General features: G+C 43.4%; 2 protein-coding genes, 1 long non-coding RNA gene and 1 pseudogene across 4 annotated transcripts; 1 reads left to right on the forward strand and 3 right to left on the reverse strand.

Moving 5' to 3' along the window:
- Nucleotides 1-43,175: 43,175 nt before the first annotated feature.
- On the reverse strand, nt 43,176-92,379 carry TEX26 (testis expressed 26). The gene is made up of 7 exons (XM_036301115.1): nt 92,258-92,379; nt 88,292-88,373; nt 58,905-59,070; nt 57,660-57,813; nt 51,180-51,356; nt 48,973-49,134; nt 43,176-44,021 (listed from the first exon to the last, which is right to left on the reverse strand). The coding sequence occupies exons 1-7, from the start codon at nt 92,316-92,318 to the stop codon at nt 43,939-43,941; spliced, it is 885 nt and encodes a 294-aa protein (XP_036157008.1). The 5' UTR covers nt 92,319-92,379; the 3' UTR covers nt 43,176-43,938.
- LOC118651678 lies at nt 80,980-82,387 on the reverse strand (annotated as a pseudogene).
- LOC118651680 lies at nt 82,529-86,947 on the forward strand. 2 transcript variants are annotated; one of them, XR_004966319.1, is made up of 3 exons: nt 82,529-82,638; nt 83,513-83,837; nt 86,743-86,947. It is a non-coding gene; the product is annotated as an uncharacterized LOC118651680 (long non-coding RNA). The 2 variants fall into 2 exon arrangements; XR_004966318.1 differs by lacking the exon at nt 86,743-86,947 and adding an exon at nt 84,178-84,224.
- Nucleotides 92,380-107,969: 15,590 nt separating the features above from the next.
- MEDAG (mesenteric estrogen dependent adipogenesis) lies at nt 107,970-125,950 on the reverse strand. The gene is made up of 5 exons (XM_036299505.1): nt 125,521-125,950; nt 114,620-114,729; nt 111,826-111,938; nt 110,925-111,210; nt 107,970-108,901 (listed from the first exon to the last, which is right to left on the reverse strand). The coding sequence occupies exons 1-5, from the start codon at nt 125,799-125,801 to the stop codon at nt 108,777-108,779; spliced, it is 915 nt and encodes a 304-aa protein (XP_036155398.1). The 5' UTR covers nt 125,802-125,950; the 3' UTR covers nt 107,970-108,776.
- Nucleotides 125,951-144,179: the final 18,229 nt, after the last annotated feature.

A 144,179-nucleotide genomic window follows, 5' to 3' on the forward strand; every position in this document is an offset into this window, starting at 1 on the left:
TCAAGCACATTTGGAATAAACTTTCAACTCCCCACTTGACTTCTGTAGAACATCTTTTCTGTTCTGTGGATGCCTGACCAGGGAAAGGCCTGCCCTACTGAACACACCCTCTAGCTGACCTTGAGATGTCCTTCCCCAGTTCCACCATTTGGGGACATTTTCACTGTCCCTGAGGCCTTTCTCCATCAGAAGGCTGGTGCAGTTTTCAATGGCACCAGCTCTGGATGCCAGTCATTGGGGTGTCAGATCCCAACTCACCAATCAGTTCCCTCATCTGTCAAATGGGGACAATGTCAGTTCCTGTCTTATAGGAGAGCTACGAAGGATTAAATGAGAGGATGTGTGAGACAGTGCTAATCCAGCACTTGGGACTTGCTAAAAATGGTCAAAATGTGAGCTGTCATCTGCTGCTGATGATAAAGATGATTCGATCTGCAAAGTGGAGGGTTGAGGCCTACTTCAATCACTAAAGGATTAACTTAGTGCTCCCCTAATTTCCCCCTTCCTAACCAGTACCCTTGACCCCTTCCCTCCTGTGTTAGCTTATATGCCTTGGAGCTGACTGACAGAAGGACAGTTTGTGGTGTAGGAAAAACAATTTACTGCTTCAACCTGTCCTGTTCACATGAGCACGCAGGGTTCTGTAAGTTCAAAGCCTTGCCTTTCCCTAGGTGTTGTTTTGTTTTGTTTTAAAATATATTTTTATTGATTTCAGAGAGGAAGGGAGAGAGAGAGAGAGAGAGAGAGAGAGAGAGAGAGAGAGAGAGAGAGAGATCAATGATGAGAGAGAATCATTGATTGGCTGCCTCCTGCATGCCCCACACTGGGGATGGAGTCTGCAACCCGGGCATATGCCTTTGACTGGAATTGAACCCAGGACCCTTCAGTCTGTAGGCTGATGCTCTATCCACTGAGCCAAACCAGTTAGGTCTCCCTAGGTGTTTTTAATATCTTTCTTCCTTCTTCCTTTCCACCTGCCACACAGCTTGTCATATGTCTTGTTTCATATTCTGATTTGTCATTAGTGTCTCTAATAAGTGACTGTTCAATCTCTAAACTTCTATGTGTATAAAAGGCATGATAATTAATGAGAATAATTTTAAAAATCAAACCATGTTGAATTTATAAATCCAAATTTCTTGCCTTTTTAATAGTTAATATTAATTGCATAAATATACATATATATTAATAAATACATTTTAATTATTAAACTTCACATTAATTGTATTTAATAGCATGGGTAACCTGAGGTATGTTTAACTGGTTTTGTTAAAGTGGTTGAAGACTGGGGAACCAGGGACTGTTAAAGGAGACCAGTAGGAGAGGAGCAAACCCTTAGGTCTGGGCTGAGGAGAAGTCAAGGGGAAGTCCCACAGAGGACATAAAAAGACACTTCTCCAAAGAAGACATACAGACATATGAAAAGATGCTCAACATCACTAATCATCAGGGAAATGCAAATCAGAGCCACAACAGATATCACCTCACACCTGTTAGAATGTTTATTACCAAAAAAATCAGCAAGCAATGACTGTTGATCAAGATGTGGAGAAAGGAGAACCTTTGTGCACTGTTGGTAGGAATTCAGATTGGTGCAAACACTATGGAAAACAGTATGAAGGTTCCTCCAAATTCTAAAAATAGAACTACGATGTGACCCAGCAATTTCACTTCTGGGTATTTATTCAAAGAAAATAAAAACACTAATTTGAAAAGATATATGGATCCTATGCTCATTGCAGCATTATTTGCAACTAGAGGCCCAGGGGTGGGGTCACTCAGCCTGGTCTGCACCCTCTTGCAATCTGGGACCTTTGGGGGATGTTGGGGAGCTGGATTTGTGCACCAGAATGGTTTTGGCCTGATCCCCGCAGGCCAGGCTGAGGGACCCCACCAATACATGAATCTGTGCACTGGGCCTCTAGTATGTAAGATCTTTGATTAATTTCTTCCCACTGTCCCCCCTCCCCCTTTCCCTCTGAGATTCATCAGTCTGTTCCATGCCTGTGGTTTCTGCTCCTGCGCTGAGCATCTGCCCCTTGGTAGTCAGTGTGCTGTCATAGCTACCGGCCAGTTGACTGGTCATCCAGTTGCTTAGGCTTTTATATATATAGATAGCCAAGATATGGAACAACCTAAGTGTTAATCAATAGGTGGATGGAGAAAGAAGATGTAGTACATGTGAATATTACTCAGCCATAAAAAATAATGAAATCTTGCCATTTGCAATAACATGGATGGATCTTAGAGAGTATTATGCTAAATAAAATAAGGCAGGTAGAGAAAAATAAATACCATATGATTTTATTTATATGTGGAATCTAAAACAAAACAAACAAACAAAACAAAAACAAGACTCATAGAAACAGAGACTAAAGGGATGGTTACCAAAAGGGAGGGGCTGGGGGATGGGTAAAAAAGGGGAGGAGAATATAGTCAATAATATTGTGATAAGTTTACTTGGTGACAGATTACTACTAGAATTAGTGGGTCATCATGTAAGGTATAAAAATGTTGAGTCACTATATTGTACACTTGAAATTAATATCAATATGATTGTATAGCAACTAATGTAAATAAAAATAAATTTTAAAAGGAGAGCCCCAATAAGCAGGGCTGTGGGAATCCCCTTCAAGCTCATCCCCTTCATTTGGCCACACCCACTGAGCCCAGTGCTGAACAGCCTAACTCTGCAGTTTGGACCCCATAGATCACAGTTCAACTCACCGCCCCCCCCCCCCACCCCATACCCAGTGGTGCACTTGCTTTTGCTTCAGCTTTTATTTGAAATTTTCCAAATTTTCTTCCCACCAGGCCACAAACCTTTGCCCTGTGCATCACTAAAGTTAACAAGCAGTGCCAGTTTGCCATGTGTTCATTTTCATTCTGTTGCCCTTGATCAAAACCTCCAGAATCTTCCTTCCTAGCCTGAGATCCATACTTCCAATGCTCTTCAACGGCAAGCATAATCATCTTTGCACTATAGATTTTATTTTTTTAATCAGGCCAAAGCACTTTGGATTGAATATTGGTGGATAATAATATAGGAATATTACTTTGAACCTAAAATAAAGTATGCTTAAAGGTCACAAGACTAATTTTTTTTTTTCTCATCTGGCCCATCCTTCACTCTGGAAGTATCTCAAAAGAGGACCTATGCCTGTGTTTGAAGCAGTGACAACATCACTGCAACAGGTCAAACAAAACAACAACTTTACAGAGTAGCTTTTATTGATATATGAACTTGAGCATTTTTTCAAAGGGCTTCATGACTTTATTCTTATACTACAAATGTATGTGTGTGTGTATGTATGTGTGTATGTGTAAACTTGCATATGGAAATCAATTTCACAACACAAAATCTTCACTTCCAGGTTGTAGGCACTCACCTGGTCTGTACGACCAGTTTGTTGTACTGTGGCATGCCGATGACATCCATCACTTACCTGAGCTTCTGACTGATGGACCTGTCCTAAAGGGTTGAAAGATGGAAATGAACAAAAATGTGCCCTTTTTTGTTGTGAATCCTCTCACCCGAGGATATTTTTCCATTGATTTTTAGAGAGAGTGGAAGGGAGGGGGAGAGACACAGAGAGAGGGACATTAATGTGAGAAAGACACATCTTTGGTTGCCTCCTGCACAGGCCCCAACCAGGGCCTGGGGATCAAGCTTGCAACCGAGGTGTATGCCCTTGATTAGAATTGAACCCGGGACCCAGCCAACATTCTATGCACTGAGCCAAACCTGCAAGGGCCAAAAATGAGCCTTTTTAAGGATAAGACAATTGCGGTTGTTTCAAGCCATTCTTGTTTATTTAACCATGCTTATTTAACATTCCAGAGTTTTCTTTAGTTGACTTTTTCCTTCAGGATAAAGAACCAGCCTTATTCCCTCTCTCTAGGGAGGGCTTATTCTACAGGCTGGGGGATTTAGGATGGCTGCAACTTGTAGTGTAGATGGTAAGTTTCCTGAGATGAATTCTGTCTCCAGCACCCAGCAGAGAGCCAGGGCTATGTCAGGGGCTAAAGTATTTGTTGAATGAGATTAAAACAGACTGACTTTGAAGACAGAATTTATTCTGGACTGGGTCAGGCATTGTTATTACCGTGCTAAGTGTACTTTTCGAATGCTCTTTTGCCTTCTGAATTTCTGATTCTGGGATTCAATTAGTTGTCTTGAGAGAAACCTAATTTGGGTTGTATAATAATGAAGAGCTAAGAGCATAGCTACCAAAACTTCAATAACCATTAACAGGGGAAAAATTGGAAAATTCTTTTCCATTTGTCATTAAAACATATGATAAATTACATGGTGAAATCACATGTAATTCATCATCTGATTTTAGAAGCAGAATGAAAAATTATCTTGTTCTACATATAGAGATAATGTTTTATTTGCATTCCATAGACTAGCAAAGTCTAACATGCATGTATTCAAGGACACAATTTCTGTAATCATGCCACTTGAGGAGCAGTTTAAAATAGCAAATAAAATCCGGCATCCTTATTAAATAAAAATCACATACAAAAACCCTCTTTTTTCTTTTCAACTTCAGCTGCAGTGACCAAAAATAAATCCCTCCAACTTCTCTGATGATGATTAAGGTATCCACAGGCATAGGGAGAATGCCCAGCATGGGACCCTCATATGACAATCCATGCAGCACAGCAGGCAGCTGGAAGGAAACCTCTTTTTCTTGGGCCAAAGCATCAGCTTGCTCTGAGTAATCTAGCTGCAGATACGCACAGAAGCCATCCTGGAGAATAGAGGGAAATTCATTAGATAGCTATTGCCTTTCTTGTTTCAAAAATTCTCTTTCCCATTGTGCACTAAGACCTTTCTTGTTCATGACATAATTATTAAATGAACCTGTTCATTAATATGAACTTGGCTGCCAAAAACCTGGGGCTAATAACTGGATGTGCCAGTTCATATGGGGCTAGGCATCTACTATCCAGTAAATGGGCTTCTTCTCTTCCTAGTCTCTCTCCCTAAAAATAAAGATGATGATGGTGATGGTGGTAGTGATAATGATAATGGTGGTAACAGAGAACACATCATGTTCCAAGGAATGTTAACCTTCATCTCAATTCTCACACTAATTGTATGAGATAGGTACTACTCTCCTCATTTTACAAATTGGGAATGTCAAGCTTAGGCAAGTTAAATAATTTGCGTAATATCAAACAACTAGTGAGTGGCTGGCCAAAGACTTGAGTCCCATTGGTCTGACTGAACAGTCCCTGCCCACCAGGCTATATGCCTCATGTAGAATCTCAGCAGGATACCCTCGGAAAAAGACTGTGGTCAGTTCTAGCCAAAAGACTGGACTGTGTTTAGGGGCCCCACTTTGAGATAAACAACAAAGCAAGTTCTGAGTATAATGGTTGTGATGGTGAGAATACTCACTTGGGTGTATCCCAAGACAAAAAGATGAGCAAGTCATTAACATTATTTTTAAATATTAGGAGGATTATTTTGTGGGAGAGAGAGTGGAGTTCTTCTGTGTGGCTGTAGCAGGCAGACTGACTATAAGATGGACTCAGTGATCCCTGCCTCTTGGTATTCATAGCCTGAGTAGGTTGCTTGTGATCAACATTAAGAGTATGTCATGTCTATGATTAGGTTATATAAGATCATAGCTTCTGTTTTGTTAGCAGGCTATCTCCTTGGTTGGCTCTGATGAAGTCAGCTGCCATGTTGTGATCTGCCCTATAAAGAGGCTCACATGGCAAAGAATTGAGGGAAGCCTCTGGCCAACAGCCAGCAAGAAGCTGAGGCCATAGTCCAAGAACTTGCAAGGAACTGAATCCTGGCAACAATCACATGCACTCAGAAGTGGGTCCTTCCCCAGTCAAACTTTCAGATGAGAACCCACCCATACTTACCACTTTGATACGACTCATGAAGCAGAGAGTCTAGCTAAGCTATGCCTGGATTCCTAACTTACAAAAACTGTGAGATAATAAATGTATATTGTTTTAAGCTGCTAAATTTGTGGTAATTTGTTGTGATGCAATACGTCCCAAATATAGTGGCTCAAAGGAATAAAGTTGGGCTAATGGGAAGAATGTAAAGAAAGAGCAATTTCAACTCATAAAGGGAAAAAAATTCTGTAAGGTCAGAACTCTCCAACCTTGAAGTAGGCTGCCTTATAAGATAACTAGAGGCCCGGTGCATGAAATTCATGCTGGGGGTGTGGGGGTGTGGTGGGGCGGTGGGTGTCCCTCAGCCTGGCCTGAAACTTCTCCAATCTGGGACCCCTTGAGGGATGTCTGACTGCCAGTTTAGGCCTGATCCCACAGACAGTCAGAGATCCCTCTCACAATCTAGGTCTGCTAACTCCTAACCGCCCGCCTGCCTGCCTGCCTGATTGCCCCCTAACCACTCCCCTGCCAACCTGATTGATGCCTAACTGTTCCCCTGCTGGCCTGATAGCCCCCAACTCCCCTCCCCTGCTGGCCTGGTCGCTCCCAACTCCCCTCCCCTGCCGCCTGGTCACCCCTAACTGTCCTCCCTTGCCAGCCTGGTCACCCCCTACTGCCCTCCCCTGCCAGCCTGGTCACCCCCAATTGCCCTCCCTTGCCAGCCTGGTCGCACCCAACTGCCCTCCCCTGCCAGCCATCTTGTGGTGGCCATCTTGTGATGATGTCGTGGGAGGGCGTTGCGCCACCTAGGCTTTTATTATATATGATGAGTTTTCTTTAGCTGAATGTATTCAAGCATGCTGGCTCACAGCTTAGCAGAGAAGAGAACTTGAGCATTGAAGAAGTTATATACTAAGTGATCACTAAGGTCCTTTCATACTCCAAGATTCTATAGTTTCAGTATTATATGTAGAAGGCAGCTTCAAAAGAGACTGTCAGGTTATATGTCTATTTTGGGGAGTGACATATTGGCTTTTCTATTATAAGTTCCAGTGGTGTTGCCTTTGTGCAGAAATGACAGAAAAAAATGGAGAAAATAAGATGATGCCTGGTTTTCAAGACACCGGGACATTTCCTCTTGGCAAGTCAATATCCAGTGCCAGCGTAGGGATCCTGAGGAAAGAACCTAGCTGTGGAACAAAGTGCAACCCCAGATTCCTCAAGGTCATGCTCAAATGGAGACCTCACATTCTTGGGTGTGGCTAACAGTACAGACTTCATCATAGCAAATAGACACCACCATAATATGTAACAAATATTTTTGTAATGAATGTCCAAACAAACCTAAACACCCAGGGGAATAGCCTCAAGAAGAGTTTAGGACCAGAGATGGAACAGAAAACAGACAATCTCAAGATGAGAGCAATCTGCCTGAATTCAGGCTGTCCACTCAGACTAGCCTGTCATCATGAAGCAGAGCCTGGGAGAGCTGTGAGCACACCTGAGCACCTTGGAGGCCAGGCAAGGTGGCATCAGGCAAAGGACATATACTATTGTGAGTCATGGTGGACATAGACCCTTGGGCAGGGCGATCAGATGGGCTCTCTCTGGTCTTGCTGCACTGTGGTTCTGCCCAGAGAGACTCAGCTTCCTTCCTCCATTCCAGAGCTGACAGGGTGCACTGCCTTCTCAGTGTGAATATGTGGGACACTGCGAGACATTGGAATAATTCTTCCACTTATTGAATAACTTGCTGAGGCAAAACAGATTGAGCACGAATGGTATGCCATGCCCTGTGCAGATGCTGAGGCTTCAGAAATGAAAGACGCGTTACTTGCCTTTATGGCATTCACTGTCTAGTGGGCTCACAGATAGCAACCAGCAATGTAAAGCAAAGTGACAAATTCTGTGTCACAGGGAATAGTAGACCACTCTCAGGGAAAAAGGAGGAGCATCTAATTATTTCTAGGAATGTTGGGACAGACTCCTTTGAGTCCATGATGGCTGTATTGTCTTAAAGTCATTCGTTCACTCAGCAATATTTACTGGGCACTTGTATGTGCCCGGCAGGGTGCTAAATTCCAAGACTATACAGAAAAGCAAGCTCAAGAGAGAGACATGACTCCAGCAAAAAAACAGGAGGAGAGTGTTCTAGGATAATAGGCCTCACCTCAGTTTCCCAAGGAAACCACAGGGCTCTGTGTGCTAGGGGACTGAACCCCATTCCTCTCAGTGTCACCCATGTCTGAAATACCCTATACATTGTGCTTTTCCTGCGTGTTAGCACCTTCTCCCCTTTTGGGCATTGGATTTTAACTAAGGCAAAATTTCTTAGAAAGAGCAAAGGAAATACTTCCTGGTTATTAGCAGGTACTAGCATGTGAAACCATATGATAATGGAAAGGGCGTGGGTGTTAGATGTCCCTCTTAACTGTTCTTCCTAATAGAATACCCAGCCTTTAATCGGATACATGCTACCGCAGAATAAAGGCCACATTTACCTGTCTCCTTTGCAGCTAGACACCTGATTAATTTCTGACTAAAAAGTTGAAAATGCCATGGGCAGTTTCCAGGACTTGTCCTTATGAGGAAGAAGTGTATCTTTTCTTGCTACTTCTCCCTTCCTGCTGCATGGAATGAGGACATGTTGTCTAGAGTCTGAGCAGCTAAGTTGAGCCACAAGGACAAGTCCATATGCTAAAGGTGGGAGACCACTAAGTAGAAGCTAACTCTGGTTCTGATGATTTCATGAAGCCCTTGACCCCCTGAATTGTTACATGATGGATAAAAAACTTCTGTCTCAATTCGGCCTTGGTGGTTTATAGTTTTCTGTCACTTTGCAGGTGAACTCAATTCTACCTGCTATGTTGAGCATTAGTACCAGGCCAGAGTTTGAATCCAAATCTGCTTCTTAGTAGCTGAGGGGCTTGAGGCAAGTTATTCAGATTCTTTAAGCCTCTGTCTTTGCAGCTATGAAATAGGACTCAGAATGCTTTCTGAAGAGGACTGTTCTGATATTCTGGAAACCAAAGAAATAAAATATATGAAGTTCCTAAGACAGTGTGGACACACAGTCAAAAATCAGTAACTGTCTAATAAATAAGTGAAGAAATGGTTTCATGCTTCCTCAGTGATGCACTAGATACAATTTAGTTAATGCAAACTGCCCCAAACAATCTCTCCTTCACATGTTTCCTCGGACGTGTTACAGGCATCATGCTGGCTCTTGCCTCTGTGCTTCTGCAAATGCTATTCCCTCTGGAAGGCCTCGCCTCTCTGTCCTTCCTTTATGGAGTGATTCCCTTTGTTCCTCAAATCTCAGCCCAAGGTTCATCTCCTCCAGGAGAGCTTCCAGATCCCCTGCTCTGGTTTACATCTCCCATAGCATCCAGGCTTCATTCTATGGTGTTGCTGACCTCCCAAGGGCGGAGACCATGTCTTGACCAACTTTGTATGCCACCAAGAGCTAAAACAAAGTCTTAGTAAGTATCTATTAAATAAATATTGCTTCAGTAAATATGTATTGAATAAATAAATGAGAGGATAAGAGAATGTATATGTAAGTAGGCATGCAGACATTATAAAAATATAGGTAATTAGCTCTGGTTAAGGAGGTCTGGGTTATTGTAAAACATCTAATAATGTATCCATTTAAAACATGCTTCCTTCTTCCCAACATAGGTTCCTTGTTTAGTATGACACAGATAGAAGGGAGACTTTTAAAAAATAGGTGCTATTTAATTATTACGTCCTCTACAGTACACAAAACATTAATTATGCCTAAGCTTCCCCTATAGCCATGGACTCCCAGGGTTTTGTAACTTAGAAGGGGCTGTCAGGAGCCTTGTCAGACTACAGTTTGATGATGGTGAATTTTTGTTCCAACTCCAGAGATATGATCATAGACCTTTACCTTGAATATTTGTTTTTCTATAATTGAAGATATAATCTTGAAACTTCTGTAAGTAGAGCTTTTATAATATGTATTTTATTTTATGAATACAACCATGTTCATTGCTATGGTCTTGATGTGTGTGTCCCTCCAAAATTCATATGTTGATATTCTATCCCCCCAAGATGATGGTACTAGGAAGTGGGGCCTTGGGAGGTGCTTAGGTCACGAGGGTGGAGTCTTTAAGAATGGGATTTTTGCTGTTATAAAGGAGACCCCAGAGAGCTTCTTTGCCCCCTTCTACCATGAGAGGAAAAAGCGAGAAGTTTCAACTAAAAAAATGCCCTCACCCACCAATGCCGGCACCCTGTCCTCAGATTTCCAACTTCTAGAACTGTGAGGAATAAGTGCTTAATTTGTGTAAGTCCCAGTTTGTGGTATTCTGTATAACAGCTTGGACAGAGTAGACATTCATGAAGAGTTCACATTCTGGGCCAATAACTGGGCTTGCAAAGACAACAGAGAGAATGTTTAAAATATTTAATTTACACAGCTTGGGGTAGGGGGTAGCACCCAAATCTTTTGGAAAAAACCCCTATATTATTTCAATCAGTGATCTAACAAGAGCCTTTTCAAAAAAGTTTCTAAATATCTTGTTGACCTAGAGTGCTAAGTATGGACTGTTCAGTAAATCAGATGGTCTTAGTAGAAATCACAGTTTGGAGCTGAGAGTGAGCTCCTAGATCAGTGGTTCTCAACCTTCTGGCCCTTTAAATACAGTTCCTCATGTTGTGACCCAACCATAAAATTATTTTCGTTGCTACTTCATAACTGCAATGTTGCTACTGTTATGAATTGTAATGTAAATATCTAATATGAAGGATGGTCTTAGGCAACCCCTGTGAAAGGGTCATTTGACCACCAAAGGGGTCGTGACCCACAGGTTGAGAGCCACTGTCCTAGATAAATCATCAAGACTACCATAATTGGTTCCGATGGTTAAAGTTGTAACTGTAGTTTCAATGATCCAACATTTATAAACCCACTTACTTTATTCTTACTTTATTCTGTGACTTTATACTCTGCTTCATTATGCATTTGAAAATTTCAGATCCAGCAGCTATCTTCCCCTCTTCTTATGAAAACAATCATTAGCTATGGACATAGTTGCATTTTGCTTTATCTAGGAGCAAAAGCCCAAAGACTTGAGTGTCTAATTAGACTTACCTAAATGCTGTAAACTTCTAACATGTTATACTTTTGGTCATTTCTCTGATGCATTCACAATTTGTTCCTAATTTCATTAAGAAGTGACAATTAAAGATAATTTATTTTTCCTTGCTATTTTATAGCAATTAAAAGGATTGTAATTTTCACTGAAGGATCAACTATCAAAAAGATAATCAAATAAATATTTGATAAATATTAGCAACATAAATATTTAGAAAGAACACCCGATAAATTCTTACCTGAAAGAGAGCATTTAAATTCTGAAGCTCAGCCCTAGCTGGTTTGGCTCAGTGGATAGAGCATCTGCCTGCAGACTGAAGGGTCCCAGGTACTATTCCAGTCAAGGGCACAAGTTGCAGGCTTGATCCCCACTAGGGGGCGTGCAGGAGGCAGTCAAGCAATGATTCTCTTTCATCATTCATGTTTCTCTCTCTTTCTCTCCCTTTCTCTCTGAAATCAATAAAAAATATTTTTTCTTTATTGATTAAGGTATTACATATGTGTCCTTATCGCCCATGCCCCCCTAACCCCCACTCATGCCCTCACCCCCCTGGTGTCTGTGTCCATTGGTTAGGCTTATATGCATGCATACAAGTCCTTTGGCTGATCTCTCCCCCTCACTCCCACCCTCCCCTACCTTCCCTCTGAGGTTTGACAGTCTGATCAATGCTTCTCTGTCTCTGAATCTGTTTTTGTTCATCAGTTTATGTTGTTCATTATATTCCATAAATGAGTGAGATCATGTGATATTTATCTTTCTCTGACTGGCTTATTTTGCTTAGCATAATGCTCTCCAGTTCCATCCATGCTGTTGCATGTGGTAAGAATTCCTTCTTTTTTACCATAGCATAGTATTCCATTGTGTAGATGTACCACAGTTTTTTAATCCACTCATCTGCTGATGGGCTCTTATGCTGTTCCCAAATATTAGCTATTGTAAATTGTACCACTGTGAACATAGGGATATCCTTTCTGATTGGTGTTTCCAGTTTCTTGGGATATATTCCTAGAAGTGGGATTACTGGGTCAAATGGGAGTTCCATTTTTAGTTTTTGAGGACACTCCATACTGTTCTCCACAGTGGCTGCACTAGTCTGCATTCCCACCAGCAGTGCACGAGGTAATCTTTGCCCGCACTTGTCGTTTGTTGATTTGTTGATGATAGCCATTCTGACAGTTATGAGACAGTACCTCATTGTCATTTTGATTTGCATCTCTCAGATGAATTGTGACTTTGAGCATTTTTTTCATATGTCTCTTGGTTTTCTGTATGTCCTCTTTTGAAAAGTGGCTATGTAAGTCCTTTGCCCATTTTTTGATTGGATTGTTTATCTTCCTTTTGTTAAGATGTATGAGTTCCCCATAAATTTTAGAGATTAGTCCTTATTGGATATAACATTGGCAAATATATTCTTACATGCAGTGGGCTTTCTTGTTGTTTAGTTGACGGTTTCTTTTGCAAAGCAGCTTTTTATTTTGATGTAGTCCTATTTGTTTATTTTTTCCTTAGTTTCCATTGCCCTGGGGGTTGTATCTATAAAGATATTGCTATGACATATGTCTGATATTTTGCTACCTATGAATTATTCTAAGATTTTTATGGTTTACCATCTTACATTTAAGCCCTTTATTCATTTTGAGCTTATTTTTGTGTATGGTGTAAGTTGTTGGTCTAGTTTCATTTTTATTTATTTATTTATTTTTGCATGTATCTGTCCAATTTTCCCAGCACCATTTATTGAAGAGATTGTCTTGACTAGATTGTATGCTCTTGGCTCCTTTGTCAAATATTAATTGATCATAATTGCTTGGGTCAATTTCTGGGTTCTCTGTTCTATTCCATTGGTCTACATGTCTGTTCTTGTGCCAGTACCAGGCAGTTTTGAGAACAGTGGCTTTGTAATATAGCTTGATATCTGGTATTGTGTTCCCTCCAACTTTGTTCTTTCTCAAAATTGCTGCAGCTATTCAGGGTCTTTTTTGTTCCATATGACTTTTTGGAGAGTTTGTTCTAGGTCTGTGAACTATGCCATTGGTGCATTAGATCTATAGATTGCTTTGGGTAGTATGGACATTTTAATAATATTGATTCTACCAATCCATGAACATGGTATATTCTTTCATTTGTTTATATCTTCCTTTATTTCTTTTTTCAATGTCCTGTGGTTTTCAGAGTACAGGTCTTTTACACCCTTAGTTAAGTTTACTCCTAGGTATCTTAATTTTTTTTGATGCAATGGCAAATGGGATTCTTTTTTTTGTTTGTTTCTCTTTCTGTGAGTTCATTATTGGTGTATAAAAGAGCCATAGATTTCTGGGTGTTAATTTTGTATCCTGCTACATTGCTGAATTCATTTATTAAATCTAGTAGTTTTTTTTTTTTTGATGGAGTCTTTAGGGTTTTCTATGTTCAATATTATGTCATCTGTGAATAATGAAAGTTTTACTTCTTTTTTTCCAGTTTGGATGCCTTTTATTTCTTCTTGTCTGATCGCTATGGTTAGCACTTCCAATACTATGTTGAACAGGAATGGTGAGACTGAGCATCCTTGTCTTGTTCCAGTTCTTAGGTGAAATGGTTTTAGTTTTTGCCCATTGAGCATGATGTTGGTTGTAGGTTTGTCATATACTAGGTATACCGGTTAATAATGCAGATTTTTTTCAATAGATGGAGTTACACATATGTTGCTATATATGGGATTTGATATGTATACTATGTTGTTGTATTGACAAGCTTCAAAACTTAATATATCAAATTTTCTGAAGGTGTTAACATCATAGATATTTTTACACTTAAAAATGTCGAATTTCATGCCAAAAAAAAAGCATTTGTGGGAAGTTTTAATCCATTACTTTATTTTGAAAAAAAGTGCTGCTGAATACTTTGGGAATCTTATGGTGAACATGCTCCATCTCAAGATACTTGTGAACACTGGCTTAAATGCTTTAAAAGTGATGATTTCGATGTGAAAGACAAAGAATGTCTAGGTCAACCAAAAAAGTTTGAAGACCAACAATTACAAGCATTATTGGATGAAGATGCTTGTCAAACTCAAAAAAAACTTGCAGAAAGATTAAATGTTGCTCAGCAAACAATTTTTGATCATTTACAAGCAATGGGAAAGATTTTAAAGGAAGGAAAATGGGTGCCACTGAACGAAAGACAAATGGAAAACTGAAAAGTCATCAGTAAAATGTTGCTTCAACGGCACAAAAGAAAGTCATTTGGCATCGAATTGTGACTGGTGATTAAAGTGGATTTATTTTGAGAATCCCAAATGCACAAAATTATGGGTTGATCCAGGTCAACCATCAACATCGACTGCAAGGCCAAAACGCTTTGGAAAGAAGACAATGCTCTGGGTTTGGTGGGATCAGGAAGGTGTGGTGTTATTATGAGCTTCTAAAACCAGGTGAAATCATTAATACTGATCACTACCAACAACAAATAATCAATTTGAACCACACTTTGATTATGAAATGACCAGAATATGCCAGAAGACACAGCAAAGTAATTTTGCTTCATGATAACGCACCATCACAACTTCAAAACCAGTTAAAGACATGTTAAAAGATCTTGCCTGGCAAGTATTAACCCACTTGCTGTATTCACCAGACCTTGTTCCTTCAGATTACTACTTGTTCTGATCGATGGCACACGTACTTTCTGAGCAGCACTTTAAAACATTCAAAGAAGTGAAAAATTGGGTCTCTGAATGGTTTGCCTCAAAACAAGAAAAGTTCTATTGGGACAGTATCCACAAAGATGGGGGAAATGTGTAGCTAGTGATGGACATTACTTTGAATAAAGTACTTTTGATGTTTCTCTTGAAATTATTGTTTTCTTTGATTACAAAATCTGCATTATTAACCGATACACTTAGTAAGGCTTTGATTATGATGAAATATGATCCCTCTATTCCCACTTAGCTGAGAGTTTTTATTAAGAAAGGGTGTTGGATTTTGTCAAATGCTTTTTCTGCATCAATTGATATGGCTATATGATTTTTATCTCTCAACTTGTTTATGTGTTGTATCTTGTTTATTATTTGCGGACATTGTACCATCCTTGCAACCCCGGAATAAATCCCACTTGGTTATGTTGTATGATCTTTCTAATGTAATGCTGGATCCGATTTGCTAGGATTTTGTTGAGGGTGTTAGCATTTATGTTCATCAGAGATATTGGCCTGTAATTCTCTTTCTTTGTAGTGTCTTTATTTGGTTTTGGGATTAGGGTAATGCTGGCTTCATAGAAAGAGCTTGGAAGTGTTCCTTCCTCTTGAATTTTTTGGAATAATCTGAGGAGGATAGGTTTTAATTCTTCTTTGAATGGTTGGTAAAACTCCCCTGTGAAGTCATCTGGCCCAGGGATTTTGTTTGCTGGAAGCTTTTTGATTACTGCTTCAATTTCCTCCATAGTTATCATCCTATTCAGATTTTTTATTCTTCCTGATTGAGTTTTGGAAGGTCATATTTTTCTAAAAATATGTCCATTTCTTCTAGGTTGACCAGTTTGTTGAAATAGAATTGTTCATAGTAAATTTTTATAATCCTTTGTATTTATGTGGTGTCTGTTGTTATTTCATCTCTTTCATTTCTGATATTGTTTATTTGGGTTCTCTCTCTTTGCTTCTTTGTGAGCCTGGCTAGAGTTTCATCAATCTTATTTACCCTTTCAGGAACCAGTTCTTGGTTTTATTGATCTGTTGTATAGTTGTTGTTTTTTTGTTTTGTTTTGTTTTTTATCTATATGTCATTTATTTATACTCTGATCTTTATTATTTCCTTCCTTCTGCTCACTCTGGACTTTTTTTGTTCTTCGCTTTCTAATTCTTAAAGTTGTAGAGTTAGATAATTTATTATCAGTTTTTCTTGTTTTTTGAGGTTGGCCTGTAATTCTATGAACTTCCCTCTCAGGAATGCTTTCACTGTGTCCATTAGGTTTTGGACTGTTGTGTTTTCATTGTCATTTATTTCCAGGATGTTTTTTTATTCCTTCTTTGATCTCATTGGTAACCCAATCATTGTTTAAAAACATGCTATTTAGCCTCCAAGTGTTTGAATTTTTAAAATTGTTTTATTGTTGTTTATTTCTAATACTAGAGGCCCAGTGCATGGATTTGTACACATTGAAAGGAAATTAATCAAAAGGTGTCTGGTGGGGTGGGACTGGGCAAGACGGGCCAGATATGCCCTGGAGCCAACCTCCAGCAGTTTCTCCCTGGCCGGCCACACCTGGGGCGGTGCGATGGCTTGAAGGGCATCTGTGAAATGAGCAGGTCCCTCTGGCAGGTGGGGTCCCTCAGCCTGGCCTTCGGGGATTGGGCTGAAACTGGCAGTATGACACCCCACAAGGAGTCCTGGAGTGCAAGAGAGCACTTTGAAAAGTTGCTGTTGCTCAGCAGCTCCTGTGTTGAGCATCTGCCCCCCTGGTCTTCATTGCACATCATAGCTACTGGCCGGTCAGCCGGTCCCTTAAGCTTTTATATATATAGAATATATATATATATATATATATATATATATATATATATATATATATATTCTGAGAAGATGCTTGATATGATTTCTATCTTCTTGAATTTGAAGAGACTTTGCCTGTGTCCCAATATGTGGTCTATCTTTGAAAATGTCCCATGTGCACTTGAGAAGAATGTATATTCTGTAACTTTGGGGTGAAATGCTTTGAAAATGTTGATTAAGTCCCTCTGATAGTGAGTCATTTAAGATTGCTGTTTCTTTGCTGATTTTTTGTCTAGAGGAATTATTCATTGCTGTCAATTGGGTATTAAAATCCCCTACTATGATTGTATTGCTGTCTATCTCTCCCTTCATATCTTCCAGAAGTTTTTTTGTTGTTGTTTTTTTAAAATATATTTTTTATTGATTTTTTTACAGAGAGGAAGGGAGAGAGATAGAGAGTTAGAAACATCGATGAGAGAGAAACATCAATCATCTACCTCCTGCACATCTCCCACTGGGGATATGCCCGCAACCAAGGTACATGCCCTTGACCGGAATCGAACCTGGGACCCTTCAGTCCGCAGGCTGACGCTCTATCCACTGAGCCAAACCGGTTTCGGCCAGAAGTTGTTTTTTATGTATTTGGGTGCTTCTGCATTGGGTGCATATATTTTTACCAGAAATATATGCTCTTGTTGTATTGATCCCTTTAGTATTATGAAGTGGTCTTCCTTATCTCTTGTTATGGCCTTCACTTTGAGGTCTATTATGTCAGATATAAGTATTGATATACCAGCATGTTTTGTTTTTTATTTTTCATTTCCATTTGCCTGAAAATTTTTTCCCATCCTTTCACTTTCAGTCTGTGAGTCCCTTGTTCTGAGGTGGATCTCTTGTAGAGAGAATATATATATGGGTCATGTTTTCTTATTCATTCAGTCACGCTGTGTCTTTTTATTGGAACATTTAGTCCATTTTTGTTTAAGGTTATTATTGATAGGTACTTGTCGCCATTTCTATTCTTTATGTTAGTGTTCCTTCTTCCCTTTCTATTTTTTCTTTTTACAACAGTTTCTTTAGCATTTCTTGCATTGCTGGCTTGGTAGTGATAAACTCCCTGAGCCTTCTTTTGTCTGCAAAGCTCCTGATTTCACCTTCAATTTTGAATGATAGCCTTGCTGGATAGAATATTCTTAAATTCAGTCCCTTGCTTTGCATCACTTTGTATACTTCATTCCATTCCCTTCTGGCCTGATGTGTTTCTGTTAAGAAATCATTTAATAATCTAATGGTAGATCCCTTGTAGGTAATTCTCTGTCACTCTTTTGCAGCCTACAAGAATCTCTCTTTGTCGTTAATGTTTGAGATTGTAATTATGACATGTCTTGTTGTGGTTCTTTTGGGTTCATCTTGTTTGGGACTCTCTGTGCCTGTGTGACATTTTCTTCCCTATATCAGGGAAGTTTTCTGTCATTCCTTCAAATAGTTTTTCTAATTCTTATTCCTCTTCTTGTCCTTCTGGCACCTCTATTATACGTATGTTACTTCATTTCATGTTGTCCCAAAGCTCCCTTAGGCTCTCCTCCTGCTTTCTATTTTTTTTATTCAGTTACTGTTCAGATTGGTTGTGTTTTTCTGCCCTATCTTCTAACGCACTAATTCGGTTCTCCGCATCTTCTAGTCTACTGTTGAAACTTTCCATTGTGTTTTTTATTGTAACTATATCATTTTTTATTTCTCTTGATTCTTATATAAGTTGTTGACTTTTTCATCCATCTGGTTTATGAACCATATGACCCTTACTCTGAATTCTTTTTCTGACACATTGCACGCTTCCATTTTACATATTTCCTTTTCTGAAACTTCCTTCTTTTCTTTCCTGGGAGTGGGTTTTTTTTTTTGTCTCCGCATTTTTTGCTGTCTCTTTCTGACCCTGGGTACCCTGCTTGGGGTTTGAGAGGTTGAAGACCCTTTCAGGGCAATGGCCTGGAAATCGTTAGCCCAGAAGGTGGGTCTGCCTTGAGTCTCACCCCTTTATTGTCTCTGCTATGAGTTGTATTCCCTTCTTCCACTGATCTGGTCCCTCAATTGTCTGCTTCAGATGCTTGGGGTGGTGGTAGCACATGTACAGTTCCTCTGGTGTGTGGCTCCCTGTGAGTACCCAGAGCTCTCTAGCATGCAATTTGCTGTGTGGCCCCAGCACACATGGCAGGAGGGCACCTCTGGCTGGGCACACTGGCTTGCTCCACGGCACACTGACTTGCTCTGGGTTGCCCTGGCAGCCCTCTCCTGTGGCCCAGAGTGAGGTATGTGCTGGGTTGCTCCAGGTAGCTCCTTCAGGACTTTTCCCAGGGGCTAGGGAGAGTGGATATGGGTCGCTCTGGGTCACACAGTCAGAGCTCCCCTGTGGCCTGAGTGGGGCGCACAGTGGGCTATTCTAGTTTGCCTCAGCAACAAGTCCCTGGGCTCGGGGTGAAATGGGCATGGGTTGCTCTGGGTTGCACAGTCCTTGCTTTCTTGTTGCCCGAAGTGAGATACATGCTGTGTTGCTCCAGTTTGCCCCCTCTTCAATGTGGAGCCTGGGTGGGTTGCCCTGGGTCACTCAGTTAGTGCTCTCCTGTTTCCTGGAGTGAGGTACGCATTGGGTCGCTCCAGATGGTCCCAGCAGGTTGCAGATTGCTCTGGGTCACACAGTCAGAGCTTCCCTATGGCCTTGAGTGAAGCATATGATGGTTGCTCTGGGTCACCCCTCCCAGGCCTGGGTGAAGTGGGCATGGGTTGCTCCAGGTCAACCCAGCAGGGTTGTCCAGGAGGTCGGGGTGTAGTGGGCACTGGTTTCTCTGGGTCACACAGGTTTCTCTGGGTCACATAGTCTGTAATCTCCTGTGGCACGGAGTGGGGCATGCTCTGGGTTGCCCTGGTTCACCCTGAAGCATGTCCTGGAGCTTGGGGTGGAGTGGGCACCAGGTGGCTCCAGGTCAGGCTAGCAGCATGGCTCTGGGGTCCAGGGCAGGGATGGGGCACAGGGTTCCCCCTGGCTACCTCTCACTGTGAGGTCTTGGAGCTGGATCCTAGGGTGCTGGGTCCCAGCAGGTTGTTGAGGAGGCATGGTTATGGAGCTCCCTCTGGCAGCATGTGCTCCCTGCAGATGTCTGGGAGCCTGCCAGGAGGTACTGCACCACTCACTTCTCGGGCACGGTGGTGGTTCCATGTGGGTTATGGCTGGCAAGTGGCATTCTCTAGGCATCCTCTGCCCTTCCTTATTGAAAATTGTTTCCTCAGCTGTGTTTAATTTGTTAATTCAGGGTGGATGTTCTCTGATTTAGTTGCTTTTCTGGCCTGGCCCTAGGAGGAGGTGCATGACACTGCTGCCTATTTGGCCACCATTTTCTATTCCCTAGCCAACTTTTTTTCAAAAGGCAGCTATATAAATTCATCTTGGAAAAGCATAGTTACAAAATAGAGCATTATTGTGCTTTTCATTGAAAATACAGATCAGGCTTTCACATGATTGCATGTTTTTAAGAAAAATTTGGAACACAAAGCAGAGAAAACATATGTCCCTTCTTGGAACTCCTGTTTTTGGCAGGGCTAGAAAATTCATAACTGCCATTGACAGCAAGTCACATTGTATTACTAAAAGCTTGAATGATTTATTTTCCTACAAATAAAAACAGAGAGAGAAGTCTGACTGTTTTATTTCAAAACTGTCATAGCTATAGTAACAACCATAAATAATTCAGTCCATAATGGTGGAGTCAATTTCTAAATATATTGTCTACTGCCCAGCAATGCATTTGGTTTTATTCAAATGCAATTTCATAGAAACCTACCTGGATAATTCTCCAATATCCTATATGAGAGGGAATTCAAGGTGATATGATTCTGTTTGTCCTTACATGGTAGTCTCTCCAAAGCAAGTGAGTTTTATGATTAGAGTGGTTTTCCCATAAGGTTTCATTTGCCCACTGGTTGCAATAAGCTCTCCTTTTGTTATAACTCATCATCTCTTTGCTTCTCTCTGTAAGAATCTCCTCAGTCAGGATGGTTTAAGGGTAATTTCATGTCTACGACAAGGGAATTGACTAATTAATCAAATAAACTATCCCTTTGAAAATCTATTCGTAAGTGGCTATATCTATAGCTTCAGAAAATAGATATGATCCTGTGGTCTTAAGATCCTAAAAAAGGAAAAGGGGGATGCTATAGGGAGTTCTCCAGTAAACCTAGATTATGAAAATACTTGTGTATGAAAAGATCATGGCATAACCAAGAGAAGAGAACAAAAAAAAGGCCTCGGTGATTCACCCAGGAACTTTCAAACTAAGCTGAGGCATTAAGAAAGATTGTCTCCTTAGTCATGTAGGAGAGGAAGATTAGAAAAAGTGGCTTCAACTTTAAAATAATGAATACAACCTTAAGCATCACTGCCACCAGCATTCAACTTTTATTGCGCTTATGAGCCAGTCTCCAGATACTTTACCTGCGTGTTTCCAATAATATTTCCAATAATTCTGTAAGGGAGATACTATTATGGTATCCATTTTACAGATTAGGAAACTGAGGCATAGAGAGGCCAGTTAACTTGTTCAGCTTCCCACAATTAATAAGTGCTACAACCAGAATCCAAACACAAATTATCTGTGCTGCTCACCAGGTCACTCTACTTTCTGGCTGGGGCCCCTGGCCAGTGCTAGCTCCCAAGGTAACACAGAGCAGAGATTGTGGAGGGGTGTGGGCTTAGACACTTCTAATGTCCATTATCACTCTTATCTCTTCCCCTCCGAAAAGTGTAAAAATCAGAGTAAAGTGATTCAACCCAAGTTGCTTGTCCCCTTAAAAGTGAACCTTAAATTCCCCTGTACTTGACGGATTCTTACTTTGTTGGTATTTTTTTTAATGGTTAAAAGTAATGGTGATGCTTAATGAGTCAAATCCTTTCCCTTCCCTTAGAGCAGTGGTTCTCAACCTTCTGGCCCTTTAAATACATACAGTTCATCATGTTGTGACCCAACCATAAAATTATTTTCGTTGCTACTTCATAACTGTAATGTTGCTACTGTTATGAATCGTAATGTAAATATCTGATATGCAGGGTGGTCTTAGGCGACCCCTGTGAAAGGGACGTTCGGCCGCCAAAGGGGTCGCGGCCCACAGGTTGAGAACCGCTGCCTTAGAGAATATTAAAGACTTCTCATATTAAAGACTTACAGCTTATGTAAGCTTTTAAAAAGATTCACATTTGTTGCAAGGAGCAGCCCAAACATTTCTCTCTTGCTTCTCAAAATTAATCTAAAATGAAAACATTGATGCTTTTCCAGCTTCTTGGGTCTATGGCCTCCTAGTGGTTTTAAAAAAGTGGTTTGCTTTTCTAGTCTTACCAAATAAATATGGCAAAGTTGATCTTGCCTGTGACACTGGTCAGTGCAGTGGTTGAGTAGGTGTTGAGAAGGACTCTGGGACAATATTCACTCTTGTGGGACAGACTTGTCTGCCATAAGCCTTGGAAGGAGGAGTGAGAACGTAAGCAGTATGTTGTGCCACAAGCAAGACAATGGGGAAAGGAACCAAAAAGGAGTGAGCTGGAAAAGATCTTAGAAACCACATAGTCATCCCCCTTCCTTTACAGTGGGGAAACTGAGGTCCAGAGAATACAAGTAACTTGCCTCAGGTCATATGACTAGTGAGTGTTGAGACTGGAAGCCTGGCTTCTTTCTACATTAGAAATGGAACTAATTCTTCCTGTTCCTGGAACCAGTTGATTGAAACTTCATGGAGTTGGAATAGGGGTGTTGCCAGTTGTCATCAAGGACCTCCTGTGGTTTCCTCACACCTTCTCTCCTAACTGTCCTCCATCAGAGCCCTGCCTGACCAGGAGGTGCCAGGGCCCTACACCCATGTCCTGTATCCCCTTGCTAGTCTGTCTCCGTCTCCTGAGGGCACCTCCTTGCTTACCAACTATAACTTTTCCAGCTATTTTCCCAGCAAAGGGAAAAAGGCTCTCACCATATCCTCTGGAGTTCTGGGCACAAGATATTGAGTACTAAGACCAGGGAAGGGAAGGCCAACAGTCTGTGGACAGGACCAATCAAAGCAATTCCAACTTTATTGCTCAGTGTTGTGGTAAATTGTCAAAATGGCCCACACTCTGGCAAGTAACTCACAATGCCATCCCATCTTGTTCCTGGGCCATGGCTGAGTGATTTGTTTTGGTTCATGGAAAATTGCAAAACATGATGAAAACAGTCTTAATAGTATTTGCAAAACTAGGCATGTCTTTTCCTCGTGCTATTAACATCAGAACATACACAGGTCTGTCTGCTAGAAGAGGAGACAGAGTCAGTTAACAACTCACCCTTAACCCTAAAATGCCCCACACAGCTCTGCCGCCCTCTGACAATGATAAGACTTCCTCCTTAATCCCAGAAGCCTGGAAGGGGGCTGATGGGCAAAGCCAAGGTTGGAGCAGAACCTACATGATCAACTCTGGATGCACTGACTTGAGAGGTGACTAGAAATAGATTGTAAGGTTGCATCATAGCTGGGATTCTTATTACACAGGGGCAACTGGTTCGAGACCTTTTGGACTGCAGCCTTTTTATGTCATGATTCAATGAACAGAAAACAGAAGTTTCACTACACTTTACTCATGCTTATTCTGAAATATTAACTAATGTCTGTCATGTTTTTAGATGTAAGTCATATCCCAGTAAATCAACACCTGACCCACTAATTGATCTCTCCCACAGAATGAAGGTCTGTGCACTGAGGAATCCCCTTGTGATAGATTATCTGCATAGATCACTATCTATATATATAAAACACTAATATGCAAATAGACCAAACAATGGAACAACTGAACAATTGGTTGCTATGATGTGTGCTGACCACCAGGGGCACACACGGAACATGACAGGCATTGGCTGCAGTGGGATGGTGGAGCAGGTGAGCGGGGGTGCCAGACCAAGGTGGGGCGCCAGTCGCTGTCATCAGGGTGAGCCTGTGGTGGTTACTGAAAATTCTTTGCTCTCATGCACCACGGTCTCGCTGGGTGCTCGCACCTGCTACCAGGACCAGCCCCGCTCGCACCCGCTACCAGCATCAGAGCCACCGCTCTCACCTGCTGCCAGCGCCCAATGCCAGTCCCGATCGCTCAGCACCATCAGTGGGTGCGAGCAGCGGCTGCCAGCCCCAATCGTCCCTCAGGGCTTCTCCACCTCCCCCTGATCCTGCAGTGTGATCGGAGCCGGCAGCCACCTCTCTCATCCACTGCCAGCAATGGCCCCACTCTCACTCACTGCTGGCGCTGAAGCCACCGCTCACACCTGCTGCCGGCACTGGTCCCGATCGCTCTGTGCTGTCAATGGATGTAAGCGGTGACTGCCAGCCCCAATCACCCCTAAGGGCTTCTCCACCTCTCCCTGCTCCTGAGGGGCAATAGGGGCAGCAGCCACCACTTGCACCCACTGGTGGCACTGGCCCCAATCACTCCACAACATCAGTGGGTGCGAGCGGGGCTGGCGCCGTCATCGCATGGGAGTGGTGGCGGGAGCAGGGCTGCCAGCAGACAGGGGACCGGGAGCTGCAGCAGGAGGGGCCAGGAGGGGCACAGAAGATGGGCCAAGACCTGCTCCTGTGCTCACCACAGCCTCACAGCCCACAGTTCCTTTCAAGGTGCACAAATTTGTGCACTGGGCCCCTAGTGATAAAATAAACAAAACCCAGTTCTTAATTCCTCAGGACCCTAATTATCCAGCATTCATCTCATTTCTGCTCCTCAGCCCCTCTTTGTTTCAATTACTTGCATGGCTTGGCTTGTGCTGTTTCCTCGATGTGGGGTAGCCTCTATTTTGCACAACCTTGGACAAACTTTTAGCCATCCTTAAAGGCCCAGCCCATATGCCACTTCCTCCATGAAGCCTTCCTCAACCCCCCAACTGCAAGTAACTGTTCCCTCCCTACCTCCCTGATAGAAGTATGTGTCTTTTGGATACACCTCTTCCTCTCTTACCAGCTTCTATTTCCTAAAAATTAATCATGAATCTATCACCTGCACTGATTTTTTCCATTTCTATGCTCTTTACTTAATATTTTTACTTAAATAAACTTGCTTATTTTATATATTACCTTCTTTAGTCTATTCTAAACAATAGTAATCATGAAATCATGTATTTAAGATGCTTGTTAGATTTTTAGTGCACATTAAAATAAATATACTATTATTAACATTTTAAAAAATCTCATCATGTGACACCTAAAACATTTCCTTTGAGGAAAAAACTGCTAGCTGCTAGTAACAGTCTTCGGGGGCTATATTTTGTTTAAGTTTGAGTTTTCTCTACGGTTTATGGAATTGAAATAAAATAAAATAATTGAAATGTCTTCATATACTTAATATATTAGCATTAATCTGATTTATCCAAGGAGGCAATTGTGACCTTGGAAAGCAATGAATGAGATTGGAAAAGAATTGGACATAAAGTGTTGATAAATATGGAAATAAGAGAGAGAAAGATATTCATGGTGGGCTTGGGGGATGCTCTGGGTTGTGGGAAGGTGTATGGGAAAAGGGATATTTAAGGAGCATCAAACATGAGGATGGAACTTTACCTGGGAGGAGGCCACAACACATCCAGATTTTAAACTGGGTCACAGAGGAGTGGGTAGCTGACCTCCTGGCCATGGGCCTCAGGGGACTGTGATCCAGTCCCAAAGCCCTGCCTGAGAGACCAATTGCCTATGCAGGCTGCAGTCTGGCTTGTCACTGCCCCCTCCCCTAAACTGCCCCCCTGCCTCCCTTTTCCCTTCTCTCTCCCCACCCCCAGGCTCCAAGCCAGGTGTGTTCCTGGTGATGTGGCATCATCACCTCCTGGGCCAGGTCCTCCACTCAGATGGAGAGGCTAAGCAGCTCCCTCAAAATCGCCACTGTGTCTAGGATGCTGCCCAGATGCCACCCCGATACAAACTTCTGTTAGCGGTATTTGTAGGGAGACTGGGTCCCACTGTGCCCCATGCCCATTGCTACAGACCCACTTACAATTCCCTTTAGAGCAGCCTAAGCAGCCACCTTCTCAGGGGGTGGTACCAAAAGTAAGAAAGGACTTTGGGATTTGGAGGCAGACTCTCTGCTTGAATTGACCAAGATGGAAGACAATGAGCTGAGCCTTTCCACTCTGCTTAAGCCTAGAACAGGCATGTAGATCAATGGAACAGAACAGAGACCCCAGAAATCGACCAAAGCCATTACACTCAATTAATATTTGACAAAGAAGGTAAGAGTATACAATGGATTCAAGACAGTCTCTTCAATAAATGGTATTGAGAAAATTAGACAGATACATGCAAAAAAAGAAACTAGACCACCAATTTACACCATACACAAAAATATACTCAAAATGGATAAAAGACTTAAACATAATACGGGAAACCATAAAAAATCTTAGAAGAATCTATAGGCAGCAAAATCTCAGACATCTCTCATAGCAATATGTTTGCAGATACATCTCCTAGGACAATGAAAACTAAGGAGAAAATAAACAAATGGGACTACATCAAAATAAAAAGTTTCTGCACAGCAAAATTAACCATCAACAAAATAACAAGAAAGCCCCGTGCATGGGAGAACATATTTGCCAATGTTATATCCAATAGGGATTTAATCTCTAAAATTTATAGAGAACTCATACAACTTAATAAAAGGAAGATAAACAATCCAATCAAAAAAATGGGTAAAGGACCTACACACTTACAGAAGGCAGAGAGACATATGAAAACATGCTCGAAGGCACTAATCATCCGAGAGATGCAAATCAAAACACCAATAAGGTACCATCTCACACCTGGCTATCATCAAGAAATCAACAAACGACAAGTGCTGGTGAGGATATAGAGAAAAATGAACCCTCCTACACTGCTGGTGGGAATGCAGACTGGTGCAACCATTGTGGAAAACAGTATGGAGTTTTCTCCAAAAATTAAAAATGGAACTGCCATTTGACACAGTAATCTCACTTCTAGGAATATATCCCAAGAAATCAGAAACACCAATCAGAAAGGATATATGTGCCCCAATGTTCATAGCAGCACAATTTACAATAGCTAAGATTTGGAAACAGCCTAAGTGCCCATCAGCAGATGAGCGGATTAAAAAACTGTGTTATATCTACATAATGGAATACTACATTGCTGTAAAAAAAGAAAGAACTCTTACCATTTGAAACAGCATGGATGGACCTGAAGAGCATTATGCTAAGTGAAATAAGCCAGTCGGAGAAAGATAATGATCTCACTCATATATGGAATTTAATGAACAATATAAACTGATGAAAAAAGTAGATCCAGAGACATAGAAGCAACGAACAGACTGTCAAACCTCAGAGGGAAGGCAGGGGAGGGTTGGGAGTTGGGCGCAGGGGGCGGGGTGTGTGGTGGGGGTGGGGGTAAGAGATCAACCAAAGGACTTGTATGCATGCATATAAGCATAACCAATGGACACAGACAATAGGGGGGTGAGGGCCTTTGCTAGGGGGTGGGGGTGTGCTGGGAGAGGTCAATGGGGGAAAAAGGAGACATATGTAATACTTTCAACATAAAAGAATGAGAAAGAAAAAAAACAAGGTCCAGATATATCCCCAGAACTACTAGTTTCTTAAATAGCATCAGTTCTGAATAGACAACATAACAAGTAAGCAGTAAGCTATTAGTATAAAATCCATGGAAGGTAAGATTGTAATTAAACCCAACAACAAAGCAAATCTGTCATGATAATTTTTATTGTATTATATGGTAATTAGATAGAAATGACAAGTTGTTTAAGCAATAATCCTCATTGCTATTAATTTTACAATAGTGTTATGGGGGCTGCTCAGGAAAATCTCCTAAAGGTGTCTGACATTGCTTGGTTTTCCATGTGAGTGCTTCCATCTTAAAGAAACAGAGGCAGCATAGATTTTAGGCTTTTTTCTTAAGTATGTGCTCTTTTTATCTGTGCTCAGAGTACCACTTGGTAGTCCCTGGCTAATCTTCCTTGGTTTAAAGTTCTTGCTTATTGGATTTTTTAAAATATAGAGACTAGAGAGAAACTTTGGTTACCAAATAAGGCAAAAGAAGTTTGTAATCTCATTTAATTTTATTGGGCCCATAATTTGGGCCCTGGGAAAGAAACAAAAATAGAGCAGCTATCCCACTCAAGCTCTGAGATAGGCTATAAGGCAGACCTTGGGGCCTCCGCAGGTGTCATGGATCATTGGGTGATTAAGAGCGCCCCCTTTTTAGGGCATCCTAGATGCTCCATGTCTACAGAGACTATGAAACTCTTTGAAGAGTCTCTTACTCTTGGTACCCTAAACTTCATGTCACCAAAAGACCATAGAGTCTATCCTGGAGGAAAGGCCCCTCTAATAATGGAAGTCCCTACACAACAGTCAAACCAGGTTTTTCTGGGGTAATGTGAAGGGAGGGGAGGATAGCTGGTGTATACCCTATATTATAATGCATATCAAGTCTTCAGAGAAGTGCAAGGTACACAGTAGGTGCTCCATGCATGTTAGCTATTATTAGTCTTGTTATTGGTATTATTATCATTAAGGCCAGCCTGGCCTGGCCCTATACTCTAAGAGGCTGATCAAGTGCCCTGGCCCTCCTGCCCACGACTGGTTGGGTGAAGTATGAGAGATCCATCAACCCTAGAACTATTGATGAGTTGGACCAGGCCCAGTCTCTCTCCAAGTGTTTAAACTAGGATTTTTGAAAAGTGTTCAGGGAATGGCAATAGGACAGAAAGAAGCATAGAATGAGCTGAATTATGTGAACAGAGGGACCTCAGAATAGATGTTTTGACCTGTTGTTCCTTGGATCTCAACTATCCTTTGCAACCACAGCCATTCCGGCTCCAGCTCAGTAAGGTCCAGGTCACAGATAGCTCCTGTCCTGGGATTTCCATGAGATTACACATAGGTCCCTACCACAAAGCTCCTTGGCTTATGCTACCGCGAGACTTCTGTTTCTTGTGACCCAAAAAAACTAGGTTGAAAGAACAACTTGTCACTGATGGAGGCTCCACACATGGCTTCTATTTTATTTTTTGTTCTCTCTATTCTATATTTTTTACAATGAATTTATACAATAAATGTATACTATTCTATAATGAACACGTATTTTGTAAACAACAAAAAAAATCTTTTTAAACACAAGAATTGGCCCACTCATTTGCAACAAGAAAGTTTGTGTGGGAAAGACCAATGACTTTAAGTCAATTTTATATCCGTGAATGCTGAGGAGAGGAGGGGCTAGGTGAGGGGCAGACTGCACCTACTAAGAAGGGCTCCTGGTGGCTAACTAGGCTCACATAAAAAAAGCAGAACCTAGCAGACATTTCTTCACAGGGGCCTCTCATGCAAAATGCACTTCACAGAGAAGCCTCTGCACCAAACTGCTTGCCCCTGCATTGAGTGGCACTGAACTGCATGCCTGCGCTGTGATTCTGCCATTTGAGCCAGCCCTCATAAAGGAGTTCCTGGAGTCCTATTTCAACCAATAGGACTGAGACTTTCACCATCCAATCAGAGCTGAGAAGCTCCAACCAATCAGAGTAGATCCATTTTGACCAATCACTACAGTGCTTTTTGGACCAAACCGCAAGTATTTGGCATTCTCATTTGCATGAGGACGGACCAATCAGGAACCAGGGATGAGGACTCTTGTCTGTATAAGCCACCCACCCTCTGGCTCAGATAGCAAACTTTCCCTCTAGGCCCAAAAATAGAAGACTGAGACTCCCTGGCTGAGCTGAAACATGAAGATACTTCACCAGAGTGAGCAGCACCACTTGCCCTCAGGGCAGCGTCGCTGCCTGTTTTCACAGCCGAGCTGCACCACCACTGAGCTGCGCCATGGCCTTGCTCTTTTCACAGCTACGCTGAATCACAGTTGAGCTGTTTGCACTAAATTAGGTTTCCTTCTACACCACTCCTCAAATTGGGAATACCTGTTAGTGTTAAATTGGCACCAATGGCCATCAGTTGACAGTTCTAAACACTACTTTTTATCCATGTTAGCAGAATCAATACTCCCAACTCTGCAACTAGTCTGAGGAGGATGGTTTTCTCCTGAGTCAGACTCAGTGTTCTGGAAGCAGTGACCCTTCAGAATGGGGGTGTGCATAGTGGCAGAGCATTGCAAAATTATTTCTTCATTTTCTTTCTTTGATCTGCATTTATTAAGAGCATGTCTGATACCAGACATCGGGCTAGATGCTGGTACTATAAAAACAAAGCAGAGGACAGACACATGAACCAATACTGTTAACACTGAAAAGCGCCACGTTGAAAGGTGTTCATTGGAGCCTAACAACACTGAGAGGAAGCACTTAACTGGCTGGAGAGGATGGGAAGCAGTGGCATTTCCCAAGGGAGAAGCCATTGGAAAGAATATTAGTTTTCTAGGCAGATAAGATGGGCAGTGCCTTCCAGGAAAAGGCAGAGCATGGAAAACAATGAGGAGGCAGAAATGAGCTGGATATTGGGAATCATTGTGGAGTTACAAGCAGGTAAGCAGAAGGGGAATCTTGGTGCCGGCCTAGGAGACATAAGGTCAGATCTTGAAGAAATGTGTATGTCATACTTAGAAGGTTGGATTTTATCCTTAAGAAAATGAAGAGATTCCTCCACAAGACATTATAAAAACAGGAAACTGTAGAGTAACACTACTCACGGAAGGCTTTTGTAGAGAGTGTCTTGTTATCAGAAATACTGGTGTCACTGAAAACCACCTGCACAGGGAGTGATGGCCAAGGTTAGTAATTCAGAGGAGACTGTGCACACAGGTTTATTTAAAAGGATCAGAACAGGGGGTAGGCTTGGGGAAACATAAAACTAGAGGATTTGAGAATCAGGGAGCCTAAAGCAAGAAGCAAACTCTGGTTCTCACCCTCACATGCAGTTTGGGAGGTGGAGATGGGGGATCTCTCGGTTCCTAAAGATCCAGGGCAGCCTTAAGTGGCTGCAGGATCTGTTCTCATGGTTGTCTTGCTGGCTTCTGGACCCCAGCATGCCAAAAGCCCCCCCAGCCCTACTTCCATCAGCCCTAACCAACAGCCCAGCCTCAGGCCCTAGGCCCTTTTTATTCTTTCTACTCCCCACTTTCCTGGAAATGGAACCACCATTTGACCAGCTTCCCAAACTCAGAAACTTAGTCATTATTTTCCTCCTCCTCCTCACCCTCCATCCCCTTTATCTGCTCTGTCACCAACTCATCAATCCTCCTGTTATCTTCTGGTTTTGTGACCCCCAACCTCATGGTTTCTGGGTCTTCCTAATCTTGACCCAAGACTTCCTTTTCTAAAGCCCTCTTTCTCATGCCACTCTCTGCTTGGAGCCCAGGGACTCTCCATTGCCCCATGATTGGTGCACACCTGCCACTCTCTGATTGTCTGACCTTGGGCATATCATTTAACTTAAATTTCCTCTCTATAAAGTGAGCTTGTTAGGTGATCACCTAGGGGCTTTGTATGGTTCCCCTGCTGCACTTTAGTCTCCTCACCTCACATCTGCTGGGATGTCTATCATCAGAAAGAAAAGAGATAAGTGTTGGTGAGAAAAGGGAACCCTGTTCACTGCTGGTGTGAATGCAGATTGGTGTAGCCACTATGGAAGACAGTATGGAGGTCCCTTGAAAAATTAAAAGTAGAACTACCATATGATCCAGCAATCCCACTTCTTGGTATAGATGCAAGAGAAACAAAATTATTAACATACAGAGATAGCTGCATCAACCCTTCCCCATTAACAGCAGTATTCACAATAGTCAAGTAACCTGTATCTGCTGATGGATGAATGGATAAAGAAAATGTGGTAAATGTAAAATAGACTATTATTCGGCCTTAAAAAGGAAGGAAATCCTGCCATTTGTAACTACATGAATGAACCAGGAGGGCATTACACTCAGGGAAATAAGTCAGACAGAGAAAGACAAATACTATATGTGTCACATATATGTGGAATCTAAAAATAAAAATAAATCAAACAGAGGAAACCAAGATGGCAGCATAGGTAAACACCGGAAATTGCTGCCTCCCACAACAAATTCAAAAATACAACTAAAAGACAAAACAGACATCATCCAGAACCACAGGAAGGCTGGCTGAGTGGAAATTCTTCAACTAGAAAGAAAGAGAAAAGCACACTGAGACTCAGAGGAGGTGGGGAAGTGCAGAGGTACGGAGGTGCATGCAGCAAGGGCTGGCAACTGAGGACGTGACTGTCTTTTAGAATCAGGAGGGAGTCACAAGCCCCCAACTGCTCTGAACTCCAGTTCCGGGTGAGTCTCTGGGGACCCAGACTCATACAGGGAGAAACTGAACTGTCTGGCAGCGGGCAGAACTCGGAACTCGAGGGCGGCTTTCTCTGAAAGGTGCTTGCAGCGATTACCAGGACACTGAGATGTGGGGCCCCTTAGGGCAGGGCTGAGGATTGGCCATAGTTGCTTGCTCCACCCTGTTGACTCCCTGAAACCCCGCCCCACCCAAGCTGTGGAAGAGGCTTTTGCATATGAATGCCCTGGCCCTCTGCACTCTAAAAATTACCTAACAAACTGCAGCTGGGCCAGACAGACCCAGAATTTCCAAGAGAAGGCCCAAGGCCTCACAGCAGCTTGCATTGCTTCACAGCTGGGCCTCATTTGGGCACCTCCAAACCCCAAACGAGGAAGGGGAATCTGCAGATCTCCTCGTAGCTCCTGCTGGGTAGCTTCAGGCAGAGGCTAAATTAGCACCTCCTTAGATCAAAGAGCCAGATTACAACTCCTCAGATCCATAAGGGACACATGCAGGGGGCAGACTCAGTGAGCACCAAAGCCCCACTGAAGCAAGTATTGCCTCATAAGGGTGTCTTCAGCACAGTTCTCCCACCGTAGACACAGCTGACTCTCACAGCCAATTGGCCTGGAGGTCAATTCCTCCCAGTGATACCTACAACAATCAAGGCTTAACTACAACAAGACTGTGCACATAGCCCACGAAGGGGTGCACCAAGATGTCCACTTCAGGTAACTGGGGAGGCTGAGCCACTGGGCCCTATAGGACACCTAGCACAGAAAGCCACTCTACCAACACAGGGAAGCAGCCAAAATGCGGAGACAAAGAAACAGGTCACAAATGACAGAAATGGAGGAGGAAAGCAAATGATTGGATATAGAGTTCAAAACCACACTTTTAAGGTTTTTCAGGAACTTTCTAGAAACTGCTGATAAATTTAGTAAGACCCTCAAAAAGTCTGGTGAGACCGCCGATAAATGTAGTGAGACCCTCAAGAAATCTAGTGAGACCCTCGAGGTTATGAAAAAGGACCAACTAGAAATTAAGCATACACTGACTGAAATAAAGGATATTATGCAGAGTTCCAACAGTAGACTAGAGGATCGTAAGAATCCAGTCAAAGATTTGAAATACAAAGAAGCAAAAAACACCCAACCGGAAAAGCAAAATGAAAAAAGAATCCAAAAATATGAAGATAGTGTAAGGAGCCTCTGGGACAGCTTCAAGTGTACCAACATCTGAATTATGGGGGTGCCAGAAGAAGAGAGAGAGCAAGATATTGAAAACCTATTTGAAGAAATAATGACAGAAAACTTCCCCTACCTGGTGAAAGAAATAGACTTACAAGTCCAGGAAGCGCAGAGAACCCCAAACAAAAGGAACCCAAAGAGGACCACACCAAGACGCATCATAATTAAAATGCCAAGAGCAAAAGACAGAGAATCTTAAAAGCAGCAAGAGAAAAACAGTCAGTTACCTACAAGGGAATACCCATACGACTGTCAGCTGATTTCTCAACAGAAACTTTGCAGGCCAGAAGGGAGTGGCAAGAAATATTCAAAGTGATGAATACCAAGAACCTACAACCAAGATTACTTTATCCAGCAAAGCTATCATTCAGAACTGAAGGTCAGATAAAGAGCTTCACAGATAAGGAAAAGCTAAAGGAGTTCATCACCACCAAACCAGTATTACATGAAATGCTGAAAGGTATCCTCGAAGAAGAGGAAGAAGAAGAAAAAGGTAAAGATACAAATTATGAACAACAAATACACATCTATCAACAAGTGAATCTAAAAATCAAGTGAATAAATAATCTGATGAAAAGAATAAACTGGTGATTATAATAGAATCAGGGGCATAGAAAGGGAGTGGACTGACAATTTTCAGGGGGGAAAGGGGTGTGGGGGTGCGGGAAGAGACTGGATAAAAATCATACACCTATGGATGAGGACAGTGGAGGGAGGGGGGGAGGGCGGGAACCGGGTGGAGGGGAGCTATGGGGGCAAAAAGGAGGAACAACTGTAATAATCTGAACAATAAATATTTAATTTAAAAAAACAACCAAAAAAACAAGTGAACCTAAAAATCCAATGAATAAAAAACCTGATTAACAGAACAAACTGGTGAATGTAATACAATCAGAGGCATGGAAAGGGAGCAGACTAACAATTCTTCTGGGAAAGGGGTTGTGGGGGGTACAGGAAGAGACTAGACAAAGAACTTATACTTATGAACGAGGTGAGTGGGGTGGGCAAGTCCTGGAGTGGGAACCAGGTGGAGGAGAGCTATGGGGGAGAAAAGAGGAACATCTGTAATAATCTGAACAATAAAGATTTTTTTTTTAAGTAAAAAAAATTAAATAAATAAATAAATAAATCAAACTCATAGGAACAGAAAGTAGAGTGGTGGTTGCCAGGGGTGGGTGTGGGATAGGGAGAGGTGATAAAAAGGTACAAAGTTTCCGTTGTAAGGTGAATAAGGTCTGAGGATCTAAGGTGTAACATGTGACTGTAGTTGATGACATTGTGCTATATAATTGAAATTTGTAAGAGAGTAGAACTAAAATGTTCTCACAAAAAACAAACAATAAAACAAACAAAAAACTTTCCTGACAGGTCCAACCCCAACCCATACAAACCTGCTTGATCCAGGTCTCCTTCCCAACTAGGAACACACAGTCTAATCTCACCTGAGACCTTCTGCTCACAGTGCTCACACTACTCACACCCCAGGTAGTGCAGCAGGTGTGTAAATTGAGGTAGAAGCCTCAGTCACAAGTCCAGGCATGTGCTGTTCAGTGCCAGGAGTGGCATGTCACCTGGGTCTCTCTACCAGCTTGCCCTTTTCTGTGTCTGATCAGGACTGGGACCAGCAAGGGCAGACAGGATACATTATAGTGTCATCAAACATCACCTCATTCCTCACTAAATGTTTTCATTTTTCTTGGGACTATCACGGCTCTCTCACCAGGAACATCCCATAATTCGTAGTTTGTGTCTCCACCTCCAATTTATATGTGGAAGCCCTAATTCCCAATGTGATGCTATTTGGAGATGGGACCTTTGGGAGGTGATTGGGTCATGAGGTTGGAGCCTTTGTGAATGGGATTAGTGTCCCTATAAGAAGAGACAAGAGAGAAATTATCTCTCTTTCCATAATGTGAGGATACAAGGAAAAGTTGTCTGGCTATTAACCAGGAAGGGAGCCCTCAGCAAGAACCCCTCATGCTGGCACCTTGATGCTTGGGCTTCCAGCCTCCAGAACTATGAGAAATAATGTTTGTTGTTTAAGCCTGATTCAGTCCATTGCATTTTGTGATGGCAGCCAGAGCTGAAACAGGCTCCTTTGTCAGTGAATTTAGGTTTGTATTGACATATTTAAATGGAATCATCATGGGCCCTTCCTGTGCTCCATCCCCACCACCCCTCTTCCCCCAGCCATTTTAGTGGGACCTGCCTGTCCTTACCCCAGTCCCAGTGTTTGTATTTGCTCAGACAACCTTCTCCTTTCCTTAACAACTTCCTGTTTCTTCCTCTTGTTTTCTCAGCAAACAATCATCAGCTTCCAATATCTTATCAAGCCCTCTTTGGGTGAAGACCCATTGAGCCCACTTTTCCTGTTTACCAACCAGCCTGACCCTCATCTCTGACCTGAGCAACACCCTTCTTTGCTCTGGCCACCAGCAGCTATGAGTGGAGTTTCTTGTCACCTGCTCTATTCCACATAGCTCCTTCCCTTGCGTCCCCACTCCGGCCCCCAGCCTACTTAGACATAAACACAAGAGGGATATCATAGAAGTCTTGTGCAAATAGGGGTTTTAAAAAGCTGAACAGTGCATACCAAAACTAATCCAAACCATCACTGCAAGGGTACATTCGTGTGGCAGCCAGATCAGAGCCAACACTAGCATCCTCTGCTCCCTTGGAGTCTGTCTGCAGAACTTGCTCACCAGGCTGGTTTCAGATCACAAGCTGCATGCTCTGGTTGCCCATGGCAACCCAACTGTGCTGGAGTGTTAGCATTTGCAAATGTGTGTGGGCTTAAAATTATATTATTGATTCTGTCTAGAAGATGATAGCCTGATTTGTTTATAGATCTGAATAAATTACTATCCTTTACAAGTCTCTTTCTCTTTCTTCTCCCCGCTCCCCTAAATTTTAGAGAGACAGCAAACTGTCAGCAGATGGGAAATGAAATGTTTCTCCTAACAACCATACTAGAGAAATACATATTCAGGGCACCAGCCTGGGAAGTGGTTTGGGCATAACTGAACAGATAACAAATGGGATGGATCAGGAAAGGATGGAACTTATACTGGGGAGTCCCTTCTAAAGGGACCATCAAGTGTACTTTGAATCAGTGAGAAGCAGACAGGAACAAAGGGAGATGTAGGTTCACCCTGGACTTGATCAGTTCAAGATGAGCCTAAGCTTTCTCTTCTGTTTTCTTTGATGGGTGCTGTACACTCAAGCATATTGAGGTATTGCCCCAATTATTACTCCTCCCCGAATCCATGCTCCTTGCCCTATTACTCTGTAGATCCTCCCATACAAGGCATGATGTGCTAACCTTGACGATGTGCTGCCCTTGACTTTGGGCTTGATATTGTGCTTTGACTAACTAGCCAAAGTGGCAGCATGCCAGTTCTGAGCCTAGGCCTTAAGAGGCTTCATGTGTTCCCACTGGCTCTCAGGTACTTTTGTCATTACTGTGAGAAAAACTTCCTTTGGGTAGCTGCTGCCCTTCAGATGGGACCCAGAATGTGGAGCAGAGTCACTCTCATCAAATCCAGTTGCCCAACAGCAACACCCAGCCTAGATGAGCCCCTTAAGCCAAGCTGCAGAGGCATAAATAAGAAATGCTCATTGCCCATGCCACCAGGGTTTTGTAGGTGTTTGGCATGCTGCAGTGACTGACTATTTTCCCGTATCTTTCCAACATCACGGCCATCAGTGTTGATGATGGAAAAGAAAATACAGTATATCCCTCAGCTCTCACCAGGACTAGGGCAATAGTGTCCCAATTAGTCTTCCTATTTTAATTTCACCCCCCCCCCCCCACAATACATTCTACGTCAAGTGATCTTTTAAAAAACAGAAGTTAGATAATGTCAATCCTCTACTCAAAACCCAGCCATGCTTCTCATCTTATTCAAAGAAAAACTATGGCTTCAGAAGTTCTTGTGACCTGTCCTTCTACCCGCCCATCCTTACCTTCTACTCTCTTGCCCTCGTTTCTCTGGGAGCACAGTGACTTTGTTTTGGAGCATACAGGCCTTCTGCCCTTGTCTACTCTATGTGGAAGGCTCTTCCTCCTGGTACCCACAAGATTCTTCCCTGTTCCCTCACTTCGGTCATGAATTAGCTTGATGCTATCTTCTATCTCCTTGCCCACCCTGCCTAAAAGAGTGACCCATCACACTTCACTATCCTTAGTTTCTGTATTTCCCTTAATACTCCTTAATTCAATATTGGATTGTATATTTACATAGTATCTATATATATAAAAGCCTAAGTGACCATTACGACTGTTATGACCAAACAACCGGAATGACTGGTTGACCAGTTGCTATGACACACACTGACCACCAGGGGGCATATGCTCAATGCAGGAGCTTCCCTCTGGTGGTCAGTGCGCTCCCACAGCCAACCTCCTGTGGCCCCTCCCTCTGGCAGGCCTACCTCCTGCGGCCCCTCCGCCTGGCTGGCCAGTTGCCCCTCCCCCCCATAGGCCCCAATTTCTGGCCAGGCCGAGGGACCCACCTGTGCATGAATTTGTGCACCGGGCCTCTAGTATTATATATTAAATATATATTTGTAGTATATGTACATTTTTCTTTGTATTCTTATAACTGTCATTATAGCATACATTTGTTTATTAGTTATCAGTTTCTCCCTTTGGAACATAAGTTTCACCTACAGAAATTTCTCTTCTTTCCTGCTGAATTCCCATAGCCTAGAAATGAGGCTAGTGCAGGTAAAGAAAGTCCTTCAACCAGTGAATAAACTGTGGTACATCCATCCTTAGCAATAAAAAGGAACAAATTACTATAGATTACACAACATCAAAAATCATCTAAAATTCATTTTGCTAAATGAGAGAAGCCAGACACACATAAGGTTACATATTGTATGATTCCCTTTATAGGACATTCTAGAAAAATCAAAAGGATGAAAACTAGGGGTGTTACTTTTCTGTAACATGATTATGCTGTTGAATATAGTACTTCAGGCATTTGTCAAACGTTATAGCTCTGTACACCAAAAGAGTGAGTTTTATTGTATATAAATTAAACAAAAGCATTTCTGGATTTTCCTAAAATTCTACTTAACTTACTGTCTGATAGGGCAACTGTTGACTAGAGAGAGCTTCAGAAGCCCCTTTTAGATATGGCAGACACTCTCAGTTCACCATAGGCCTCACCACACCCTATGGTCTCCCACCTGGCCCACTTCCCTCATTTAGGTTACCTGCCAGGTCCCTTAGGCATTTGAATTTGAAACTCTTGCTTTTGAAAATAGCATAATTATAGTGCCATTATCTCTAGTAAAGATCAGGACACTACACTGTTCCAGCAACCTTGCCTGACCCTTCAGGCTGGGTTAGGCAAGCCACTCAGAAATTCCCTAGCAACCTATGTATGACTCTATTATATTGCTCTTCAGAGTTTGTTGACATTATTTTTCTGTATTAGAATGCTATTGATTCCAAGTGGAAGAAATTCAGCTCAATCCAGTTTTAATCAAATGGAGAAATGAATTGTTTCATGTGGCAGGGGTGGAGCTGGCCTCAGGGACACACTCCAGTCTCATCAGGATCCTCTCTTTCATGGGTCCTCTCTCATGTCGCCATTCTCTTGGATTGGTTGTCCCCAGGAAGCTGGAAGAAAGACTACAGGCACCTCTGGGTGTGTCTTCTTCTAGCCGCATGGCCACAAAGGAAAGAGAGCTCTACCACATCTCCCCTGGGGAAATTCTGGGATTGAACCCTGACTGTGACCAGAAAAGAGATGTACCAGCTTGGGCAGGGCATAGTGAGGTTTCAGCTCACATCAGAACCATGTGCTTGGAGTCAGCTGTAAAGAAGTGCCCCAAAGTAAGGCATACTGCTTTGGGCTGATAAAAAATTACATTTGCTAACTTGTCTTTACTTTCCACTAGTATCTCCAATCTTTAAGACTAGAACCCGTGTCTTTGATTTCTGTATCTAATACAGCACAGTGTCTGACACAAAAGACCTTTAAAAAGTATTTTTAAATGAATGTTGAATGAAGAATAAAGCTTAATTTGTCATAATCCTACACCTTGGGTTTTCTAGAGCAATCCCAATTTCATAAAATATTACTTTTCATTAGGATGATTCTTTAAATCCATAAGTAATTTTATGTTTAGTAAAGTGTTTTATAAAATTACATTTAGAAATTGTATTCATTATTTGGCACACTATTGGTTTTGGTTCAGAAAGTCTGGATCTTTTGTTGGTTATTTTTCTTTTTTACCTACAAATCCCTTTTAACACCTTCTCTAGACAGCTCTGTGCTGTTGGAGACTGACTCTTTGGGCTGCATCTCCCATAATACTTCCTGGTGGGCATCTGTTGGGCTTGGTTAATGGGAGCCATTGCAGGTCATTTATATCAGAGGGAAGGAGAAAGTGAGAGTGGAGTATTTCTTCCCCCTCTCGCCCTATTTCATGTCTCTCTTGCTGTGCCTACTTCCTTCATCACCACAGCTCTCAGGGGACAGCAGCTCCTCCACTCTGAACTTCAGTCACAGTGTTCATTCAGGCTTACAGACGGTGCCAGCTTTCTTCCATTGCTGCTTCTGCAAACCTCACCCTCAGAAGTAGCCCCTACAGTTAAGCCCCATCATGTGAAACAAGTGGGGTGGATGGGTGCTATTTCCCTCTTAGACCTTGACTGAACTATTAGCTTAACCCTAGCAGGTACAATTTGCCAATTAGAGCTGGGAGCCGGTCCATGCTTGCTGTTTCAAGGGACCTGGCATATATGGCATACTGTTCTTAATATGTTTGCTCACCTTCTTGGCACTATGTGTTTTAACCAAGGTCTCTGAGAAAGGTTGTTTTCCCAGGTAGGGATTTTCCCCTGAAGTTAGGGAGGGAATAAAACCTCTTAACTAAGTGCCAGGCGGGTAATTAATCACTTTAACTACGAACAATCATGCTTAAGCTACATAATCTTTACTCCCTGGAATGGAGATAAGAAACGCCCTAACCTTTGTAATAGAGATTGATAGGATTGAATCAACTGGTATAAATACAGATGTAACAAGACAGCAGAAGACAGAACTTAGAAGACAGGACTTAGAAGACAGAACCTACACACAGAACTTAGAAGACAGAACCTACACAGAACCTACAGACAGAAGAACTTCGCTGGAGAGAACATGGCAAAAGATCCTGGACTGAACCTGACTACAGAAATTGGCAAAAGAACATGACTAGAACCTGGTGACTGAACCTGGCTGGAGAACCTGGACAGAACCTGGCTGGAGAACCTAGCGAGGGAACATGGCTACAGAACCTGGCTGGAGAACCTGGAGAACCTAGCAAGAGAACATGGACACAGAACCTGGCTGGAGATCCTAAGCAGAACCTCTCTGGAGATCCAGACCAGAACTTGGCTGGAGATCCTGGCTGGAGATCCTGGCTAGGCTGCTGATCAACTGAACACTGTCTCCGTGTCCTTCCTTCTTCGCCGACTCCGTCTACGCCTTTGGGAACCCCTGGACCTGCTGGGGTTGGACCCCGGCAAATTAGGTCATTCCTCTAGGTCAGTGGGTCTTTCTCTCTGCACACTGAAATCACCTGGGGAACTTCAGGACAGACTGCTGCTGGTTTCCAGCCCTAGAATTTCTCATCTCATTGGTCCAGGAAGTGGCTTGGGCATCAGGATTTAGAATCTCTCCAAGCCCTTCTCAGGTGTAGCCAAGGCTGAGAAGCATTGCTCTGATTCATGCACCTCCTGTACAGAGAGACTTTTAGCATACAGTCACACCTCAACATAATGGACTAATTCGGGCGAATGCGTGTCTGTTAATGCTGAAAGTATGTTATATAGTAAAGTAGGTTTTCCAAATGTGTATGTTAAAAAAAGTTGATGTTAGCTTACCTGCTTTTACTTATGTAGACAAGTTTGTGTAATTAAAATTAAGTATGTATGAAGAGTTTAATTTCACAAAGTTTTCTATGTGTATCACTGTAATTTTAAATTTATACTGAATAGATCTAGCAAATGTGTGCATTCTCAAGTCACCATGTGTAAACTAAAGCACACAAACAAAGCTGGGGCATGGCTTAGCACACGTGGGAACATCAGCTGGCGTGCATTAAAACTGCTGTGGAAAGTCACACCATGCAACAACAGAACCAATTACCATGGGTGCTGTGGTGTGACCACGTGCTAATCATTTGCTGAATATTGTTTACAAGTGGTGACTCTTGGATTTAAATATGTAGACCAGTGGTTCTCAACCTTGGCTGCACATTAGAATCACCTGGGAATCTTTTTTAAATCCTGATTTCTGGGCCTCATCCTCTGGAAATTCTGTTTCTTTGTTATCGGGTGGAGCCACACGTTAGGAACAAAGAAACAGAATTTCCAGAGGATGAGGCCCAGAAATCAGGGTTTAAAAAAGATTCCCAGGTGATTCTAATGTGCAGCCAAGGTTGAGAACCACTGATGTAGACTATAGTTATAGATATGTAATATTTACTTATGTCGGTGAAATGACTACAGTGTTTTTTCCAACATATGACCTATTTGCTAAAATTTATTAAAAATAAGTGAATTAATAACAAAAAATAACCTGTTAATTTAATTATAAGCAAATGTTGGTTAAAAGCATTTTAAAATTAACAGGGCGTTAATTTTCACATATGACACACAGACCAGTAATTTTGTCCATTAAATCTGAAGTCCAAAGTCTGTTAAATCAAGGTTTGAAAAACTGAGGGTTTACTGTGTAATTAACAGTCAACCACACAGTTAACTCTTGAGCAATGTGGGTTTGGACTTTGTAGGTCAACTTATATGTGAATTTTTTCAATTGATCCTCACAGTTCAACTTAGTCAAGGGTCAGCTGGTGGTTGAGAGTCCACATATGCAGTGAACTGCCTTAAGTTCTATGCAAATTTTCACCTTTGTGGGCAGTTGGTGCCCCTAAACCCCCACATTGTTCAAGGATCAATTGTATATGATCCATTATGGTGTATTTATTTATTACAAATTATTGTCATCTTCAGTTAAAAGTAATGTTATTTTTCTACTCATTCGTGAAAGCATTTTTAAACAAAATAGAACAGGTTCAAACACTTATTCTTTTACTAGGGGCCCAGTGCATGAATTTGTGCACCTTGAAAGGAACTGTGGGCTGCAGACCCATCCTTCGTGCCCCTGCCTGTCCCCTCCCCCTGCAGCCACCCATTCCCCGTCCCATCTGCTGGCAGCCCCACTCCCACCAGCACCGCTCCCACACACTGAGGCATTGGCCCCGCTCGTACCCACTGATGGCGCAGAGTGATTGGGGCCAGCACCAGCAGTGGGTGCAAGCAGCGGCTGCTGGCCCTAGTTGCCCTCAAGAGCAGGGGGAGATGGAGAAGCCCTGAGGGGTGATCAGGGCCAGTAGCTGCCGCTTGCACCTGCTGATAGCACCAAGTGATTGGGGCTGGGGCTGGCACCGGGCACCGGTAGTGGGTGCAAGTGGCGGCTCTGGCACCAGCAGTGGATGCAAGTGGGGCCGGTGCTGGCAGCAGGTGCAAGCACCAGGCAGGACCACGGTGCACAGGAGCAAAGAATTTTCAGTAACCACCAGAGGTTCACCCTGATGACAACGACTGGTGTCCTGCCTTAGTCTGGTGCCCCCGCTCACCTGCTCCACCATCCCCTGCCATGTTCTGTGCTCTGCTGCTGACACCCGCCATGTTCCATGCATGCCCCTTAGTGGTTAGCACATGTCATGCTGACTGGTTGTTCGGTTGTTCAGTTGTTTAGCCATGCGGTCTATTTGCATATTAGGGTTTTATATATATAGATTGCAAGACTTGAAAGACAGAGACTCTGATATTAGTTATAATATAAAACCCAGACATAAGTTATTTCTAGGAATACACAGAGACAAAGTTACAAAGCAAGGTTGGAAATTAAGGCAAAGCAAACATATACTAAGCAAATACAAAGGGAAAAATATAAAGTCAGCATTAATATAAACTAAAATGTAACTCAAGGACAAAAGCATTAACAAGGTTAAAAAGGAAAAATGTAATGAGAAAAAGTTAATCAATGAACAAGTTGTGTATAAGTCATAAACATTAAGAGGTAAACAATATAGCAAAATCCCAGAAACATAAGCAGATATTGATGAAAAGATTTTTATTGTGGAATGTTTTTAATATTCTTTCAGAACTTGACAGTTCAAGTATATTATTAAAGAACAGATACAGAGGTTTGAAAAATACAATAAACTATACATTTTTTCTTTTCTTATATTTATGTAATACACAAATTACCTATGTACTTGACATAATAGAAAACTTTGCTAAATTTCCCAAAGCATGTTTTTGTACTTTCAAATACAAAATCAATATTAAAAATAGTTTTAATCCTGTAATTATTAGAAAATTAAGAAACCTCTTCCGCATAATTCAAAGAGGAAGTTTCAAAGAGGAAGTCTAAATTAAAATCACAGATTAAGTACCCAATAGAGAATAGGAAAACACTTTATTTTATTTTTTTTGTTAAGCTTCAACCAAGGATATTTTTAGAGAGAATGGAAGGGAGGAGGAGAGACAGAGAACATCAACGTGATAGAGACACACTCACATCGACTAGTTGCCTCACACAGGGGCCTCGCTGAGGATCAACCTGCAACCTAGGGCCCTTGACTGGAATGGAACCTCAACCCTTTAGTCTGAGGGCAGGCATTCTATCCACTGCCAAACAGGCTAAGGCTGAAAACACTTTATATTAAAACCTACTGGATACAGTTAAGAGCTTTGTTGGGATATGGGGTAGGGATTTATACCCTTAAAAGAAAACAAAATTACACAAAGTCACGAATATCATATTTGGAACAATTTGGATATTGTTTTTCCTTGATATTTATATAAAATGGCCCCATAGGCCCTTTCATTGATTTTCAGATTTTCTTCACTTGGACTGTTTTCCTTTTTCATTCATCCCTTTGTCAGTGTCATAGTAAGAGCGAATAAAGCGATCAAGAATTTTTCTGTCTGAAATTATGAAGAAAAATAGAATGAAAATTTCCATTTAACTATTTAAGTGCTAAATAGAGAAATTCTAGGAGAGAGGCAAATATCTTATAATAGTACTCTATGTACAAATTTGATGAAACCAAAGTAATCAAAGAATATTATGTCTAATGGCTAAAAAGGCACAGTTGTGTGATTATTGATTAAATAAAGCAAATAATATTCAAGGGATTAGCAAGTTTTTATGGAAAGAGCATGGGTTTGGGAATGAAATAGATGCAGGTTTCAGTTCTGCACTGGCAAGTATTAGCAAGTCATTTGACGTCCTTTTTTATTTTCTTATCTTTGAATTCAGGTAATAGTAGTTACCTTGCACAGGTGTGGGAATGGTTAGGAATGCTGTGTGTGAGGCACCTAGACAGTGCCTGGTCCATAAAGACATTCAATAAATACTATAGCTTTATCCTTTATCACTGGGTTCATAGTAGTACATAGTGATGGTAAATAACAGAGACCATTATTCCAAAAGTTCCATTGAGGCCAGGGCTGTTTTTCTTTCTACCAATGTTGGTAGGCTTTACTGTTCTTGAGTGTTAAATAACTATGGGAAGGACCTTCAATTCCTCTGTCTGGAAAACAAAGAATCTTGCCTGGCCTGAACATCTGTGGTTCCCTAATTCTAATTACATATTTTTAAATAGTACAAAGTAGAGCTGTAAAACTTTGCTCATGCCTAGCAATTGTCACCTGTGCAGCCCAAACCAGAATAACCAAAAAAAAGGAATAACGCAAATGACCACATGTTATCACGGTCGATGTTTCAAAGCCAGTGAGGTCTATAGATCAGATGTGTGTGTGTGTGTGTGTGAACTTGTTCCTGTTTTCTCTCCAATTAGGCTTGCATTTATTTGTTTTTGTGATCTCACATTTAATTTTGAACCACCCCTACCCTACCCAGATCTTTGGACCCCAGCATTTTTAAAATGGAATCTCACACTTTATGAAAATTTATACTTTATGAAAAGTGTAATGCACTAATCTTCCAGTGCAATTCAATGGCTTGACACCACATGTGTAACCCACACCCATATCATAGTGTAGATCATGTCCACTGCCCCCCAAAAAAACCATCATGCTTTTTCCCATTCAATACCTCCAACCCCAAGATAGTTAAGGTTCTAGGATCTCCTTCCTCATAGATTGGTTTTGCCTGTTATAGATGTTAGAATAAATTAATCATATAAAATATATTATTTGGTGTCTGGCTTCTTTTACTCAGCACACTGAGGTTCATACCTTGTTTTGAATATATCAATAATTCATTCTTTATTAGCTAGTACTACTTCATTATGTGAGTATATCACCATTTGTTGATGATGGAGATTCAGGTTGTATCCAGTTTGGGACTATTAAGAATACAGTGGTTCTAAACATGTTTGTACAAGTCTTTTTGTGGGCCTTGCTTTTTTTTGGAGGGGGGGAAGGGGGCGGTAAGTATGTAGAAGTGTAATTTCTGGGTCATAGAGAAGGTATATGTTGAACTTTATGAGAAACTTCCATATCTATTTCCAGAATAATTGTACTATTATACAACTACTAGCAATGTATTGCTCCATAGTGCCAATATTGGCTACTGTCAGTCCTAATTTTCAGCCTAAAATGTCTCTATTTTTCAATCTTATATGAAAGAGTTGATTTTAAGAGGAGCAAAAAGTAATCTTTGATACTAAAGATAAGCATATAAGATGAATCAAGTTTGGCATAAATTAATAAAAAGGATGAGATTGTGTCAAATTTAATGTCAATTTAAAACTGTTCAAAAGGCTGCCAGTTGTAATCCAAATGCTATCCGTATTTATTATGCATAGATGCAGATTTAGACCCCATGATTTTGTTTATGCTGTTTCATCTGCTTAGGAATGGCCCTGCTTCTCCTTGTCACCCAATTCATCCTTGTCACAAAAAGGAGGCCTCCTCTGAGCAGCCTTTCCTAACCACTGTTGGCCCAAAGGGTTGAGAGTACCCCTCACAGGCTTCTACTGGACCTACAGAGTATTTGATTGACAAGCCATGATAACTATGCATTGTCTCCCCCTAAGGAGGGGGGTTTGTTTTTTATGTATCTTTGTAACAAATGAGCATTATAGGTATTCGATTAATGATGCTGATTGAGTGAGTAAATAAATGCATTTTTAACAATACTGAACACACCCTAGGAAGAAAAACCCTTTGAATGGCCATATTCATAGGAGTTTTAATTGGAGGAACAGATGGGGAGGGGGGGAGAGTCTTAGCTTAAAATTCTGAAAAGCAGATTTCAGATAATTTTGTCTTTCAAGGGGGAGTGAGTGGGGAGATGACTGTCTTTACCAATATATAACAGAGGCCCAAGGGGTAAGCCGCTCAGGATGTTTGAATCACTTGAAGATTAAACCCATTTTGAAAACAGAATGGCCACGACAGACATCTAGTTCAATTTCCTCAAGTTGTAAATACAGAAACTCAATACCAAAGAGCTACATGCAGAGTTAGCAGGAACAAAAAGTTCACCATCAGGTGCCCCTCCTTCCTGCTTCTCAGGCTTTATTTTGTGTTTTCCTGGAGTTTTCTCAGTCCCGCTTCACCCCGCCACCTCCCCAGCCCCTGACTTAGGCCATTATACTGATCCTTCCCCTTCCTCTCTCTCGTTCAAATTAACCTGAATGGGCTCCTGTGCTAAGAGGTATAATCCCATAAAATAACTTAAGCTGTGGTGATAAATCAACCTAACATACCTGCCCAGTTTGCATTCTCTTGCATACCTAGTCAGCTCTGCCACAAATGAGCTCTGCTGAGATATTTGCCAGAAAAGTATTAGTGTCATCCCAGACAGTGGACATGACAAGAGGTTTTGGCTTCAGAATTCAAGGGAGCCTCCTACTTGCTTGTCAGCCTCTGGCACAGCTGGCATTGATGAGTAGGCCACTCTAAAGCAAAGCTAAGAAAGAAAAACTAGAATCCACTGGAAGCAAATCCTACATGACTCAAGTCAGTGCAAAGTGGCAAGGCTGCAGGGCCTGAGCATTGGGGTGCTTGCCCTCAGTGCTGTCCCAAGGGACCCAGGGAAGCGGGCCAGCTAAGAAGAAACCAATGCCCAGACTGGCCCCAATGCTTCCTTGTCAGGTAACAGGTCATGTCTCAACTGTCCAGGGAGAAAAACTCAACTGGGGACAATGTTTCTGTGAAGGATCAGTTTACCCAAGGAAGTGGAGCAGAGGCTGCCAGAGCACTGTAAGGAGTGTTTATTCACACTCAGGACACATGGCGGAGGCTCTGATTGCAAATGACACACAGACAAGAACAGAGGGGCCCGGCAGCCTGCATGGTATCCATGTGGGCAGAGAAGGGACAGCTCCATCTGTGTCCCAAGTTCTGGGCAGACGGGAGCATCTGCCTCCGTAAGACAGAAATACTCAATCTACAGGTCAAACAGATGGTGGCTTCTAAAGGTGAGCTGATGCCTGATAAAATGCAGATGATGGTTTTATACATCTGAACCCAAACTGGCGAAAGGCTCAAAGAGCAGGCTTGGCCCACTGCACACTTCTGCTCTGCCACCTGGGAAGATCTGAGATGGACCCTATCTTTCAAGGAGCCCCTCGATGTCTTTCTGTGTGTCATACTGGCCCAGAGGCATCTGTTAACAGGAATGAAGTTCCCGATGGGAAATACAGACTTTTGCTTCTGCCTTAAAGCGAGGCAGGATATCTGCTGCTGGTACCTTTTTGAGATCCAACACTCAAGCTCTTTTAGGGGTCTTTAGGGCATCAGCCCTTAGTCTGTGAGGGTGGAAGGTACCCCTCACAGACACACACACACACAGAACCCATGTAATCAATCACACACACACAAGCACATTCACACACATCCCCTTTTTAGTCTTGCCTCCAGCAGGGTTTCAGTCTGGTGTGGAGCAGCAAATCCACGAATAAAAGAGTTTCATCAAGGATTTCAGAAGAAGCTCTTCTGATCATGGCTGCTGACAGAAATTGGGGACCCAAGAGAAGGTGGATGGTTACTGAGTTCAAGCCTGACCACAGGGCACGGAACAAGGCAGTGACCACCACATAGCCTAGAACACAGGTAGGGTGAATGAGATGGTCCCCTAGGTGCAAGGAGGAATACTATAACCTCTATTATGTTTGCTTTTATTTCCTCCTTCCACATTTTTTTATGATTTATAATAAACATAATACATTAGTTTAGTGGTATATGTATATACTTTAAATAAATATACATGTCTGTATTGGTCATGTGCTTAAAAATGAGGAATCATAGGACATGAACACTAGCATTGGGTGCTGAGAGGCAGCTGTCAGATGAGTATCATTTCCTCCCCTCCAATTCCTCTTCTCTGAGTTCACACTTTCCATGTCCGGACTGGCCAGTTGCCCTGAGATGTTCCCGAGTAGATTCCTGTTACTAGGCTCCAACCTGGGATAAGTCTTGTTACATGGAGTGGGTCAGCAGGTACTGAGGATGGCACTTACTCTCTTTGAGGATGTGACATGTGAAAATACTCATGTACCCTAAAACACCCGTCACAGAAAAGTACTACCAAACAGGAAATAAAGATTACACAGAATAAAAGAAATCTATGAGACAGTATACACAGCCACCGGAGAAAACCATTAACTATAAGCAAAGGTCACCCTGGAACAATTCAGCCACAGGCAAGTAAGGTTAGAAATGAATGAAAAGCTTTGTTTCCTTTTTAATAAGTGGGAATAAAGTTACTGGGGCCTCTTTTAAGGGAAATTTATTTTCAATGGGTTGAGGTTTGCACAAAAACTATGGAAATTTTGAGGCAATATTTTTCTTTTTGTGAACATTTAACTACAGTGTCTGGAAGTTGGAACAATTTCTATTTCATATAAAACAATGTATTATGACCTGTAAATTCATGAACAAGTAACTCAAGACCTCATCTTACCTTTGTAGGAAACACTTTGCAGGTACTCGGTTATTTGAGAGGGAGTAAATGAGTTCAAGATCATTAAGAAATCCAGGTAGGCTTTCCCGTAGTCACTCTGGTATATGGTCTGCCTCTTTGTGCGGTCCTGATTCTTCATGTGGCTGCATAGTACGGAAGGGACTAGGGGGACACCAGGGAAGGAAAGACAGATGTTGTCACCAAACAAGGCACTTCTGCCCTTATTGGCTGAGCACGCCTTGACAGCCCTGAGTCCAACCTGATGTCTGCTTAATGGTGCTGGAACAGGAGGCATTGTGTGAGTGACTCGGGTAGGCGGAGTGACTGGGACTCAGCACTGTTACTGTGGGAGTGGGAGGAGTTGGAGATGATCACCAGAAGGTTGAGTTTGACCACTAATTTCAGAAAAGAAGTTTTCCCTGGAATCAACTCTTCTGCAGGTCAGCATGTTAGGATGATAGCATTTGCCTCCTGCTTTGTTTCCCTTTCATGCCATCTCCTGGGAAGACTGGGACTCACACATAAAGAGGCCTCCACCAGGTGCCATACGAGGAGCAGTTTGGAACAATGATGGCATCTACAGTCAGCACTCGTTGCACATTCAGACTAATGGAGGTGTGAGGTGCCGGCCACTTACATTTGATTCTGAACGCTGCTCATTTAATGTGGGTTCTAGTAGTCATGGAGTTACCAAAAAAATAAATAAATGAAAGCAATTAAGATGATGTGAGAATATGTCCACAATTTGTCCAATCTTCGTAAACCAGGAGAACACCTTAAACACTGCTTCAGTTCCAAGTTGCCTCCTTGAAATGAACCATAGGCCTGATGGAGGGACTGGGTAGGTGAGGAGACTGGACACCACATCTGAGAAGTATTTTTAGGGTCTGAAAATGCTTTTAGTGTAGGAGACTTAGAAGCCATGTACTAAGGTTTTCATAGAACAATAGATTTATACTCTGTGGGAAGAAGAAAAATTGGCTAGAAGTTGAGCAAGAAAGATTCTAACTGTTCAGAATGTTTAAACAGTTAAAATATCTAAGAATGAAGGAATTCCTTGGGAATGAGTACTCCTCTGAAGAGTCTGAGCAGGGATGATATCACCCCTTGGCAAGTATGGTTTAGCAGTGACCCACATAGGAAGTGAGAATCTAGAACAAGTCACTTCTCGGCTACCTTCTAACCCCAGATGCTGAGCATCTGTTCTGTGATTTCTATGTAAAGTACTACTTGGTCCCAACTCAATGCCAGGAATCAATCACTATCTCAAAATGACACCCAACTCTCAGCCAGCAGTGTGGAGGTGGCTGGGTCATGGAACTTTTTCCGTTGAAAGCAATAGAAATCTCAGTCACATATACACCCACCCCTTAAATATGAAGATGCTTGAAGGGTGTGACTTGTGGATAAACTTTCAGCGAATAATTGACAAGACAATTTGATTCCCACCTAATCCCTTTTCCTATAAATTTATAGAAACTGAATTCTTCCTTCATATTATAATGGAGGGGAGGGGGTGTCCCTCAATCCCAACACCTGTCCCTCCCAGGCTGAGGATGCACTCATTTCTTGGAATAAGCAGTCATTTCTCTTTGAGACTTACTCATTCCCTGAATTTGAGGGGAGGTACTATGGAGGCATAGTTTTAATTCCATGCAGGGATCGCTGTCATTCTCTGAGGCTCTTATTAAGATTAAGAGGAATCTTTAAGCAAGAGGATAACATCTATGAAGTTGCTTCATTTTTGTTTGTTTGCTTTTCTTTTTTGTTAGCAGAAGCAAAATTTAGTGATAGATGGACTCCCCTTAACAGGGAGGGGACCCAAAGTGGTTGCCCTAAAGTTGCTTGAAAAGCTATAGGTGAGCCCTAATTGGTTTGGCTCAGTGGATAGAGCATCAGCCCACAGACTAAAGGGACATGGGTTTGATTATGGTCAAGGGCATGTGCCTCAGTTGCAGGCTCAATCCCAGGCACCAGTCAGAGTGCACGAGATAGGCAACCAATCAATGTGTCTCTCTCACATCAATGTTTCTATCTATCATCCTCTCCCCCTCCTTTCCACTCTCTCTAAAAATTAATGGAAAAATGTCCTCGGGTGAGGATTAACATCAACAACAACAAAAGTGAAAGCAGATGATAAAAAAATAAAAAATTTTAAAAAGATACATGTGAAAAATAAAATAAATAAAAGCTACAGGTGCACTTACCTAGGCCCTGAGAAGCGATTGGTGGGTGTGAGTAGCATCCATATTTGACACTAAAATCCTGACACTCAGGAATTTTAGCTGGAACTTGGTAATTGTGTCGAAATTCAGTGTCTGTGGGGTGGGAAAGTAACTTTTTCTGTTCCAGAAACATCTGAGAACTTTGCTTAATTTTCTGAGCTGGGGTGAGGTTGGAAACAAAAGACAATGATTACTCCTTGTCAGTTATTTCTAAATAGCATCATATTTTCATTCCACTTAGCTTCTGGCAGTAGCTTCCAATTTATCACTCTAAACTTCACTCTTTTTATATTTACTGGTATGGTCAATTTCAATCAAGAAATAATGTTCTGCTTTATCAGGCACAGAAAGTATACGCTCAAGTGATTAGAAGCAGTTTCTAATGAATACATGTTTTGCTGGTTAGGAGTACTCTGTTCTCAAACGGCATTCCTCACTCCAGCAGGCCTGCCTTGTCCTTGGGGCAGGGTTAGGGAGCAGGGAGAGGTGCTTTAGATAGGGCTAGGGTTGCCATATAAAACAGGATGCCAGTTAAATTTGAATTTCAAATAATGTATAATTTTTAGTGTAAGATTAGGTAAGTACTCAGTATTTATCTACTTGATATCATTCAAATTTAACTGGACATCTTGTATTTTTATTTGCTGCACCTGACAGCCCTAGATGGAGCATTGTATATCATCCCCATTACCACTCAAAGCTTATTCCTTACTGTGGAGGGTTAGGTAACATCATTGTTGTTAGTGGACAATACCACTATTATTTCTTTGAAATAAACCTGCTAACAAATATTCTATAATCATTATCTACTAGAGGCCCAGTGCACGAAATTTGTGCGGTGGGGGGGGGGGGGTGAGGGAGAAGTCCCTCAGCCCAGCCTGCACCCTCTCCAATCTGGGATCCCTCTCACAATCTGGAACCACTGGCTCCTAACTGCTCACCTGCCAGCCTGCCTGATGCCCCTAACTGCTCCCCTGCTGGCCCTTAACTGCTCTTTCTGGCTGACCTGATCCCCCTAACTGCTCCCCCCTGCTGGCCTGATCCCCTTATCTGCTCTCCCCTCTTGGCCTGGTCCCCCTAACTGCATATCTGCTCTCCCTTCCTCTCTGCGTGCTTTGGACCCCTGGCGCAGGCATGCTAAGAGCTCTCTGCCATGGCCCTGCTGCCATTACATGATGGTGTCCCAGCCAATTTGCATATTCCTCTATTATTAGTATAAATAATCATTAGATATTTATTAAGCACTAATTGAATGCTAAGTTTCATAGCACTCAACCAGATTCTAGAGGAGATGGTCATAACCTTCTCACTTACATGAGTTCACCTTTAATTCTTGCTACAAAATGTTGGTTCAGAAGCATACACCCCCAACTTTATTCAGGACAAAGATGTTAAAACCATGGATGTCATAAGCAATGTCCAAAGGGTGCCAATTACTATTGAAACTAAAGTGAATTCTTGTTCCCAATTAGTTTTTCTTCTTTATGTGTCCTTTTTCCCCGATTGACACCCCCCCCCATGATTTCTGCCCCCCAGAACAAGCCACCACTGCCCCAGTGTCTGTGTCCATTGGTTATGCTAATTTGCATGCATACAAGTCCTTTGGTTGATCTCTAATCCCTCCGTCCTGCCTTCTCTCTGAGGTTTTTCAATAGGTCTTTTCAAAATACATTCAAATGTACATTGTACATCATACAATACGTGATGTTATCTACTGACACCCAGGAGCATTTTGTTATTGATTTTTTAAAAATTATCTCTGTCTAGATCAGCATGATTTTAATTTAGATGACTCAGAAAGAGAGGATGTGGGTACTCAATGACCCTCATAATGAACCTATAAGCTGCCTCAGGAGAATACAAGATTACAGAGAGAAGGAAACTCTAGAGCTCAAAATCAGAGATCCCTTAAAATATTTTCGAAAATCATCTGAGATTTTTCCTAGTAAACACCATCTATAACTTGGATTCTATAAATTACTCATAGCTTCATAGGAGAAAAACAAATTCCTGTTGAAATACTTGATGTCCCTACTCAAAAGCAAATGTGTTTAGTTCCTATATGTGTTCTGTGCCAAGGTTAGAGATAATTAAGCCATTGTTCTACCTTATGATAACCTCAAATAAGCATGATTAGAAAAAAGATACAGTACAAACACATGTGGAATGTGATGTCCTGCAAGTATAACACTTAGATCAATAATTATTACATCGAGATAATGCATCAGAAATAACAGGGATGATTTTTCCAAATTATATCTGCTGAACCTCATCCCAGACATCGAGAATTTCTAGCAGTGGGAACCAGGCACTTATATTGTGAACAATCTTCTCATATGATTAAGAATCACTGATTCAGAGCCTTGAATAAGTGCTACAGAAGCCCAGAGAGAGTGTAATGAGCTCCATTATGGAAAGGGAAGAAAGGTGAGAATTAAAAGGCAGACATAACAAAAGGAGTACTTTGATAAAGGACCAACACTGAAGCAAAAGGTACACAGTGTGTTCATGAAATGTAGTCTGTCTGCCGGGAGTGGAAGGTATGCAGGGCAGGGAAAAGTAGCTTAGGGGGAAGCAGGAGAGATAAGTTAGGAACCAGGCTCTGAAGGTTATGGAGGGGTTGTTCTATGTGGACCAGGATGGACCAACAAGAAGTAGAGCAATTGGAGATGAAGACCCAGAAAACACAATAATTGGGGCCTAGACTTAACCAGAGTTTCTTTGAAGAAAAAGATTGTTATATTCTTTATTGATCCTTAGTACTTTTCACAGTAATAGACCTCATTAAATATTTACTAAGTTAATGAGTGAACAAAAGAAAAATTAGAACATAATTGCTGTCGATTAGCAATTTATGTGAAGTACACACTAATGACTGCATATGTAATAAATGCATAAAATAATTCTCAGTTATTAGTTCTCAACTAATGCTTTCATTGCCTTTATAAAATGTCATGTTAATGATTTTCTTCAGCACTATTAAGGAGAGAAGTTCCTGATACAAAGGGGCCCAACCAACACCTGAATTCCCTACAGTGGTACTGAAGTATAGACAGATAAGACAACCTGGCCCAAAGCTAACGACCCCTCCAAGGCCAGTATCATCCCTCTCCTCAGGAGCTCAGGTCCCACTGGTTTCTTTTCCATTTGATAATGGTGACAAACACTACATCACTTAGAGCCCAAAGAGAGAGACTGGCTCCTTTAAGATTAGGTGTGGCATCTGTTGAAAGGTCCAATCCAAAAGTGAACCTACAGCAAGGACCATTCAAAACCATTAGGACCCTTGGCACATAATCTATAGCCAAGTGAGAACCAATTCTGTTGCTTTTATTTGTTATTATAAGTCATCTAAGCAGAGTTCTCCAATCCTGAATTTTTTGAGGAAAAAGTACCTTTTAGTGCTTCTCACTCATTCACCATAATTCAATTATGAGTACACTTGGTAATACATGATCCCTGAGCTTCCAAAACTTAAAGTACTGCATTAGAGAAACAGATACCCCCCCCCAAAAAATAGATAATTATAATACTATGTAATAAATGCTGCAGAAGAGGAACTATAAAAACATATGGAAAGGCCATTGATCCAAACTTGGGGGATGAGAGAAGACTCCTGGGAGAAAAATAAGCTTGCATTTAAACTTAAATGATGAATGGACATGGGCTAAAAGAAGAAAGGGAGAGTCAGTTCACAGAGAAGCAGCAGTGTGTGTGAAGTGTGAGGCTTCAGGGGGCTTGGTGAGTCTGGAGGATGGAAAGCAATCAGTCTCATAGTGTGGGGACTGGTGAGGGGAAATGCTGGAGCAGTGGGCAAGAACCAGATTTCACAGGACCCTGATGACAATGGGGAGTCACTGAAGGATGTTAAACTGGAAAGTGATGTAATTTATACTCACTATGGCCATAGGACGGACAATGAACTAGAGGAGACAAAACCAGAAATGGGAGTTGGATTAGAGGTCATTCAAGGGAGAGATATTGGTAGCCTGAATGAAGGCAGTGTCTATGGAGAGAGAGAGAGAGAGAGAGAGAGAGAAGCAAATGGAATTAAGAGATTTAGAAGAGTGTCTTGACAGGTCTTTGGCATTTATTTACACAAGAACACATGGTAATTTGCACATACTGAAAGGACAACTTTGATTGGAAACTCAATGACATTCTTTAAGAATATTGGCATTTCTGATGTTTTTCCATGACCCTTAATGTTTATCTACAATATGGAGATATTTTGATCTTATCCCCTTCCTAACTAGAGATTTATTTAGTGCAAACTTGAATCAAAGGAGTTCTGGTTTCTGGCACACCAGTTAACAGAAGGGTGTAGTGAGATTCTAGACCAGAGAAAAGGGAGGATTCAGGAAGAGTATGCACAGCAAGCAGGAAGCTCTCAGCCCCTTCCCCAATCCTGCTCTCAGAATACAACAACCAATGTTTACCTAAGTCAAGCACCAGCCAACAAGCCCCATCTCTGTATGTAGTTTCCAATCAGATGTGAGTACCTCCAATCAGATTTTGTGAACCCTGTAGCTTAATATTTTAAGTAAATACACTCTAAGAAAAAAAAGTCCAGAAAAGTGAGACTTAAGTTTTATTAGTTTCATAGTAAATCTGCCTTCACTCCCTTGTAAATGTGAACAAAAAGCCCCTAGATTTTCACTAGACCATTAAGACACAGAGAAAAATAGAGATTAAGCAAAGAACAGATAAAAGCACTAAAAAGTATATCATAAATATGCTAAAATTTATGAGAATTGCTGCATCACAAAACAAGAACAGAATATTATTTTTAGAAAGTAATCAGAGAGGAGAAGAAAGAGAGCTTGGAAATTTAAAACATAAAGTATTGGATTAAAAAGTAAAAAAACATTTTAATTAAACATGATAAAAATACAAAGAGAAGACAGTAGGAGAGAAAATGTAAGAAAATTGAAGGATCAAACCTACTCATAGGAGTCCCAGAAGAGAACAGAGAAAAGAAATGGGAGAAAAATAGGGGAAAAGTATATGGGAACAGTTTCTAAAATCAAAGGTCATAAGTATCCAGATTTAAAAAAATCTTTGTTTGTCCAACATAATAAATGAGATTCTCAGTAATGCATGCAAATGTGAAATTTTACAGTATCCAGAATAAAGAGAAGGTCTTAAAAGCTTCCAGAAAAAAAAAATATGAAAGAATCAGGAATCAAAATGACATCAGTCTTTTACATACCAGTTCTGGGAGCTAGAAGTCATTTGAGGGATTTGAGGGAAAATGATTATCATCTTAGAATTCTATACCCAGACAAACTATCAACAAATATAATGAAAGAAAAAAAAGACATTTTCATATTGGTAAGAACATACTCAAAAAGTTCCTCCTACACCCCTTTTAATAGGAAGCTACTAGAAGATGTGTCTTAGCAAAATGAGGGAAGGGAAATATGTGGACTCAGGAAAGGAGATACAGAGCAGGAAGAGGCCAAAGAAATGCCTGAATGATGAAAAAGTACCAGGACACAGTTGGGTGGCAAATTTACAGAGCAACTCTTCTAGATTAGAGGAAATGGAAGGTGTCAGTTCTCCAGTAAAATCTCAAACTGATACAATGTCTGAAACTGTATTTGGGGAAAATCTTGGTAAGTGTGTGACAAAGTATTTGAAAAAAATTAGTGACAGGCGCATAGAAAAGTAAACAAATGAAAAAAGGTTATTAATTCTGGTAGAAAAAAAGTAAAAAGAGACATAATCATAAAATAACACCTGGCTCAGTGGTAAATATTTACATATATATCATATCATAATCATAATATAACACCTAACATTTTAATTAACCAAAACTTTATAATATAATTATTTTGAGAGCATGGATGGAGGAAGAGTGAGGAAGAGTTATAGGACAGACAAATCCTCAACTGCCATATAAGAAAGTCAGTTATAATGTCTAAAATTGATGAATAAAAAAATAGCAGAATGAGCACAGTATTTTAAAATGCAGAGGGTGACATAAGAAAAAACAGTTGAAATGACTGAAAATGATTATCAATGTGTAGTAAGACTGGGCATAGACGGGTGGGTAAAGACACTGCTGCTATGCATTATGAGCTTGTAGGGAACTATTTTTAAGTATATGCATGAACTGGTTTAATAAAAGTTCTAATTTTAAAGAATAGTAAATAAGCAGTTCAGAATTGGAAATAGGATGTTTAACTTAACACCTTCAGCTTCATCTGCCTCACTTGTCTTTGTCCTTTATCCCAAGAAGACTTTCCTGGACTCTCTCCCAGGTCCAGCTAGATGTCCCATTGTTCACACCTACAGCATCCTGCACTTCTCATAACATGCAGCATTTTATACTTGATTGTATCTGTTGGTAAACTGCAGTTTTCCCATGTCTCTCCTGTGAGTTCTTTGAATAAAGAGACAACTGGGACTCCAGTGCCTAGTGCATTAGCAGTAAAGAAGAGAAATGGGCACACTTGCCTTCGGCTCTGTCCACAAAGTCTCTCCTAGTATGGGAAATAAACTGATTAGATACAGCCTTCCTGACCTTGTCCATTGAAGCAGCGGTTTTCCAAGGGAAGTACCTCTTCACTGATGTTGAGTGAACTGGAGGTAGTGTCCTTTGAAAGAAGTCCTATGAATAAAAACACAATTTTCAAGAAAATCCACATGGTTTCACCTAATGGTTCATGTGTGCATGCATGTGTATACATATTCTTTTAAGTCTTCCCAGGTTCAGCTAGATGTCCCATTGTGCGCACCATGCAGATTCTGTGCCTGTCCACAGGATGCACCAGTTTACAAAGCTATCAGTTTTCACGGGTACTTTATCACTTCTTTAACTTTTATGTTAATGAAAAATATATCATTGTAAAGTCCAAAGAATTGTGCCTCCAACTAGAAATATTCAGACAAGACCAGAGGAGAAGACGTGTGAATTTTAACTCTGGCCACAGGAAAGACAGCCGCTGTTTTGCCTTGGGAGCCCCAAGTCTTCTCTCCTATTTGTCTCCAAAGAGGTTTATGATTATAAAATTTAGAACTTCCACTACCTTTCTATCTTCCCTCTCTTTCCTCTTGCTTCCTATTTCCATGAGAAAATTGAAGCCAATGAAGAGAACTTACACAGCACACCACACCACCTGTCAGCTACCACATCTGTGTTGGCAGATGAGTTGCTGGGTCACCCAGCAGGTGACCCCACCTGGTACCCGAAAGCCTGCATTTAATCTACTCCAGCACATTACCAACAATTCTCACCTCTCTCTTGCAACTTCCATTCCTCCCTCTCTCCTGGGAGGTTATCATCAGTACCGGAGCTTGCCTTTATTTCTCCTATCTTAAAAAGAAAACTCTCTCTTCATCCTATTTCTCCTCTAGTTACTAAAATATTTCTCAGTTTGCCTTTACACTGAAATCCCTCAAAATAGTAAGGGATACTCACTGTCCCAAATTTGTCTTTCAAGTCTCTTTTAATCTTCAAGTTCCCTCTCTATCTCCTTCTTTCCCTTATAATTTCTCTATGTAAATTTCATTTTAATTTTTTCATTTTAAAATGAGGGGCTAGGGAAGAAGTAGTTAGAAATAAACGTGAAAAGGTAGACAAAAGAGTCTAAGAAGAACCATAACTGTAGATGATGAAGGATCTTTGTGATATATTCAAACTCTCAGTATTGGATTATTGATACAGTATTCAATTAAATAGATATGTAGGTATTATCTTACTTGACTGGAGTGAGAATTGTGACTCCCAATCTCTCTTGGAGTCCTAGCTTTGATAAAATCTTCTTTAGAATGTAACTTCCAAACGTACTCATCATTGTATTGTGTCCGATTGTGAAGAGAATCATTAAGTGAATATGTATATCCTAATCTTCGGATGCTTTTGTGACTACAAGAAAAGATAGTGTAAATTAGAGTAAGGGATTAAATACAAAGTCTCACAACAGCACACATCAAATAATTTTAGTTGTTACATATTTTTTTAAGGTTGGCTGGCTTAAGACTCAGTGCCAAAAAGTAAAAAGTAATTATTGGACATCAGAAAAATGGTGGTGTGAGAAAGCCCCTTGCCCTCTCCTGAAATTTCAACAAGTTAACCAACTATAATTCAACAAGTAATCCCTTCTCAACACAGACACACTACTGAGAGACCCATGCATTGAAACATCTAAAGGTGGGCACCTGGAAATAAAAAAATGGGAAGACAAGAAGGGAGGAAAACACAGACAGCCCACAGATGCAGCCCTGAAGCCTAATGGCTCAGCTGGCCAGGAGAGGGCAGAAATCTGGCAGTAGCAGGGGCTTCATTTGGCCAGAAGAAACAGAGAGCTGTAGAGGGGCAGCCCAGCAGGGCAAGCATGGAAGGGACAAACAATGTCTGAATCAGCAGATGCTTGACAGAGAATGGGGTTTTGCTGTGCAGCTCTCCACTATTGGGCCAGAGGTGGTGTTTCAGACAAAGAAATGGAACCACAGAGTCCTGCCACTGCTTGGACTCCCCAAACTCGCCTCCTGTTGCCCTTGTAGTTGGATCCGGGAGCATATTATCTGTAAACCAAGAGCTACTACAGTAGAAATACTGTTTCCCCCGTGACTGATCCCAGGAGGAGAGCTTGGGATGGGATCCCATGGAGTCAGGGGTTGCCATTAGAGTGAGGGCAAAAGAAACCCCACCCCCAAGCAGTGCAGCTGTACTGTCTGACAGAAGCCACAGAGGTTCAAGATTGGGAGATCAGAGAGGTAAAAAAATATTGTGATTTAGTGCCATTTACTAGAAGTAGTAGAAAGAACTCTTCAGAGATAAATGCGTAGGCAAAGGAGGACAGCAAATACCATGGATAACCTCAGTAACTATGATGACCAGAAAGAAAATGAACAATCTCCAGAAAGCAAGCTGGAACACATGGAAATAGGTGATATAAATGACAGAGATTTCAAGATTGCAGTTTTGAAAATACTTAACAAGATGCAAGAAAATAGACAGGCAATTCAATGCACTCAGAAAACAAATCGATGAACAAAATGAGAATTTTACCAAAAAGATTAAAACTTTAAAAAAGAACCAATCAGGTCCTAGCTGGTTTGGCTCAGTGGATAGAGCGTCGGCCTATGTACTAAAGGGTCCCAGGTTCAATTCCAGCCAAGGACACATGCCTGGGTTGTGGGCTCGACCCCCTTCCCTCCAGTAGGGGGCATGCAGGAGGCAGCCAATCAATGATTCTCTTTCATCATTGATGTTTCTATCTCTCTATCCCTCTCCTTTCCTCTCTGAAATCAATAAAAACATTTTAAAAAAAAAAGAACCAATCAGAAATCCTGGAAATGAAGCATGCAATTAAGGAGATTAAGAGTAAACTACTGAGCATAGAAAACAGAGCTAACCAGATGGAGGAAAGAACTAGTGATATTGAGGATAGTAATCTAGCAATGAGAACTGATTCCATCCAAAAAAAATCAGTACTAGAATTATAGCCATTGCAGAGGAGGAGGAGAGAGAGCATGGAACAGAGATTCTATTCAAACAAATAGTGAATGAGAACTTTCCAAACCTATGGAAAGAATTAGGTACTTGAATCTAAGAAGCAAACAGAACAGGGCCTTTTTAGGTTGAAGTAAGAAGATTGAAATTCAACCCCAAAAGGCCCTCTTCAAGACACTTTGTATTAAAGCTGTCAAAAATTAATGATAATGAAAAAAATTCTCAAAGCAGCCAGGGAAAAGAAGGAAAACCCATCAGAATTTTATATGATGTCTCAGCAGAAACTGCACAAGCCAGAAGAGCATGGAACCAAATATTCAAACATCTGAAAGAGAGAAATCACTTGCCATGAATAATATATCCAGTAAAATTATCCTTTAAATATGAAGGAGAAATAAAGATGTTCTCAGACATACAGCAGCTGAGGGATTTAATAACCAGAAAACCTCCATTGTAAGAAATACTCAAGGAAGTTATCCTCCTTAAACAAAGAACATAAGGTCACAACATTACAAGTAACAGCACCAAAAAACTTACAGCATAAGCAGGGATAATTTGTGACAACAAAAACATAAAAAAGGAGGAGGTAAAGATCTGAACTGGCAAAGGAAGATAAAGATCAGATGCACTCATAGGTAAAAAACAGATATGGTATATATGCAAGTTTATTTTTTATAAACCTAATGGTTACCATACAAAAAATCCCCAAACCACGACATCTAGCTTAAAAAAGGAGGAAATAAGTATGAAACACCACCAAACAAAAACAACAGACAGAAACCCAAAGGAAAAGAACCAATGGAGGCACAGAGCTAACAGAAAACCAAAGACAAAATAGCTATAGCAAATCCTCATACATCAATAATTACCCTAAATGTAAATGATCTGAATTCACCAATAAAGAGACATAGAGTAGCAGAGTGGATCAAAAAGCAAAACCCAACTATATTCTGCCTATAAGAGAAATATCTAAACTGCAAACACAAAGGAGATTTAAAGTAAAAGGGTGGAAAATGATTCTCCAAGCAAATAGCATCCACAGAAAAGCAGGTGTCGCCATACTTATATCTAACAAAATAGATTTCAAGATAACAAGAGACAAATATGAACACTTTATAATGATAAAGGGGATACTTATCAAGAAAAGATAACACTAGTTAATATATATGCACCAAACCAAGGAGCACTGAAATATATAAAACAGCTACTCACAGAATTAAAGGGAGAAACAGATCAAAACACAACCATAGTTGGGGACCTTAGTACTCCATTGACAGCTCTAGACAGATCAACCAAACAGAAAATCAATAAAGAAATATCAGCCTTAAATGAAACACTAGACCAAATGAACATAATTGACATTTATAGAACCTTTCCTCCAAGAACATCAGATTATACATTCTTCTCCAGTGCACATGCAACATTCTCAAGGATAGATCATAAATTGCATCATAAAACTAGCATCAAAATATGTAAGAAGATTGAAATTATACCAAGCATATTCTCTGACCACAATGCCTTGAAATTAGAAATCAACTGCATAAAGGAGGCACAAATACATGGAGATTAAACAAAATACTACTAAAAAATGACTGAGTTGAATAAGAAATAAAAGATGAGATAAAAAGATGTAGAGACAAATGAGAATGACAATAAAACATATCAAAGCATCTGTGATGCAACAAAAGCAGTAATAAGAGGGAAGTTTATATCATTACAGGCCTATCTCAAGAAACAAGAGACCCCCAAGTAAACAAACTAACATCACATCTTAAAGAACTAGAGAAAGAACAACAAAAGAAACCCAAAAACAGCAGAAGAATCTATACTAATAAAAGGGTAATATGCTAATTAGATCAGGAGACCTTCTGGGAGACCGGCTGGGGAGGGTAGTTGAGGCCATGAGGCAAGCAAGGGAGGGCATTAGGGGGCCATGAGGCCAGCAGGGAAGGGCAGTTGGGGGCCATGAGGCGGGCTAGAAAGGGCAGTTGGGGGCCATGAGGTGGGCTGGGGAGGGCAGTTGGAGGCCATCAGGCTGGCAGGGGAGGACAGTTGGGAGCGATCAGGCTGGCCGGGGGGCAGGGGGAGCAAGACAGAAGGCCGGCAGGCAGAGTGGTTAGGGGCGATTGGGCAGGCAGGCAGGTGAGCAGTTAGGAGCCAGCAGTCCCGGATTGCAAGAGGGATGTCTGACTGCCAGCAGTCGGACATCCCCCAAGGGGCCCCAGATTGGAGAGGGTGCAGGCTGGGCTGAGGGATACCTCCCCCATGCATGAATTTCATGCACCAGGCCACTAGTGGAAATAATAAAAATTAGAGGAGAACTGAATGAAATAGAGAACAAGAAGACTATACAAAAAAAAATTTAATAAAACAAAGATCTGGTTCTTTGAAAAGATTAATAAAATTTACAAGCCCCTGGCTAGACTCTCTACAGAAAAAAGGAGAAAGACCCATATAAACAAAAACAGAAATGAGAGAGGCTAAGTCACCACAGATATTACAAATAAACAAAGGATCATAACCTAGAAGAAATGGATAAGGTCCTAGAATTATATAACCTTCCCAATCTAAATCATGAAGAATTGGAAACTCTAAATAGACCTATCAGTAGTGAGGAAATTGAAACAACCATCAAAAACGTCTCAAAAAAAAAAAAGTCCTGGACCAGGTGGCTTCACCAGTGAATTCTACCAAACGTTCAAAAAGATTTAAAACCTATCCTTTTCAAATTCATCCATGAAATTGAAGAAGAGGCAATACTTAACAGATTCTATGAGGTCAACATAACCCTGAAACCAAAACCTGGCAAAGATAACACAAAGAAAGAAACTACAGACCAATAGCTCTGATAAATACGGATGCAAAATTCCTAAACAAAATACTAGCAAATTGAGTACAATAGAACATAAAAAAAAAATAACACATTGCAATCAAATGGGGTTCATTCCAGGGGAACAAGAATGATTCAACATGTACAAATCAATCAGTGTAATACACCACATTAACAAAAGTATAAAAATCATATGATCTCAACAATAGATACAGAAAAAGCATTTGATAAGATACAACATCCATTTATGATTAAAACACTCAATAAAATGTGAATTGAAGGAAAGTACCTCAACATAATAAAGGCCATTTATAATAAATCCTTAGCTATTGGCAGAAAAATGAAAGGTTTTTCTCTAAGATCAGGAACAAGACAAGATGACCACTCTCACCACTCTTATTCAACACAGTGCTGGAAATCCTACCCAGAGCAATAAGGTAAGAGAAAGAACTAAAATGCACTCAAATAAAAAAAGGAAGAAGCAAAAACTATCACTTTTTGCAGGTGACATGATTCTGTATATACAAAGCCCTAAAGATTCCACAAAAACTATTGGAAAGAATAAATAAATACAGTCAAGTTGCAAGATACAAAATCAATATGCAATAATCCATTGCCTTCTTGTATTCTAACAATAAAACTTCAGAAAGAGAAATTAAAAAAACAATTCCTTCTGCAATTGCAACCAAAAGAATAAAATGCCTAGGAATAAATTTAACAAAGAACATGAAAGACCTATATACTGAAAATTACAAAGCATTCTTAAAAGAGATTAAAAAACAAACAATAGAAACTATGCCATCTTGAAGGGGAGAGCTTCCGTGACTAGGAGTCCAGCCTCACCAACACCCAGACTGGCCTTAGACACCACCTGGGACCACTCCGGCCAAAGACCTGCTACCTCAGCTGCAGACCCATGGGCACTAGGACACCAGCCTCCCTGGGTGCAGGCTTCTCTGAGTCCCAGAGTGCACAATCCTCCCACCAGCCTGCCGCCACCACCACAAGCCCTGTGTGTCCCAGTGCCCAAGCACTCAGATGACTCTTGGGGTGCACAACCCCACTGCCAACCCACTGCTGTGGCTGCATACCCTGCATGTCCCAGCACATGGGCACTCTGGTGAATCTTGGGGTACACAACCCTCCTGCCACTGCAGCCACAGGTGCTTCATGTCCAGATGACTGGGTTCTCCATTGACTCTCAGGGTGTGCAACCCTCATGCCAACCAGATGCTTCAGCCAGGGTCCCTTCCCGCGCCCCCCCCCCCACCCCCCGTGTCCCAGATCCTGGACTCTGGTGACTCTTGAGGTGCACAACCCTTCCGCCAGCCCACTGCTATGGTCACAGGCCCTGTGCATCCTGGTGCCTGGGCCCTCCAGTGACTCTTGTGGTGCATGACCCTTCTGCCTAGCCCTCCACTTCAGCCACAGGCCCCATGTGACTCAGCACTTGGACCCTTCGGTGAGAGCAAAAATAGGGAGAAAAAGAAACAACCCACAAGAAAATAAAAGGGGGAATTTCCAGAAAATGAAAGTAAGGCATGCAATATGTCAGAAAAAGTATTCAGAGTAAGGATCATACAGTTCATAAACTGGATGGATGGGAAAATCAACAACTTCTGTAAGAATCAAGAGGTAATAAAAAATTATATAGCTACAATAAAAACACAATAGAAGATTTACCAGTAGACTAGAAAAAACAGAGGACTGAATTAGTGAGTTAGAAGACAGGGTAAAGAAACACACCCAATCTGAACAGCTAGTGGAGAGAAAAAATAGAAAGCAGGAGGAGAGCCTAAGGGAGATTTGGGACAACATGAAACAAAGTAACATACATATAATAGGGGTGCCAGAAAAACAAGAAGAGAAGCAAAGATTAGAAAACCTATTTGAAGAAATAATGACAGAAAACTTCCCTGATATGAGGAAGAAAAAAGTCACACAAGCACAGGCAGTCCCAAACAAGATGAACCCCCAAAACACCTTCACCAAGACACATCGTAATTACAATGGCAAATGTTAATGACAGAGAGAAACTTAAAGGCTATGAGACAGAGACAGAGAGTTACCTACGAGTGATCTACCATTAGATTATCAAATTATTTCTCAACAGACATACATCAGGCCAGAAGGGAATGGAATGAAGTATACAAAGTGATGCAAAGCAAGGGACTGAATCCAAGAATATTCTATCCAGCAAGGCTATCATTCAAAATTGAATGTGAAATCAGGAGTTTCGCAGACAAAAGAAGGCCCAGGGAGTTTATCACTACCAAGCCAGCAATGCAAGAAATGCTAAAGGGACTATTGTAAAAAGAAGAAACTGAATGGGAAGAAGGAACATGGGTATAAAGAATAAAAATGGCTACAAACAAGTACCTATCAATAATAACCTTTAACGTAAATGGACTAAATGCTCCAATCTAAAGACATAGAGTGGCTGAATGGATAAGAAAACATGACCCATACATATACTCTCTATAAGAGACCCACCTCAGAACAGGGGACTCACACATATTGAAATTGAAGGGACGGAAAAATATTTTTCAGGCAAATGAAAATAAAATTTAAAAAAAGCTAAGGTAGCAATACTTATATCTGACAAAATAGACCTCAAAGTGAAGGCCATAAAAGGAGATAAGGAAGGCCACTTCATAATACTAAAGGGATCAATACAACAAGAGGATATAACTCTGGTAAACTATATGCACCCAATGCAGGAGCACCCAAAAACATAAAAAAACTTCTGAAAGATATCAAGGGAAGGATCGGCAGGAATACAATCATAGTAGGGGACTTTAATACCCCATTGACATCACTAGATAAATCCTCTAGACAAAAAAAAATCAGCAAAAAACTTCAATCCTAAATGACTCCCTCAGATCAGATGAACTTAATCGACATCTTCAGAATATTTCACCCCAAAGCTACAGAATATACATTCTTCTCATGTGACATGTGACATTTTCAAAGATAGAGCACATATTGGGACATAGGCAAAGTCTCTTCAAATTCAAGAAGTTAGAAATTATATCAAGCATGTTCTCAGATCACAATCCACTTATATAAAAACCATGGGTGGTTCGTCACATACAGACGAACAGCAGTGGCCGAGCAGAAGGAAGTCAGTCCTACAGGGGTTGTCTTGCCAATGGTTGCACCCTCCCCTGAGCTGTTTCCCAGAGCTGTTTCCTGTAAGGGCAGAGTTTGAGGCAGGAACCAGCCCTGGGAGCATGGAGGCAGATCTTTCTAAAGTGTGCTGCGCCAGCATGGGGTGAACTTGAGTGGGGTGGCTGAAAGGCTTAGAAAAGATAGACAAGAGAATGAAAGCCAGGTCTCGGTGGGATGCTGCTTCTCTGAGAGACAGCGACCATGCCCATAGCCATGCCTTTATTTTATAGCAGATGCTACAAGGCAAAGTAAGGGTGTGACCAAGATGTTTACAGCATTCTCCTGGTTTCAATCCTACTCAACTACATGCACCTGAACTCTATCAAGCCCACATCACTCAGGCACGTGGGGCCACGTGTTCGGACCATAGGTTCAAGCTTACAACTACAGCTGTTGGCTGTAATTGTGCTGGGAGGGCCCTGCCCTCCAAGCTGGGACTTGCATGTGGCAATGAGAGGACTGTGCCCCTTCATTAGTCCAAGACTTGAACCTGTCCAAAACACTGTAGCGGCTCCCCACAATAAAGTTTTAATTCTTTTTCTTTGTTACTAATGTTGTGGACCCACCCCATAACAAAGAAACAAAAGAAAATTTTCCCATGGAATTTCTTAATAGTATTAATCCTTCGGGAATGCCATGTCATAAATTAAAATTGAAAGTGGGTGCAATCATCATGCTATTGAGAAACCTCAATAGTAAATGGGGTCTTTGTAATGGTACCAGATTTATTATCAAAAGATTACGACCTAACATTATCGAAGCTGAAGTATTAACAGGATCTTCAGAGGGAGAGGCTGTTCTGATTCCAAGAATTAATTTGTCCCCATCTGGCACTGGCCTCCCATTTAAATTGATTCAACGATGGTTTCCCATGATACCAGCATTTGTGATGACTATTAATAAATCACAAGGACAAACTCTAGACAGAGTAGGCATATTTCTACCTGAACCCGTTTTTGCACATGGTCATTTATATGCTGCTTTTGTTCGAGTTTGAAGAGCATGTGATGTTACAGTTAAAGTTCTAAGTACTTCATCATAAAAGAAATTAGTCAAGCACTCTGAAAGTGTTTTCACTCTTAATGTGGTGTACAGGGAGATATTAGAATAAGTTTAATCATTTTATCAGTCATTGTTTGCATCCCTGTTGTTTTTATATCATGTTTATCATGTTTTTGTTGTTATCATATCATATTTTTGTTGTTTTTATATCATGCCTCTGTTGTTGTTATATCCTTTTGTTACTGCTTATTTATTAATAAATTTATATATTATTTTCATATACATTTTACTAATTTCCTTTCATCTCTCACATTTCTATTATAGAGAAAGGGCAACTAGCAATGTTAAAATAATATCTCTGCTCATTAATTCCCTTTTAAAAATATATATATTTTATTTATTTTTTACAGAGAGGAAGGGAGAGGGATAGAGAGTTAGAAACATCAATGAGAGAGAAACATTGATCAGCTGCCTCCTGCACATTCCCTGCTGGGGATGTGCCCGCAACCAAGGTACATGCCCTTGATTGGAATCGAACCCAGGACCCTTGAGTCTGCAAGCCAATGCTCTATCCACTGAGCCAAACCAGTTAGGGAAATTAATTCCCTTTTAATGTGCATGAATATCGTGCACCGGGCTACTAGTGGTATAATATTAGAAATAAATGACAATAAAAACAATCAAAAAATTCAAACACTTGGAGGCGAAATAACATCTTATTAAACAACTAGTGGCCTGGTGCACAAATTCATGGTAAGGTGGGGTCCAGTCATCCCGCCCTGATGGGGGCTCATCAGGCCAGGCCGGCAAGGGGGAGGGGCTACAGGCAGTTGGCTAGCCAGCTCTGCCCCCAATGGGGTTGGGGTGGTGCAATTGGGGGCGGGGCTGGCTGGGGGAAAAGGCTACAGGAGGTTGGTCAGCCAGCTCCGCCCCCAATCAGGGCTGGGGGGACCAATCAGGGGCGGGACCAGTCGGAGGGGTGGGGGGGAGGCAATCAGGGCACAGGTCAGGCTGGTTGGCTGCCGCAGTGTGTGTCATAACCACCAGTCCTTCCAGTTGTTCTGGTTGTTCTGCTGTTCTGGTCACTGAGCTTTTATATATATAGACTAGAGACCCGGTGCACAAAAATTTGTGCACTCGGGGGGGGGGGGGCGGGGGAGGGGAGTCCCTCAGCCCGGTCTGTGCCCTCTCGCAGTCTGGGACCCCTCAGGGGATGACCACCTGCTGGCTTAGGCCTGCTCCCTGGGGCATTGGGCCTAAGATGGCAATCAGAAATTCCTCTGGCAGTCCAGCAGCCCGCGGAGGATGTCCACTTGCCAGCGGGGAGCAGTACTAAACTGCAGTCGGACATCCTTAGCGCTGCTGAGGAGTCAGGAGAGGCTCCCACCACCACCGCTGTACTGGAAGCCATCAGCCTGACTTGTGGCTGAGCAGAGCTCCTCCCATGTGAGAGCACCCTAACCACCAGAGGGCAGCTCCTGCATTGAGCATCTGCCCCCTGGTGGTCAGTGTGTGTCATAGTGACCAGTCATTCCCAGTCCTTCTGCTGTTAGGGTCAGTTTGCATATTACCCTTTTACTATATAGGATAGAGGCCTGGTGCACGGGTTGGGGCCAGCTGCTTTGCCCTGAAGGGTGTCCCGGATCAGGGTGGGGGTCCCGCTTGGGTGCCTGGCCAGCCTGGATGAGGGGATGATGGCTGTTTGCAGCTGGTCACACCCCCTTCAGGGTGGGGGTCCCCACTGGGGTTCCTGGCCAGTCTGGGTGAGGGGCTGAGGGCCGTTTTCAGGCTGGCGGGTGACTGAAGCTCCCAACCTCTCCTTTTTTTCTTTTTCTTTTTTCTTTTATTCTGGGATTTATTTACCTTCTATGGCTTTCACTGGAACTGAAAGCTGGCTTTAGCTCTGAGGCTCGGGTCCAGCTCTGAGACCTCGGCTGCTGAAAGCAGGTATCTGGGTTTGTTTGGCTTCTATAATTGAAACACTGTTGCAGCTCCAGCTCTGAGGCCCGGCTGGCTGAAAGCAGGTTACTGGGGATTATTCAGCTTCTATAATTGCAACATTGTTTCTTAGAGTGCAGCTCAGAGGCCGGCAGCAGCAGGCGGGGAACCTTGGCTTCCTCCATCACTGGAGCAAGCAAGCCTCCTGTTCGCTTCAGCTGCCTGGCTGCTGGCTGCCATCTTGGTTGGCATTTAATTTGCATATTTCCCTGATTAGCCAATGGGAAGTGTGATGGAGGTTCGGTTAATTACCATGTTTGTCTATTATTAAATAGGATGATTGGGTTACCAAAGAGATTAAAGAAGAAATAAAGAACATCCTGGAAATAAATGATAATGAAAAGACAACAATCCAAAATGTAATGGACACAGTGAATGCAGTCCTGAGAGAAAAGTTCATAGCGTTACAGACCTACCTCAAAAAATAAGAAAAACTGGTAATAAATTATCCAACTCTACCACTTAAAAGAATTAGATAGAGCGCAACAAGAAAAGCCCAGAGAGAGCAGAAGGAAGAAAATAATAAAGATCAGAGTGGGAAAACATGACATAGAGACCAAAAATTAAAACCAAAGATCAATAAAACTAAGAGTTGGTTCTTTGAAAAGAAAAACAAGATTGATGAACCTCTAGCCAGGCTCACTGAGTGTCAAAAATAGAGGATCCAAGTAAACTAAATCAGAAATGAAAGAGATAAAATAACAACAGACCCTACAGAAATACAAAGGATTTTAAAAAATACTATGAACAACTGTATTCCAACAAAGTGGTCAATCTAGAAAAAATGAACACATTCCTAGAAAAATACGACCTCTCAAAACTCAATCAGAAAGAATCAAAAATTCTGAATAGGCTGATAACTATGGAGAAAAGTGAAGCAGTAATCAAAAAACTTCCAGCAAACAAAAGCACTGGGCCAGAAGGCTTCACAGGGAAGTTTTACCAACCATTCAAAGAAGAACTAAAACCTATCCTCCTCAGACTATTCCAAACATTTCAAGAGGAAGCAATACTTCCACACTCTTTTTATGAAGCCAGCATTACCCTAATCCCCAAACCAGATAAGGACACTACAAAGAAAGAGAATTACAGGCCAATATCTATGATGACTATAGATGCTAAAATCCTCAAAAAAAAAATCATAATGAATCAGATCCAGCATTAAATTAGAAAGATCATACACCATGACCAAGTGGGATTTATTCTGGGGATGCCAGGATGGTACAATGTCCGCAAATAATAAACGTGCTACATCACATAAACAAATGGAGAGATAAAAATCACATAATCATATCAATTGATGCAGAAAAAGCATTTGACAAAATCGAACACCCTTTCTTGATAAAAAAAAAAAAAAAACTCTGAGAAAAGTGGGAATAGAGGGATCATACCTCATCATAATAAAAACCTCATATGGAAAACCTACAGACAACCTCATACTCAATGAGCAAAACCTAAAACCATTTCCCCTAAGAAAAGAAACAAGATAGGGAGGCCCACTGACACCACTCCTGTTCAACATAGTCTGAAAGTGCTAGTCATAGTGATTAGGAAAGAAGAAAAAATAAAAGGCATCCAAATTAGATAAGATGTAAAACTATCATTATTCACAGATGACATGACATTGTACATAGGAAACCCTAAAGACTCCATCAAAAACTACTAGATTTAATAAATGAATTTGGCAATGTAGCAGTATATAAAATTAACACCCAGAAATGTATGGCTTTTTTTATATACCAATAATGATCTCACAGAAAAAGAAACAAACAAAAAATCCCATTTACTATTGCACCAAAAAAATTAAGATACCTAGGAATAAACTTAACTAAGGAGGTAAAAGACCTGTACTCAGAAAACTACAGGACATTGAAAAAAGAGATAGAAGAACACATAAACAAATGGAAGAATATACCATGTTCATGGATTTGTAGAATCAACATCATTAAAATGTCCATAGTACCCAAAGCAATCTATAAATTTAATGCAATCCCTCTTAAAATACCAATGGCATATTTCACAAGGCTAGAATAAACTCTCCAAAAAGTTATATGGAAGAAAAAAAAGACATGACCCTGAATAACAGCAATCTTGAGAAAGAACAACAAAGTTAGAGGAATCACAATACCAGATATCAATCTATATTACAAAGCCACTGTTCTCAAAACTGCCTGGTTCTGGCACAAGAACAGACATATAGACCAATGGAACAGAACAGAGAACCCAAAAATTGACCCAAGTCATTATGCTCAATTAATATTTGACAAAGGAGGCAAGAACATACAATGGAGTTAAGACAGTCTCTTCAATAAATGGTGTTAGGAAAATTGGACAGATACAGGCAAAAATATGAAACTAGACCACCAACTTACATCATACACAAAAATAAACTCAAAATGGATAAAGGACTTAAACGTGAGATGGGAAACCATAAAAACCTTAGAAGAATCCCTAGGCAGCAAAATATCAGACATATGTTATAGTAATATCATTATAGATACAGCTCCTAGGGAAATGGAAACTAAGGAGAAAATAAACAAATGGGTCTACATCAAAATAAAAAGATTCTTCATAGCAAAAGAAACCATCAACAAAACAACAAGAAAGCCCACTGCATGGGAGAACATATTTGCCAATGTTATATACGATAAGAGCCTAATATCTAAAATTTATAGGGAACTCATACATCTTAACAAAAGGAAAATAAACAATCGATTCAAAAATGGGCAAAAGACCTAAATAGACACTTTTCGAAAGTGGACATAGAGAAGGCCAAAAGACATATGAAAACATGGTCAGAGTCACCAATCATCTAAGAGATGCAAATCAAAACAATGAGATACCATCTCACATCTGTCAGAATGTCTATTATCAACAAATTGGCAAATGACAAGTAATAGCAAGGATGTGGAGAAAAAGGAACCCTTGTGCACTGTTGGTGGGAATGCAGACTGGTGCCGCTGCTGTGGAAAACAGTATGGAGCTTCCTCAAAAAATTCAAAATGCAACTCCAATTTGACCCAGTAACCCTACTTCTAGGAATATATCCCAAGAAATCAGAAACACCAATCAGGAAGGACATATGTACCTGTATATTCAAAGCAGCACAATTTATAATAGCTAAGATTTGGAAACCACCTATGTGCCTATCAGTGGATGAATGGATTAAAAAACTGCCATGCATCTATACAATGGAAAAATACGCTGCTGCAAAAAAGAAAGAACTCTTACCATTCACAACTGCATGGATGGATATGATGAACATTATTCTAAGTGTAATAAGCCAGTCAGAGAAAGATAAATATCACATGATCTCACTCATTTTTGGAATATAATGAGCAACATAAACTGATGAACAAAAATAGATCCAGAGAGGAGAGAAACCAAGATGGCAGCATAGGTAAACACCTGAAATTGCTGCCTCACACAATCACTTCAAAACTACAACTAAAAGACAAAATGGACATCATCCAGAACCACAGGAAGGCTGGCTGAGTGGAAATTCTACAACTAGAAGGAAAGAGAAAAGCACACTGAGACTCAGAGGAAGTGGGGAAGTAAAGTGCAGAGGTACAGAAGCGTGCGCGGAAAGGCCTGGAAACTGAGGACGTGGTTGACTTTTTCAATCAGGAGGGAGACACAAGCTCCCGACTGCTCTGAACTCCAGTTCCAGGTGCGTCTCTGGGGACCCAGATTCATATGGGGAGAAATTGAACTGTCTGGCATCAGGCAGAACTTGAGGACAGCTTTCTCTCAGAGGTGCTTGCAGCGATTACTGATTACCACGGGACACTGAGACCTGGGGCCACTTAGGGCAGGGCTGAGGATCAGCCATAGCTGTTTGCTCCACCCTGTTGATTCCGTGAGACCCCACCCCACCCAAGCTGTGAGCAGAGGCTTTTGCATATGAATGGCCTGGCGCTTTGCAATCTAAAATTACAGAACAAATTGCAGCTGAGTCAAAGAGACCCAGAACATCCAAAAGAAGGCCCAAGGCCCAACAGCAGCTTGCACTGCTTCACAGCTGGGCCTCATCTGGGCACCTCCAAACCCCAAACAAAGAAGAGGAATCTTCAAATCTCTCCATAGGTCCTGCTGGGTAGCCTCAGGAAGAGGCTAAATTAGCACCTCCTTAGAGATCCAAGAGCCCGTGTATCTAGTGGCCAGAGTGGGACCATCCAGATTACAACTCCTCAGATCCATAAGGGACACACTCGGGGGCATACTCAGTGAGCACCAAAGCCCCACTGAAGCAAGTCTTGCCCCATAAGAGTGTCTTCAGCACAGAAGTCCTCCCACTGCAGACACAGCTGATTCTCACAGACAATTGGCCTGGAGTTCAATTCCTCCCAGTGATACCTACAACAATCAAGTCTTAACTACAACATGACTGTGCACAAAGCCCACAAAGGGGTGCACCAAAATGTCCACTTCAGGTAATTGGGGAGGCTGAGCCACTGGGCCCTATAGGACACCTAGCACACAGAGCCACTCTATCAACACAGGGAAGCAGCCAAAATGCAGAGACAAAGAAACAGGTCACAAATGATAGAAATGGAGGAAAGCAAACTACTGGATATAGAGTTCAAAACCACGGTTAGAAGGTTTTTCAACAGCAGACTAAAGGATCGCAAGAATCAAGTCAAAGATTTGAAATATGAAGAAGCAAAAAACACCCAACTGGAAAAACAAAAAGGAAAAAAGAATCCAAAAATATGAAGATAGTGTAAGCAGCCTCTGGGACAACTTCAAGCATACCAGCATCCAAATTATGGGGGTGCCAGAAGAAGAGAGAGAGCAAGATATTGAAAACCTATTTGAAGAAATAATGACAGAAAACTTCCCCTACCTGGTCAAAGAAATAGACTTACAAGTCCAGGAAGTGCAGAGAACCCCAAACAAAAGGAATCCAAAGAGGGCCACACCAAGACACATCATAATTAAAATGCCAAGAGCAAAAGACAAAGAGAGAATCTTAAAAGCAGCAAGAGAAAGAAAGTCAGTTACCTACAAGGGAGTACCCATATGACTGTCAGCTGATTTCTCAACAGAAACTTTGCAGGCCAGAAGGGAGTGGCAAGAAATATCCAAAGTGATGAATACCAAGAACCTACAACCAAGATTACTTTATCCAGCAAAGCTATCATTCAGAATTGAAGGTCAGATAAAGAGCTTCACAGATAAGAAAAAGCTAAAGGAGTTCATCACCACCAAACAAGTATTATATGAAATGCTGAAGGGTATTCTTTAAGAAGAGGAAGAAGAAGAAGAAAAAGGTAAAGATAAAAATTATGAACAAATACACATTTATCAACAAGTAAATCTAAAAATCAAGTGAATAAAAAATCTGATGAACAGAATAAACTGGTGAATATAATAGAATCAGGGGCATAGAAAGGGAGTGTACTGACAATTCTTGGGGGGAAAGGGGTGTGGGGGGTGCAGGAAGAGACTGGAAAAATATCGTACACCTATGGATGAGGACAGTGTGGGGGGAGGGTAAGGGCAGAGGGTGGGGTGGGAACCGGGTAAAGGGGAGCTATGGGGGGGAAAAAGAGGAACAACTGTAATAATCTAAACAATAAAGACTTAATTAAAAAAATAGATCCAGAGACAGAGAAGCATCGAACCGACTATCTAACTTCAGAGGGAAGGCAGGGGAGGGGAGAAGTGTGGGGTTAGAGATCAATCAAAGGACTTGTATGCATGCATATAAACATAACCAATGGACACAGACACTAGGGGGGTGAGAGCATGTGTTGGGGTGAGTGGGTGGCCAGGAAAAGGTCAATGGGGGGAAAAGGAGACATATGTAATACTACATGTAATACTTTAAACTAAAGAATAAATAAAAAGGGAAATGCAAGTTCTAACCTTGGCTCTGCTACTACTTGACTCTATGCCTTTCAAAAATTCCTATAATCTCTGTCTGTATCCTCATCTGCAAGATTAGAATAAACTATATGATCTCAAAAAAACACAACACAACAAACTAACAACAAAACAAATAGACAACCAGCTGGAAGATGATATTTGTAAACAGTATCTCCAACAAAGGTTTAATTTCCAAACTATATAAAGAGCTCATAAAACTCAACACCAAACAAACAAACAACCCAATTGAAAAGTGGGCAGAGAACCTGAAACTATACCTTTCTAAAGAAGACATACAAACAGCCAGTAGATATATGAAAAGATGTTCAACTTCACTGACAACTAGGGAAATGCAAATAAAAAGTACAATGAGATACCACCTCACACCTGTTAGAGTGGCGGCCATTATCAACAAGATAAGCAATAACAAGTGTTGGAGAGGTTGTGGGGGGAAAAAGGGAACCCTCATCCACTGCTGGTGGGAATATAGACTGGTACAACCACTATGGCAAGCAGTCTGGCAATTTCTCAAAAAATTGAGAATAGAGGTTTCATACGACCCAGCAATCCCTCTCCTGGGTATATAACCAAAAACCTCAAAATCATGTATTCACAAAGATATATACACCCCTATGTTCATTGCAGCATTATTCACAGTGACCAAGACATGAAAACAATCTAAGTTGCTGGGGTCCAACCCCAGCAGGTCCAGGGGTCCCCAAAGGTGTGGACGGAGTTGGCGAAGAAGGAATGACACAGAGACAGCGTTCAGTTGGTCAGCAGCCTAGATAGGATCTCTAGCCAGGATCTCCAGCCAAGTTCTGGTCTGGATCTCCAGCGAAGTTCTGTGTCCATGTTCTCTTGCTAGGTTCTCCAGCCAGGTTCTCCAGGTTCTCCAGCCAGGTTCTGTAGCCATGTTCCCTCGCTAGGTTCTCCAGCCAGGTTCTATCCAGGTTCTCCTGCCAAGTTCTGTTGCCAGGTTCTGTTGCCAAGTTCTCTCGCTAGGTTTTCCAGCCAGGTTCTGTCCAGGTTCTCCTACCAGGTTCTCGCACTAGATTCTGTCTTTAGGTTCTGTGGCCAGTTTCTGTCCAGGATCTTTTGCCATGTTCTCTCGCTAGGTTCTGTCTCTAGGTTCTGTGGCCAGTTTCTGTCCAGGATCTTTTGCCATGTTCTCTCGCTAGGTTCTGTCTCTAGGTTCTGTGGCCAGTTTCTGTCCAGGATCTTTTGCCATGTTCTCTCCAGCGAAGTTCTTCTGTCTCTAGGTTCTGTGTAGGCTCTGTGTCTAGGTTCTGTCTAGGTTCAGTGTGTAGGTTCTGTCTTCTAAGTTCTGTGTTCTAAGTTCTGTCTCTTGCTGTCTTGTTACATCTGTATTTATACCAGTTGATTCAATCCTATCAATCTCTATTACAAAGGCTAGGGCGTTTCTTATCTCCATTCCAGGGAGTAAAGATTATGTAGCTTAAGCATGATTGTTCATAGTTAAAGTGATTAATTACCCACCTGGCACTTAGTTGAGGGGTTTTATTCCCTCCCTAACTTCAGGGGAAAATCCCTACCTGGGGAAACAACCTTTCTCAGAGAGGAGACCTTGGTTAAAACACATAGTGCCAAGAAGGTGAGCAAACATATTAAGAACAGTATGCCATATATGCCAGGTCCTTTGAAACAGCAAGGATGGACCGGCTCCTGGCACTAAGTGTCCTGTGATCGAGAAATGGATAAAGAAGATGTGGTACATGTGCACAACAGAACACTACTCAGCCGTAAGAAAGGATGAAATAGCACCATTTGCAACAACATGGATGGACCTTGAGAACAGTATGTTAAGTGAAATAAGCCAGTCAGAAAAAGCTAAGAACCATATGATTTCACTCATATGTGGGATATAAACCTGAACTTATGAACACAAACAACAGAGTGGTGGTTGCCAGAGAGAAGAGGTGGGATAGAGGAGATCCTAAGGTGACAGGAGACCTGACTTTGAGTAGTAAGCACATGGTGCAATATACAGATCTTGTAACATAGAAACCCACATCTGAAACCTTTATGTTCATGTTGACCAATGTCACTCCAATAAAGTTAATTTTAAAAAATATGACAAAGTAAAAAAATATAATAAAAATAAACTAAGGACCAGAAATCATTTAATTTCCAGATTCCTTGAAGAGAAACAATCCTTCATCTTAGGATGAATCTATGAGAGGACTAAAATGAGATTTTAAAAGAATAACAATTGGAAATTCATTAATTTTTAATTCATGTTTTAAAGACCTGAGCACTCTCCTTTAAAAACTGTACTTCTGTGTCACCAAATAGTCAGTGAAGGAAAGTTTCTCTCTACAGATGTATTCCAGTTAGGAAAAGGAAGAAATATAAGAATTAGGATGTCACTGGTTTGTGAGTCCCTGGTGAAATAATGCACTCAGGTGGTGACCAGCAATTTTCATTCATAGCTCAAAAAGAGGAGCCACCAGGTATGATGCGCTGGATGGACATATACAATACCACCCATTACATATTTTTGCCAAAATATTTAACCTGAGTCTGATGACGTTTTTGGAATGTCAGGTTACAGAAAATACATGAAACAAGGTATATTTTAATAACATGATGTGAGTGAAATCAGAAAAATAATCCATTTCTTCAACAAAAACTGCTGGGAGCCGGTCCATCCTTGCTGTTTCAAGGGACCTGGCATATATGGCATACTGTTCTTAATATGTTTGCTCACCCTCTTGGCACTATGTGTTTTAACCAAGGTCACCTCTCTGAGAAAGGTTGTTTCCCCAGGTAGGGATTTTCCCCTATGTGTTTTAACCAAGGTCACCTCTCTGAGAAAGGTTGTTTCCCCAGGTAGGGATTTTCCCCTGAAGTTAGGGAGGGAATAAAACCCCTTAACTAAGTGCCAGGCGGGTAATTAATCACTTTAACTACGAACAATCATGCTTAAGCTACATAATCTTTACTCCCTGGAATGGAGATAAGAAACGCCCTAACCTTTGTAATAGAGATTGATAGGATTGAATCAACTGGTATAAATACAGATGTAACAAGACAACAGAACACAGAACCTAGACATAGAACCTACACAGAACCTAGAGACAGAAGAACTTCGCTGGAGAGAACATGGCAAAAGATCCTGGACAGAAACTGGACTCAGACCCTGGATAGAACATGGCAAGAGAACCTGACTAGAACCTGGTGACTGAACCTGGCAAAAGATCCTGGACAGGACCTGGCTACAGAACTTGGTTGGAGAACCTAGCCAGAACCTGGCTGAAGAACCTGGCTACAGAATCTGGTGACCGAACCTGGCTGGGGAACCTGGGGAACCTGGCTGGAGAACCTAGCAAGAGTGTTGGGAGCCATTAGAGATATTGGCTTAGACAAAGCCATCTTAAGAACTATAAGTTTCTGGTTCCTCCAGAAACTCCTAATTACCAGAAACCACCTGTGTCTTGCAATTTGGCCAGCAGTTAAAAGATAACCTACCCTCACCCTAAGTACACAGCTGCTAAATCTCCGCTGACAAGCACACATCTCCACTGATAAGCACAGCCATCCTGAGCCTAATAAATCTCTAGTAATAGGTTACTGCCCATAGACCCCTTTACCCACCCACCCCCCATCCCTAAAACAGTATATATCCTGCCGCTGTGAGAATAAAATTTGAGGCTTGATCAGAGCACTGTCTTGCCTCCATTCTTTCGTGTCCCTTGTTTGTCTCATTCTCCTAGGGTGTCTCTTCGTTCCCCCGTTGTTGTCCCACGGGTCGGGGCACAAGAGAACATGGACACAGAACCTGGCTGGAGATCCTAACCAAAACTTTGCTGGAGAACTGGCTACAGAACCTGGCTGGAGACCCTGACAAGAGAACCCGGCTATGATGATCACCTGAACGCTGCCTCTGTGTCATTCCTTCTTCACCGACTCCGTCCACACCTTTGGGGACCCCTGGACCTGTTGGGGTTGGACCCCAACATCTGGCGCCCGAACATTTTCAGGGGAAAAAAAGAGGGGAAATGTATAGATTAAATAACAAAGAGATATAATAACCAAATGGAATATGTAGATCATATTTGGATTCAATTTCAAGTCAACTATTTTTTTTTAATTATGACACAGTTGGGGAAACTTGATTGCTGATTGGCTATATTTGATATTAAAAATTTTTAGGTGAGATAATAGTATTGTTACATGTTTTTAAAATTATACAATACATAAGAATTATTTAGAAGTGAAATGATATATGATGTCTAGAATTTGCTTCAACATTACCCAGTGGGAAGGCTGGATGAAGGGTGCACATACAAAGTATCCATGTGTTCTTGATTATTGAAGATGGGCGATAGCTCAAGATTTGTTGTATATATCTGAAATATTTCACATTGACTATTTTTTAAAAACAGGGCCAGGTTAGATTCAGATTATGTCCATAAGAAACCAAACATCTAGAAAATGGGATGCAGGTAGATGGTGGACTATTTTGCTTGTCATCCAGATGTGTGGCCTAAATCAAATGAAGTGATCACAGATACATAGAGATTCTCCAAAGGGAACAGAGCACAAGTAGCGTTAAAGGGACTGATGCTCAGATCTCCATTTCTAAGTGTACTCTCCTAACAAGCACCTACCTGCCTGAGAGCAAACCTGCCTAGCTATGGGTCCTATCTTTCCCACAGCCTTTTTTCCCTACCCCACTCCACCATAGGGCCTTACGACGGTGCATTACACCTCACCTGGGTGAGATAAGCCTCCAGTCATAGAGGTGCCCAGTGGAGGGAAACTTTGTCCTAGATTTCAAGGCAGCCCCCTTGTCATCCAAATCTACACACTTGCCTAGGTCCTATACTTATTTATTTTATTTTTTGCTACATTTCGCTTTATTTTGCACATAATGAATACAACCAATTAACTAAACAGCTCCAGAACTGTTAGTGTTCATTAATCAAGAAGTAAATGATGTCAGAAGGAAAACTTTTCAATTCCTCCCAAACACATATTGCAAGTACAACAAACTCTTTTTTTTTTTAAATATATTTTATTGATTTTTTTTTTACAGAGAGGAAGGGAGAGAGATAGTTAGAAACATTGATGGTAGAGAAACATCGATCAGCCGCCTCCTGCACACCCCCCACTGGGGATGTGCCCGCAACCCTGGTGCATGCCCTTGACCGGAACCGAACCCGGGATCTCTCAGTCTGCAGGCCGACGCTCTATCTACTGAGCCAAACCGGTTTTGGCACAACAAACTCTTAACACATGCGACACAGGCTGGTTTCAACACATAGAAAGCCTAAACCAGCGGTTCTCAACCTATGGGTTGCGACCCCTTTGGGGGTCGAATGACCCTCTCACAGGGTTCTCCTAAGACCATCGGAAAACACACATATAATTACATATTGTTTTTGTGATTAATCACTATGCTTTAGTTATGTTCAATTTGTAACAATGAAATTGGGGGTCACCATAACATGAAGAACTGTATTAAAGGGTCGCGGCATTAGGAAGTTTGAGAACCACTGGCCTAAGCAAAAAGGGTGAGTACTGAATATTCACATGGCTCAGACCAGGAGCCATGCTCCAGAAGCTAGACTATACCTAGCCAGTTATTCATGCTGCCCCCATACACATCTGCCCTGTGAAGTTCACTGTCTCTTGTCAGATTGAAATCCAAGCAGCTATTTCCATTTTCAGGCTCATCATTTTCCAAGGTGGATAATCCATACACAGAAATCCAGGCAGCTCAAATATACTCACTCAGCTATGTTTTACATGACATCTCCACAAGCCAGGCTCCAGTTCAAGTGCTGTACAGGAAGTTCTCATTGTCATCAAAGAACTCACGCCCCCTCTGCACTACCTGCTGCTGAAGTTCTGGCCACCCAGTTCTTTTGCCGTCAACTCTTCCAGCTTCTTTGCACTTGGCAATCCATCACTGTCAGTGCCTCTGATGCCCTCACAATCACTGGTGGAGTACTTCTGCCGCTCTCTCTGATGACCTTGGGCTGAAGCAACAGGCACAAAGCTTTCCTTCTCTGGGCTCTGGACTCCTTTATTCCTTCCCTTCTGTCTCCTCGGAGTGTTTGTATTCTGAGTATTTAGTTCTATCACCTTCAAAGCTGTGCTATGAACTTGACCTTGGGATGAGGCTTCATCTCCTGACACAGGGTGGCCTGCAGAAAGCAGCTTCCAGGTATCCCTAGGGCCTGGAAGCTGGCGGAGCGAGTGGGCAAGCCCAGCTTTCTTAAGAACTTTTTGATCCTGCTTCAGTTTCTGCTCCAATGTGGGTATAAACTTGCTTTTTTAAAACCCTTCTGATCACATTGGTACTAACATCAAAGCCTTCAGCCATTCTGGGAACTGACCGAGACACTGGAAATTCTTCATGTAAATACCGGATCTGCTCCTTGGCTTCCCGCATCAGTCCTGTGCGGGGCCTCTCATGGCTCCATTTGCCTCTGAGTGTTCTGGAACAGGATAGTGTAGTAATATATAAAAATGTTTAAAAATGCTTTAAAAATGCTTTGAGGATGCCTGAAAAATGTCTAAGAAATGTTTTTAAATGTTTGAGCTAACTTTCCTTAAAACTTAAAGCGTGATATTAAGAACATACTCCTCACTGCCCTGAAGCTTGTGTCCCTCATAGATAAGGATTTGAACTTCAGTAAAAAACTCAGAGTGACTTGTCAAAGTAACCATCTGAATGAGTGATGTACTCTCCCTAGATAACCACCTGTAGCCCCTCGCCCTGTTTGAGATAAACATGTGTGCATTGACGCAATTCACTGATAGCCACCTGGACTACTGCAAATGGGGTGCAAGCTTTAAAAGTGGGGTTCTCAACCAGCCTGATGCTCGTCTGTTGAGACAGCCACAAAGGCCCGTCCTCTTGCCAAGCTGGCAAATGACACCACTCCACGCTCCTCTCTCTGCCAGACAACAGAAGAACAGCTAGTAACACCCGATTGAGATGCGATCGAGTTCTCGGGTGAGGAACGCTGGCCCCCTGCATCCGGACAGACCAGCCTAACTGCCAGATCCCCAAGGACAGCACCACTGGAATCCCACTTAAGCCTGGTACCCGCAGCACCAGGAATTGTGTGAGTAATAAAATGCTGTGTGATTTGCAACTGCATATGTTTCATGTGTTGTAATTCCTCCAACAGTTAATTGAATTATTTTGCGTACACTTAAAAGTTAAATTAAAGCTTCTGGTCTCTTTTTTGGTTCTAAGCCTGCCCCCTTGGTCCTGCTTATGTAGAGTAGCCTCTTCACTAGCAACTTACTTGAATGTCCCACACCTACACAGTTAAAGTTTATCTCAAGGAACGCCTTAGATAAACACCCCAGATCCTTTCCCGGGATCGACTTGGGACGGATGGCTTTTTTCTGTTGTTTCAGGGAACTGGGGGAGAGAACCAATGGCAGAAGCCATGCATGGAAGCAACACGGGTGGTTGAAGCATCTTGGGCTAAAGCAAGAGACCAGTGTTCCCAAGTGAAAGGAATTTTTAGGGGGGAATAGGCAGGTTTAGGAAATTTTAAAAATTAAGGGGTCCATGGAAAAAACACAGGGCTACAGAGTTGCAAAAGGATATATTTCCATAAGACAAGGAAGCTGGGAGTAGCAAAAGGCACACATTTACACAATAAAGGGAAGGCAGCCCCTCATTCAGAGAGGGAGCAAGAAGAGCCCAGAGGGAATGGAAGAACAATAAGGGAGAGGAAGAAGGGAACCTTAAGTGAGACTTGAATTCAGGAGTTGCTATAGTGACTAAATCAAAGGGAATATTGACCAATCAGAGAGGGTATCAGCAGACAGGGACTTGCGGCCTTTATAAACCTGGAAGGAGGGACTTAGTGGGACTCTTTCCCCCACCCCACGTGGGAGTCTGTGCTTATTCTTCAATAAATTTCCACCTTTGCTATACCATCTTCCCTTCGTGGTTTCATTCCTCAACTCCAACGGACAAAGAGCCAGGGAAGCCATCCTACCCAGGAGAACACCGAATGTTCCAGTCCGAAAATCCCGTATCACAAAGGAGCTGACCACCTGCCCCTGTGCCCCTGATAAGGGAGGAAGCAAGGGCCACTGCGAATGCAGCAGGGGCAGCAGGATGCCCACTGCCCAGGGCTGTGGCCTGCAGCACCTGGTTGCAAGGCTCTTCAGGCTGAGGGCCGGGAAGGAGCAGGTACCTCTCCATCTCCTGCAGCTCCTGCTCCTCTGGTTCCCAGTCGGAATCATGTACAGTGCGATTGAAACTTCATGGCCCATGCGCAGAAGTCGGTTTTCGGCCTGGGTGAGTCTATTTTGAAGAAGTGACGTTAGAAGAAGTGGGGGGTGTCGGTCAGTGGACAGGAGATGTGGCGCAGGCGGGCACGGGATACACAGTGCGGGGGAGGCGCGCGATTCATGCAGGAGTTGAGTGAGCCAGTCAGTCAGCAGTCTCATTGTGCAGTGGTCAGTGCTAGTCACGTCCGCAAATCGTGCATGGGTGACAAAAGTGCCTACTCGAAGCATAAAGTTACCTGTATTTTTCCAACCAGCTGCAAATCCTACAGGTATTTTTGTCATCAATTTAAGAATTGTAATTCTTTTTGTTGGTGGCTTTATTATTATAAAATGAAACATTTTTTTAGGTGCCCTGTTTGAGATGGCTACAAAGAAGAAGCAAAGAAAAACGGAAGACAAAAACCGTGAATTTAAAGTTGAATTTAAAGTTGAATATACCTACCAATATAGTTTAAGTTTAAAAAATGTGGCTCTCAAAAGAAATTTCAATCATTGTACTGTTGATATTTGGCTCTATTGACTAATGAGTTTGCCAACCACTGTTCTAGACACTTGAGAACATATTTAATAAGGAACATGTTTTTTAATTATACTCCTCACTTCACAGACAACTTACATATTTCATTGCATTATTTTTATTACTTGGATATAATTAACTATATTAGACCTGAATCTTTTTACACTTCCTTGTCTACTTTCAATAATAATCCTAAAATATGCATTCCATAATTTATCAGTAGTTTTCATAATATTCCTCAAATAATATATATGCATTTATTTGAACAGAAAAGGAGTCAGATTTTCTTTTGACTATAAGTAAACTAATTTTTCTTTTTGGCTTGACAACAAGGACTGATTTTACCAAAAAGTAAACACGCTGAAAATTGTATGAATTAATCTTCAGCTCTAAGATTTTGATTAAAATATATTTTAAGTATGTGACAAAAGCTCTTTATTTAAAAAAAAAAAAGATTGTTTTGGAAAACATTTATTGAAACTAATGTTCCCATTTTCTAAGTTCTTTTTTTTTAATCCTTACCCAAGAATATTTTTCCATTGATTTTTAAAATTTTTTAAAATCTATTTTTATTGATTTTTTTACAGAGAGGAATAGAGAGCTAGAAACATCGATGAGAGAGAAACATCTCTTGCACACCCCCCACTGGGGATGTGCCCGCAACCAAGGTACATGCCCTTGATCAGAACTGAACCTAAGACCCTTCACTCTGAAGGCCGACGCTCTATCCACTGAGCCAAACCGGTCAGGGCTTTTTTTTTTTTTTTTTTTTTTTTTAAGAGATAATGAAGAGTAGGAGGAGGGGGACAGAGAAAGAGAGCGAAACACTGAAGTGAGAGAGACACATTGATTGGTTGTTTCCCACATACACCTTGACCAGGGCCAGGGATCAAGCCTGCAACCAAGGTATGAACCCTTGATCAGAAATCAAACCCATTACCCTTCAATCTGAGGGCTGACACTCTAACCAGTGAGCAACCGGCCAGGGCTCTACGTCTTTTTGAGTATATAATAGTAAACAGGTTTCCTCTAAGTAAAAGAGTAACGTGTAATTTCTAATTATTTGTTAAGACATGCCTTCTCAGTATACTTCTCAGAAAATGGGAAAGGGAATAACTCAATAACTAGATGACAAATCATCTAATTATTTGCCTTCAATAAAATTGAATGAATACCACTCAAGGTATCAGTCAATCAATCCTTGTATATAACTGAGAATTTAGAGTGTAAACGACACTAAAGATGCCTTCTATTCGTCTCTGCTTATGTGAACAAGGTTTCTCAACACTAGCATCTACAAATTTAAAAATTTTTTTCAAAGAAGCAGTAAAAAATTAATGCTGAATGCAATCTCGCTCCAAAAGTAGTAACACTCAAAACTAGATACATAAACTAATTGAAAACAAAATAGCCCCATTTATTTCATTAAGGTGTACTTACTTTTGTATTTAAATTTTTTAAATTTACTTTTTGTATTTAGTAATTATTAACATGGGTAATGTATGTATTACTTTCAGCAAGCGTGTACTAAAAATAATTGTGATGACTCAAAACTTAGGGTCACACAACATGTTTAAAAATTAATTTCAATTAATATACTAAAATAGTTGCCAGGAAGTATAATGAAGTGATCAATAAATTGATTTTAAACCAAAATATATTACAGCAGGGTAAAATTCTATGGAGGAAGTAGAGTGGGAATAAAAGTTCAAGAAGGAAAATTAATGAAATCATTATCTATGAAAGAAGAGCTTGTTTGTGCATTGTTTAAAGGGATCATATAAAAAAGAGATCATATAGTGCATATCAATTTGCTAAAGTGTTGTGATTACCCCCTGGTTATATTTAAAGAAATGAATTAATAGTTTTAGTTTTTAATGTCAATATTTAGGATGGGCTTGAAGTTTTATCTTTTGTAACTATTTAAGTTTATGATGAAAACTTTTCTTTGAACATAAACATTTCAGTTTGAGTGAGGCCCACTGACCTAGACTTCATTAGTACCCATTTGTTTTTTGCTTTCATCCCGAGTGTTTTTTCTTCAGACAACTGTTACTATCTCGGAAGCTGGCAGAATCATTACTGTCAGAAGATAAATCTCCCAGTGAAGGGTCATAATGGAAGGGACATAATGGGACTCAGTGGGATAGCCAATAACTCATAAGTCAAGTCTTGCAGCCTTGAGGAACTTCTTCACTCTAGTCACTGTGCTAGTGCTTTCATTCTGTTCTCAGAACCACCGCCAACCATAACACTGAGCCACAGATGGCTTGCTACTTGCCTGGGTAGTGGTGATAATACTAGTTAGAGCAGAGAGCTGAGGTTAGAATTCATTTCTGCCTGACTCCACAGCCATGGTCTTGCCAATACTCATCTGACTTCTCAATAATTTGAGCTTTTAAGGTGAAAAGATCCTCTTTATTGAAAACAATTCGCAGAGTAAACACAGGCAAGTCAAGCGTCTCCTTGTTAATTTCCCACCCACCACTGATGCCATGAAAGATGCCAGGGCTTTTCTAGTCCCACTCTCACTCATCCACCAGAGAGCTCAGAAAGGCAGCAGTGAAGTTGGAAATTATCCCACTCACAATTCAGGTGGAATTGGAGAAGTTGCCAGCCAACATTGCTTTAGGAAGCAAAAAGTGGAGCAGTGAAGGTAAGAGTAAGGGGTCTGTGGCACTAGTGCTGATAGAAATGCTAACAATTAGTTATTCATTCGTTCATTCAGTTGTCATTGCCTGCCCACTATAACTCAGGTAATAGATTCAATTAATTCTCAGTGTTTAGGCAGCACAATTCTATTAGAATACTCATGGCTCTATTGTAAGCCATGACACACAGTAACTTGATGAAGAATCTCTGGGTCTTTTTTCTTAGTTTTCCTGCTGGAGTTTTAGAGACTGTTTGAAGGGGGACTCTCACTCTCAGATGCTTGGAGAACTGTGCATGCAGTTGGTCCTACCTGAGTGCACCTTTCATAAGCTCTCTCTGGTTATTCTTGCTATTTGTTTTGAATTCTGAATAGTCCTATATAATAAAAGGCTAATATGTAAATAGACCAAACGGCAGAACAATCGATCACTATGACATGCACTGACCACCAGGGGGCGTGCGTGGAACATGGTGGGCATTGGCCCCAGAGGGATGGTGGAGCAGGTGAGTGGGAGGCACCAGACCAAGAAGGGGCTACAGTCTCTGTTTTCAGGGTGAGCCTCTGGTGGTTACTGAAAATTTTTTGCTCCTGCGTGCCGTGGTCCCGGCTGGCACTTGTGCCTGCTGCCAGCGCTAGCCCCGCTTGCACCCACTGCCGGTGCCCTGTGCCAGCCCTGATTGCCCGGCGCCATCAGCGGGTGTGAGCAGTGACTGCCAGCCCCTATCGCTCCTCAGGGCTTCTGCTCTTGAGGGGAGATCAGGGCCGGCAGCTGCCTCTCGCACCTGCTGCAAGCAACGGCCCTACTCGTACCCGCAGCTGGTCTGGAGCCACTATTCGCACCCGCTGCCAGTGCCCGGCGCTGGTCTCGATCACTTGGTGCCATCAGCAAGTGTGAGCGGCGGCTGCTGGCCTTGATCGCCCCCGAGGGCTTCTCCACCTCCCCCTCCTCTTGAGGGGCGATCAGGGCAGCAGCAGCTGCTGCTCGCACCCGCTGTTGGCGCCAGCCCCACTTGCACCTACTGCTGGCGCCAGCCCCAATCACTCAGAACCTTCAGCGGGTGTGAGCAGGGCCAGCGCCATCAACATATGGGAGTGACAGCAGTGGGAGCTGGGGCTGACGGCAGACAGCAGGAGGGGCCAGGAGGGGGCGTGGAAGATGGGCCAAGACCCGCCCCTGTGCCTACTCCAGCCTCGTGGCCCACAGTTCCTTTCAAGGTACATGAATTCGTGCACTGGGCCCCTAGTAGAATATAAATGAACAAATTAAAGTGTGACTCAAGTAGGAATGTACCGAATTAAAGCAGGTATTGCTCCTGTCTTAGGCGTGAATGCAGTCTTCATCGTGGTAGCATAGGAGTCCCAGTGGGTATTACCTGCCAAATGTAAAATAAAACACTTTTAAATGGGTCAGACCAATATATATTGATAAAATGTTGTTTTATAATTAAAGCAATTTTGCAAGACAATTACATTTGGATGGTAATTTTTAGTCTAAAGGAATAAAAGCCAATCTGTGGCCTCTATTAAGAGACAAAGCTCAATTTAATTATCTGAGTTTTCTCCCTAAATAAAAATAGGTCTATTGTTTTTCTTGAGAATTCATACATGCTTTTTTAAAACCGTTAAGCAATACATAAAAATATAAAGCAGAAAGTTTATTTGAAATTCTACATCTTAAAATGCTCACAATTTCCGATTTACTGACCAACTTTTCATACATCACATTAGACAAAGCTATAAACACGTGAAATGAATATGCACAAAGGGGCTCAGAGTTTGTATTTCAGGTTTCAGTGTGGAACTTTCTCCTTGTTCCTTCTTCTCCCTGCTTATTATCACTTGCCTCCCCATCCCTCCTCCTAGGTAGCCCATGTCCGTTTCTTTACAGACTTTTATACCTGCTCATATAATCATATACTGGTTTACATATACATGTATAAATTCATTGACGTATGAGGTTTTAGTTTTCACCAATATTTAAAAAAATGGGCTTCTGAAATCTATATAATTAACTAATGTCACCCCAATAAATTCAATTAAAAAGTTTAAAAAGTGGGCTCATATTCCCACGAAGTGTCCTTTTCTCTGTCATATAACAGTGTAGTACGGGAAACTCTTCAAACTTGGCCAGTGTAACTCTAATTCATTCTTAATAATGACTGTGCAAGATTCTGTGGTATAGGTGTTTAAAACTCTGAGAGTGGGTGAGATCCACAAAGAAGGAAGCATAATTAGAGGAGATGAAGCCTGGGGCGTGCCAATATCAAGAGGTCGGGAGAGGAGGAGCAGCCAGGAAAGGACACTGAGAAGAGAGGTCGGTGAGTAAGAGGAAAACCAGGAGCGTGTAATGTCCTGAACCCCAAAGGAAGAAAGTATTCACAGGAGGAAGGGGTCACGTATCAAATGCTGTTGGCTGGATCCAGGAAGACGAGGACTGAGAATTCAGCATTCAGCAGACACTAGCAACAACAGAATTTATCTGCCCTACCTGCCCATTGTCAACAAGCCACCACCAAATTTCTTGGGAAAATATATTTTAAATTTAATTCAGTCCTTCTCTCATTCTTCATATTTGGCCACTTACCTGTTGCTTTTTACATTTCAGGAGAAACTGGGTTGAAATGCGGCCTTTAATGTTTGAATAAACCACTGTCTGGGGTCTATCACCTCACCTCTAGAATACTATAGCCACTTCATAGTGTGTGTTTGCTCCCACTCATTCCACCTAAATACAATGGCTGCCAAGGATCTTTCTCAACTACCTCTTAAATTTTCAAATATTCTTAAAATCTGTATGCCACTGCTGAGCTTACAGAGTCCTGACCCAACATTTCATTTTGGCCACCTGTGTACTTCGTATTGTTCACCACCCCATCTCTCCCAACCAGGGCTTGTGTTTAATTGAACAGGCCCATGGAACCAGCCGGGCAGCGGGACCCATGACATCCAAATGGGTCTCATGTGACTATTTACCTGCTGCCTTCATACAGCTTGAGTTTCATCTCCACCTAGAGGCTTCCCCAGCCAACTAAAACCTTAGCCCTACATGTCACATTCCATGTCTGCTCACACAGACTCCTGGTATCCATGCTCAGATCCCATTCTATGAGAAATGACCTTATTCTTTGATACCCCTGCTTTTGTGGGAATCATTTTATGCTTTAAAGCATTTTATCCCAACAGCAGAATTAAATACCCTAAGTTAAGAGAATTTTAAGCATGGACAAATAAGTGGGAAGAAATTGTGAGAAGGTGCTGCTCTTCAAAGAAGTCATCATTTGAGTGGAACCTCCAAAAAAGGCTGACAGGCACCAGAGGCTGGAAAAGGCAAGGACGGCTTCTCCCCTAGAGACACCAGAGGCAGTGCAGTTCTCCAACACCTTAATTTTGGGCTCCTGGGCCTCCAGAATGTGAGAGAATACATTTCTTTTGCTGATAAGTCATCAGTTTGTGGTAATTTATGGCTGTCCTTGGAAGTAACAAAACACTTAAGAGCTCAATCTATAGCAGGGGTTCTCAACCTGTGGGTTGCGACCCCTTTGGGGGTCAAATGTCCCTTTCACAGGGGTCGCCTAAGACCATCGGAAAACACATATATAATTACATATTGCTTTTGTGATTAATCACTATGCTTTAGTTATGTTCAATTTGTAACAATGAAATTGGGGGTCACCACATGAGGAACTGTATAAAAGGGTCTCGGCATTAGGAAGGTTGAAAACCACTGCTCTATAGTAATAGCTCAACAGTAGTTAGACCATAGCAGTCATCCTCAACCTCATGCTACCTGGGGACAAAGCTGGCAGTGACACAACAGGCCCACCTTTTGAAGGGTGCCACTTCTGGAAGGGAAGATGGAGTAGCACAAGTGGCTATGAGAGAGCCCAGTCTGAATGTGAACAGGAAACTCACCCAGGAGAAGGGAACTTTGGAGCAGAACGAATGAGGCCTGGTGATCAAGGTGTCAAAAAAGCTGGCCTTCCTTCTATTCTGAGCAGTTGGGACCCTCTTAACAAGCTCACAAAGTCTAGGAGGACAGGAGAATAATCTTGTGCATGCTGAGTTTGAGACCCTTCATGACCTCCAAGTGGATCTGGTAGACAGCTGAATATTTTAGTTTGAAAAGTAGGAGGAACATCCCAGTTAGAGTAAATACTAGAAAGCCTGTGGACTTGAAGCCTTGTGGCAGGGATGGCCGCTCACAGAGGAAGTAAACCAAGAAGGGTATATCTGGAGGATGCCAACATTTCCCAACAAGAAGGGAAGAGAAGACAGTGAAAGAAACCTAGACAGGGTGCCTCCTCTTTGCCCTGACATCATATAGAAACTGGGTATCTCACATATTTTTGTTCTTAATTATTTTCATTTTCTATCCTCAATTTAAAAAGAGGTTGAGAGGAATGGAAAACAGATTTCATTCATTCTCATGGGACTATGATTCTAGGGAATTTGCAGTTGAACAATGCTCATTGCTCTGTAGCCATTGTGGAACCACAATTACCCAGTTAGAAGGCTGCAAAGGGGTGTTACTGCCATAAGGGCCAGAATGGAACTGACTACACAGTAATTCATGCCACCAGCATCACAGCTAGAGTGGCTCTCCCTCCACTGATGCAAAAAGCTGAGTTAGTAAATTTGCCGTATTTGCATGCAAAATTAGTTTTAAAAGCACTACATCTGTTAAATACAAAATCACTTGGAAAGAAAAATTAGCAAAGGTTACAAGCAACAGCTGAAGGCCATAGTTCTCAGCCTCTGCTACAACCACCTGTGTGTGGAAGGGGGGAGGGGAAAGAAGAGGAGGGAGACTGTGAATCCCCTTGGGGGCTGTGTTTATCCCCTTAGGGACTGTGTCCGAATTCTGCACCTCCCCACTCTCTGTACTGTTTCTCAGGGAATAGGGATTCCTGCTGGGCCTGCTGTCTTCAGAGCTTCCCGACCTTTCTTCCTGCTTTGCCTTTGGGTTTTTTCCTCCTGGAAAAGCACTAGTTCCTCCTTTTCCCTGCCTCATCCCCCAGCCAAGCATTTTATGGGAATATGCTGAGCATTTTAAGAAGGGATTGGCAGAAAGAATGCTGATGGGTTGGATAGTGGCAAAGTCATGAACACCCTCTCATTTTCCCTCCCAGCCTCTCCTTAAATTGAGTCCCCCCCATGAGGGAGAGACTGACACCCTTAAAGACCAAAGCAGCCTTTGCTCCCCATCTCCAGGAAAGATCCTCCCGCCCCCGCTGCCTGGCAGGGTCCACAATCTTACCAGGCCGAATCTTGCGGCCACATTGGGAGGGGGAGGGGGCCTCTGGCCCAGGCTGTTCCATTCCTCTCTCAACAGGCACTTGTCAGGGCCGCCATTCCTGCCTCAACGGGGAGTCGTCACGGCCCTCGTTCCAGCTGGATCGCTTGCTGCAGGCGCTCGGATGCTTTGTGACGCGTCGCCATGGAGACGCGGGTCAGTTCTGTGAGGCTCAGCCCTACGGAAGCAGTGCAGAGGCTGGGGAACCAGATGTGGAAAGCAAGATGTGCTTCCAGTAATATGGATATCTTGCTTTGATGGATTCATATGGCTTTCTTAAGCACTGTCTTGTGTATGTGAGGAGAGGAACACAAGGGGAGTAGATAGAAGAGAAAGAGACATTGTCAGATTTTCAATGGCGAAGTTTCATTTATTCATAACTTTTAGTTTAAGCAAAAGAGGGCAAAGTTGTCACGGATGTTTGCAATAAGTAGGAACCAAGCAAGAAGACAAAGTCACAGGGAGTCTCGTGTAGGTAGAACCAGAACCAGAGTTCCTGAGACAATTTCATGCTCCCAGGCGGATCATCCCGCACAGGAATTAGGAGGGGACAGGAGAGTGAAAAGTGTCCTTGGGAACAGGAGCCGGCAGGCGAGTTTGTGATCTTCCTCTCCATATGGTAGGTCCATCGTGTTTTGTAATTCTTCTGCCCATGCAGAGGAAACTGTCTCACCCCATATGTGTTAGAGTTTTCCCAGAATGTGGAAGGTTTTTATCTTTATATTCTTGGCAACTAGCTGATAATTTGACACATAGTAGGTGCTTAGTAATATTGAATGCCTCCAGGTTAGGACACAGATATTTCCCCCTTGGATGCAAAGAGGAAACATTAGGTGAGACTGCTGGCAGCATGTTTAGAAAGTAATTTACACCAGCGGTTGCCAACTTTTCAGGCCGCAGGGACCACCAGTGGTCTACGGACCACCAGTTGGCGACCACTGATTTACACCATTCCTTATCCTTAAAGGGTTGTTCTAATATAGGATCTTCAGGGAACAGTGAAGTGGAACAAAAGGAGTTGCCAAAGGACATAGAATAGGCATCAAAGGATTCCAAGTAGATATGCAGGGAATTTCTTTAAAATGAGGACCTAAACCAGCATGTTCTGAAAGTTGAGTCTTATCCATATAACGGAATAGAACATATGTTGGGCTCTCAAATTTTATAGCAATGAATGGTGGAACACAGTAGAAGGCATAGACTTCTGTCAATGTTATTAAAAGGAATGAATCTAAGTTAGGACTTAGTAGTGACATCTAAATTAAGAAAGTAACACCCAATAACTAGGTCTGGAATTGGAGAGCTAATTACTATAGCATAATTTAAGAGAAATGCATTTCTTAAAATAGAGCAGTGAGTATGTAGAATTTAAAAGTGAATTCTTATTAATATCTTGTCTTATTTGTCTCCTCCTGGGTAAGCTGTAAAGTGGTGGGGTTCACACTGAATGGAGAGCTCCTTGTACTTCCTCCCTGGGGGCCCTTGGGGTCAAGCAGACTTCTCTGAGCCTGTTTCTTTGTCTGTAAAATGAGTTTCCTAGCACCTACCTCACCAGGCTGTAAAATGAATAATACTTCTCACAATAATTTATAAATTTTAAAGCCACACGAACCTAAGGTCTTACTCCTCTGTCTTACTGCTATTCTGATCTTCATTCTTTTTATCATTTATTTCTGCTTTAAAATGAATTTGGGGGACAGGTGTATTTTATTATAAGCACTATAGCACAGGGCAGGAGGCCTCCTGCCTTTGAATTTGTATTGCTTGAAGCAATCCCTTTCAATGATAAAGTAGGTGTTTTTTTTTCTTTTCTTTTTTTTTCTTTCCATCCATAAATACCAACTATGCACTAGTACCAGCTGCATATGACATTAAGGGCAACACCCTGGGTATGATGGGAGCTTGGGGAGGTTGTTCTAGAAGAGGAAATGTCTTAGCTGAGTTCTCCCAGATGCTTGGGAGGTAGCCAGGTGAAGAGGGAGAGGTCGCTATTACCAAAAAGGGGACCTGGCCCTAGTGGGTCTGCCCAGGGCTGTCTTGTAGTGTGCAGGTTCTTGAATTCATATAGGAAAGATTTCACAACATGAATCTAGGTGAGTATTAAAGCTGGGGACAGTGAAACAAGGTAGGGCTTAGCATAGAAGAAGCAACAGGAGAGCCCAGGCTGGGCTACTTTAGCTCACCGTGAAGTCAGGGAAAAGGGGGACTTGGAGACAGGTTCAGGGTATAAGCCTGGGACAAGCTCCTGTTGCCCATTGCTCCCCTGGTTGCAAGTCTCATGGGGACCCTTAGAGTTTAGGAGATGCGTGCCTGTGGGGGAAGAGGGAGAGCACATGCTGGGTCCTGCTGGGTCCTTTGTCTTTAGGGTTTTATCTCTCTCTTACAGGTGGGAACCTTAGGAGAGGTTTCAGGGGAGAGTTTTAGCAGAATTTTTATCAATTTTCCAGGTGTGGTCTTTCAAGGTTGTGGTCTTTACTGATTGGTCAGTGCCAGGGAAGGGGGGGTCACTCATTAGATTGCAGCTAGTCCTGGGATTGACCAGGCACCTGGTTTTGCTGCTTTTCTGGGCCTGAAACTGAAATATAACTGAGGCCTAAACGTTACCTCTAGGGAAGTGACCTTCTGTATCTGGCTGTAAATTGCTTAGCCAGCTTGTTCAGCTATCTGTCTCCATCTCCCTATTCCACTTACTGGCCTGGTTTACTGCCCTCTCTCAGTGCTACAAGGCTGTGCAGGGACCCAGAAGGCACGGAACAGCCCAAGTATGCCAGAGCCCCTGAGTGGCTTGGCATTGCCAGATTGTAAAGAGTGAGGAGAAAGCTGAAAGACGGCTGGAGCAGAAGGCCCTGCAGGCCCTGCTGAGAAGCTTGGACTTCCCTGAATGTGAGGAGAAGTTACTGGAGTGGGTTAAGCAAAAGAATGGAGTCAGGTCAGAACTTTAAATAAATCCTGGCCTCTTTTTCCACAAGCAAGAGAAGAGGTCACAGACAATCTACAGTGATGTCCACATACTCTGGATATGAATGTTCTGAGGGAAGTTTCTCTGGCTCGGTCATTATGTTTGCACAAAAGACTTTCTGTTACTATGCAGTACGCAATGCTTTTACTCGAGTGTCTTGATATAAAAAATAGTATATTACCATTTCTCCTTTGTTTTAGTTGATTAACTCATAAAACATTTTCTGAATTTTTGTAATGAACTCTGTATTATTCAGGGCTTTCTAGAGAAATAGAACTGAGAGAGAGAGAGAGAGAGAGAGATTTTAAGAAATTGGTTCACGTAGCTGTGGAGCCTGGCAAGTCCAATGTCTGCAGTGTGGGTCTCAGGCTATAGGCTCAGGGCAGAGCTGATGTTGAAGTTCAAATCCAAAAGGCTATCTGTCAGAATTCACTCTTGCTCAGTGGAGGTCATTCTTTTGTTTATTCAGGCCTTCAGCTGATGGGAGAGGCCTACTTACATTGTGGAGAGCAATCTACTTCACTCAAAGTCCACAGATTTAAATGTTAATTTCATCCAAAAGCCCCCTCATCCAGAATAATGTTTGACCACTATGGTCTAGCCCAGTGGTCGGCAAACCACAGCTCGCGAGCCACATGCGGATCTTTGGCCCCTTGAGTGTGGCTCTTCCACAAAATACCACATGCGGGCTTGCACGTATAGTGCTATTGAAACTTCGTGGCCCATGCGCCGAAGTCAGTTTTTGGCCTGGGTAAGTCTATTTTGAAGAAGTGGCGTTAGAAGAAGTGGGGGGTGTTGGTCGGTCGGGCCTCAGGATATGTAGCACGGGGAAGGCACACGCGATTCATGCACGAGTTGAGTGAGCCAGTCAGTCAGCAGTCTCATTGTGCAGTGGTTAGTGCTAGTTGCGTCCACAAATCGCGCGTGGGTGACAAAAGATAGATGAAACAAGTATACAAGGCGAGTGTGGATGGGAGAGTTGGAAGGGATCAACCTCAGCAAACGTACCTCAATCAGATTGAGAACGTTTTTAGCAAAGGCCAGCTTAGGAGTACCCTAATTAAGTTAATAACAATGTACCTACCTATTTAGTTTAAATTTAAAAAATTTGGCTCTCAAAAGAAATTTCAATCATTGTACTGTTGATATTTGGCTCTGTTGACTAATGAGTTTGCCGACCGCTGATCTAGCCAATTGGACCCATAATATTAACCATCTCAGACTCAGATCTTCCTGAGGTCTAGTTCTTACATGCCACTAGCACGGTTATAGTGAGAAGTCCAAGAATGACTGCTAACTTTTTATTTAAAAACTCAGAAAATTCTATAATATTCTCTATTTTATTGAGATAATCCAATTTAATGGGGGGGAAAGTCTAAACTATGCTTCTAACTAGCCACTCACTAAACTTACATTTTATCCAAATAAAGCCATAACAGCAAGTATAGACTATTGCTTCTATCAAATTCTTGTCAATCCTGTATAAATGTCACCTCTCTCCTGAGCCATCCTATTCTCTTAGATTCTTGTATTTTTCTCATTTCTGAACTCTTAAGAAATAAGCTGGCCAGGCCAGCCACTGGGTAATTACCAATGCCTTACCCTGTAAAACTTTTGGCCAATAGACATATAAAAAAATGCTCAACATCATTAATCATCAGAAAGACGCAAATTAAAAACACAATGAGCTATCACCTCACACCTGCCAGCATGGCTACCATCAATAAATCAACAAACAATCAGTGCTAGCAAGAAAGAGGAGAAAAGAGAACTCCAGTACACTGATGGTTGGAATGTAGACTGGTGCAACCATTATGGAAAACAATATATAGGATCCTTAAAAAATTAAAAATGAACTACTTGTTGACCCAATGATCCCACTTCTGGGAATATATCCCAAGAAACACTAATTCAAAAGAATATATGCACCCTTATGTTCATAACAGTGTTATTTGCAATAGCTAAGATCTGGAAACAGCCTAAATGTCTATCAGTAGATGAGTGGATAAAAAAACTATGATATATTTACACAATGGAATACTATCTATCCTATCTAATAATAGACAAACATGGTGATTGACCATACCTTCACTACGCCTCCCATTGGCTAATCAGCGAGATATGCAAATTAACCACCAACAAAGATGGCGGTTAATTTGCATACGTAGGCGCGAAGCGGCGGAGCGAAGACTGAAGGCGGCTCCAGCCAGAGCAGTGAGGGCTGTGAAGGCGGCTCCAGCCGGAGCAAAGGCCGGGGTCCTGGGTGCCGGAGGAAAACCGGTACCAGCAGCCAGGGGAAGGGAAGGCCTATTGCACAAATCTTTTCATGCAACAGGCCTCTAGTCCTATCCAATAAAAAAGAAACATGGTAATTAGCCCTACATCCGCTACCCTTCCCATTGGCTAATCAGGGTGATATGCAAATTAACTGCCAGCCAAGATGGCGGCCAGCAGCCAGGCAGCTTGAGGCAAACATGAGCCTTGCTTGCTTCAGTGATGGAGGCTTGCAACGTTCCCCGCCTGCCTTGCCGGCCTCTGAGCTTGCAGTTGAAACATTGTTACAAATATAGAAGCTAAACAAAACCCCAGAAACCTGCTTTCAGCCAGCCAGGATCTCAGAGCTGGAGTTGAAACAGTGTTTCGATTATAGAACCCAAACAAACCAGATACCTGCTTTCAGCAGCAGAGGCCTCAGAGCTGGAGCCAAGCCTCAGAGCTAAAGCTGGCCCAGAATAGAAAAGAAAAGAAAAAAAGGAGCGGTTGGGAGCTTCAGTCACCCGCCAGCCTGAAAACAGCCCTCAGCCCCTCACCCAGACTGGCCAGGCACCCCAGTGGGGACCCCCACCCTGATCCAGGACACCCTTCAGAGCAAACCAGCTGGCCCCCACACGTGCACCAGGCCTCTATCCTATATAGTAAAAGGGTAATATGCCTCCCAGCACCGGGATCAGCGTGACAAGGGGCAGCGCCCAAACCCCCTGATCGCCCTGCAGCTCTATGTGTGACAGGGGGCGGGGCCACAACCTCCCTATCTGCCCTGCTCTGTTCGTGACAGGGGAAGGCGCCCCAACCCCCTGATCAGCCCTGCTCTGTGCCTGATAGGGGGGAGCTCCCCAACCCCCTGATCACCCTGCAGCTCTGTGTGTGACGGGGGAAGCGCCCCAACCCCCTGATCAGCCCTGCTCTGTGAGTGACGGGGTGGCGCCGCAACCTCCCCATCGACCCTGCCTTGAGTGTAACAGGGGGCGGTGCCCCAACCCCCCAATTGGCCCTACCCTGAGCGTGACTGAGGGTGGCATCGCAACCTCCTGATCCGCCCTGCTCTGTGCATGACGGGGGCGGCGCCCCAACTCCCCAATCAGCCCTGCTCTGAGCCCGACCAGGGGCTGCACCTAGGGATTGGGCCTGCCCTCTGCCACCTGGGAGCAGGCCTAAGCCAGCAGGGCGTTATCTCCTGAGGGGTCCCAGACTGCGAGAGGGCACAGGCCGGGCTGAGGGACTCCCCTCCCCCCCGAGTGCACAAATTTTTGTGCACTGGGCCTCTAGTCTATATATATAAAAGGCTAATATGCAAAGTCTCCTCTTGGGAGTTTGACCAGGAGACCAGGAGTTTGATCGCTCACTATGACATGTGCTGACCACCAGGGGATGGTGTGGAACAAAGGAAGACGAAGACCCCGGCTGGTAGCCAGAAGGCCCCGCTCACCCCTGATTGCTGGCCAGACCTAGGGACCCTACCCAAGCATGAATTTTGTGCACTGGGCCTCTAGTATGTATAGCCTATATAATAAAGAGATAATATGCTAATTAGACTGAACAGCAAAATGACCGTCTGGATGACCTTCTGGACGAAGCCGGGGCTGTGAGGGCTGGCTGAGGCTGCGAGGGGCTGCGAGGGCCAGCCAGGGCTGCGAGGGCCAGCTGAGGCTGTGAGGGCCAAGCCCCTTGCACAAATTCCATGCATCCAGTCTCTATCCTATATAATAAAAGGGTAATATGCAAATTGACCCTAACAGCAGAATGATCAGGAATGACTGGTCACTATGACATGCACTGACCACCAGGGGGCATACACTCAATTCAAGAGCTGCCCCCTGATGGTCAGTGCGCTCCCACTTGGGGAGCTCCACTCAGCCACAAGCCGGGCTGACGGCTGCGAGTGCAGTGGTGGTGACGGGAGCCTCTCCCACCTCCTTGGCAGTGTGCTAAGGATGTCCACCTGCTGGCTTAGGCCTGCTTCCCGGGGAGCAGGCCTAAGCCAGCAGTTGGACATCCCCCAAGGGGTCCTGGATTGCGAGAGGGTGCAGGCCGGGCTGAGGTACCCCCCCCCCACAAGTGCACGAATTTTTGTGCGGCCCCTAGTCCTATCTAATAAAAGAGAAACATGGTAATTAGCCATATGACCGCTACCCTTCCCATTGGCTAATCAGGGTGATATGCAAATTAACTGCCGGCCAAGATGGTGGTTAACCGCCAACAAAGATGGCGGTTAATTTGCATAGGTAGCCACAATGCTGGGAGGCGAAAGGGATCGGAAACCCAGGTGGCAGGCAAGAGGTGGGGGGCGGGCATAGGTGGTGGTGATCCCTGATTGGATTGTGGATTGGAGACAGAGAGAGCCCAGCTGGACTGCTTCCCCGTGATCGCCATGGCGATCGGGGGCAGAGAGAGCCACAGCGCAGGCCAGCCAGCAACCCCGGATCCCCCAGGGCCGTGGGTGCTGGCTGGCCTGCTACCACGTGATCTCCATGGCATCGGGGGCAGAGACAGCCCCAACCAGGCCAACCGGCACCCCCGGACCCCTGGGGACGGGGGTGCCGGCTGGCCTGTTGCCCCGTGATTGCCATGGCTATTGGAGGGAGAGAGAGCCAGGGGCAGGCCAGGCAGCATCACCAGAACCCCGGGGGCCAGGGGTGCCGGCTGGCCTGCGCCCGGTGATCGCATGGCAATGGGAGGGAGAGAGAGCTGCATTGCCATAGGAGAGCCTGGGTGCAGGCAAGGTGGCACCCAGGTCTGTGTGCCACCTTGCCTGCACCCCGTGATTGCGATCAGCACTGAGGCTGCTTCCCCTTCCTTAGACTGGCTCCCTTAGTAGTCCTGCAGGTTGAATCTGAAGAGTACAGGCCAGGCACCAAGGGACCAGCGCTGCCAGCACTTGAATGTGAGCAGACAGAAGGAAAAAAGACCTTGAAGGCCTGTCCAAGGCGGGTTTGCATTTAAAACCAAGTGGGGTGGTCTGGAGCTGCAGGCACTGACAGCCATGGCACTGAGGCTGCTTCCCTGCCCTAGACACTCCACAAGGTCACTTGAGCCCGCCCTGCTCCAGATGAAGTGTGATCACTGCACACGGAAACAATGTAGTAAAAAAATAAAAACCGATGACCAAGGGCCCACCTCCATGAGCTCACGGGAGCCTCTGAGCAGTAGGCACCCCGACTATTTTAGGGGCTTCAGGTGAGCGGGGGACACAGAGGGTCAGGAAACCTCCCTGGAGGTCCGGCGGTAGGTTTGATGGCAGATCCATCCGCCCTGCTGTCTGCCAACAGCTGCCTCCTCCGCGGAGAATGGGAGAACAAAAGGAGGGGGAGATTCTGCAAACCCCAGAGGGAATCCAGGGTCCCAGGTATTCTGCCCCACCCGCTGACACTGGCTATGAGGGCACTGCAGCAGCCAACCAGCCTCATCCTCCTCCCCCCTCCACCCCCCCCCCCCCACCCCCCATCCCACAACACACACACACCTACTGGTCGCAGACGCAGGGAGCGCCCTTTCTGAGGGGAGACGCCCACCAGGTATAAAGAAAGTATACAGGTATACAGAAGGCGCTCAGCGAGAAGTCCCCACAGGTTGTGTTTGCACCTTCATGCTGTCTTTCCCTCCTCTGCAATGCCGAAGGAAGCCTGATTCAGGAACACCCCCCTGTTGACCACCCACACGGAAAACAGCGTGTGATAAACATGTCCCCCCAGACGCCTGAATCTGCCTCAAAAGGAAGACCCTATGGACCCGGAGCAGGAAGATGGGGACTGAGACAGAAGGTCTGGGAAAAGCAGGGCTGCCCCACCTGCTCCCTGTCCCCCTCCCTGCGTGAAGCGCCTGCACCGCCGCCCTTGGACGGAGGCCTGCGAAGGAGTGAAGAACCGTGGCTGTGGCTGTGCCTGTGGCTGCGCTCGGCCTGCCCTTGTGGATAAGCAGGAAACACATTTATGTGCCAGAATCTAAAACCATCTTTTTGGGTAACAGAGCAAAAAATGCAAGACCCACACGTGTTTCTAAACAGGAGTCTGTCTCGCTGCGTGTGAACCCAGATCGAAGGCCTGCTCTCCACCGAGGAGGCTGCAAAGGCTGCTCCTCTCTCCAACAAAGGCAACCTAGAGGTTTAAAGGGAAAAGGAGATATAAATAAAACAAAATAGCAAGAAGCTCTGAAGCCACTGCTGTCAAATCCTCCGCGCGGTGGTGACGTCAGAGCCTGTCTCCCTGCGCTTGGGGCTCAGACAGCCAAGCCCTGACATCTGCCAAGTCGCCTGGCACTGGCCTCATCTACCCACGGTCACTTTCTACCTCCCGCCTGCTCCTGGAGCCGGTGGGCTTGCGGATGGAGGCTTCTGTGTTAAAGCAACCCTGCTGGTGCAGCACAGACACGTGTGGGCTTTTTAATGAGAACCCCTAGCATCATTTCACGAATGTGTTTTTAACTATTCTGAGATCATGCTCCCAGCCTTGGCAACTCTCAAATAGGCCTCAGCGATTCCACTTGCCCGATGCAAAGACTGACCCTGGTTTCACGGAGATGGAACCCTTGGTCTGGAACAGACCGGGAGAAAAAAGCAGGGTCTGATTGCAGCCCCATGGCAGTCAGTGCTGGGTCGGTGTGGTGGAAGTCAATCCTGCAGTCCTTGAACATGGGGTCAATTAATATTAAGTGACATAGCGTCAATTAATATCTCTTTGAGAGGAGTTGAGAATATAAAGTACAGTGTAGAGCAATTATATTATTTCACATAAAACTCTTTTCAACTAAGATATTTTTCTTTATTTAAAATGTATCTTTATTGTTGAAAGTATTACAGATGTCCCTTTGTTTCAGTTTTTTTTTTTTTCCCCATTGATCTCCTCCACCCTGCACCCAACCCTTCCAGGCCTTAGCCAGACTACTGTCTTGTCCATGGGCTATTCCTATCTAATACATAAAAATCTAGAAAGATTTAGAGAAAATAAAATAAAAGATATGCCATGTAAATATTGAACAGAAGCGCTGAAGTTGCTGCATGAATACTTGCAGGCTTGAAGCCAAAACACAACTCATGAGATAAAGTTAGTCATTGTAACATAACAAAAGGTTCCTTTCACTAAAGAGATAAGATGGCTCCCAATACTTATACACATAATAGAATAGTGTATGGGTTCAGAATGAGCCTCACCAAGATGTGTCTCAGTGGTATGCAGATTTTTGAGCTAAGGGCAATTTTAGCTTCAGGCTCAAGTGAAAATTCTGCCCCTCCCTTTAACTACCTAAAAAAAATTGAATTAGAGGCCTTGCCCATAATAAGACATTATCCTATATAACAAAAGGCTAATAATATGCAGATCGACAGACCAGCAGAACAACCGTTTGCTATGACATGCACTGACCACCATGGGGCAGATGCTCAATGCAGGAGCTGTCCCCTGGTGGTCAGTATGCTCCCACAAGGGGAGCGCCGCTCATCCAGAAGCTGGGCTCATGGATGGCTAGTGCAGTAGCGGTGGTGGGAGCCTCTCTCGCCTCCACAGCAGCACTAAGGATGTCTGACTGATGGCTTAGGCCTGCTCCCCACTGGCAAGTGCACATCCCCCGAGGGCTCCCGGACTGCCAGAGGGATGTCTGACTGCCAGCTTAGGCCCAATCTCCTGGGGAGCAGGCCTAAGCCAGCAGCTGGTCATCCCCCGAGGGGTCCCAGACTGTGAGAGGGCACAGGCCGGGCTGAGGGACCCCCCAAGTGCACAAATTTTTGTGCACCGGGCCTCTAGTATATAATAAAAGCCTAATATGCAAATTGTCCCCTTGACCAGGAGTTCAACCAGGAGTTCGACTGTTCGCTATGACATGCGCTGACCACCAGGGTGTGGAGCAGAACATGGGGAGCATTGGCAGCATACTGTGACCTCTCACCGGCTACCTGGGGTTGGGGGTGATGGGGATGGAGGTGTGGTGAGAATGCAGGGTATCTGCCAAGCTCACTCTCACTCCTCCAGCTACACTCCCCTGGGACACCAGGGCTCATGCACCAGGGAAGCACCCATGCTCAGGTGCTGAGCACCTGCAAGGAGCCTGCAGCCACTGGGACCACAAAGGTCAGCCAGGCTCCCCGTGGGTTTGTGCAGGAGCCGGTTTGCGAGGCCAGCCAGGAGAGAACGCGCTGCCCACCTGGCTTCCGTACAGCACCGCTGGGCCGCCCAAAGGCCCACGCTGCACCCCAGCCTATGGCATCTGGCCACGCTCACTGCATCTCCTCATGGGGACTCAGGTGCTGTGACTCAGGCGGAGGGGGGCACGCAGGGGCCAGGGGGCCCAGGTGTTGCCCAGGGCCCAGAGGTCAGCTTTCCTTCCATGCCAAACACTCATGCTTTGATCACTGGCCATGCCTAGGGACCATACTCGTGCACAAATTTCTGCACCAGGCCTCTAGTCTATATATATAAAAGCCTAAGTGACCATTCGACAGGTAGCTATGACACACACTGTCCACCAGGGGGCAGATGCTCAACACACAAGCATGGAAACATGGAACAGACTGATGAATCTCAGAGAGAGAAGGGGAGAGTGAGAGAAGAGATTAACCAAAGATCTTATATGAATACTAGAGGCCTGGTGCTTGGGGTCCCTTAGCCTGGCCTGCGGGGATCAGGTCAAAACTAGCAGTCTGATATCCCCCAAGGGGTCCCAGATTGTGAGACCATGCACCAGGCCTCTAGTGTAGCCATAAAAAGGGAAATATTACCTTTTGCCGTAGCATGAATATGGAGATTGTTATGCTAAGTGAAATAAGTCAGTCAGAGAAAGACAAATATCATATGGTCTTACTTATATGTGAATCAAATGAAACAAAATAAACTGACAAAATAGAAACATAGGCATGGGTACATGGAACAGACTGACAACTGTTAGAGGGGAGGAGAGAGAGGGGAACTGAATGAAGAAAGTGAATGGATTAGCAAAAAAAAAAAAAAAAAATATATATATATATATATATATATATAGCATATGGACATAGACAATGGTATTATGGTGATAGCCAGAGGGAAAGGGAAGTGGGTGTTAGATTGAGGTGGGTAAAGGGAGTGGAAATGGGGACTGAAGGAGACTTTGCTTGAGGCAATGGGCACATAATGCAGTGTACAGATGATGTTTTATTGAGTTGTACACCTGAAACCTGTATGGTTTTGTGAACCAGTGTCACCCCAATAAATTCAATTTTTTAAAAAGTTTATACAAGTGGTGAATATCAAGTGTGAACACTCATTTTAAATCAGTTATACCAACATTTATCCATCTAAATGAATGCACTCTTCTTCAAAAGTAATAATTTATTCTAATGACATTGCCATTACTTAAAGAATTTTATAATTCTTTATAGATTCCCTTTAGAAATGGATGTGCATTCTTTTCAATTACTTTTTAAAATATATTTTTATTGATTTCAGAAAGGAAGGGAGTGGGAGAGAGGCAGAAACATCAATGATGAGAGAGAATCATTGATCGGCTGCCTCCTGCACACCCCCTATTGGGGATCGAGCCCACAACCCTTAACAGGACTTGAACTGGGGGCCCTTCAGTCCACAGACCAAAGCTCTAAACGCTGAGACAAACCAGCTAGGCCTTGAATTTCTTAAGGAGGAATATAACTTTGATCTTTGATGATAGAGTATTTGAAACAGTAAAGACAGTTGAGCTGATGATTAAAGTAGACAATCACATTGGGCAATATTATCCTTCAGCCAAAAATCAAACTTTCACCCTGAGGTAATGAGAAGAACACTCCCTCATTCTGTAGATAATGTCCAGATTTGCATTCTTGTTGGAATAAATTAATAGCCTCCAAGGTGAATCTTTCACTGAGAGCTTAGCTAAATCAGATATTTTAATAAATCAACCCTTGTAGATTTGTTTTAAAACTAAATTTTACAGTTATATATCAATTTTATCTCCAAAACTGGATAAGCATTGTAGATGTTTTCCATTTTGAAATTCTCTCATAGCACTCATTTTATTGTTCTTAATAGCTAGTACACCTGTCTTCTCTTACAAGACTGGAAGCTCCTTGAAAGCTCAGGCCATGCTTTAGGTACCTTTATATGCCAGCATCTACCTCAGTGAACTGCACATAGTAGGTGCTCAATCATATGTGTTGAATGAATAAATGAGTGAATTAATGAAATGAATGGATGAATTGCTTAGGTCACTCTTGTCCTTTATATTTCTACTAGAGGCCCAGCACAAAAAATCATGCACGGGTAGGGTCCCTAGGCCTAGCCTGCAAGCAGGGCCATCTTCTGCCAGCTCGCCAGTCCCCAGTCCCACCCTGCCGTCTCCACCTACCCCGGTTCCCCATTGGCTGGCGATCAATCTGAGCCTGGGGGCTGGGGGAGGGACCAAGAGGTCAGCGTTCTGCCCGCTCACCAGTCCCCAGTCCAGCCCTGCCCTGCCACTACCCACCCTGGCTCCCCATGGTTCCCTGTTGGCCATCCAGCAATTAGAGCCTGTGGGCTGTGGGGAGGGACTAAGAGGTGGTCAAAGCACCTCATAGCGACTGGTCGATTGGTCATTCCAGTCATTATGCTATTACAGTCTCTGGCCTTTTATTATATAGGATTGATCTTAAACTGTTAAAATAGCTGAATTTGGCCATTTTCCACCCAGATTGAGGCCACTTTTATCCAGGAAGATCCAATTTTAAAGATTGCCCAATATCACTTCTCTGTGACATTTGCTAATAGGATACATTAGCACAGTATATATTTCCTTACAGGAACTCAATAAATTTTGCTGAGTGAATATTGAATGACTTAATGCATTTGGTTCACAGTTGACAAATTTTTTTTTTATAAATGAAAACTTCCAGACTTTTAGTTCGTTCCTGGAGTGATTACTGATGGGTTTTCTTAACTCAGCTACTCTCAAAAAATCTTCTTTATCAATTTTTGTGAGAAGTTTTTCTTTTCTGTGGAAAGCATTTAATATTTGATATTTACCCAAGGTTTGTTTGTCCTGGCATAAAACTCATTTTATTGTTAATACTCATTCGGCACTGAGTTGAATAACAACTATTTATCCTCTTCTATTACTAAGATCATATCAAATTTTGTTTCTTTTCTCCAAATACTGCATAGCCCAGCTCTTCAAAAGGCTCTGGAGTGTGGCTGTGAAAACCACAATTCTCCTTGTCATTTAATAAGATACCAGGCAAATGTACAAAGCACAATGGAAAGATCACACACACGCGCGCGCGTGGTCACAAATTTAATCAATTATATGTTGAATTATAAGAAAGTTTTAATTGCACAAAGATAGTACATAACATTTCAAATGTAAAAAAAGATAATTGGTAATGCTATTGAAATACCAGGACTTTTTTTCAAGGATAGAAAAATTATACTCAGGATTCATAAGTATTTCTCATTATAAGCATATGGAATGATTTACTCAATCAGCTTTTATATTTAGATAGGATCTTCTTTTCTTTTTGAAGAATTCCATTGTAGCTATAGGTAAGAAATGGATTGATGTAACAATGTATTGTGGTAATGTTGTAGCTTTCTTTTATTTTGCTTTTAGTGTTAGGATTGCTAAAGGCTTATTTAAAATACCCAACTAGTATTAGGGGGATAAATGGTGATGGAAGGAGACTTCATTTGGAGTGGTAAACACACAATACAATATAGAGATGATGTATATTAGAATTGTACACCTGAAACCTATATCATTTTATTAACCAACTAGAGGCTCGGTGCACGAAATTCGTACATGGGGGTTGTGTATCCCTCAGCCAAGCCTGCACTCTCTCCAATCTGGGACCCCTCGAGGGATGTCTGACAGCCCGGGATCAGGCCTACAGTCAGACATCCCTCTCACAATCCAGGACTGCTGGTTCCCAATCACTCATCTGCCTGCCTGCCTGATTGCCCCTAACCACTCCCCTGTCAGCCTGATAGATGCCTAACTGCTCCCCTTCTGGCCCGATTGCCCCTAACTGCCCTCCCCTGCAGGCCTGGTCACCCTCAATTGTCCTCCCCTGCTGACCTGGTCATCCCTAACTGCCCTTCGTTGCCAGCCTGGTCGCCCTGAAATGCCCTCCCCTGCCAGTCTGGTCATCCCCAACTGCCCTCCCCTGCTGGCCTGGTTGCCCCTAACTGCTCTCCCCTGCTGGCCTGGTCCCCCCCAACTGTCCTCCCCTGCAGGCCTGGGTCCCCCCAACTGCCCTCCTCTGCAGGCCTGATCGCCCCAACTTCCCTCCCCTGCCAGCCATCTTGTGTCCATATCAGGCCTACAGTCAGACATCCCTCTCACAATCCAGGACTGCTGGCTCCCAATCACTCATCTGCCTGATTGCCCCTAACCACTCCCCTGCCAGCCTGATCAATGCCTAACTGCTCCCCTTCTGACCCGATTGCCCCTAACTGCTCTCCCCTGCAGGCCTGGTCACCCCCATCTTGTGTGCTGGAGTGATGGTCAACATGCATATTACTCTTTTATTAGATAGGATGTCACCCTCATAAATTCAATAAAAAAGTAAATAATAATAATAATACCCAACTGAAAATGTGCTTTCATATCATTTCTGTATAGAAAGAGGACACTGCTATAATCATGATCCTTCCCCTGTCACTGTTTCATTGCACATCACCTGGCCTCTTTCTACATCAGCCACTTTGTTAAGAGGGAGGCCAAGGGAGTTCAAATTTTAGGCAGCAGGTGGCAGGGCTGCCATCCTGTCAACCTGGCTAATCGCCAGCAAACCTTACCTAGAATAGTTTTCCTAAGGCAGGATGAGAAATACATTTGCCTTCCAGTGAAAGGTGCCGGCCAAATTTGCAAAAGAACAGCACAGCTAATACTGTGCTGGCTAAGTTCGGGTTCAGACAAGGGTGTCCCAAGCAGAGGGCCAAACCATGACTTATGAAGCATCATGGTCAAAGCCCAAATCAGACTGGTCCTACAGAGACTGCCGAAGAAACTCCCTGGGTGCCAAGGTTCTACACAAAGCACTCAGGGTGGCAGGACCCCACTGGTCCCTCTGCCTCTTTGGAGAAGTGTTCAAAGGCGGGGATACCCAGCCATGGGGCCAGTGCCCGGCCATCCTGAAGTCAGCTACATGGAGCCTGCCAGGGCAAGGCAGCACCCAGGGAAATGTGAGAGGAGCGCTCTCTTGGAGAAGCAGAGGGGTGGACCAGAGGGTGGAAGGCCTGCCTCCCACCTCCCCGCTCCTCCCCTCAACCTTCAGTTGGCCTGGAGTATAGGAGGAACTAGACATGTTCAGTCCAATCAGAGAAATTGGTTGGGTGTCTCTTCAGATTCCAGAACACTTGGAAACGGTAATTCTGCCAAGAGAGGCTCCGTCAAAGATGATCTGGGTGACAGGCTGCAGTTAAAAACGTCATCTACTGAACCTGAAAGAAGTAAAGCAGGCATTATTGCCATCACTGGAAAACAGAAGCAAACCCACAGTGCCCTCAGAACTCACACACCACTCAAGGAACCATTTCAATACTGAAGAGAGGATCCTGGCTTCCTCAGAAATCTCAAAAGCGCAATAGGGATGGGTTACATTTTGTTTCCCAGTAGGCCCTGGGTTGTCATTTGCTTTTCCATGGGCCGGAGTAGCTTTGCAGTGAGTTGCATGAGCCTTTTCTCACTTGATGCCAAAAGGCCCAAAGTTGGGACAGCCTAGGACAGAGGTTGGGCCACTGGTGCATCTTGGCTCTGCCCTCTGCCATGATCATGACCTTGCTGGCCAGCCCTGAAGAACCCTTCCCCATGGCTCTGGAGTGTAAGTGGCTCAGGGCTGGCTCACAGTGAATTTTAAGGAAGCACCACCCAACTTCACATACCCCTGTTGTCCCCAGGATGGCAGTGGACACCCTGCACAACCTACATGACAGAGGGTGAGCAACAGTCAAACAGTGAAACCCTACCCAGGCTGCTATGGTAGTGGGTAAGGCTGGAGGGGTGTCACAAGAAGGACCAGGCACCTCGGACTGCCACAACCAGGAAAGCTCATCTTTCCCCAAAAAAGATCAGGGTAACACTCCCCAACACACACACACACACACACACACACACACACACACACACACACACACACTGCTGCAAAGGAGCAGAGTACAGAGGCATCTTTGCAAGGAACACCCAGACAGAGAAAGCTAAAGCAACGTGGAGGGAGGAGGGAGAAAAGGGGGAGGAAGGCATAAAAGAGGAGAGTGGGAGAGAGATGGGGAGAAGGAGAAGAGAGAGGGATAGGGGATAAGGAAGGAGAGAAAGGAGAGGAGAGGAAGAGGAGGGAGAGACAGATACTGGGGGAGGGAGGGAAGAGAGAGAATGAGGGGAGGAGGAAGCAGAAGGAGAGACAGAGAGAAACAGAGACAGATGGGCTACTTCCAAAATAAGAAATAGCTAGAGTAAGCATTTTTGCTAAAACATTGGAAGAAAGCAACTGTATTAAATACAATTAATGAAGACCTGCATTTCACATTCAAACTTTTTGAAACTGCAGGTTCATAGAGACTGGTGGAGTTTTTTGTTTGTTTGTTTGTTTTGTTTTTGGTTGTTTGTTGGAATTAGCAGCAAAAGTCCTGGCTCAAGGAAGTTGCTTTATAGCCTAACTAGCATAGGAAAGAGAGAACTGACTAGAGAAGGTGTGGCCGGTGTCACCTGCTCAGCCACACCAGTCTGACAAGTCTCAACTCCTAGGAAAGAGGCATGGATATCAAAATCCAGAATGTACCACATATAATATGTCATTTGTTCACTGTGACCTCACAAACTCTGGAGAACCCTTCCAATTTTTTTTAATCCTCACCCAAGGATATGTTTATTGATTTTAGAGAGGGAGGACGGGGAGAGAGAGAAACATCGTTGTGAGAAACATCAATCAGTTGCCTCATGTATGTGGAACCTATAACCTGGGTCTGTGCCTTGACTGGAATTGAACCCGAAACCTTTTGTTACATGGATGGACAGTGCTCCAGTCAACTGAGTCACATGAGCCAGGGCCAGTTATTTTAATTGAAGTAAAATTGATGGCTATTGACCACGTAGACTCCTCCTCCAGCTGACATCTTTGTTCATATCTGTTGCCAGAATATGCACATGAGGAAAGCATCATTCTTTCATAATATTTAAATAAGTGTTAACAACATTCAAATGAGCATTAATATGTATTTAAATTAATAATATATTTTAAAATTATTTTCTGGGTGTGCTGCACAATATAACTACTATGTCAGAAAACTTTAAGGAGCCTAACACTATATTTCTTTTTGGTAGTAAATATGTCTCACTTCTTACTTTCTGAATAATGTGATATATTATATTTTCGCTTTATCTAGAGGCCTTATCTTTTCCAGGCATTGACTCTCCTCTCCCATTATACTAGTCTATCCTTTTATTTAACTATGAGAATTTTTAACATACCTCTAGAAGTTACGCTGAATTTTCGGTCAGAGAAACTGCTCCTTCGAATTAATGGTTCACTCATTTTTTCCAGAAATAATTTAATTGTCTCCTTCTTTTCTGGTCTTGTACTTGACAAATTCAGAACTTTTCCATTCACCTTTACAGTGGAATTGCTGAGCCCAAACCAATAGAAGAAATCAAATAATGCGTCAGCTTTGAATTCATAGGCAAAGCTCAAATTTTCTCCATTAACCACCTCATTTCCCGGAGGGAAAAAATTCTTTACTGCTTCTTGAAAATCAAACTGAAAGAGAGAGACAAATTTGATGAATTTCATGCATATAATGATAATGTTATATCCTAGAATTCTATATTACTAACAACTGCCCAAATGTCCAAAATGTCACACCTCTTATTTTTCTTTCATTCTGGCAGATTAAATTTTAAACAGTTGCCTTAACTTTTTAAAAATGATTTCAGAGAGGAAGGAAGAGGGAGATAGAAACATCAATGATGAGAGAGAACCACTGATTGGCTGCCTCCTGCATGCCCCCTACTGGAGATCAAGCCTGCAACCCGGGCATGTGCCCTGACTGGGAATTGAACAGTGACCTCCTGGTTCATAGGTTGATGTTCAACCATTGCCTTAACTTTTTCAAAACAAACATTTGTATTTGAATCATATTATATCTACAGACCTTGAAGTGCTTGGTCAAACTGACATTCATTATTTTCTCATTTCTAATTAGTTGCTACAAACTCTGCTCATTATATTGGTAGTGATTATGAAGCAATAGAAAACATCTATGTCTGGACACAGCTAAGTTATAGCTGAGCTCTAGGGACTCGGCCCTACATGAAGTGCTCGAAGCCCTCTCTATGTGGCCTCAGTCCTGGATTCAGACAGGCTAACACTCACCTGGAGCCGATAGCTTTCTCCAATCACTGAGGAAATGACCATGTCCATCCCTTGCTCTATCTGTCGTCTTATCTTGGGGTGCCTTGTGTTCACAAGGAAGGCATATGTTCTCTCTAGAAATTTGGAAGCAGAATTCAAAAAAAGAAGTGTGTATGTGTGGCATAACATACTTCTTAGTGTTGGACAAAGCAGTGATTCCCATCTTACTTGCAGATTTTATTCATTTTTAGCCCTACTCACTGCAAAGCCTCACCAGACTTTTAGAAACATTCAGAGAATTTTGCAGACGAGAAGGAAGCAGGCCTCCTTGGGCTGCACTTTGTCACTTCTGTCTGGGAAATCGTCATTATCAGAAATGAGAACTGAGCCTCCATGTTCGTATGCAGCACAGGGAGCTGAAGTGGGAAACAGGGATGGCTAGTGTTCCTGTCACTGCCTTGCTGGATATTTAAATAGCGACCTGACTGTCGCCGACATGTTGTCATTTGCAAAGCAAAATATCAGCCAAGTCCAGGAAAGAAGGCTGCCCCATGTCTCCCCCTCCCCTAAACCCTTCTTCCCCAGGGACTTTCATTCTGCCAAAGGGCTGGTCTAGGGTGCTACGAATCAAAGCAATTTGAGAAGGACTCTCTTTTGTGCCCAAACAATCCCCAGTGGGAAGAAGTCCCTCTCATTGCTTAAATCACATCATGTCTGTGTCCTGGCACAGTTAAGTTTTGTTATTGTTGTTTGTCTTGTTTTTTGTTGTTGTTGTTGTTATTTTTGTTTTTGTAATCTCTTAAATCCAATTCTATCAAATTCTATATAATCTAAGCAAAAGGAAGATTGTCTACTCATTAGTAAGTTTGAAATACTATTAACCAACAACCCCTTAACTTTTCAACCTCCAGAAACCCCTTAATTACTGAAGTGCTTTTTCTAAGGAGACACATAACATAGATTGCCAGCCTCTGTTTAAACAGCATGGGCCAGCCATTAGGTAATTTTGAGAACTCAACATTTTTCCTTGGCTTTGAGCATTAAACCTGTGGCCCACCAATAGCACATGCTACATCCTTGAGGAACACATTTTGAACTAACCTTTGCACTCACCTTATTCATCTTAATTTTCCTACCCCTGTCTTTCTCCTAAATTATTTTTGGGCATTTTAGATATATCCTCTTTAAGATCAGACATAACAAAACAAGTAAAACAAGCAAGCTATTTTATACCTTAAATTAACTTTTACACAAAGCAAACCAGGACCTTTGTGCATTCTCAGAGCCGGCATACGTCACAGCTATACTGATTGCATAGGTTGTTCACTGCACAATCTGAAGGAGACTATTCACAGTCACAAACCTATTTGTGTATTTATTATGAAAAATTCTGGGAAGAATTAGTAAATTGTCTTGAGTTAATGGTGGCTTTTTCTAATTTAAACAAAAGTATAGTTTAGGATAGCAGCTGGGCCGGACATCATGTTACCTTCATCACAATTTTCACAATTTAAACTTCACCATCTTACTTAAGCTTTTGTAGCATAGACTCTCTCTTCATATCTTGGCTTTCCTTACAATGAACCAGCACTGGGTTTCTGTACCTCCTTCCACAATAGTTACAAACTGTGTACCTTTTGTAGGCCACCCACAAATACCTCCTTGTCCTACTCCCTGCACTTTCATTAAAATGTTAAAATAGATAGACCTCTTATTCTTACGATTCCTTCAGAGAGATGGACCAGGAGGTGTACCTAATACATCTGTGAATTATATCCCTAGAGAACTCTCTGGATTCATGGCCATCATCAAGCCAAATAACATCAGGGGTTCAGATGCTCTATGAGTGTTGCTAGTGACTGTGTGTACTGGCCCTTCCTGCCCAGAACATTCCGACTCTGAATTAAGAAGTGAAAGAAAATCTGAATGACTCTGGATTGAAATGAGCAGAGCATCAGCTCCAGGAATCTGGATGAGACTGAATGTTTAAAGAAGTTTCTTTGGAACTTGTAGATCCTTTCTTGTTACCTTAGAATAACTTCAAAAATGTTGTTTTGCAATAAATTTCAAAAATTCTATTTCTATCATTATGTCCATGATTTCCCCTCTCTGGCAGGAGGAAGAAGGGAAAATTGAGATATTTTCATATTGGAACTTATGTTAATATGGCTGTTAACAGCCAGTCTGATTTCTTGGAAGAAACCGTAAAGAGACATTTCTAAAACTGAAATTCAAATATCATAGCATGAAACATAAAAACATCTACAGGTATTATTTTCTTTATCTTAGTTTTGTCATCTATAAAATGGGGATAGTACAAGTACCACAGGTAGGATGACCATGCATCCTAATTTGCCTGAGTTAGTCCCAGAAGAATTGTTCACAGTACCTCCTTTCATGTCCAAAAATGTTCCCATTTGAATGAAAAGCCCTGTGGAGCTGTTGTAGCAACTGACGCCAGAGCAGACCCAGAACACCTAAGTGTCTCATGTGGTAGACAGTATTACATACCCTCACCTTCATCATTTCAGTCATTTTTGCAATCCCTGCAGGCTCAGAATATAAAATCACTTCCTGCCTTGACAGAAAGTATGAAGGAAAACTCAGACAGATGGCTACTGCCCCAGGCTTATGCAGAGGTTTGATCTGCAGGCTCGTGCTGTGCTTCAGATGGCCTGACACACCGGGCTTCCGGCTCCAACCTTGTCACAAGCCGACATCCACTCTGCTTTCCCCCTACCCAATTTCTGACATCAGCATGCCACAGTCCATAGCCCAGCAAGGCAGAACCAAACCAAAACAGTTAGATACCAACCTTTTGAGATGTCTTTTCTGGTCTGTACATTAATAAAGAACAGCATCGGTTTGCTCAGTATAGTTTCCCTGTAGTCTTTATAATCGCAGTAGTTGGTCAGTTCCACATATCTATGAAAAAAGCAGAGATAACAGCAAATGTAATATACCTGCCCATCTAAGTTGGGAAGGGGATGTCTGGACAGGTGCCTGCCACATCCCTAGTCCATTTGAGAGAGGTCCCCTAAAATGTGTCATTGCAGAGGCAACCATGTTTTATAACATATGGATAAAGCCCCCTCTCTCTCCTGATCAGCTGAGATAAACTTGCAACCCAAAGGTGGCCATGGTTCTAGGGTGGCATGACACCAACGCTTGGCTCTCAGATCATGACCAGAAACATCTACATTCAGGGATATAAGAGTTCATTTGAAGCTCTCAGAGCTCTATGTCTGTCTGGATTGAAAACAAATTACACTCAATGAGTGGAATTAGCTGGTCTTCCCCAGGGCAGTCATCCCATATGACCAGTGGGTCTACAATTTTCCCTTCCTTCTCTATCATCCAGTATGTCAGCTTTCTCTCCCTACTCTACATATTTTCCAGCTGTCTTTCTAGGTCTCTACCCACATTGTTGATAAAAAGGCAGATTCAAATGTAAATTAGCTTCCTTCAAGAAGATGGCTAATTTTCTAACCAAACCCAAGCTCAGGTGCCATGTGGACCTAGGCCAGTGGTCGGCAAACTGCGGCTCAGCAAACCGCGGCTTGCAAGCCACATGCGGCTCTTTGGCCCCTTGAGTGTGGCTCTTCCACAAAATACCGACTTGTGCGCATGGGCCACGAAGTTTCAATCGCACTGTATGTGCACGCCCGCACGTGGTATTTTGTGGAAGAGCCACACTCAAGGGGCCAAAGAGCTGCATGTGGCTCGCCAGCCGCGGTTTGCCGACCACGGACCTAGCCAATCTGAATGGCATCCAGTCCAGCAGGCTGGAGGATGCACTGCCACAGTCCTCTTCATCATGGCGCTGGTTGCACTGATGGCCCAGCTCTGGGGACACGTGCACCGGTGGACAGCCAGCCTGGCAACAGTGTGAGCTGCTTTTGCAACACGGCAGTAGCATGTCTGCTTTTGACACCTAGTCAAAGCAGAAACAGCTCCAGAGTTTATTTCCGGCTTGTCCTTCAGTGTCTGACCTGAAAAATCACAGCGCTGGAGAGCTCCCTTTGCCCATATCCCAAAATCCACTTAGAGGGGCCAGCACACAGGACCCTGGCCTAGGCATGGGTCAAGAGCATGTGGGAGAATATCTACCCCTGAGTCAGAAAAACACAGCTTCTGCTGTCTGTCTCCCAACTTGGTTTCTTAGAAATATATCACTATTTTTTTCTGGGCTTGTCAGACCTGATTTTGAGAGCATTTAAAACCTGACCACTGAGGGAGCCTCTAAAATGCTTCCTGTCTTCTGATTGGCCAGGCTTTTAACACAGTCTCCACTTCCCAACCCATGGGCACTGGTGGTGGTCAGGTGGTGGGGAAGAGGAAGAAGGGAGGAAAGGGGCGCAGGGGTGTTTGTGAGGAGGTCAGGAGTAGGGAAGACAAGGGTGGGAATGGAGAAGGGGTGGGGGACCTGAGGAGTAATAAGGGGACGGACTGGGTATGATAATGCAGACTGGGTTTTGTGTTTTGTTTTGTCTTTAATATATTTTCATTGATTTCAGACAGGAAGGGAGAGGGAGAGATAGAAACATCAATAATGAGAGAGAATCATCAATTGGCTGCTTCCTGCACACCCCTTATTAGGGATGGAGCCCATAACCCAGGCAGGTGCCCTGACTGAGAATTCAACTGTGACCTCCTGGTTCATAGGTCGACACTCAACCACTGAGCTACACTGGCCAGGCCAGACTGGGGACTTTGGCCCTTTCTCCATCCCTCCCTTGCCCTTGCCTTCACCAAGTCAGAACTGTGTGGAGGGAGAATGGGATGAGATGGGGTACCTGAAAGGGAGAAGCACTTGTGTTATTAGCAGAGAGAGAATTTTCCTGTTCTTCTTAGTCATAATTGATCAACTGCCAAAAGGGACTGGAGAAAGGAGGCAAAGGAGAAGGGAAAAGAAAGGGGGGCCACCACTCCTTGGTTCACGCGCTCTTACTCATTCACTGAACATTCCCTCCGTACCTAAGATGTGCTGGGTGCCAGCTAGGCATTCACATGGGCCTTATCACATCTGAGGAGCTCAGGGCCTAGAAGTGAGGCTGGGGAAGAGGGTAGCAGTACAGGGGTTCCCAGGGCTCTCCTGTTCCCTCTACCTTCCATCTATTCAGCTGCCAAGGACATGGTCCAGCAGACAAGAGAGAACTGAGAAGAGGAGGGGCCGGTGAGACCTGTGGGTGCAGAGGGTGAGAGGAGAGATGTAGAGGGGGGAATCTCTTATAGCAATAGAAGAAAAGGGCAAGAGTGAATGGACTAAACATAAAAAAGAAATAAGCGATGTCAGGGCAGGAGTCAGGTACCACCTGTGAGCCATTCAAGGTGGGTTTTCACAGTCTCCCACCTTTTTATCACAGAGTCAATTAACAGTCACATTTCCTCAAAGCGCCTCCTCTGCTCTCTCAACATCCATGGTCAGACTGTCACTCTCCAGCACAGCCAGAAAATCTGTAGTTTTTATTACTATTCTGATGATGCAGATGACAACACTTGCCTCTGCCTATACAATCCATTGACGTCTGATCCAAGGTGTCATTGGTAGGGAAAAGATAAAAATTTTAGCTGAGAAATGACCACTGGGTGTAAAAATAACCAGTTTGCTCCAGAATGCTATGGAAGGCTTTCGGAACACTATGGATTTGGCGTGTTCAGAGAAGGGGGCTGGGGGCGGGGGAGCTTCTCGATAGGCACATGCTGACTTTAATGGGTCACCTACACATGAGTCGTTCTTTTCTTTTAGAGTTTGAATTGGATAAGATCCCCTGAATAATAAAGCTATGCTCAACATAATGTATTCTTCCTTTGATGATTTAGAGGCACTTGTAGGATCTTAAGGGGCCTATTAACATCATGGCAGAGCATGTCAGTTATCCCTGTACCTCAAAGGTGTGGAAACACTGCTTATATGAGAACTGGTAACAGAACTCACAGAAAGGAGATGGTGGCAAAATCCCTACTTACTGATCCAGGTTGCAAGAAATACCTCCTCAAGTCATCTATTCCCAACCTCCCAGTTATGGTCCAATTGTTAAACACCTCTAAATTCCAATGAAATAAAGAAATATGAGCATTCCTTTGGAACTCGCTGTTATAAAATTTGGATATGTAAGTCACCAAAATGCAAAAAGACTGCGAATCGAGTTGTTAAGTCTCACAGATATTTAAGTATCTGGCATCCAATCACTTGTTTTATTTTGGAGGAGCCGTACTAGACTGCATTAGGGACTCGTTGTTTCATCTTTAATTGTGCACATTTCTGAATTACTAATGCAAACATTGCTTCTGTGTACTGGGTACTTAACTATATTTGCTGATGTTATCATTAGGGAGGAGAAGCAAACAACTGAAGATGGTTCCTGTAAACTCTCATTTCATTGTTGCTTTTACCCTGGCCCCAAAATGCTTTTTTCTAGGCTGAAATTTTTTACACTTGCCTCAATCCAAAGACTGAAAAGCAGAACAATGTGATGAAGAGCATAATGATTCAAAATTAAAAGATCCAATTCATGCCCTAACTGACTGACTGTATGAACTCAGTCCCACAGACACAACCCACTGTGACCTTAAGTGAGTTACTTAACTGGCCTGAACCTGTGCTTTCATCTGTAAAGGGATACAACAGTATTACCTTCTGTTTGTCAATTCAATGCAGTGCAAGTAGTGTTGACATATGTACTATACTTGGGTTCATAGTAGATGCTCAACAAAATAGTTAGTATCTAATCCTGGCCAACTCTGCTGGCCATGGGTGATGAAGTTCTGTAAGCTTCTGACACCAACCAGGGCTGGGTTCCTTTGAGTGACCAGGAAAGAGGGAAATCTGAGCATCTGGGGAAATGAGCAAGAGTTTCTCCTTCATTGCTCCAGTTTCTGTCCTCATCTCTTCTGTCTGAAGGCAAAAGAGAACAGCTGAATGAAGGCAATAGTCGAAAGGTGGGATGAGAAAACAACACTATTTTTGCTTCTATGAATCAGGACTGGCTGAAAGATTGCCCACCTTCTAAGACACCTCCCTTTTTCTGAAGTGCCTTCGGGTTTCACATCATCTGTAGCATGACCTGAAAAAGCTGCTCCAAAGTTCCCTCGGCTCTAACGATTTACTGCTCAAGGATGAATGAAAATTCAAACCTTTAGCTTCCATCTGAATGTGTGTGTGTTCATTAAAAAAATATGGAGCCCTAGCTGGTTTGGCTCAGTGGATAGAGTGTTTGCCTGTGGACTGAAGAGTCCTGGGTTCGATTCTGATCAAGGGCACATGCCTGGGTTGTGGGCTCGATCCCCAGTAGTGGGCATGCAGGAGGCAGCCAATCAATGATTCTCTCTCATCACTGATGTTTCTATCTCTCTCTCCCTCTCCCTTCCTCTCTAAAATATCTATACTAATAAAAGCCTAGGTGGTCCTCGTGCCCTCGTGCAACGCCCTCACATCATCACAAGATGGCCAACACAAGATGGCCACCACAAGGTGGCTGCTCTCACATCGCCACAAGATGGGCAGTTGTGGGTGATCAGGCTGGCAGGGGAGGGCAGTTGGGGGCAACCAGGCCAGCAAGGGAGGGCAATTATGGGCAACCAGGCCAGCAGGGGAGGGCAGTTGGGGGTGGCCAGCCTGGCAGGGGAGTACAGTTGGGGGCAATGGGTCAGCAGGGGAGGGCAGTTGAAGGCGATCAGGCTGGCAGGGGAGGGCAGTTGGGGGCAATGGGTCAGTAGGGGAGGGCAGTTGGGAGCGATCAGGCCAGCAGGGGAGGGCAGTTGGGGGCGATCAGGCCAGCAGGGGAGCAGTTAGGCATCAATCACGTTGGCAGGCAGAAGCAGTTAGGGGCAATCAGGCAGGCAGGCAGGTGAGTGGTTAGGAGCCAGCAGTTCTGGATTGTGAGAGGGATGTCTGACTGATATCACCCAAGGGGTCCCAGATTGGAGAGGTACAGGCCAGGAGGAGGAACACCCACCCACCCCCCCCTTGCATGAATTTCATGCACTGAGCCTCTAGAGTGTGTGTGTGTGTGTGTGTGTAGAGGGGAGCAGAGAAAAAGAGAAACACATGTTAGAACAGTTCTTGTAGAAGGCCCAAAAAATTGCTTAAGAGTTCATAAACTTTTAATGCAGTAGTTCTCAACCTTCTGGCCCTTTAAATATAGTTCCTCATGTTGTGACCCAACCATAAAGCTATTTTCGTTGCTACTTCATAACTGTAATGTTGCTATTGTTATGAATCATAATATAAATATCTGATATGCAGGATGGTCTTAGGCGACCCCTGTGAAAGGGTCATTCGACCGCCAAAGGTGTCGTGACCCACAGATTGAGAACTGCTGCTTTAATAGCAAAAGCTTGCAGGAACCTTCTGCCCTACAGAGTACGCAGGATGGCTTTCCTGTGATTTTAGTGTTAACATGATAGCTTTATACAGAACCGCATCAAAATTCTCTTTCACTTCCTCTCCGTCTTCCTCTGTCCCTACTGTAGTGAAATTAAGCAAAAAATTTTAGATTTATCACTATATTGTCTCTGCCACACACCGAGGATACACATGGTCATTCATTCATTCACCAACTATTGACACACAATGCAGTGAAACACTGTGATAGTGCACAGAACGATTCATTCATTCATTCATTCATTCATATATGCAATAAACATTTGCACCAATGATGTGCTGAGGGGGAACGCTTGAGAAATAGTCTTGCTTTCAAGAAGCATATAGTCCACTGAGGAGACAGATAAGAAGATGCACCATTTCAATATGAAACGATAACTATCTTAGACCTTGTTGCTTAAAGTGTGGCCCTTGAACCAGTAGCACTGGCATCATGTGGGAGCGTGTGAAACTGCAGATTCCCAGGCCCCTCTACAGGTTTATTCAATCAGAACGTACATCCACACACAATCCCCAGGAGACCAGCATGCTTATTTAAAGTCTGCAAAACAATGGTTTAAGACATGGTCCCTCCCACTCAGAGGTTTACAAACTAGTTAATCATTCAAACACACAAATACTGGAGGAATGCTCATTCTCTACATTCAGTGTCCACTCTCAACAGGGTTATGTCCCAGTTACTTAAATAAGAGCAAAGTGGGAGAGTCCTGGGGTCAGAACCACTTATTGAGCTGAGACACACACTAGAAAAGTGATCCTCCTGTTGGGCCCAGCATTCCACGGATGGGTGAGCAAAGCGGGAGAAAGAGAGGGATCCCAGGAGGAGTCATGGTTTCGCCAGGCCTTGGGGATAATGGGGTGGCGGCCTCCACTCCTCTAGGTAGGCATGTGGCAAGCATCAGGTGAGCTGAAAGCAAGAAGTAAACCAGAGTGTGTCTGGAAGCCCAGAACAAGGCTCCTGAGGAAGGAAGGCAGGAGAGAAGGCAGCAAAGGCTTGAGGCTTTTCAATCATCTGATTTGGAATTGATTTCTGTCTCTGTGACTTTTAACTTTGACAAGATCCATATCCTCACCTGTAAAATCTAGCTGACAAAAGGAAATCCGTGCCCTGGCTGGTTTGGCTCAGTGGATAGTGTCGGCCTGCAGACTGCTGGGTCCCAGGTTTGATCTGGCCAAAGGCACATGCCTGGGTTGCGGGCTCGATCCCTAGTAGGGGCCGTGCAGGGGGCTGATCAATGTCTCTCTCTCATCATTGATGTTTCTATCTCTCTATCCCTCTCCCTTCCTCTCTAAAATCAATAAAAATATATTTTAAAAAAAGGAAATCTGTGAAGTGGCTAAAAGATTAAATAATGTGTGTGAAGCACTTGGCTTTGGGGGCTGCTTAATAATAATATAAAAGCTAATGTTTGTCAAGTAATCAATATGTGCTGAAAGTTATTTTAAGCACTTTATGAATTTTTACTCTGAACAGCAACGCTATAAGAGTGAGGAATTACCATTCCTATTTTACAGCTGAGGAGACTGAGTCACGGAGATGAAGTAGCTTTCCCAAGTCACTGAGGCAGTAAGTGCAGAACCCAGATTCCAACCAAGGCCATCTGGTGCTGGCCCTCCTGCCCGTCCGCATGTGCTTGAGACTGTACTCATAAAAACACAGCTCAACACGTAATGAAATTACTTCATCAGTATCGCTCGGTGCCCTGTGAAGGGGTTGCTGAGCTGGGCAAATCACCAAAGCCAAAACTCAAACATGGGAACCAAAGCCGAAGACCAGCCAAGAGGGCAGGATGGGAGCCTGCTGAGTTCAGCCGCAGCAAGGGTAACCATGCTGCCCTCTGTATGTGGAGCTGTCACTGCTTCCACACCTCCTGGCCTCAGTCAAGGTGACTTCTGAGAGGTGCGCCTGGGCAGGCAGAGGGAGCCCAAGCACTTCCACTGTGGGGTGGGAGTGAGGCTTCCCCAGGACAAATCTGACTATGTTCCAGCTCTGCCTGGGGGCCTTACTTTAACTCCATGAGTCTCCTCTTTCAACCCCTCACTCTCTGCTCCTGGTGGCTGCCCTCCAGGCGAGTGTGACTGTCATCACTCACAGCTGGTTGAACACAGGCAGGAACAGGTCACCTCTCTGCTTTTAGTGGCTTCTTTACAACCACCGGACTTACTTTTGCTTTTAGGTTGATTATACAAGATGAGTCCTGGCTAATGTAATTTCCGTTATTTTTTTGTAGATTCAGGAAACTTACGAGAAAGCTGCTTTCTACAGTGATGCAGAAAGATTTTGGGTTGGGCGGTGTGCCGAACACAGGGGTTCATAGTTAGGCAAGGCTGCATAGGAGCCTTGACTCCATGCTTCCCAGGATCCTATTCAGGTGCAGGACTTGACCTCTCCCAATCCTAATTTCTCAACTGCACAAAGAGGACACAACAGTGCCAACTGCATAAATTTTTGTGAAATAACAGCTGTGAAACATTGTGCCCCATTCCTGGTACTCAAGCAAATATTAGTGACCCCTGTTATTATTGTCGGGCTTATTGTTATTGCCCAAGCAGCCCCTCTCATGCTAGGGAAACACTGAAAAGCAGGGATTATAGCTCCACTTTGCCCATCGTTTGCCATTACACTTCACTCAGAGGCTGCATTACAGGAAAAAGGTGTGTGTATGATAGTTAATGATGATTTGTACCTTGTATCTTGAGCAGGTTTTGTTTGTAATACCAACAGAAATCCCGAGCTTGAAGGAAAAAATAATAGTAAAGATCTTGCCATAAATCCCACAAAGTAGGACAAATATTTTTAAAGCAGGTCCTCAGAAGCTTTAAAGCCCTGAGGGCCATCAGGAAACCTTCCCATCACCCTACGTTGCCTTGGGCTTATTTAGCAGGTATGTATGTAGAAAAGTGTTAAAGTATCAGAAAACAAACCGCAGTAAGGTGAGCTAGTGAGCCATAGGAATGTCAGGGTCAGCAGCTCTGAACTTTTCGGTTTCCTCAGAAAAGGACCTAGTGAAAGCCACAGTACACACCTCTGAGGCCCTGGAAAAAAGTCCTGCTTACACTGTGGGCTTATCCCAAACCAAAAATACTTGTGCAATGGAAAAAAATAATTAGCAGAGCAAGGATTCTTAACTGAATTCAACTATCTCATAAACTACCCAAACGGTCAGCAACATTGGGTGTCTCTTTGTTTCTGGGGAGAAGGTCTACATGTGATTGATCCCCCAAAGTCTACAGTCCAAAGTGATTAAGGATGATTGCTCTGCTTTCTCGTTCCCCTCCCCCCCCCCCCACACACACATACACCTTCTCGACTGCTCTTGGGTGGGGGCCATCATACCTATGGCAGGAATATGGTGACTGCAAAGATGAAAAAGTCACTGGAGTCCATCAGCTCTAGATCCCAACTCATGAAAAGTGGAAAGTACGTGTGGGGGTACAGCCAACTCTGAAGATGACAGACAAGGCAAAGAGAAACTGGTCATCCTCTCCAACTGCCCAACCTTGGGGAAGTCCCAGATAGAGTGTTACTCCTTGTTAGCCAAAACTGATGTTCACCACTACCCTGGAAATATTGACCTGGGCACAGCTGCTAAAAACACTAGACTATGCACACTGGCTGGTACCAGGTGATGTGTGACCTTTAGCAGTCTGCCAGGACAGACGGGTAAAAAGCAAATCATGCCAAATGTGTCTTTAGTAAAACTGGCCAAAACTTACTGAAGGAAGAAGTGAGGAAGAAAGGAAGGGAAGGAAGAAAGGAGGAGAAGGAGGGAGGGAGGGAATAAATCACTGCTCTGGACAAATATTTTGAGAAAGGAAGTTGTATGCCAGCCCCAAGGCCGAAGACAACCGGGTAAATTTGGCCAAGCTGAGGAGCAGCAACTTTGGAAGTCTGAATTCTGACTACGCATCCACCTCGTGATCCATGAGGGCAAACCTTGCACTGTGGCCTACGACTCAGTCTTCCCTCTCTTTCTGGAGGGCTCTCTCCATTCACACTAGGTTCCTTCCCAGTCATCCTTCAGGACTACACACCCCGTTACAAAAGCCTACTTTCCCTGCCATAGTGTGTTCCTGAGAGGAAGACAGATGGTTCCTTCCAGTCCCTGAATTATTTTCAGGTCCTCCTTGCTCTTTCCCACAGTACAAAACCCTCACACAATTGTTTAGATGACAAAAATCTTGTATTTCTGACTGTTTGCACCCTGGTCTGTGTTGCCTGGTTATTATTTATTCTGAACTCTAAACTGCTAGGGTTCCACTGCTGTTTTATATTCTTTTATGTAGGAGATGTTTTGAAGCAAGAGTTGAATGACCAGACTACAAAATCATTTAAAAATTTGCAACACTGTTTGCTAAGACTGGGAGTGCTGGCTCTGTCAAAAGCCTAACCTATATCTTCAACTAATTCTGGGCATTTCTATTTTTCATATCGTTCTCAAATGCAACGCCTAACTTCTTTTTAAATCTCTGCAAATCTGATTTCTAATTCCGTTCCTCCCAGGGTTGGAATTCCTGGGTATGGGTTGGGATTTTCTATTCACTAAGAAAGGGAGAAATTCTTGCTGAGGGGCGGTTTTTTCAGGCATTCCAATCCCTCCTTCTCACTGTGTGGAAAAGCAAGGTTTTCCCAGCAGCTTGAAGAAGGCATTTTAAATGTCTTTTCTTGCTTGCCTCCTCTTGGCTGCATCTCACCCACGGGGTGGCATAGTGCTGCTGTCTTTCCCAGTAGCAAAGGCTTTGTAATAGCTGGCGGGCTTACTCATCTATGAATCAAGCTCTAGGCTGCTCTTGCACGATTCCAGGCAGTCAGTTCTCAGAAAAATATGACACATGCACACTTGCACACAACACTTACTTTTGCCCACACGATGGCACAGAGGACCCTGGGTTAGATTTTATGGGACTCTGTTCCCTTCTCAGCTGTGATTTATTTATTCATTTACTTGAAACACTAAAAGATGGGACACTGAACTTTTATACGACTCTCCACTGGGTCTCCTCACCGGATAAAGCTCGTAGTGCACAAAATTGAGCATTCTCTCCCCCCTCCGACCAATCTAAAGTCAGGATGTGAGTCTCTCCTCTGAAACATCCCCGAAGGGTGTGCCCCAGTTTGAGCTCATCTGACCCAGTTAAGGAGTCAGAAAGGGAAAATCACTGGCCAGCTGGGTGCTCCCCGGGCGGCTTCTAGCGCAGCTGCAAATGTCGGGGTGGGCGCAGGGCAGAAAAGCCCGGGCGGGAGAGCTGGCGGCCCCGGTGACGGCTCCAAGAAGCGGAGGCCGGCGGGGACTCCCGGGGACCTCGAGGGGGAGCGGGGGCGCACCCACCTCTTTATGTAGCGGCCGAGGCGGCAGAGCTGCCCGTCCAGGCGCACAAGACCATCGCCGAAGACGTTGAAGCCCCCGCTGGTGGCAGCCGGCTCCCCGGACCCGGGCACGGCGAGCTGGTCCCCGCGCAGCTGGAGGGCGCCGGGCAGCAGGCGCAGCAGCTGGGCCAAGGGCAGCAGGGCCAGCTCGCAGTCGCACGTCCACAAGCTGCGCAGCTCCCCCGACGAGATGGATGTCAGGCTGGGCCTGGCCGGGGGTGCACACGTCGCCGCCGCCGCCATCCCGCCGCCCCGGAGGTCCCGGTCCGCCCTCCCCGGTGCCGCCCACCCGTGAGGAGCGCTGCAGCCCGGAGCGGAGAGGAGACGGCGCGGGCGCCGCGCGGCCTTTTTATCGCCCTCAGCGCCGCCCCGCCCGGCCGGCCGCGGGCGCGACCCCAGGCTCCGGCCCGAGTGCGCACCACTCAGCTGGGCGCGCTCCCGCCCCACCGCCGGCCGGCCGCCAACGCTTACTCACCCGCCTCCCGGGCGCCGGCCCCGGGTCCGCAACTCCTCACCGGGGGCTGGGAGGACACCGACGGCGGGGTGGGGACAGGGGCCCTGGAGCCGGGTCGGCGCTTGGTGGGCGGGAAGGGCCAGCACCCACCCAGGCCCCAGACGCCGCACCCGAGCGTGCAAGTGGAGGAGACGCGCCCTTCGCCTGCTCTCCGACCTGTTTCCTCTCACTGGCCCTTCCCTGCATTCCCCCCTGGTACAGAGTCCACAGATCGTCACGTCACTTTTTCATGAAGCCTCTGTGAACCCCCTGTGCGCTTCTCTGCGCGGGGTCACAGGCCGCGGGGAGCCGGCCCAGCAGGGAGGATGGAGGGGGCCAGCAGGGCTCCCGGCTGACTGCCTCCGCGAGTCCCCAACAAGTTCATTTTTTCCGTCAGCCTACAGAAAGTTGAGTGCCCATTCTGCAGACACACCCAATGGCTTGATTTCCTGGGGTATGGAAAGACTATTTAGTTTCATGACAACTATTTCCGAAACATCTACTAGGAGCCAGATAACCGACTAAATTCTGAGAAGAGTGGAAAATAAACACAAGCCCTGACCTTGCCCAACTTACAATCTAATGGGGGGACAAGCATTCCAGCCACCACAGCACTGAGTGAAAAGCATTGCTGGGGAGGTCCCTGAATTAATGCGAGGAGAATCCCGCCAAGTTCTGAGGAGCTGAGCAGCAGATTCCCGAAGTCCTATAATTTAGAACTCTAAACTAGCTCCTAAAAGTTGAGTACAACTTAGAGAGTAGCTTTCATCAGTCTTTGTGTATGCCCATCATGGGCCCATTCAGAGACTTAATCAAGTCCAATGAAGAGTCCTATCATATCTCACTTAAATCCCAGAATATCAATGAACTCCATTCACCAGTCCTTCATCCTGACCTGGGTCCCTCAGCCTCAGGCTCAATCCCCCACGTCCGGGCTTCTCTGAACAAATCTAAATCACCCAACATGCATTGATCACAATCGATCAATCTTTTACAGAGAAGAAGGGGGAACCTGCCTGTGAAACCAGCATCCAAGAGGATTCTTTGGTGAAGTGAAGCCTGACCACTGCACAGAGGATGGGTGTGAGGAGGGCTGAGGCCAGAGGCAGGACCTTGGGCTGGGACTGCATTCACAGGGAGAGATGTGGTACCATGCCTTAGACCAGCAACCCCACACAGGTGGTGGTTCTCCGCCCAAACATTGACATGCTCACTGCTGTGCATCAGGCAGCATCTTAAGCTCTGAAAGAACCAACAACAACAACAAAACAAAGAACCTGGTCAAGATGAGTGATATAATAGATGTACAAACTAAGTACTTTGAAAGTAAGGTCAAGACAGTGGTGGCTACTACCTGGGAGAGGCCCCAGAAATGCTTCTCAATGGGCTGGACTCTGAACAGGGAAAGAGTTCCCAGGTGAAGGAGCACCATCAACAGGAAACTGGGAGAGAAGATTCTAGACCAGTCTGTGTTAAGAGAGAAGGTATGATCTATTTGAGGAAGAGTGGAGAATGTTATATGGCTAAAGCATACCAGGCCTATTTGGGGTGAGAGATGACATGAGACCAGAAAGGGAAGTTGGAGCCAGACTATGAGAGGCCTTCTGAGCTGCCTAAGAATTTGGATTCTAAAACAATGGGGAGGTTTTGAATGTTTTCAAGGAAGGAAGTGGGGAGGCTTTTTTAATGTTTTGAAGAAATTATACCTGAGTTTAGATAGATACCTTTGGTTATGGCCACATGGATGATGTTTTGAAGCAGGAAGGCTGGAGGCATGATCCAGGTAAGATATAATGAGGGTTTGAACTGGTTCACATAGCACCTGTGGGGATGGAAATGACAGGATGAATTTGAGATATGTTTTAACTAGAGTCAGCAGGATTTGCTGAGCAAATATATAGAAGAGGGAAGAGTGAAACAAAGGAGTGGAAAGAGACATTTAGTCTTTTGCTTGGGCACCTAGGCAGATGGTAAGGGAACTTTTCCAAGTGGAAAAGTCCATGAGGCAGCTAGTGAGCTGGGTCTGCAGTTTTGGAGGGAAGACAGGATCAATGATTGAGATTTAAAAGTCATTAGCTTCTATGAGGGTGAAGCCAGAGAAGTGCTAGGGTAGGAATTTGAACCCTAGCCTCTAGTTTACTTGCATAAGTGTTTATTGAGCACCTGCTATGTTCCAGGGCCAGTGGTTTGCAAGATTTAGAAGTGATACACGATGGCCCTGTGTGTCAGCAATGAGAAGGAATGAAGGGATCAGCACAGCTCATCTCCTGGCACCATGTCCAGACTTATTGCTGAAGCCTAGTCATATTTTTCATACAGCAAGTCTCTGATCTACTGATGGAATACACTCTCAACAGTGGCTACAAAGTTGCCTTCTTAATAAGGTCTTTGAGCGCAGGTCTACTGTGGAGCCCAGCCCAGTCCCACACAGACCAAGCTCAATACTGTTGATTGCCCTTAAACCTGCACTGTCAATGGTTGATTTGGCTTTGTTGAGGAGTGAAATGTAACATCCATTTTATGTCAGATTTAGCTATATTAGTTTAACACAATCATAGCAGTCCCTCCCATCAAAATCTGTTCCTATTATTATAAAATATCAACATTAATTATCTGAATATAAGAATTAAGTGAGACTTTTCTTTGCTTCTCCATAGTTCTCCGATTTTACAATTTTCTGCATTTTCCAAATGAGTGTGGGGTTTTTTTTTGGTATTTTTTGTTTTTTAACAGTAAAATGATGTTGAGCAGAAAGATAACATTTTGAAGATGCTTTCCTAATGGGTGATGCAGAGGTTTCACTTGATGCATTTTCAGGAAAACCACTGCATTTCTTTATGGATAATGTGTGCTCTACCAAAATACCAGAGAACCATATGAAAAGTGAATAGAAAAAAATAATATTGGTTGTATTTGGCTGTTGCTAATTAGTGGAGAGCTATAGCAATCTTTTTATGTTTACTATATTTTCATTACCAAAGTAAGAGGTAGGCAAACAAAATTACTGCTAGTGAAGATATTTTAGTCTTTTTTATATAGTTACATACTTGTGATGATATTGAAGAATTTTTATCCTGCTTTCCTCACTTAACACTGTATGAATACCATGTTTCAAAAATTGTCCTATTTTAAGCCACCATATTAACTTCTATCAATCAAGTGGGTTTACTAGACATTTATTTACATGTGAATACTTTGATTGATTTTCTATTTATACTACAATGCTGCAGTAAATATCTTCACACTTTCATTTGTTTCTGCATCCAAACTCTCAGATATGACATTATTGAGACAAGTGATATGACAAGGTGTGAGGTTCTTGAAATGTGTACCATTGTCTTCCAAAAGAATTGTAGCAGCCTTGTCATCAGCAGTGAATTCTAACAGTTTTAAACCTCTGGTATTATGGGTATGGTACCTCATCGCTATTTACTAGCAATTTAGCTATGATGTTACCATTCAGACTTAGCGACCATTTACCACAGAGCAGTAGCCCATCAGCGAGTCTGTGGCTATGTTTTCAGTTAAAGAAGACACAGTGATGACCTTGCCATCCCAGGCGCAGAGACCCTGAAGGTCCACAGGCTCAGAGACCCTGATTCAAATGAAGCAAACCCACAGCAGATTGAAAACCAGCTCTCCTCATTCTTGGATTTCCTAGGTGTACAAATAGCTACAGGGTTCTTCCTCTTAAACAAAAAATATTTTTTAAGCATTTTTACATCCCACTTCTCTTTTTCACACTTTCCCATCTCTTTTCTTCTCTGGATAGCCAAACTCCCAGAAAGAATCATCTAGATTCTCCCCTGCTACCATTCACTCTTCAAGACTTTACAACCCAGTAGCCAAATCTAATGGATGCTTTCTGTTCTAATCACACTAGAAGACACTTGTCCCTGCAATTCTCTTCCCCCTTAGCTTGTGAAGAAGTTGCATAGTGGAAAGTGCAAAGGTTTTACTTTAAAACCTGACGTGACCATATCATCTTGAGCAAATTTCTTAAATCTCTTCTCGTCTCTAAGGTTGATGCAAGATAGGGTGAGGCAGAACAGCAATGTGGTGAAGAGCTCAACTTTGGTGCCTTATCACCTGGGTTTGAGTTCACGTCTAGCCTGAAACCTTGAGCACATCACGCCTGTGGGCTTCAGTTCCCTCGGGCATAAATATGGCATTTAATGAGCTACTGCAGAGGACTCTGAGCACTGCCTATTCACAGTCAGTGCTACTTAAGTTTCTGCTTTATGCCTACACCAGGATATTCTGTAGTGTTAAATGCTAACAGTGTCTGGCACAGTTTTTTGTCTTCTCCTGGTCTTCCACCCTTTCTGAGTCCCAGAGTTCTGTTGTTGGCCACCTTCCCTTTCCCCAAGTGACTTTGTCCAAATCCTTGGCTCTAATGATACTGTATAAGCTGATGATTCCTGAATCTCTTCCTCCTTTCTGATTCTAAACCTCCCTGCTGAGCTCTCCCCAGGATTGTCCACTGGCACCTTTCTCCACCTCCATATGTGCTCCACCTCTGTGTTCTGTCTCCATGCTCATTCCAGAACATTGACATTATCTCCTGCATTCTCACTTTCTCTCTCCTCCCACACCCTCCACCCCAGCCAGCTGGCATCCCCTCTGCAGATCATCCTACAAATCTCAGGAATCTTTTCCTTCTCACCTCCACTACTGATGTTTGCTCATCCTTCCATCACTTTTCCCTTGGACTATCTCAGTAGCCGTCATACCAGCCTCACCCCCCCCCCCCACCGCACCCCCCCCCCCCCGCTCCCTTAATCTCTCCTTCTCATGGCTTATGGCTGAATTGTGTACACCCCCAAATTCATATGTTGAAATATTAACCTCTAGTACCACAGAATGTGACTGAAGTTGGAGATAGGGCCTTAAAGGCATGATTAAATTAAATGAGGCTGGTAGGGTGGGGCCTTAATCCAATCTGAGTGGTGTCACTAAAAGTAGAGAGACACCAGGCACATTTGCATGGAAGGGTGACCATATGGAGACACAGTGAGAGGGCAGCCATTGATAAACCAGAGAGAGGCTTCAGGAGAAACCTAAACTGACACCACCTTGATCTTGGACTTCCAGCCTCCAGGCTGTGAGAAAATAATTGTTATTTAAGGCCCCCAGTCTGTGGCACTTTCTATGGCTGGCAGAGCAGGCTGAAGGCTTTGCTCTCGGCTGCTTGTGGACTATGGCTTGCAGCTGCCTGAAGGTGTAGGCTGGCTCTCCCTCAATGCTGTTCTTGCGACACTGCTCCCTCTTCACTGTTCAAGATCCTCACTCACTTTTTTTAAAAATATATTTTATTGATTTTTTTACAGAGAGGAAGGGAGAGGGATAGAGAGTTAGAAACATCGATGAGAGAGAAACATCAATCAGCTGCCTCCTGCACACTCCCCACTGGGGATGTGCCCGCAACCAAGGTACATGACCTTGACTGTAATTGAACCCAGGACCCTTCAGTCCACAGGCCGACGCTCTATCCACTGAGCCAAACCAGTCAGGCCTCACTCACCTTTCAAAACGAAATTTAAACATCACTTCCTCGGGGTTGAGTGACAAATGGCAGCCGCTGTATATGCTTTTATTATAGTCGTTTTTACTGATTTATGTGTTTGTCTCTCCCACTAAATCCATGAGAGAAATTTAAAAACCTGTATCTTACATTGTTTTATTCCTAACACAATGTGGTCTCACAGACAGTATCCAATTTATTTTTATTGAGCACATGAATAAATGAATGAAAGGCAGCTTCAGTCATGGTTATATATGACATTTTTTAGAATGGTACCTTACATAATACGTACTATTGAGTGTTTGTTAAGTAAATGAATAAAAATATACTGAACATGCTGCAGATCATTTTTTCTGCACTCATATCTGTTGAAGTCCTATGAAAGCTAAGAACATATGGCAAAATAAATACCCAGCTCCTTGACGAGATTCACCCATGCAAATCAGCTCAAATGGCACTGATTCCTGACAACTGTAATCATGGCTGAACTAGAATGGAAAACTTGACTCTCTCCCTTGTGTGCTTAGCTCACTGGGCTCTGGCTATGTTAGTCTCTGAGTTCACTGCTTCTTGTCTGCCCAAGCAAACACTCCCTCTTGGGACAGAATTCACATGGAAGCACACCCTGGCCAGTCCTCTTCTGTTCTTCAACACTTCGGCTTTTCTCTTTGATTGCTGGTGGGGCAAGGAGGGCTGTGGGCACTGAGGGGAACTGGGTTAGGGCAGTGGTCGGCAAACTCATTAGTCAACAGAGCCAAATATCAACAGTAAAACGATTGAAATTTCTTTTGAGAGCCAAATTTTTTAAACTTAAACTATATAGGTAGGTACGTTGTTATTAACTTAATTAGGGCACTCTTACAGCTTAGGAAGAGCCACACTCAAGGGGCCATAAAGCAGCGTGTGGCTCATGAGCCGCAGTTTGCCGACCACCCCAGCTCGGCTTGTCAGCATTTTGAAAAACCCTAACTTAACTCTGGTGCCCTGTCACATATAGAAATTTTTTGATATTTGCAACCATAGTAAAACAAAGATTTATATTTTTGATATTTATATGCCATTTAACAAAGAAAAATCAACCAAAAAAATGAGTTCGCGTGTCATCTCTGACACGCGTGTCATAGGTTTGCCATCACTGGTCTAGACTCTAGAGCAGTGGTTCTCAACGTTGGCTGCACATTAGAATCACCTGGGAATCTTTTTAAAATCCTGATTTCTGGGCCTCATCCTCTGGAAATTCTGTTTCTTTGTTACTAATGTTGTAGCCCCACCCCATAACAAAGAAACAGAATTTCCGGAGGATGAGGCCCAGAAATCAGGATTTTAAAAAGATTCCCAGGTGATTCTAATGTGCAGCCAATGTTGAGAACCACCGGACTAGAGGAAGCACAAACGGTAGGAGAGGAGCGAGTCTGTTGATGAGAACCAAGTGTGGGCATGGAGTTGCAACTCAGTTCTACAAACGCTGACTGGGTGCTTACATGGCTCAGTGCTTGGGGCACAAGGATGCTGAAGTCCTCACATCAAGCCAGCTGCAAGTGTTGAAGGAAGAGTTGGAGGAAAACAGAGAAGGAAGGAGTGGGTCAAGAGTGCAGCCAGGATGGAGGGTCTTGAAGCCCAAGAACAGAAGTGCTGATTAAGTACAGGGGACAACCAAGGACATCACTGGAACTTATAATGGGGTTGGTATAATGCAGCCATGGGCAAACTACGGCCCACGGGCCGGATCCAGCCCATTTGAAATGAATAAAACTATTGAAAAAAAAGACCATACCCTTTTATGTAACGATGTTTACTTTGAATTTATATTAGTTCACACAAACACTCCATCCATGTTTTTGTTCCGGCCCTCCGGTCCAGTTTAAGAACCCATTGTGGCCCTCGAGTCAAAAAGTTTGCCCACCCCTGGTATAATGGTAGCTGCAGATAAGATTTCTACCTTGTACTAGAGGTTGCACTAGAAGGTTTCTTGGAACCCCTCCTCCTCTAAACACTTAATACTCTAAAATTAGCAGATTGTGAGGCCAACAGATGGGCCCAGCAAACCCCATAACACCCTCTAAAGTCACTGCTGCCCCTGGAAGAAACAAAAGTGCCAACCAGCATTGGGATTGCATATCCTCCTGGAATAGCATCAGCTACAACAGTAACCATAGTGATAATGGCTGATATTTAGTGAGGACTTCCCTTTGCCATTCTGCTTTCAATGGATCATGTCACTTAATCTTCCAAACAGGGGATGACTCATATTCCCATTCTATGGAAGGAGAAATAGAGGCACACAGAGCTCTAATAACTTGCCCAAAGTTACACAGATGGTACAATGGAATAGCACTTGTCATTCTCATTTTCAGCAGCTAAACTGACCTCCTGGATGGAAAGATCCACCCCTCCCATTGGCCTGGACTCCACAGAAGGGCAGACAAATTACAGCCCACAGGCCAAGTACAATCTGCTGCCCATTTCTGTACCTGTACACCGGTGATTAAGAATATTTTAAATAGTTGGAAAAATAAAAAGTAATCTACACGAATAAAAGACAAAGATGCTAATTGACCATACCTTTGCTATGCTCATCAGCCAATCAGAAGAGTATGCAAATTAACCCAACAAAGATGGCCATTTAATTTGCATACTGCAGGCAGATACCGCTGCGCCACCCTGTGTGGGCAGCAGCACAATCCCCAGCCGCCGCCCGCCCCAGCATGGGGTCTGGGCCTGCCGTGTGCAGCCCAGGGAGGTGGGGGAAGGTGGCAGCGCAATCCCCTGCCAACGCCCACCCCAGTGCAGGATCTGGGCCTGCCGTGTGCGGGGCGGGCGGGAGGGCAGCAGCATGATCCTGAGCCACCGCCTGCCCCATTGCAGGATCCAGGCCTGCTGTGTACAGCCTGGGGCAGGGGTGCAGGCAACAGTGCAATCCCCAACCACCGTCCGCTCCAGCGTGGGATCCGGGCCTGCTGTGTGCGACTGGGGAAGACGAGGCAGGCACCGCGGGATTGGGTGTGCCATCTGCAACCAGTGGAGCGGGCCTAAGCTAGCAGGTGGGTATCTCCCAAGGGGTCCCAGACTGTGAGAGGACACAGGTTGGCCTGAGAGACGCCCCCTCCCCCCGCCAGTGCACAAATTTTTGTGTACCAGGCTTCTAGTCTATCTAATCCAATAAAAGACAAATAGGGTAATTAACGGTACCTCCGACACGCTTCCCATTGGCTAATCAAGGCGATATGCAAATTAACTGCCAACCAAGATGGTGGCCTGCAGCCAGGCAGCTGAGGCGAACAGGAGGCTTGTTTGCTCCAATGAAGGAGGAAGCCAAGGTTTCCCGCCTGCTGCAGCCGGGCTCTGAGCTGCACTCTAAGAAACAATGTTGCAATTATAGAAGCTAAACAAACCCCAGATACCTGCTTTCAGCAGCGGAGGCCTCAGAGCTGGAGCTGCAACAGTGTTTCAATTATAGAAGCCAAACAAACCCCAGATACCTGCTTTCAGCCAGCCAAGGTCTCAGAGCTAAAGCCAGCTCTCAGCTCCAGTGACAGCCATAGAAGGTAAATAAATCCCAGAACTAAAAAAAAAAAGAAAAAAAGGAGAAGTTGGGAGCTTCAGTCACCCACCAGCCTGAAAACAGCCCTCAGCCCCTCACCCAGACTGGCCAGGCACCCCAGTGGGGACCCCCACCCTGAAGGGGGTGTGGCCAGCTGCAAATAGCCATCAGCCCCTCATCCAGGCTGGCCAGGCACCCAAGCGGGACCCCCACCCTAATCCGCGAAACCCTTCAGGGCAAACCAGCTGGCCCCCACCCGTGCACCAGGCCTCTATCCTATATAGTAAAAGGATAATATGCAAACTGACCCTAACAGCAGAAAGACTGGGAATGACTGGTCACTATGACACACACTGACCACCAGGGGGCAGACGCTCAATGCAGGAGCTGCCCTCTGGTGGTCAGGGCGCTCCCATATGGAGGAGCTCTGCTCAGCCACAAGCCAGGCTGATGGCTGCCAGTACAGCGGTGGTGGTGGGAGCCTCTCCTGCCTCCTCAGCAGTGCTAAGGATGTCTGACTGCAGTTTAGGCCTGCTCCCCGCTGGCAAGTGGACATCCCCCAAGGGCTGCTGGGCTGCCAGAGGGATGTCTGATTGCCATCTTAGGCCCAATCCCCTGGGGAGTAGGTCTAAGCCAGCAAGTGGTCATCCCCTGAGGGATCCCAGACTGCGAGAGGGCACAGGCTGGGCTAAAGGACCCCCCCCCTTCCCGAGTGCACAAAAATTTGTGCACTGGGCCTCTAGTATATATATAAAAGCCTAAGCAACCATTCAACCATTAGATTGTTCAACCGGTAGCTATGATACGCACTGACCACCAGGAGGCAGATGCTCAACGCACAGGCATGGAAACATGGAACACACTGATGAATCTCAGAGGGAAGAGGGGAGAGGGGAGGGTGGGAAGAGATTAACCAAAGATCTTATATACATACTAGAGGCCTGGTGCACTGGTGGGGTCCCTTGGCCTGGCCTGCGGGGACCAGGCCAAAACTGTCAGTCCGACATCCCCCGAGGGATCCCAGATTGCGAGAGGGCAGGGGCCAGGCCGTGGGACCCCACCGGTGCATGAATCCATGCACCAGGCCTCCAGTATTTTATAACATATAAAAATTATACAACTCTGGACTGGTGGCTCAGTTGGTTGAAGTGTCAGCCTGTGCACCAAAATGTTGCAGGTTTGATCCCCAGCCAAGGGCATTGGGAGGCAACCAATTGATGTTTCTCTTTCACATTAATGTTTTTCTCTCTCTCTCTTCCTCTCTCTCTCCTCTTCCCCTCTCTCTAAACTCAATAAACCTATCCTTGGGTGAGGATTAAATATGTATACATTTTATGAAATTCAAAATTCAGTGTTTGTAAATAAAATTTATTGAAAAACAGCCACATTAATTTGTTGACATATGGGTATGACAGCAGAGTGAGGAGTTGCAACAGAAACTGTTGAGCCTTCAGCCTAAAATATTTATTGTCTGGCCCTGTACAGAGAAAATTTGCCAGTTCCTGCTCGTGTGTCCAGACTGGGATCTAATAGAGTCAGTTCTTCTCTAGGCAACATAACTCCTTAACCCCTCAACGGCCCCATTGAAGAGACTACAGACTACAAGAGAATAAAAGCCACCCCCAAAACCCACATCCTCAGTCCCCAAAGTCTCTTTCTCAAATAAAGAGTAAATTAACTTAAGGACCATTTTCACACTCTTTGGCAAGTTGGTGGTGACTCAGTTTGTGCATTCCCTTCCCCTAGTCATTTATTCATTCCACAAACATTGGTTGATCCCTGAGCCCTGGTGCTTTCTAGTGTGGGTGGGGGAGGGAGAACTGGACCCTCAGTCTCCACGTTGTCAATAGGAACCTCTGGTTTTAGACCCTGACCTGGGTGGTCAGGCATAGACTCTGAAGCAGACAGGCCAGGGTTAAGGTCCTGGTTCTCCCTCTTCTGAGCTCTGACCATATACAAGACCCTGGCCCACAGCGCCCTGCAAGAGATGCGGTGCTCTTACCTGCCTGCCATTCCTGTTAGAATGGCCAATAAAGTATCATTGCAAGGCCCTTTGCATAGGACAGGGCACAGAACCAACCCCAGAAAACTGCCTCAGCCATCAGCACCTCAGCATCACTACTGTTGCTGAAGAATTACCCAGGCTACCTCTGAGGAGAAAAAGCTGATGCAGATTTAGAAAAAGTCTTCTCTTTTTAAAAAATATAATACCAGGGAACACTGTACTATCTATCTCTAAGCACCGTGGTATTTGTAACAATCTCAAGAGCCAAAATGATTTGAGTCAGGAGAAAAATGGGAATTTTCCTCACCACCATCCTCTGGGATTGTGAGAAAACACAGAGTAGAAAAACGAAGGCTCTTGGCAACATGAGGCTGACAGCACTGGGAAGAGGCAGGACCCTGGTCCAACGTCAGGTCTTAGGAATGCTGGGCCCAGCCCAGTCATCCTTTTAAAAGAAAAAAGGAGACAGGCACAGAATGTTCAGAAAGAAAGGAAATTTTTAAAAGAAAAACACACTTTGTGTCATTATGAGGCATTATAGTCAAGGGCTCAGCAGAGGCAGGGGTTTGGGAGGCTGAGCTGGTTTTTTAATCTTATTTTAAATTACCAAAGCAGCAGAACTAAGGGAAAAAATGAATATTTCCTCACCATTTGTGAGAGCTCAGAAAATTTGAAAAACTTGCAATTCTTTACAGCTGGGTGATATGTATTAAGTGCAAAAAACCCAAAATATATTAATTTTTTTATTTTTATATTTTAATAGAGGCTTGATACATGGATTCATGAACTGGTGGGGTCCCTCGGCCTGGCCTGCAAGGATCAGGCCAAAACCGGCCCCCTAAGGGGTCTCAGATTGCGAGAGGGCACAGGCCAGGCCGAGGAATCCCACCAGTGCATGAGGGGTTGGGGAGGGACCTTAGGAGGGCTCCAGGGTGTGTCCGCCCAACTTGCTCAGTCCCAATTGGCCGGACCCCAGCAGCAAGTTAAGCTACCGGTCAGAGCGTCTGCCCCCTGGTTGTCAGTGCACATCATAGCAACTGGTAGAACAGTCCAACGAATGGTCAGACACTTAGCATATTAGGCTTTTATTATATAAGACTAGAGGCCAGGTGCAGGAAAATTCATGCAAGTGTAGGCCTTCCTTCCCCTGGCTGCCAGCACTGGCTTCCTTCTAGCACCTGGGATCTGGGCTTCCCTCCTCCAAGCCACCTGCAGGCACCCAGGACCCAGGCTGGCTTCCCCTGGGCCGCTTGCAAGCATCCACAACCCAAGCTTGCTTCCCTCCAACCCCGGCTTTGACAGGAAGGACATCCAGAATGATGACTGGAAGACATCTGGTCTAATTAACATATTACCCTTTTATTATTATAGACTAGAGGCCTGGTGCACAACATTCATGCACTGGGGGATGTGGGGTCCCTCAGCCCGACCTGCACCCTCTCCAATCTGGGAGCCCTAAGGGGAGCCCTCTCCAATATGGGAGTTTCTGTCTGTCTTTGCAATCATATGAGCAAATTATATGAGACCCCATCTCAGTTTGGTTTGTTGCTCACAGAATTATAGAGGCATTTTTTTTTCTTTGCTTCATTGGTGGAGATTTCCTGGAAGTTTTAGGATATCTTCCCTTTAATTTTTCCTAGACACTGATTTTACTTATGTCTCTCACCTTTGCTTTCCTTTCATCCCCCACCACAATAGTAACTAGCTCCAGGCTCACTTTGCTCTAGTGTCTAGGACAGCTGTGGGCAAACTACGGCCCGCGGGCCAGATCCGGCCCATTTGAAATGAATAAAACTAAAAAAAAAAAAAAAGACCGTACCCTTTTATGTAATGATGTTTACTTTGAATTTATATTAGTTCACACAAACACTCCATCCATGCTTTTGTTCCGGCCCTCCGGTCCAGTTTAAGAACCCATTGTGGCCCTCGAGTCAAAAAGTTTGCCCACCCCTGGTCTAGGAGATCCATCTGCCACCAGAACTATGATCCCCAGCATTCCTGGTGTTCCCCACACTCTGGGCTTCCTCTTCCGGTCCTGGGGCTGCCACCAAAACTACTATTCCCAGCATTCCTGGTGCTCCCCATGATCTTGGTTTTCCCTTCCTGCTCTGTCTCCATCCCATGGCCTCCCACTCTGCCAAGCCCTCCAAGCTGCCAGCTCTACCTCCATGCTCTCCATCTGGTGACTTGGGGAGCCAATTTCCCCAAGCCGCTCCACTCTCCACCAGCTCTCCCGCTCTGCACCTGTATATGCAAATTAACCTGGCATCTTTGTTGGGTTAATTTGCATACCCACTCCTGATTGGCTGGTGAGTGTAGCAGAGGGACAGTCAATTTACATGTTTCTCTTTTATTATATAGGATTGATTTGAGAGAGAGACAGAGAAACATCAATGTGAGAGAAACATCCATCAGTTGCCTCCCTGTATTCATCCTGACCAGGGATCAAACCCACAACCTAGGTATGTGCCCTGACTGGAATCAAACCTGCAACCATTTGGTGTATGAAATGATGCTCCAACCAACTGAGCCACCCGTCCAGGGTTGATTTGATTTTTAAATTATTAACTAGAGTCTCCCATTCCCTCCATCATCCTCGCACCCAGAGGCTGGCCAGGCTGGTCATTGTTTGCCTTTCTCTCTTGGTGTAAAGTGAACTTGAACTTGAAAATCATGTTTTCACCCAGTGTGGACAGTTATGAGTGAAGACCAAGTACTTTGGAGCCACAGGACCTGGATTTGAATCCTAGCTGTGCCATTGCCAGCTGTGTGACTTTACTTTTCTGCCTAAGTTTTCTCATTTGTGAAATAGAGGTTTGTTTGTTTTTTATAATACCCACTTCACAGGGCTATAGTGAGGATTAAATGAATTCTTATATGTAAAGCACCAGAACAGTGACTGGCACTGTTTTGTGTGTGTCTGTGTGTGTACACTTCTTAATATATATGCATTTTCTTAAATAAAATTAGGTCAAACTATTCATGGTATTTGGTAGCCTTTCTTTCAATGTGTAAATTATCATTTATTTGATACCATATTGTCAGTATGTTAAGTTGTTTCTCATTTTTTACTATTATTTAAAAAATACTGCCATTTGTGTTTATGCACTTAGATCTCTGGTAACTTGTCCAATTATTTGATTACAATTCATACCTAGAAACTGGATCAGATGTTATGCTTATTTTTAAGGATTTGAATACATAATGCCAATTGCTCTCCTAAAAGTTGTACTAATTTAAATTCCAAACAACACAGCATAAAAGTGTTTATTTCTATAAATCCTTGCCAATCTTGAGTATGTTCATTCTATTCCATTTTTTCCCCACCAGATAAGTGAGTTTTATTATTCTAATCTTTATTTATTTTTGTTACCAAAAAGGTTAAAAAATTTTGCTTATGTTTTTGGCCATTTTTATTTTTCTACTGTGAATTTGTTGTTTATGTCCATTGTTAACATATGGATTCTTGTTTTGCTTATTGGTTTGCCAGAGCTATTTATAAGTTAAAGTTGTTAACTTTTATTTAAAGTTTATCATTTGCCTGTTAGTTTGGTTAAATACCAAAGCATATCAGAGTATGTTTTTTCACCATGCAGACATTTTGCATGTATGTGTGAATGTGTGTGTATTAAATACTCAAACCTAGCAATATTTTTATTATGACTTTTGTCCTGAGATTCATAGTTATAAAGATTTTTTCTACTGCTACCCATCAAATTATAATTATCTTTTTAATTTTCTACTAAAATATTTAAAACTTTATGTTTACATTTTAAAATCGAATTTATGTCAAACTCATTTTGCAACTTGAATTTAAAAATATATGGTTTCTTCTTTAGGCTCAATGATTCTAGAAGTTTATAATTATCCAAATTGGTCAATTTTTTTAAACATTAATGTTCTCTTCCAAAAATATTTCCTGATTCTTAATGACCAATTAACTCACTTAATTTTCCTAAGCCAGGTAAAGGGAAGCATTTGACATTGTTTGGGATAAAGACATGATTTAATTAAGTCAATGACACCTTTATACCTTTAGAATGTTTCAGAATTTGCTTTACATACTGTCCAAAAAAGCAAAAACAAGTTCTATTACTTTAAAAATAAGTAATTAATTATCATGTTTTTCTGCTGAAAAATTTGCATCTCCTAAGTTGCTTCTGATTCTCCATAAATCTCCTGCCAAGTTTATCAGTATTATGCAAACTCCCACTTCCATTGCACAATATTGGCAAACTTTCACCTTGTTATTTTCTCTAATCAGAACAGTGCATATAAAGAATAGATCAGAAGTGCTCAGCCAGGCCACCCCATTTCCTTCAGTGAACAGCTGACACTGGCATGGACTCAACTTCAAAGATGAGAGACATTACCTTAGGGGAGACAGCACCAAGTTTATGAGTGAACAGTTAAGAAACTGTTTTTAAAGTTTCTGAAAGGATACCCAAAACCTGCTGAAAAATCCAGTCATCCATCTCTATTGTTAGACTAGTGGCCCGGTGCATGAAATTTGTGAAAGGGGCGGGGGGGGGGGGGAACTGTCCCTTAGCCTGGCCTGCACCCTCTCCAATCCAGGACCCCTCGGGGGATATCCAACTGCCAGTTTAGGCCTGATCCCCAGTAGTCAGACATCCCTCTCATAATCTGGGACTGCTGGCTCCCAAACACTCACCTGCCTGCCTGCCTGATTGCCCCTAACCACTCTACCTGCCATCCTGCTTGCCCCCAACTGCCCCCTCCGCCAGCCTGATCACCCCCAACTACCCTCCACCAGCCTGATCACCCCCAATGGCTCCCCTCAATGACCTGATCACCCACAACTGCCATCCTATCCTGGCCTGATCACCCACAACTGCCTTCCCCTCTTGGCCCCTAACCGCCTCTACCTCGGCCTCACCGCCATGGCTTTGTCCAGAAGAATGTCTGGAAGGTCTCCTGGAAGGTATCCCAGTCTAATTAGCATATTACCCTTTTATTAGTATAGATAGAGGCCTGGTGCATGGGTGGGGGCTGGCTGGTTTGCCCTGAAAGGTGTCCCAGATCAGGGTGGGGGTTCCCTTAGAGGTGAGGCAGCCTGGGTGAGGGGCCTGTGGTGGTTTGCAGGCCAGCCACGCCCCCATTGAGCTGGGGTTCCCCACTGGGGATGGTGCCAGACTGGGCAAGGGGCTGGGGTAGTTTGCAGGCCAACCATGCCCCCATGGAGTGAGGGTCCCCACTGGGAGGTTGTGGACAGCCTGGGTGAGGCACTGAGGGCTGTTTTCAGGCTGGCCACACCCTCTTCAGGGTGGGGGTCCCTGCTGGGGTGCCTGGCCAGCCTGGGTAAGGGGCTGATGGCTGTTTGCAGGTTTTCTATGCCCCTGACATGGACCCTCACCCCATGGGGGCATGGCCAGCCTGGGTGAGGGGCTGAGGGCCGTTTCCAGGCCCCTCCCTCAGTGGCCGGCCTAGGGGACCCAAGCCTTCTGCTTGCTCAGGCCGGCTCCATGGCCACTGCCCACAGGCTCCTCCTTTGGCGGCAGACCCAGGCAGGCGAGGAGCTTGGCTTCCTCCATTGCTGGAGGCAACACAAGCCTCCTGCCTGCTCCGGCTGGCTCCGTGGCTGCTGCCATTTTTGTCTTGCTAATTTGCATATTCCCTCCTGATTGGCTGTGGGGCATGCGAAGGTATGGTCAATTTACATATTTGTCCATTGTTAGTGTAGATTGTTCAAGGTTCTGCAAGACATTATCAGAAACATGAGACATTTTGAATGGCTATTCAAGGATGTGAACTGAGGCCTCCCTCCTTCTTTCAGATAAATATTAGTAAAATTAGTAATAAGGGATATAAGACAGCAGTGTCCCCCCTCATTTCACAGCCACGACTGAACTTTGAGTAAAAAATTTTGATTCTCTGGAAGGTACTATGTGTTCTTAATTTGCTCTTTCCTTTTGTGCTATTGGACACTTTCTGAAAACACATATTTTTTTCTGTTAAGAAAAGCATGAAATAAGTGACAACATATTTTTAATGAGTCCAAGTTGCCCCAGTTTATATAAAAAGTACAAAATAACAGCAGCCATTTCCCATGCCTGGTATATACCAAACACTTTATATACTTGTATCTAATTGCCATAACACCTCATTAATGTAAATATTGTCACTGTTTTCCAGGTGAGGAAAGGAATCTCAGGAGGATTAAATAACTTGCCTAAATTACCAAAGGCAGGATTTGAACCCTTCTCCCTCTCATTCCAGAGCTTTTGTTGTTTCCACTATTCGAGACTGACTTTCCCAGACTTGAGTTCCAAAATGCAACCAAGATTAATTTCTCTCTTTTCTCTGCTCTCAGGCAGGACAGTACAAGAGGAACGAGAACCTTATTGAGTTTTTAAATCTTGAAACAGTGTTCATCCATTGATTCTGTGAATTTAATTTTTTGAGGTTCTATTATATATAAGGAGTTAAATGTGTTAGTTGTGTCTTCTTTCAGTGGTCCATCTCACCCCCAGGGGAATTACATTCCAGGCTGTTTCCCTGATGTCGTGGTCAGTGCCTTACCCCACAGGGTGATCTTCCTTCTGCTTTCTTGTCATTCTAAAATCTGAGTCTCAAATTTATATATAATGCCTTCTCCTGTTAAATATGGATTTTTGATCTGCTATGATACATACTAAAATACAAAGGTAAAAACCAATCTTATTGGTTCTCCAGAGATTTCAATGAGTGAACAACATAACATACATCCAAAAGAGACTTAGATGTTGAAAAGACTGTAATTCAGTATTTGTAAGGTATTCAGACTGCATCAAGTACTTACAACATACAACCACTCACATGTCTTTCTACCCAAGAAGTGTCCATTCTCAAGGCACATGAGGTGGAAACCATGAACACATATAGTAGAAAGGAGGTTTTATAACAGAGGATCCTCTCTAGCAAATTATTGCATGACTTTAAGCATAAATAACCTCTTAACAGTTTGAAACTTTTAAAAAAATGCAAAGCCCAGCTGGTGTGGCTCAGTGGTTGAGCATGGACCTATGAACGAGGAGGTCCTGGTTCCATTCCCAGTCAGG

The sequence above is a fragment of the Myotis myotis genome, unplaced genomic scaffold (genome assembly GCF_014108235.1).
Source record: "Myotis myotis isolate mMyoMyo1 unplaced genomic scaffold, mMyoMyo1.p scaffold_m19_p_3, whole genome shotgun sequence".
Classification (NCBI taxonomy): Eukaryota; Metazoa; Chordata; class Mammalia; order Chiroptera; family Vespertilionidae; genus Myotis; species Myotis myotis.

Bases quoted from the DNA above. Each gene is read 5' to 3' on its own strand.
- MEDAG (XM_036299505.1), bottom strand. From the start codon at position 125,801: ATGGCGGCGGCGGCGACGTGTGCACCCCCGGCCAGGCCCAGCCTGACA. The intron at 114,730-125,520 runs GTGGGTGCGCCC...CTTTTTTCATAG, and splicing joins CTCGGCCGCTACATAAAGAG to ATATGTGGAACTGACCAACT. The intron at 111,939-114,619 runs GTTGGTATCTAA...CCAAATTTCTAG, and splicing joins CAGAAAAGACATCTCAAAAG to AGAGAACATATGCCTTCCTT.
- TEX26 (XM_036301115.1), bottom strand. From the start codon at position 92,318: ATGGAACAGCCTGGGCCAGAGGCCCCCTCCCCCTCCCAATGTGGCCGC. The intron at 57,814-58,904 runs GTAAGATAATAC...TTTTATTCATAG, and splicing joins ACAATTCTCACTCCAGTCAA to GACTTCTTTCAAAGGACACT. The intron at 49,135-51,179 runs GTAAGTGCACCT...GTGTCCCCCTAG, and splicing joins AATCGCTTCTCAGGGCCTAG to TCCCTTCCGTACTATGCAGC.